The 144179-nt window shown below is 41.3% G+C and overlaps 2 long non-coding RNA genes across 3 annotated transcripts; both read right to left on the bottom strand.

Moving 5' to 3' along the window:
* Nucleotides 1–27916: 27916 nt before the first annotated feature.
* Nucleotides 27917–88321, bottom strand: LOC121816805 (uncharacterized). 2 transcript variants are annotated; one of them, XR_009596715.1, is made up of 2 exons: nt 87981–88321; nt 27917–49445 (listed from the first exon to the last, which is right to left on the bottom strand). It is a non-coding gene; the product is annotated as an uncharacterized LOC121816805 (long non-coding RNA). The 2 variants fall into 2 exon arrangements; XR_006056513.2 differs by lacking the exon at nt 87981–88321 and adding an exon at nt 64653–64825.
* A 26815-nt stretch (nt 88322–115136) lies between these two features.
* Nucleotides 115137–122231, bottom strand: LOC132657914 (uncharacterized). The gene is made up of 2 exons (XR_009596714.1): nt 122016–122231; nt 115137–118930 (listed from the first exon to the last, which is right to left on the bottom strand). It is a non-coding gene; the product is annotated as an uncharacterized LOC132657914 (long non-coding RNA).
* Between the last annotated feature and the right edge of the window lie 21948 nt (nt 122232–144179).

Below are 144179 nucleotides of genomic sequence, written 5' to 3'. Positions count from 1 at the left end.
TTAAAATGTCTAGCATCAAAGTAAATCCTTTGGGTAAAGGCATTGTTTTCACAACTCATGTCAAAAATTAAAAAACACTTGATAGCAAATGAATAGGGAAGTGTAGAGATAGCAGTGCCCAAGTGACAGACATCGTGGGATAATACTCCCAAAGGGAACTGGTATCTCAGACTCCAGGGCCTAGAACAGCAGAAGACTTAAGAGGGCTGGGTTAAAATCCCAGTTAATTTAACATGAAACCGGGGTAAGAACTATCTGGGAGAAGAAGTTTTCAGAATGAATGGCTAAGACAGATTGTTAAAAATTGAGAATTTATGGGCTCCATCCCAGAGTTTCTGATTCAGTAAGCCTGGATGGAGCCTAGGAAAATGCTTTTTTTTTTTTTTTTTTTAAAGTGTCTAAGGAAAGTCTAATAACAAAAAGTGATCATTCAGATCAAAGTGTGGTATCTCCTGCCTATCTGGCTCATGTAGCTTTCCTGTGATAGAGGCTGTCTTCTCCCTCTGCAATCCACCCCATCCAGCCATTGATCATTATTTATCATTATTTATGTCTTGTTTGCCCACTCTATGCAGACTTGAGTGTGCATTCAAATCATCCAGGAATCTCATTAAAATGTAAATTGTGCTGCAGCCGGTCTGGGATGGGGCCCTAAACCTCTAATAAATTCTCTGGGGAGGCAGATACTGCTGGTCCTTGACCATACTTCTAGCAGCAAGATTCTCCGTTATTGATTCCTCACTTTGGCTGAGGGCTTCCCAGGTGGCACAGTGGTAAAGAATCTGCCTGCCAATGCAGGGAACTCAGGTTCAATTCCTGGTCCAGGAAGATTCCACGTGCCCTGGGGCAACTAAGCCTATGTGCCACAACTACTGAGCCTATGAGCACAACCTAGAAGTTGTGCTGGGCTATGAAGCCTGGGTGCCTAGAGCCTGTGCTCTGCAATAGAGAAGCCGCTGTAACGAGAAGCTCAGTGTGTATGTATAACTGAATCACTTTGCTGTACAGAAATTAACACAACCCTGTTAATTTAACGATACATGAGTAAATCTTAAATGGAAGATTCTGGTGTGTTTGGTCCAGACATAATAGTCATTATGTCCTGGCCAAAGCTCCATAATGATGAAGATGACACACAGTGGACTTGAGAAACGCTGCTCCAGGTGGGCCAGGGTGTACTAGTGCCAAGCCTCCTTTGTCTCTTTCCCACCGATTTCTCCTTGGATTTCCATTCAAAGACCCTAACACTCAAATCTGGGCCTTGCAGGAGATGCAACGAAAGCCTTTGCAACCGGAGACCTGGTTCCTGCCCATTGTCCCAGGAAGTTCAAAGACCAAGGGCAGCAGGCATAGTGTTGACTCAGCATTCCTCCCTGAGCAGGCCTTGGATATTGGTGAGTTTAATTTGGCATTTATAGCATTCACAGCCACTTCTCAACCCTTATAATTATATCCCAAATCTCACTCAGCCTCCTTCAGCTAAGGTTTAAAAGCTAAGACCTTTCTTAAAACATCCAGCTATTAAAACTTCATGGCCTTTTACAATATGTCAGTTGACAGAGGTATTATGAAACACTGCCTAGTGTAATTAAAATTACACTGCAATTGTCAACACCTATTAATCAAGCACACTGTGTGAAGAGATAGTCAGGATCGCACAGTCTGTTCCCTAGATGGCTAACCAGGCCTGGGGCTTTCCTAATCCATCCCCAAAGCCTGGGGGCCTTGCCATCAGCTGTGAGCTGCAAAGACCAGACACTCGACCAGAAATTGGCCAGCCTGCTAATGACTTCTGCTCTCATCTTCATTACCTACAGGAATGCTGGCTTCCTACTACACCTTCCTAGGGGACTTCAGGAACAGCTTGAGCAGGCCAGATGTTCTATTTCTCCTTTATGGGCCCAGCTACACTGATATAAACAAACCTTGGTTTGTGACTCTCAGCATGACTACCTAAGTATCTAAGATGAGTATGGTTTTGGCTGGCATCCTTGAGAATGTCTTGTCTCCTTGTCACCTATCACCACCAAACTCCTCCAAGAAAAGGTCCCCAGATGCTTCAGGCTCCCCAACACTGCAAACTGATGTGACCACCTCTCTCCTCTGTCCCTTGAATATCACCAATTCCATCCTTGTAGCAGAATCCAGCATTCTCTCAATCCTCACTCTCCATAAACTCTGTTTTCAGTTTCATGCTGTTGACCTTGGTTCTTCCTCTAAAGTTCACATCTTGGGAATGCCCTGAGGGTCCAGGGATTAGGACTCCATGCTCTCACTCACTGCCAACGGCCCAGGTTCAATCCCCAGCCAAGGAACTAAAAACCCACAAGCCGCACCGTGTGGCCAAAATAATATTTTTAATAAAAATAAAAAATAAAAAGTTCGTACTTGACTCCCAGGTCTATATCATCTAGCCCCTGCCTACTTTTCCTTTTTATCCCATGCCCCCTTCTTCCTCATTCTCCAGGACCCTGTTACTCTGGCCATCTGCCTTCATTTCCACCCTGCCATGCTTTTCCTACCTCAGCATCTTTGCCATGCTCTTCCCTCTCCCAAGAACTCACCCCACTCCTCTTTCAAGGCCAGGTTCTTCTCACCAGCCCACCGCAGCTGAAATGACACCTGCTGAAAGAGGTCTTCCTAATCTCCCCCTCAAGAAGCATATGCCCCCCTCTCTGAATATTCTCTATCACAGCATCAGCTTATTTCCTTCATTACTTATATCATTTGTAGTTATTGATTAGTTTCTTTGCTTACTTGATCTATCCGTCTTTTCCAGTGGATGATAATATCCATGAGCAAGACCATGTCTATCTTGCTTATCAATGGATCTCCAGCAACAGGAGTCAAACTTCTTGACTAACCCACCCTGTATCACTTCTCTCCCTTGGCTCTGAAGTGTTTTGTTCCCTGGTCTTGCACTGAACCTCCTTTCCTTCATCTGTCTCCTCCATCACTTCTTAAGAGTTATCCTTGGCCCTCATGTCTTCTCAGGGACATGGTTAGTTCATGGACAACCTCCTCTTCAGGTCAAAGAGCTACATCTCCATCCCACTATTCTCTAGCACCTGATATCCACCTTTGATGCCTACCTTCAGACTGTTATATTTGCTGGATATTTCTATCAAGATGGTCAGCTTTTCTACTAAACCAGTCTTTCTTCTTGACTTCATTTCTCTTGATACTATCACCATCTCTTTGATCATTGAGGCTCAGAATCTCAACATCATTTTTGACTCTGATTCTTTCCCTTCAATCAGATTAAGAGCTACACAATAACTACCCATTTGCTTCTGTCCCTGCTCTTATTCAGACCCACACAACCTCTTCCCTGGACTATAGAAATTACCTCTTAACTGTTCTCCCCACCATGATTCATTCTTCTGCCACTAGACTGACTGATCTTCACTGTATTATGTCAGGGCCCAAACACTTTCAGTGTCTCCCTACTGACAACAAGGTATACTCCAAATTCCTTAACCTGACAATCAGGCCCCTGATTACCTTTCTTGTTGGGTCTCTAGCACCATCCAATCTGTAGTTTTCATGCTCTAGTCAAATTTTATAGCTTCCTATTCCTTGTTCTCAACTTTCTCACTTCAAATTCTTTGCTTCTGCCAATTTCTTCACCTGAAATGCCCTCCTCCATCTTCATTTGACAGATTATTTCAAGAGCCACCTGCAAGGATACCTTGTGAATCCCTTTTTTTTTTTTTTTTCTGATTCTGTCCCACAATAGTGAATGTTTCCTCATCCTTAATGGTCTGTTTACCTCTTACATCACTAGTCTTTGAATTTCAGTGTTTGTATACTTATGTCTCTTTCAGACTGTATTTAAGTTCTCTTAGGATGGAGAAAAATAAATACTATGTCTTAGCTGTCACTACTCTCCTGATGTGTACATACATACACACACATGCACAAGGACATGTTAAGAGTCCTGAATAAGGACTACAAATAATGACTATCCTCAAGGTAGCCTATAGAGAACTCATTGTCACTCATGAAGGGCTGAAGCCAGTTTACATAATACAGTTGCCAGAGTAATGCTGTGGCTTGTTCTCTGTAGAGCTTAGACTTTAATCCTAAACTAAATTAAAACCACCCATGTGATTATCCTCCCAGCTGTGATTTGACTACATCCTTCTGGCTGAATTCATGGAAAGACATCAGCCTAGATGCAGAAGAAACCACTCCACTTGCCTGAGAGCCTGGATGCAGAGCCTGAGTCAGCACAGACCGACCATCAGTACGGAGCCAGTGAGGTTGTACAGGCAGGCATTTCTGTAGCATGACGTGGAGTGTTTGCCAAAGAAAGCTGAGGACTTGCACCAGCAACAAATGGTTCTCTCATCACTGAACTCATGTGGCACTTTTAAATCATTCATCTTCAGGAAACTTAATCAGGCAATATGTGAAGTCACCACTGTAAGTGGCTAGCACTCACCTGATACATAGGGGACACTCAATATTTCTTTAAAGAAAGAATGAATCAATGAGCTTCTGTATTCCTTTCCCACCTGGGGAAGCCTACACATTCTGCTACTAGGAAGACATATCTTCTTGGCGACTGCTGACACTTCACAGGATACCTCCAATCACTACTGCTTACCCAGAAACTGTGTCCAGAAATCTGGCATCATTAAATCTCCCACTCCACCAAAAAATTCTACCTCTACCTAGAGCTCTATGTGGAGGGAGTAAAAACAGAGATTTAAAATCAAAGAGACCTAGTGCTGCATTCCAGCTCTGTGACCTTACACCTATGCTGTCCAGTATGGCAGGCATCAGCCACACGTGGCTACTGAAATCTAAATTAACTTGTGTCAGACCCCTTGGACTATAGCCCGCCAGCCTCCTCTGTCCATGGAATTGTCCAGGCAAGAATACTGGAGTGGGTTACCATGCCCTCTTCCAGGGGATCTTCCCAACCCAGGGATCAAACGCAGGTCGCCTGCACTGCAGTCATATTCTTTACTATCTGAGCCACCAGGGAAGCCCCTAATTAAAATTAGATAACATTGAAAATGTAGTAGAGTCGACTCATTGGAAAAGACCCTGAAGTTGGGAAAGATTGAAGGCAGGAGGAGGAGGGGATGACAGAGGATGAGATGGTTGGTTGGATGGCACCACCGACTCAATGGACATGAGCTTGAGCAAACTCCAGAAGATGGTGAAGGACAGAGAAGCCTGGTGTGCTACAGTCCATGGGGTCACAAAGAGTCGGACGTGACTGAGCAACTGAACAACAATAAATTTAGTTCCTCAGTAGCACTGGCCACGTTTGAGGTGCCCAGTAGCCACAGGGGGCTAATGGTTTCCATGCTGGAGAGTGCAGAGATAGAATGTTCCCAACACCCCTGTAAGTTCTATTAGACAGCACTGCCACAGACAAGTCACTTAATCTCTTTGGACCCTCAATTTACTCATTTGTAAAGAGCAAGTCAGCTGGACTAGATGGTACCTAAGGTTCTTCCTTCCTCTGAAAATTTTGGAAAGTAGAGAATCTAGACGTGTTTCCTTTGAAGCAGTCATTAGAATAGAAGATAGCCTGAGAATAAGGACAGTCAAAGCTGAACCACTCAATAAGCTCAAGATGGGCCTTGGGGAAAGGGGAGAAGTTGGCTTTGGCACAGGGCCATGCAGGCTCTGACTGTGCTAAAGCCACATCGGTCTCTCACTCCTGCACCTATACTCCCTCTTAAACCTTTCGCCAGCTTCAGAAATTATCTTCAGCTCTTTGAGCCTCCTCTCCAATAGGGAAGAGTTGGCTAATGTGATCAACTAAGTACCATTTTATTTTAGCATTGATGGCTAAAGGGTCCAAAGTCACAGCTCAGCCTGCCAGAGGGCAAGAGCACAAGGCAGGGTTTAGCAGGGCTTGACCCGTCACTACACAGCTGTGTAACCTTGGACAGATTACCTGCTGGAGCACCCTCTCTTCAAGGGTAACATTACGTAAAGCTATGGGCTCCAAAAGCATCCCTGATTCCAAGATTCTAGATTGTAGCATTAGGTTTTCCAAACTAACAACAGGTCAGTGGGGAAGTCGTATTTTCAAGGTAGAAGGAGAAGTCAGCATTTGTCTTTGGAGGGACAAGCTAGCTTGGCCCTGAGAAGATGGGAAGGGTCTCATGGGAGAGGGCATTCCCCTCCCCCAAAGCCTTAGGCTGGGCAGCACGGAACAATCTGTCCTTGTTCTGACTGAACTCCCTCCTGGTGATGAGTCACATGGCGGAAAAGGTGTGTCCGGTGCCCGCCTGCCATGTCTGGTTAATGGAATGCCTTATATGGCACTTGTTTTTCTGACAGGTGATATGTTCCTGGACATGAAGTTCATTTTAAGTCAGTTCTTCAGGTGACGTTCAGACAAGGTTTGTTTGGTTTGGTTTCACACAATATTGTCTCAAAGCTAACAGTCTTTCACTGGGAAATTTCTTTCTGGATATGTCCAGCTGCCACAGCTTCTAATGCTGTAGAAGTCACTCAGATCAAGGGACCAAAGTGAGGCCTGCAGAGTCCCCTTCCCCTCTTACATATATCTCTGTGTTTTCCTGAGAAGAGAGCATCCTCAGGGGCAGGAGTGTAGACAACCAAAGCCCTACAGGGTTCTACATCCAGGATACTGAGCCTCCCATGTGGTCTTCCCACCCTTGTGTCCTTCTTCTCATGGCACATGGATTCTGCATGATAGAATTCTTGCAGGATAGAAAGACTTGGCATGTCCATGCTGGCTGAGCATGGACAATGATGAGACGGCATCCTGGTAGGGGGCAGAGCATGGCCCTGCATTCTTAAGACCAGTTCACCCTGCTAACGGATTATACACCAGGCCTTCTGCCTGCTCACCCCCAGCAGGGAATACTGGCCTATCTCAACTGAAGGCCATAATGCTTCAGCCCTGGCAGTAAAGGCTATGAACCTGCCTGATCCTGGAGTTTCCCAGTACCCTTTGTGAGAGCCAGTGCCTTTCCATATAGGCTCTAAGCCTTACAACCACCCTGCAAGGCAGATATTATCTTCCCCACTTTACAGAAGAGGAGAGTAAGGGTCAATGACTGACCTCACCCAAGGCTACCCAAGCAGGCAGGTGACAGAGCTGGGACTAGGGCTAGTTCTGAGAGGCTTCAATACCCACACTCTGGTTCCCTGAAGACTGGAGCCCTCCTAAGAGTGCATGAGTTTAAGGGGTAGAGATTGAGAAGCTTGAGGGAAAAGCCTAGGAGAGGAGATACATTACATTTTTAAGCTGTTGTTAAAAAAAAAAAAAAATTATCACAAACGTAGTGGCTTAAAGCAACACATATTTATTCCTTTAGAGTTTTGGAAGCCAGAAGTCTGAAATCAAGGTGTCAGCAGAGCTGGTGTCTTCTGGAGGCCCCAGGGGAGAATCCATTTCTTTGCCTTTTCCAGCTTCTAGAGACCACCTCCTGTCCTTGCTCCCATCACTCTGACCTCTCGTTTCAGTCCTTGACATCTCCTATATCCTCCTGTGACCTTCCTGTCTCCCTCTGATAAGAACCCTTGTGATTACATTAAGGGGCCACTCAGATAACCTTGGGATAATCTCCCCTGTCAAAGTCCTTAGCTTAATCACACCTCCAAAGTCTCTCTTGCCAGATAAGGAAACATATTCACAGGTTCCAGGGATCAGAACATGGACATTGAGAGGGGGAGGCATTTATTCACTGCCACAGAGGATTTCTCATTTACTTCGAGAACTTGGAATAGTTCTGGGAAGCTGTTTAGGTCTCTTCCTTCACATCTTCTCAGCTCTCTTCTCCTCCTCTTGGGTAGGAAGTGGGTCCACAGAGATCCCAGGGTCATGAAAGGGTCAGAGCAGAAGACCTCAGCTGAGGGCTCTGGGCACATGTACCCATGTCTTTCCTTGCCCCTATGCGTCACATCTTCCCCATGGGGTGTTGGAGGCCAGCGTTATCAGGTAGCTGGTGGCCTTAGGGTTGCTACATTAGCTTTGTCAACCTGGCAAGGCTTCTCACATGGAGGAGTCCCTCACTCTCTCCAAGCTGCCTCCCACTCTCACGCTCCTGCCGGGAAAAGAGCACGCGTTGGCTTTAACTACTTAGCACTGTATTGCCCTTGGATAGTGTCCTATGTCTTCCCATGATCTATACAAAGCCCTGCAAGATGAAACTCTTGCCCATATTTCCCACCTCAGTTCATGCCACTGCCCTCCCCTCCACTGTGTTCTGGCCACATTGAAATAGGTGATAAAGGAGAATATTTGTGATCTCAGCAGAATCTTTTTTATTTTTATTTTTCCTGGTACTGTTAGGTGACAGCAGTGGCTGAAGTAGTCAACTTGTGTTGGAGGTGGGGTTTCTATAATGTAAAAGCTTTCTTTCAAAAGAGAAAGCTTATCTTAACAACAATCCCCCTTACAGAGTTATTTTATATATATATATATATATATATATATATATATATATATATATATATACACACACACACATAAACTACATACTAATATATAAACTAATATCTTTAGGCCACTCAGTGTTGTAACTGGAGGCCATTAGAATGGCTTCTTCCTCCAAAGACTAATGCATATTTTGCAAAACTGCTTATGCACCAGCATCCAAAAAGCTGTGTGATCAGAAGGTGGTTACTACTACCTTCATTTTATAGATGGGAATGTGAAAGTCACTCAGTCGAGTCCGACCCTTTGTGACCCAGGGACTGTATAGTAAATGGAATTCTCCAATGAGCAGCCATTCCCTTCTCCAGGGGATCTTCGCAGCCAAGGGATCGAACCCAGGTCTCCCATATTGCGGGGAAGACTATCTCAAAAAAGAAAGTCAAATGACTTTTAAACATAGTCCCAAGACAGAACGCAGGCTTTCCAACTCAGAGTAGACTCTTCCCTGCTCTGTATGCTGAGTCTTAGGGCCTTGAAGGTAAATTGTTAAGATACCTTGTAAAGGAGGGCTTCCTTAGTGGCTCAGATGGGAAAGAATCTGCCTGCAATGCAGGAGTCCATAGGATTGCAAAGAGTCGGACATGACTGAGCGATTAACACATATACACACTTGTAAAGGATGAAAGCAATTAGAAAGGTCTGTAAAATGATAAGCAGCACAAATTGCTTGCTGTTAATTGGATGCCAATTGAACACAATTTTTAAAATATGTCATTGGGGGGTTTAGATTAGTTGAGGGAGGTACAAAGCAGAGGGTGAGAACTTCCAGGGAAACATCAGCCTGGTTGACTTACTGCTTTCTGCCCAAACATGCTCTGCATCCTTCATCCCCTTCTGGGCAATCTATCTGCTTGCCCCTCCAACTCCACACTCTGATCCAGAGGTCAGCAGGCAACAGCTGAGGGCACTGGGAGGTGGGAAGGACAGAAGGGTACCCGAAACCACTTCTTCTCCATCCCCCACTGAGTCCTCACAGCTTTTCTGCAAGCAGTTGATTAACTTTGCCCCCCATAGTGTCTGGATTATCAGTAAACTTGGGTCAGTTTTCTGTTTGTGCTTTTACTTGTTTCTAATGCCTAGACTAGATGAGGGAATGGGCTCAGCTCTTTGGTCAATGGGCTCCAACTCTATGATCAACTTGGCAGGTCAATAACTTTCTGAGTCTTAGTTTTCTCATCTGAGCAATAGAAATAATGATAATACCCACCTTTCAGGGTTTATAAAGAGGATTAGTTAAAATAATAATTCAGAGTAGTTTCTCGATAGAGTTATCATTGAGTTCATTATGCCTGCCATCTTGAATATAGTCATGCTCACTAGATATTTATTTAATAATTGAATGATAGATAAAGTCAAGATAAATCATGGCATCCACATTGCACACATGAACCAGAGCTCTGGAACTCAAGTCCTGACATACTAGTCTCCTTTCTCAGGGATGATTTTAATCTTCAGGACCCATGTATAACGGTCATTGCAGGGCAAATGTAGATTGGCAGTGATGATCATTAAACTTCCAGGAGGCTCCAGGAGCCCTTTTCCTGACCACTCTACAACCATTAATAGGTCTCAAACAATATTTTTAAAATAGTTTCAAATAGCATCCCTAGTGGCTCAGATGGTAAAGAATCTGCCTGCAACGTGGGAGACCTGGGTTTGATTTCTGGATTGGGAAGATCCCCTGGAAGAGGGCATGGCAACCCACTCCAGTATTCTCGCCTGGAAAATCCCATGGGCAGAGAAGCCTGGCAGGCTACAGTCCATGGGGTTGCAAAGAGTCAGACACAACTGAGCAACTAAGAGCAAAGGATAATATTTCATTAAACTTTGTTTCCTTTCATTTATATGTATTAATGTCTATCCATAAATACAGCATACTGAATTTAATGCCATAGAGTTATATACTATATAGTTCCTAATGTGGGTTTCGATCCAAAAACTTTGAGAGATGCTGTTTTTAGTATGGGCATTGTGGTTGTTCAGTTGCTAAGTCAAGTCCGACTCTTTGCAACCCCATGAACTTCAGCATGCCAGGTTTCCCAGTCCTTCACTGTCTCCCAGAGTTTGCTCAAACTCGTATCCATTGAGTCAGTGATTACTGCATAACCTTAGCTGAATCTTTATAGAGCAACAGTTACTGGTGATTACCCATTTTCATGTCTTTGAGGGGTTTTGTATTTTGACAGGAGGAAATAGCAACACTGAATATGATGGCCTGGAGTTTGGAAAAGACTCCTGTTCTCATGCTCCTTGCCTCAGTCACCCCATTTCTTCAGGGAGCAGATTTAATGGTAGGTACATGTTAACCAGTGGAACCATTGACTGATCAATGCCTGCGGAGTTAAGATCAGTGAAACACGTCAGTGGCTGCTTGCTGGCACTGCCTCTGCTTGTGTGTATGGCACAGGTTGGACTTCAGAGAAAGATCACAGAACATGATGTTCTCCTAAATTTCTTGCCCTGAAAACCATATCTTCAGCACAGCTCCTGACATTTCCTGAGTTGTGTGGGAGCACTTATTGTACACAAGGAAAGACTCTGGGCAGGAAAAGGAACCTTGTGGGGAGCTAAGAAGCATGCAAGCACCCTCTGAATACCTATACTCTTACAGGAAATTAACTACCTCTCCCAGTAATGTTAATAATCATTCCATACAGTATCCCAACTCAGAGATAAATACTCATGCTGGTTTGCATTAGACAGAACCTAAGGAAATAATAATACCACTTTTCAGGGATCTCAGAGAGGACTCACCAAGTTAATGCGAAATTAAGGGTAGGTGATGATGAGAAATGATGAAGGCAGCCTTCTTAGGGTAAAGTGCTATGATGCTGTGGAAAGAGCAGAGGCCCTAAAGTCAGAATGCCTGGCATGCAGTTCTAATTCCACCACTAACCACCTATGGGTCTTCTTGACATACCATAACCTCTCTGAGCTTCAGCTTCCCCATCTGTGAAATGTAGGAGTTAGTATAGGTCATGGAGCAGAGTAGGGAGGGGATACAGCAATGCAATTACTAAATCAAATAACTGCTTATTCACTGAAAAATTTAAAAGGCAGAAAAATAGAAAAGCCATCAAAATGAGGCAACTCTGCATGAAGCATAATGGGGAATCTAGCTCCTCCTAGATTACTCTTCTGATAGGTAGAATTCTAGGATGGTCCCCAAGATTCTCAGCCCCAGCATATACATACTTTCTACTCAGTTAATTCAATCAGACACTAATCTGAGTACTGCTGTCAAGGCGTTTGGAGAAGTATTTAAAATTCGGTGGTCTGCGTGCATGTTCAGTCGCTTCAGAAACATTTGATTCTTTGCAACTCCATGGACTGTAGCCTGTCAGGCTTCTCCATCCATGGGATTCTCCAGGCAAGAATACTGGAGTGGATTGCCATGCCCTCCTCCAGGGAATCTCTCAGACCCAGGGATCAAATCCTCATATCCTTCAGGTCCTACATTGACAGGCAGATTCATTACCACTGAGCCACCTGACTTGTGAGTGACATATTATACTGGGAAAGGCAGCAGAATGGATGAGGTGGTTTACCTTCCTCCTAAAGCTCTAATCTGAGATGGTCAGAATCTCTTTTGTTCTCCTGGTCACCCTACAAGGAAGATATTACATTCAGAGAGAGCAGTCAGCCCACCTGGCCACTTCTAACAAGTAAAGAATGAGAAGACCTTGGCCTAGGAAGCTGGTGGAGCCCATCTGTATCCGTTGGGTTGTTCCCTTTGAATGTTCCCTGACGCAAAGGAGGAAATTCACAAGTGACTCTAAATCTCACAGTGTTCCAATGAAAACAGGAATATTGCCTGTGGAAACACTTCCTGATTCAGAAAAATAGTTACGACCTCTAAGACTCTAGTTATCTCCATCACGTGCCAGTAATCCCTTGGTGGAATTCCTCTTTCAATATGGAGAGACTCCATAATAGAGTCTTAGCTTTGCACTTATTTGCTGTATATCTTAGGTAAGTTGTACAGCTTCTTAGATCCTCAGTTTCCTCATCGACAGCTGATAATGAGAGTGCCTTACTAAATAATAGTGCTTACTTCATAGAGTTCTGTTGAAAGTTACACAAGATAAAGCACACAAAAGATCTAATAGGGTGTTCAACAACTATCACTACAGCAGTAGTAGTTGCATTTTTATTATCATTTGTCCTTTAACCATTTCCATATTTTAGCTCTGTTGGAATCACTTTTTCCCTTCTGGGAAAACTTTAAAATCCTGCTTCTGGGCTTGGTATCAGGCCAGCACACTTGTACTTAGTTGTTCAGTTGTGTCTGACTTTTTGAGACCCCATGGACTAAAGCCTACCAGCCTCCTCTGGCCAGGGGGATTCTTCAGGCAAGAATACTGGAGTTGGTTGCCATGCCCTCCTCCAGGGGATCTTCCCAATCTAGGAATTGAACCCAGGTCTCCTGCACTGCAGGTGGATTCTTTACCATCTGAGCCACCAGGGAAGCCCAAGAATACTGGAGTGGGTAGCCTATCCCTTCTTTAGGGGATCTTCCTGACCCAGAAATCGAATCAGAGTCTCCTGCATTGCAGGCAGATTCTTTACCAGCTGAGCTACCAGGGAAACTCACTATTCTGCATACTTATTCCTGCAGAATTCATGGAATACCTACATTATGGCCAAGGCTTTCTTAGTAACTAGTGCCAGTGATCTGCAAGAAATAATTTTTATTCTCTGGAGCTTATATTTTTATATAAAAAAGATATTCAGATTATATAAGTGTAATAAATTAAAGTCCATAACAAACTACACACTGCTATGCAATCTTTAGTATCATTATTATTACTGATATTATTATCATTGTTCATACTATAAGCATCCATAGAGTAATCACAGGATTAGATGTTTAATAAGTATTCTTAGAAGTTAAATGGGTAAATTTCTATGTGAACCTGTGGAGTGGGAAAGATCCCGTGTAGGGTGGGCAGGTAAGGCTAGTGTCTGAATTGCTCTTTGAAGGGGTGGGCAGAATTGGGCAGACAGAGGGGAAAGTAGCTCAATAAGATCCTTGATGTTGAGGCTGATCATAGTGTTATCAGGGTGACTAAGAGGTCTGAGGAAGCATCACTATGGACAAAGCTAGTGGAGGTGATGGAATTCCAGTTGAGCTATTTCAAATCCTAAAAGATGATGCTGTGAAAGTGCTGCACTCAATATGCCAGCAAATTTGGAAAACTCAGCAGTGGCCACAGGACTGGAAGAGGTCAGTTTTCATTCTAATCCCAAAGAAAGGCAATGCCAAAGAATGCTTAAACTACCCCACAATTGTACTCATCTCACATGCTAGTAAAGCAATGATCAAAATTCTCCAAGCCAGGCTTCAACAATATGTGAATTGCGAACTTCCTGATGTTCAAGCTGGTTTTAGAAAAAGGCGGAGGAACCAGAGAGCGAATTGCCAACATCTGCTGGATCATCAAAAAAGCAAGAGAGTTCCAGAAAAACATCTATTTCTGCTTTATTGACTATGTCAAATTGTTCTACTGTATGGATCACAACAAACTGTGGGAAATTCTGAAAGAAATACCAGACCATCTGACTTGCCTCTTGAGAAATCTGTATGCAGGTCAGGAAGCAACAGTTAGAACCGGACATGGAACAACTGACTGATTCCAAATCAGGAAAGGAGTACATCAAGGCTGTATATTGTCACCCTGCTTATTTAACTTATATGCAGAGTACATCATGAGAAACGCTCAAAGCAATGCTCAAAAGCAATGCTCAAATGCTTGATGGACACAAGTTTGAGCAAGTTCTGGGAGTTGGTGATGGACAGGGAAGCCTGGTGTGTTTCAGTCCATAGGATTGCAAAAAGTCAGACATGACTGAGCGACTGAACTTAACTAAATTGAAAATAAAGCCATCCATTTTAAAAAAGAGGTTCAGCAGAAGTTTGTGTTTGAAACACAGAAGATAAGAGACCAGAAACAATATAAGAAAACACCAGTATGTTAAGCCTGAGCCGTAGATAGGCTGGCCCTTGCTCTCTCTTGATCCCTCTTCCAGAAAAACATCTACTTCTGTTTCATTGACTATGCTAAAGCCTTTGACTGTGTGGATCACAACAAACAGTGGAAAATTCTTAAAGAGATGGGAATACCAGACCACCATAGCACTGGGCCCAGAGGTGCTTGGATCTGAACTCAGAGCAAACCTTGCTATAATAGACACATCATGTTAAAAATAGAAAAAACTCCTTTAATAATCCAAAATCCCAGCTTGGTTATAACTACCTACACTGTAGGGTGGATCAGGTTTGTAACCTAAAAAAAATGTGTCAAAGGAAAAGATAGAAATCATTAGAAAATATTTAATGTAATAATACAAAGACTCATCCATTAATTTTTAAATCAATTCCGTTCAGTCGCTCAGTCACGTCTGACTCCCTGCCACCCTATGGACTGCAGCACACCAGGCTTCCCTGTCCATGACCAACTCCCGGAGCTTGCTCAGGCTCATGTCCACTGAGTCAGACGCCAGGAATATCTCTCATATTGAAAAATGATTTATCTTTATTATATTTCCAAGCACAAAATTGTACATAGAAATTGCATTTCTTTTACCGCAATCTGTTTACAGAACCTGAAGATTCCATATCAATGTGGTCCCAGAACAGCAGCATCAGTATCATCTAAGAACTTGTTAGAAATACAAAGTCTTAGGCTCCGTTCTAGAGCTACAGAACAGAAACAGAGGGTGGAGCTCAGCTATCTGTTTTAACAAGTCTTCGAGGTGATTAACTGCATGATAATGTTTGAGAACCACTTCTCTAGGTCATGTCCTATATATATTTACCAGCCTCACTTGGGAAATGATGTCAATTCAAAGACAAGAGCTACTATGCTACAAAGGGCAGAAGCTATGATGGCAAATAGAGAACACTTCCATCTTCCCCGTCTATGCCAGTCACCACTAATTACCACAATTTTTCACAATGACCCATTGTGGCAGGGGCCTTTAGTGAGTTTTCCACTTAGAGATTTGGGAGGGGACAACCTCACCGAAGTCCTGAACCATTATGGAGTTGGTTAGGGAAAGCTGAGGTAGACTAGAAATTTTACATGGAAGAATTTGGCAAGAGAGAGAACCCAATAGAGCATCTCTGATTCTCCAAGTTTGGGGATTGCATGTAGAAAATCCAGAATTTCCTATTGCCCAAGCTGAAGAACATATGCTAAAAGACTACTGGATCAAACAAAACCTGGAGTTCAACTAAATAAATCCACAAAGTATCCATACTTCAAATACAGAATTAACAGCAAAGTACCAGCTGTTAGCATAAGGTCTCAAAAGCCCAGGTGGGATTCATGACCAGGTGGGTCAGGCACATCTCAGCAGAGATCAGAGAGGATCCTGAGGACTGTTTAGTCCAACAACCCCTCTCCCAACTGCCATGTGCAAGAAGAATAAGCTTCTGCCTACCAGAAGAGAAAAAGGAAAGGTGGAAAGGGGCTGCCTTGAGGAAAGAAAAATGGTCCTGAGGGTTTGAACTGTGACATTGCCCAGTGTTTACTCAAAAGAGACCATTTAAATTGGGAGACTGAGTTATCTATGAGACTGTGAGCTAGACAGCAATCTTAGATCAGTTGCAGGAAATAAAAGTTAAATGTTGGGGCCAGCATCTAATTTAGAACTGTTCATAAAGCCTCTGAAATATATTGATTTTCTTTTTTTAATGCTTAGGTGTGTCCCTCTTGGTTCAGCTAGAATAAGTGGGGATAGGAGGCAGAAGCAAAGGTTGGCCCAGCCTTGGAGAGCTGACGGGCTCCAGGTTGCAACACGAGGTGCCCTTGTCCCACTTCAGAATGCTTCCCCTATAGCCCAAAACGTTTCGACAGTTAGTGCCATTTGTTCCAGTCACATCTCACAGCTGGTAACTGGAGAAGGTGAGCATGTGCTTCCAATATTCACTTTTCATAGACTCATTAGGTCAAAGATCATCTGGGCAAACCCTCTCATTTTACTGATGAGGAAACCAAGGTCAAAGAAGCTAAATTAAATGAGTCATGAACTGTAGACAAGGCTGGACCCTGAATCCAAATTGCTTCAGCTCCCCATCTAATGCCCTAACATCCCAAGCTGTTCATAAAGCAGAAGTGATCAATTCTATACACTGTAGCCATATTTCAAAACCCAAAGAGTCAGAATATTATCTTTCTTTAAAGCCCCCAGTAATGTTTGCTTCCCTTCTTTCTACATTTGTTTTGAGAGATGTGAAGAGCTTCCTGATGGAAAGCTATTCTGAGAGAAGCTGAAATGAAGCTTTCATGATCTATGGCTGCCAAAGTTAGCTCCTTCACAGCTGTACCAGCACATTGGAGGCCGTGAGGCAGCCAAGCTGTCTTCGGTGCTGTATTAAGAGGTGTAAGTGTCTGGAATTCTGCAAATCAAAAGGGCCTTCTGGACGGCAGCTGCCTCCAGTCTTTGAGGGACCACCCTGGTTTGTCTGAAGGAGAACTTTGCATGACTTTCAAAGACGGCCAGAATCCAAAGTCTTGATTGGCCCATGAGAATGTCAACACATCTTAGGATTTGGTACATATCTTATTCCTTCTGTCACCTAAAGAATTTTGTCTTTAATTTACACGGGAAGTAAAACGGAAATCAAAGCAACTACCTGGATAATTTAATCCCAAAGCACATGCTTATACTTTAAGTCTCCTGGAATGACTATTCATGAATTGACTCAACTGCAAGTGTTATCTGTTACTGTGAAATATATCTCATGGAGAACTGTGCCTGGCTCAGGGATCAGATAAAGAAATTTGCCTGTAACTTTTATCTCAAGAGTCCAGACCTTCCCTATCCCTCAGGATGAAGGATTCACCAAATCCCTCCTTTGTGAGAGAATGAGAGGACCATCTCCTTAAATTGCATTAGCAATAATAATTTTATTGTGGGTTGTTTCTTATATGTTTTTTAAATTTTCTTTCTATGCACAGGGTCTCTTCTTCCATAATGATAGCTGGCAGAATAACAAACATGGATAATTTTCTCTTTTAATTCTTGGGGTATGTGCCTGACCCCTATTGGCTCTAACATGAGGCAATCAAATAAATTCAAAAAAGGTTACAGCAAGAGTTGCTTGTTATCTGCTATTAACTATTTAATTTCTGATTATTTCTGGCATTGAGACAATGCATACCTAGCTCTGGGATAAACAGTGATTCTAAAGACATATTTGCTTATCAATTACCATGTTTTAGTGGGACTTCCCTGGTCATTCAGTAGTTCAGAATCCACCTTGCAATGCAGGGGACACGAGTTCGATCCCTGGCTGGGGAACTAAGATCCCACACATCATGGAGCAACTAAAGTCCACGCACCACAATTACTGAAGCCTGCGTGCTCTGGAGCCCCAGTGCAACAACTAGAGAGTCCATGCACCACAATGAAAGATCCTGCAAGACGCAACCAAGATTCCGCATGCTGCAACTAAGACATGATGAAGCCAAATAAGTACATAAATGATAATATACTTTTTTAAAAAAAACATGTTTTACTTTTTCCAGAACTTGAAAAGTTAGATAAGATTATATTTGTCTAATGGTAAAGTTTGCAGGTATTTCAACATCTAAAGTTCCTCAGCAAATGTTTAATACTGCCTTGCTGATGAACCTGTCATTTCAATTTCAAATTCTCATATTGGTCTAAATAAAGCTTTCAAATCTTTATATATTGTTCCTTGTTTTCCACAAAGGAGAAAAGTGCACACACATGCAGGGCCATCTCCTTTCTTTGTCTCTCCCGTCTATGCCTATACTCTGCTCTTAATGCTGGGTGAGATAGTTATCTTTACTCTCATCTTATTCCAAGTCCTTGGAAGGCAGTTTGAGACGGCTAATCTCAGCTGGAGGTCACAGGGAGGCAAGCAGTATACATCTGGTCTAGAAGGCAGAGGTCCTAGATACAAGGACCCTCATCTGCTCACTTGGATGGTCCTTGCTTACACAGTCAAGGTTTCTGATTGGTACTGCGGAACAGCTGTTAGCTCCCAGCCACTAGCAGATGGGCTTCCTGGCATATTTGTGGCTGGTGGGCTGAGTCCTTGGAAGAGATAGTACCATGATAGAGAGAAGAGAAAAGAAAAACCACCCTAGGATATCAGTGCCACCTCCTGCCCCCACAGTGAAGGGTTACACACCACCGTCTGTCCTGGTGGCAAATAAGCAGGTACATTTCATACAAAAAAGTAACATTCATTCCTGAACTTTCTTCCAGGTTTTTCATGGATGATGTTATTTGTACAACTGAAGCTTTTTAAAAAATCTCCACTCTGAATGATTTTTCATGAGAATAGTATATTTTTGGAACTTAAAGCTAGGAAAGATAGCTTTTATCTAGCTGAGCACTTTCATTTTAACAATAAAAGAAAGTAAATCCAAAATGTTTAGGTGGTTTTCCCAAATTTCTAGACTAGAGGAGCCATGGTTAGAATTAACTGAGACTTGTAAGCAAATTCTTTTTAAGAAATGGTTTTAATTATTTTTAAAGCAGTACATATTGAGAGAGGGGCAGTGTTTGATAGCACAGAGTGGTGTTAAAAAAAGACAACAGGCCCAGATGGAATTGCTTGTGCTAAGCCCCACATCACCAAAGCGGAAAAACAGAGTTAAAGTGTTAGTCGTTCTGTTGTGTCTGGCTCTTTACAATGCCATGTACTGTAGCCCACCACTGTAGCTCCTCTGTCCATGACTTCTCCAGGCAAGAATACTGGAGTGCGGAGCCATTCCTTTCTCCAGGGGATCTTCCTGACCCAGGGATCGATACCAGGTCTCCTGCATTGCAGGTGGATTCTTTACCAATCTGAGCCACCAGGGAAGCCCACATCACCAAATCAAGACTTAATTACAATTTCAGCTTTCCCAGAAATGGAATCTTAAACCAGTCAGTTGGGAGTCGCCTGATCAACACTAGCTGGCTACTCTGCCTGATAAGACTCCTGCCATCCCCAACAGGAAAGTGATGTTGCAATAACCAGTTTTTTCCCCTCTGGTATAAGTTCCTTGTTCCTGCTCCTTTTTGCCTATAAGTCTTTCATTTTGTACAGCTTTCTGGAATTTTTTCTATCTGCTGGATTGGACACTACCTGAATCATGAATCACTGACTAACATAACATCCTTAAATTTTACTTAAAAGCATTGATAGGTTTTGGTGTAAGATCTAATTGCAAGGCTCAGTTCTACTATGCTTTAACCATGTGTCCTTGGGGAACTTAGCAGACCTCTCTTACCCTCTGTAAACATTTGGATAATAGTAGCATGACAGGCAGTTAGTAATATAACCCAGCCCTTCCTTACTTGTAACAGAACTCTGATCCTGGTGACAAGGATAAGGGGACAATTCCTAGGGTCATTAAGGAAGTCTAGGGCAATTTTAATGCATATCAATGCAAATTCCTTACAAATGCTTCTAGTGGTAGCCCTGTCTGGATGGGGGGCTTTGAAAATGCTTTTCCTCTGGCTCAAGCCTGCTTTCACAACCCTAACTTTTTTTCCAATTCTCTCCCTTCTTTCTCCATATGCTCCAGGCAGGCAGTGAAGCCCAACCGTGGTGGTCCCTTCCTCCTCTCAGTGGAAGGCTGGTGCAGGCATGGGCCTGTGAAGCATTGCGTGTACTGCCTTGGGAAGTGGGGCGTTCTGGGAAAGGTGTATGATGAGAGACACATTGGGAAAGAGACTGGATGCTGCCACCTATGGATGTGACATAGTGGTCATTTTGAGGCCACAAGCGGAGCTTAAGAATCACCTGCCGTGCTGACAGTGACAGAAAGTGAAAGTGAAAGTCGCTCAGCCGCGTCCGACTCTTTGCCACCCCATGGACTATGCCATCCAGGAAATTCTCCAGCCAGAATACTGGAGTGGGTAGACTTTCCCTTCTCCAGGGGATCTTCCCAACCCAGGGATCGAACAATGGCAGAGCAAAAAGAAATATCAGATCTTGAGGTTCCTGAGTTTATCATGCCTGGAGCCATTCTAGCCTAGAATTTCTTATTATCTAAGGTAACAAGCTCTGCTGCTTAAGCCAGTCTTGTGTTCCTTATAGCTGAGTGCATCGCAACTAGAACAGTAGTTCCGTTCAGTTCAGTTTAGCTGCTCAGTCGTGTCCGACTCTTTGTGACCTCATGAATCGCAGCACGCCAGGCCTCCCTGTCCATCACCAACTCCCGGAGTTCACACAAACTCATGTCCATCGAGTCGGTGATGCCATCCAGCCATCTCATCCTCGGTCGTCCCCTTCTCCTCCTGCCCCCAATCCCTCTCAGCATCAGAGTCTTTTCCAATGAGTTAACTCTTTACATGAGGTGGCCAAAGTACTGGAGTTTCAGTTTTAGCATCAGTCCTTCCAAAGAATACCCAGGACTGATCTCCTTTAGAATGGACTGGTTGGATCTCCTTGGAGTACTTATCATATAAAGTTATTCTGTATAGTGAATGATAAATGCAGTATGGGAAAGAGTATATGAGCAAGCACAAAGAAAGAAGGAAATATTAGTTGTCACCATTGTTGTAGTTATTATTATAGGAGAATGTAAAGTAAAAATAAATATCTCCCACATTTCCTCATCCTATTCTCTAGCAATAAAAAATTGTTAATAATATTTTATGTATCCTTATGTCAATTCTTAAAAAATGAAAATAAATACTATACATACTGTTTTTTCACTTCCAAGAGTTTTCCTAATAGATACATTGATGCCCAGTTAGAAATTACTTCTAATCCCCAAGAGTATATTTCACTTTATAATCTTCCAAAGATTTAGAAATACTGCCTTCTAGCTAAAAACATTTGGCTTTTCAAAATCCTCCTAAATGTAGAAAAAAATTCTTAGAAATGGCAAAGAACATAAATAACCAGCATTGAGTGCCCTCGTGCACATTAAGGGCCAGTTGCTAAGAGCTAGAGCCCGACCACACTGATAGGAGATTTTTGTTGGAACTGAATTTTACAGTATCTCTGGAAGCAGTTACTCTTTTGGACTGTGTCAATGACTGGATCTCTTTCCAAGGACATGTCATGCTAAGTCAAATGACCATCCAGACACAGCCTGCAGCTCTTGTTCTCTAAGGACCATGCACCGTTCCCTGTGGTAACCACATGAGCCACAGAAATTCAACCAAAGTTCAGGAGACCCAAGAGGAAATCACCAAGCAAGGTGGGTGAGAAGAGGCTGAAATGTCCTCCAAAATTTCCTCCAGAAATGATGGCAATCAGCCAGCATTTCTGACTGATAAATGACATGCAAAAAACAAGGCTTCAAGATTTTCTCATATCTCTTTCTTTCCTTGGATTTTGTAACAACTGTTCCCTCGGAGCTCTATGGGCCACAGGAGCATAAAAAAATGTTTATCCACTGAAAGGAGTAAGGGAAATGATTAAAAATTTCCCCAACGTTCAAACCTGTCCAGAAACTTCCTGTTTCTAAAATATGGTTTGGGAAGCACTTCTTGATACTTTAATGGGGGGAAATCTGCTATTTGGGTGTAGAAACGTGGTACAGTTTGACTTTGGAGTTAAGCCAAAAGTTCTCAACACAGCTTCATTTTAGAACCATACAAGAAAGTTTAAATGCTGACATCAGGATCCAATCCCAGGCTACCAATTAAATCAGAATTTGTGGGACTGGAGTTGAGGCCTATGCAAGTAGGTAGGTTAAACACGTATATGTGAGTTTTCTAAGTTTCCCAACTAAGTCCAGGGGTGAGAATTTGCTGAGTTAAGCCCAGAATTAAACCCTGGCTCCCCATCTCCTAAACTGTGTGACTACAGACACATTATTTCTTCTGTAGGCCTGTTTCTTCATCTGTAAAGTGGGGGTTACAATAGTATAATAGATTGAATTATGCATGTAGAGGACTTAGCCTAAAACTCGATAGGCCATGTCAAGTCCATCCTCTCTATACAGTAATGTCACTGCAGCCCCCTGCAGAGTAGGTCTGCACTGGAAAAAAGAACCAGCAGGTGCTAGAAGAGTTCATTAAGAGAAGTGCCACTTTCTCTTATCTGGCCCATCCACTGGGCTTGTGAATTCCTGGAAGAAAGCAAGTGTCTTGAAATAGCCACTTAAAATGATTGCATTAAAAAGAATTCTGCACTGAGGAAAAGAAAAAAATTTGCACCTCTTCTCTTCACTGGCAATCATACAGGAAGATGATGAAAAGGCTACCACGCCCTGCTGCCGTGGACACTGGCCAATCTGTTACAAATGTCATAGGCAGTAAACAGCCTAACACAAAACATGCAAAAAAGCAAGGACCCGTGTTCACCTGGCACCAACCGCGACCAGTGAGGCTCCATTGACAGCAGGCCAGGGTTTCCATAAGATGACAACTTTGTATGCTTATCTCCACCACTACATTTGGACCCCTGGAGCTGGGGACTGTATTTTTTAAGAATGGTGCTATTGTGTGTTATTTATGCTTAGTTGCTTAGTCTTGTCCAATTCTTTTTGACCCTTTGGACTGTAGCCTGTCAGGGTTTTCTGTCCATGGGATTTTTCAGGCAAGAATACTGGAGTGAGGTGCCATTTCCTGCTCTAGGGGATCTTCCCAACCCAGGGATCAAACTCAAGTTTCCTGGGTCTCCTGCATTGCAGGAGCAGATTCTTTACCCGGTGAGCCATCAGGGAAGCCCAAGCTACCACTAATTAAATCCCTTCCAAGTACTAGGCATATATACATATACATAATTAAATATTTATAGCATTAGGAGGCACTTCTATCCCCGACTGTGAAGAGGAAAAACCTAAGGCTTAGGAAGAGGAATGACTTTTCCAATTCACATAAATAAAGAGGGTGCCAAATCAAAATCAAAATACGTGTCTGGCTCTTAAGATTTTTTAATCTCAGGCCTAAAAAAGTGCCTGGCATACAGAACACCTTAATGTTTGATGAATGAAGCAAGTTGTGTTTGATTTTTTGTTTTTGTTTTTGTTTTTTTCCAGAAGAAAAGCAAAAGAACTCGAAGTCAGAATTCACATCATCTTCATAACCTCTACCAGCCTTTACTGAGTTCTGAAACACAGTCAGGAATAAACCCTCCTTAGGGGCAGCTATGGGATTTTTAATCAACCTAAGAAAAATTAGGATTAGTGACTCATAATATTATTTGAAATGTGAAGATAAAATTCACACATGCATACCTGTCTTATCTCCCCAACTTGATTGTAAGCTCCTGAAAATAGAATTATGTATAATATACTGTGCATTATCCCACAAGCCTAAGCAGAAATATGTGTCATCCTTGGGAAATGTTCAAGGGCTGACTAAAATCCTACTGTGAACTTGGCCTCCTCTCAACATTTTTATTCATGTGGAATCAAATTAGAATGAGCATCCAGGATAGCCTAGAAGAGGAGAAATCACAAATGGCAGCATGAGGCATGGATGTAAAGGGCAGAGCAGCCCTCCCAACCTCTAAGCTGTCATGTGGTCGAAATTTTAATCAATTCCATGTCTAAATGTCTAGTCATCTCAAGCACACCTCACAAAGCACCCCCATCCCCACCCCCAGCCTTCTCTTTTGCTGTCTCTGAAAATCCATCTTTGGTTAAGACGGTTCTCCTGATACAATAGTGCAGGTCAGTTCAGTTTAGTCACTCAGTTGTGTCTGACTCTTTGCGACCCCAGGGACTGCAGTACACCAGGCTTCCCTGTCCATCACCAACTCCCGGAGCAAGGGGCAAGGGGCAAGGGGCAGGAAAAGGAAGCAGGCTATCGTCCATGAACATAGACAAACTTGGAAGCATTGGTCACAGAGAATTTAAACTTGAAGCTCTTTAGAAAGTACAGAGTTAAGCTTCCAATTTCACAGACAAGCAAACTAAGACTTCACATAGAGAACTGATGGCCACACGACCAACAAGTGCCAAGGTTAGAACTTAAGCCCTGGATCCTGGCTCCCAGTCCTTGTTTTTTTGACTTCCCTAGGCTATCTCTTTAAAGAGTGAGTAAGGGAAGAGTCTACGGGATGACTGTGAAGAGTTGAGAGGCTGTCCAGAAGTTGGACTGGTGAGGATGGTGAGGACAAAGAAGCCTAAGTTACTACAGAAGTGGGTCCAGCATGGCCCTCCTGCGGCCAAGATTTCCCCTGCACACACAAGGTCAGATTAAGGGTCATTAACTGCTCACTTCAAGAAGAGGTATTTCTGACCATGTGACACTTTTTTAGCTACTTAAAGCACAGAGTAAGCAGACCAATCAAGTCAGGAAAACCTAAGAATTCAAATTTTCAGGAAATGGAGGCCTCCTTTTCCATATAATCAAATCTAGAGAGAAAGATAATAGTTCTTGAACGCTGAACTTCTCAATCAGGAAAAGATATTTATGGTACCAACACACTATCAGGTCTTCTTTACAGCCTCACAGCAAGAAAAAAGAAAACCAAATTACTCATGTGAAAATGTGAGATCAATAGCTTCATAAACCTGAAAAGATACTAGCTGCACAGATTATCCAGAAGAAAAAGAAAGGTTTTTTTTTTTTTTTTCTTAAGCTTCAACTACTTAAATCTTTTCTTTATGAAGTTATATTCAATTTAGATCTTTCTTATATTGTCCCAGAATAGACTTCCCTGGTAAGCTGTGTCAATTTGGGATGAGTCTTACTTTAACAAATTTCCTCTTTTTTTAATTTTATTTTTTAAATATTTATTTGCTTGGCTTTGCCAGGTCTTAGTTGTGGCAGGCAGGATCTTCAGCTGCAGCATGTGAACCCTAAGCTGTGGCATGTGGGATCTAGTTCTCTGACTAGGGATCAAACTCAGGCCACCCCCAGCACTGGAAGTGTGGAGTCTTAGCCACTGGGCCACCAGGGGAATCCCAACAAATTTCTTCTAACTAGCTAACATACTTCTCAAGGTAGTTCATTGCCAACACTCTCCTGTCTTAAAGAGTGGATGGATAGTAGGTCCTCAGCCTCTTCACAGGCTTTGCCTCTCATGGTGGGCTGCCTTGCTGCTGAGCCATCAGTCTTCTGATAAAGCTAGGCCTGAAGGCACCTGAAAACCAAGCATATGGCCAGAGCGGTTGGCCTGATTTGCTGCTGTGAGTGTACCCAACTGCTGCTATTTTAGAGGGGAATGAATATCCAAGATGAAACCCTTGTTACTACCTGCCTGATCTTGAAAGATCTTGGCCAGCCACATGTTTTCTTGCTTTTCCAGCAAGACCAGCTTTCATAAATGATCTTGTAATTTTTATCTTCTGGCGCCACAGCTGTCAAACTTTGCAGCACGAATCCATTCATGTTGCAAGAGCCATAATACACCCAGTGAAGCTGGCATTGACCCCTGAACTCATCCATCACAGGTGAACTTCATGCCTTGGCATTCAGTTATAACACACTCACTCAAATCAAATCCTTCTGACATCTCTTCAGAGTCATCCAGTGAAAAATCAGCTTGTGCGGTGGTCCCACTCAGAGCATTCCTACTGGAATAGGAATTTAGGAACTCTCAAATCATGTTCATAGAGGTATTCTTTGATAGATAAGAAAGACCCACATCCGGAATGAGGGAAGCTGGTTCTTTCAGCTAATGGCATTTTTATAACCTCAAGAGAAGGCAGAATATTTTGGATTTGAGGCCAAACTCTTTAAACACTATAGATTCTTTTTGTACATACTTTTACTTATGTTCATTTTTTATAGACGGTTTTGTTGTGTTTTGAGTTTAAACCATGATAAATGACCCTTCTTGTGTTTTTCTTCCACAGATTACATCAATATTAGGCACTTACTATGTGTGAGGCTTTTTGCTTAGAGTTTTAAAAACAAAAATTTATCTTTTGGGATCAGACTCTTGGTCTTTCTAAGCAAATGCTCTATCTCTATGGTTCCTCCAAAGGGGCAAAGAGTATGTGTGTGTGTGGGCAGGGTGGGTGGGGGGGGGGGGGGGTGTGCTGAGGGAAGGGAGGTGGTGCAGGACAACCTTAGAGACAGCATTTTCAGAGAAAGACCTGGAAACTCCTTTAGAGAACCCTATGCTATTACTGTCCTATTTTGAATCTAGCCATTTTGCCCTGTTGCACATCAACAACAGAGGGCTTCACATATATGCCGCACTTTCTTTAATTGTTCAGAGTCTATCCTCTTATAAGTTTCAAAATAGCGCTTTGGTGATGTGTCCATGTACACGTTATTCGAACCTGTCAGATGTTACAGACCATTCTTTCACTAGATATTCCACACTGTGCTCTTTTCTCTGACTGTCATTTTGGGTCTCAAAGGCTGGTTTTTAATCAACAACCCTGGTGGTGCCATTGATACTGAGTTCCTCCATGTGCCCTCACCTGCCTCTTTACTGGGCACGAAGTAAATGGCACGGGTTTTGCAGTCCTAGTCAAACCACCACCAACCATGGGATGTCTTGTACTGTCATTTATCTTTTGAAAGGATGATCTCAGTCTCTGTCTAGATGGGGAAGATGACCAACATGCCCGCCTTCCAAGAAGAAAGTCCAGTTCTCCTACCTCTGTGAATGCTTATTCCCCAACTCAAGCCCCATGCCATTGTTCTTGATGGTCAAAATGCTAAGTGTTTCCCAGACGTGGACTGCCCTTTCCTCCCTCAAATACTGTGTGTCAAACTCTCAAATCTGAAACCTCCAGAAATATCTCCCTTAGAAAAAACAATTGAAGACCTAGAATATTGTTTTCATTGAGAAGAAGTTAAATTTTTATCTGGACCATCAACTTCATCTTAGATAAGGACACTGAATTCTTCCTGAAAGGACCTTGCATAAAATCTCCAGAGAGTGTTTGGAAATGGGCTCTTAATCTTTGATGGACTTAAATACCTTGGCAAAACATGTGGAGATGAAAAAAGTTCTAGGCCTTTTTCCTTTACTAAGACTTTACTGGATTATAATGCCAATAAACAAAACCACTATCTGTATGGATGGATTGTTCTTCCAAAGATCTCAAAGTGGAATGCTACTAGGGGAATTTTTTTTTTCTAGATTTTTAATTCAGGAGCTAATACTATGGTGATTGGAGAGAAAGAAACACATATGCCTGCAATTCCCTAGTACTGTACAGTGGACCAAACAGCTTCTTTAGGAGTCCTTTTTCTTATAAACTCAAGCATTTGATAAACTTATGGCAAAATCCTCCCTTTTAAATTCAAATCAATGGATGGGGGGAAAAGTAGATGATTAACTAACTAAATAGCTAACTAATGGGTTTTAGGACCAGAATCTTATTGGAAGGATTCAGGAAAGAGTTCTTATATATGAAGTTGTACTCAACAATTTCACAATGAGAGTCCAGAGTGATTTTTCAAAACCTCTACATACCACTGTAGTTTTAGAATACATTCTGGTTAGCAGTAATAAAATTTGATAAACATTTTGGAAAGCAATTGGAAACATGTATCAAGAGCCCTAAAAATATTCATGCAACCTGACTCAGCAATTTTACTTCTGAGAATCCATCATTAGGAAATTAAGCAAAATACAAACAAAAATTTTTTTATTACAGAAATATTTACAGAGCCAAAAAGTAGAAAAAATCCCAATGTCTATTAACAAGGAAATGCCAGTAATATATGGTACCAGCGCTCAACTGTCATTACTAAATGTCACAGTTGTAAAGTTTTTAATTCCATGCAAAAATCCTTATGATGAAATGTTAAATAAAAAGAGCAGGGTGCAAAGCAAGTGTGTGTGTTGCCCAACACTGCATATGCATATAAACAGACTTGAAGAAAATATAACAAACTAAATAATATTTACACAATATTTACAAATAGGATTTCTTTCATCTTTATTATACATTTCTACATTTTCTAAATATTCTCCCATTAAACTGTGATCCTCCTAAGAAATTTTATTTTAAAAAATCAAAGAAAAGAGCAAACTCAAACAGATGATAAAAAGTATGCAAAGGTTAAGTCACAGCTATTGCTTCATAATTCTGTACTTATTTTATTAAATACAGAAATAAATGTAGGGGTGAAGGAATATCTCTACTTGATTTTCAGAATCCACTTGAAGCTATCCCCAGGGAATTATAGAAGCTGTGACCAAATCCACTGTTCTCCACATAGACTGAAGAAAATTATCAACACACCTAGAATAGCAAGTCTGTCCAGCATCGAGCGCAGACCATGCTGTCCACCTGAGCTAACGAGCCACAGTATTAACAAAGAAGTTATTGCTTCAGTTCAGTAAACTTTTAACAAGAATCTACTATGCTTATATTAGGCTGGACTTCCCTGCTACTTAGACAGTAGGAAAGAGCAGACATGAGTTCCCCCTCAGTAATCTGTAAGTGAGACAGACCTACACAGGTAACTCAACACAGGTGAGCTAAGGGCAGCAGCTGACGAAATGATGTGGGAATACAGAGAAGAAATTGGCACTCCTTTATGGCAGTGTGTTTTGTCCATACCTAGGCAACTAGGTAAAAACAACCCATTTATTCTGTGAAATATCTTTTTCCCATTTATGGAAACTAATATTCTGCAACCATGAGAATATTATGCTTTTACTATGTTGTGTAATATTTTTCTAACATTTTTATAGGTTTTACAAGGACTTACTTTATCTACATATTCACATGAATCCTCAACAGATTCCTTTTAATAAAGGTGAGAACATGTTCCATGTCACCAACTGAGGGACAAGGACAAGAATACTAAGGCAAGGTTTCCACTGAGTTGTTTTTCTTCTCATTGTTGAATGCCTCTCTGGAAAACAAAGACAGAATGGAAGCCTATTCAAAAGCTTTTTGAATACTTTTCATTTAGGGAACTTTTCTATTGAGGCAATTAGTCTATAAAATCATAAAGCAATTTCTGAGTCTTGATTAAAAAATAAAGCCACAGTTAGGGTCAGTCAGGAAGAATCAGAAGGTTATTCTAAAGCAAACCTACATCTTCCATCTTGAGATTCTGACTTCCTCTGCTCCCTGACAGTCTCCAGCCTTGGAGAGTGTAGAAGGGAGGGAACTTGGGAAAGCTGGTCTTAATCTGTCTAAGGAGCAGGAAAAGAGCAATGAATGCTGTCAAAGATCTAGAGTATCATACTCATGTGTCACCTTCTTTTCCCACTTTCCGCTCCTTTCTCATGAACAAATATATTAACACACACACATATATATACATACACGGAATCTAGAAAGATGGTGCTGATGAACCTGTTAGCAGGGCAGCAGTGGAGAAGCAGACATAGAAAGCAGGCTTACGGACATGGGCGAGGGGGAAGGAGGAGAGGATGGGGTGAATGGAGAGAGTAGCATGGAAGCATATATACTGCCATATGTAAAATAGACAGCCAATGGAAATTTGCTGTATGACTCAGGGAGCTCGAACTGGGGCTCTGTAACAACCTAGAGGCTTGGGGAAGGGTGGAAGGTGGGAGGGAGGTTCGAGAGGGAGGGGGACATATGTATACCTATGGCTAATTCATGTTGATATATGGTGGAAACCAAGCCACTACTGTAAAGCAATTATCATTTCTAAGAATTGAAGATTTTAAAATTTAAAAAATAAATAAATAAATAAATAAATAAGAAAAAATAACTGTCAGTTTAGACACAATGCGATTGAAAAGACTCAGTCTCTTGAGGAGCTGACATTCTAATAAGATAAATCTCAGTTTGGGTAAAAGCCTTGCAGATCTGTACCCACAAGTACAACAGGACACGACATTCTAAGACACCCACATATTTACTGTTCATAACTGTGTCCATGAAGGCTTTTGAAAAGGAAGATAGATCTGGTTTGAGCTGAGGCAAAACATCATGTTTATATTAAGTGGAAGTAAAAATGCTTTATTTAATTCTGGTTGCAAATCAAAGATTCTAAAGGTCTAGCCTTGGTTTCAAGCTAAGCCAATTTCTGTCATTTTAATGATGCACTTTAGGAAATGGGGGGGGGGGGATGGAGTAAAAAGGAGGGCTTTCGTCAGTATAAACACAAGTAAGATTGTGTTGCTTGAACAGGGTTCACTGTGTCAAAATCTGCCCTAAATATTTTAATTCTCTGTGTGTTTGAATGTCTGGGTGGTCTGAGCTCGTAAAGTGGCCTCAGAGAAGACACAGTCCCTCTTCCGTTTCTCAGAGTTGTGAGCAGGAGCTCACTAGCCATGTTGTATAAATGACATAATGGCTAGATAAACCTTAGTGATTCTGCCCAGTAATTACTTTAAAACAGCCCAATTAGCTTTCGTCTCATGTTTAGTTAAAACCATGCCCTTGGAAAGGTCATGTGAAAGACTCAGAAGAAATTAGTAAAGTATTTGATGAAGCCCCAGTTCCCAGAAAGCTACAGAACCTCCAGAACTGAAACCACTCCCTCCTCTCTCGAAACCATGCGTGGAGCTTTATCCACCAAAACATTGCTACCTGGTCAGCCCCAGAGCTAACACAGCACTGTGGAAGGAGGTCTAATGATCAGAAAATCCAAAGAGCAATCACTAAGTCTCTATCATGCCAACAAATATAGCCACCCTTGCCTGAGTCTCACACAACCTCAGAAAGGGCCAAGGATTTTCACATCCTGCCCAGGCACAAGCATCAGCATCAGCCTCTGCAACTGCTTTATCCCTGAGCTCCATTTCCAGCCCAGGACGTCGCTCAGTGCCTTGTTTCTTCACTATCTCTCTGTTCTTCCACATCAGACCCTCCAGAGGGGTCTCTAGGCAAGGAAAGCATGTCCACTCTTCCTCTATGCCTGTTTGATCGTTCCCTCTAGTCTCTCCCATTCTCACCCGTTAATTGCTCTTGTCTATAATGAGTCACCCTCACAAGCCTGAAGGCTTTCTATTCTCTTCAGAAAGATAGGTGCTTTCTTTTATGGTTCTCTTCCCTAGAATTCCATTATCCCATCAGGGACCGGAAGGTAAAACATAAATTCCTAACAGTCCCCATGGTTCCCCTTTGGTAGGATAATATGAGATAAGGTGATAAGCAAGTAGAAACGCAGTTTGCAAAACAATATGGCTGACAGAGGAACTGCAGCAGGTCAGAATCATCTGTAGATGCACGTCTTCAAAATATTTTAACTATAGTCTTAATGGATGATTTCCTTCAGGACTGACTGGTTTGACCTCCTTGCAGTCCAAGGGACTCCAGAGTCTTTTCCAGAACCACAGTTCAAAGGTATCAGTTCTTTGGTGCTCAGTCATTTTTTATTGTCCAGCTCTCACAACCAGACATGACTACTGGAAGAAACATAGCTTTGACTATACAGACCTTTGTTGGCAAAGCAATATCTCTGCTTTTTAATACACTGTCTGGGTTTGTTATAGCTTTCCTTTTAAACAGCAAGTGTCTTTTAATTTCACAGCTACAGTCACTGTCCACAGCGATTCTGGAGCCCAGGAAAATGAAGTCTTTCACTGTTTCCACTGTTTCCGCATATATTTGCCATGAAATGATGGGACCAGATGCCATGATCTTCATTTTTTGAATGTTGAGTTTTAAGCCAGCTTTTTCACTCTCCTTTTTCACCTTCATAACCTTGAATATTCATTGGACGTACTGATGCTGAAGCTCCAACACTTTGCCCACCTGATGCGAAGAGCCGACTCATCGGAAAAGACCCTGACGCTGGGAAAGATTGAAGGCAGGAGGAGAAGGGAACCACAGAGGGCAAGATGATTGGATGGCATCACCAACTCAAAGGACGTGCATTTGAGCAAACTCAGGGAGATAGTGAAGGACAGGGAAGCCTGGTATGCTGCAGTCCACGGAGTAAAAATGAGTCAGACATAACTGAGCCACTGAACAAGTCTTAATGGATAAGTCTAAAGTGAACTTTTCACACTTTTTATACCCCCAGTTAAAACCATTAGAACTCATTAGCACCCAAGGCAAAGAACAGTTAATAAAATAAGTAACTTTGTTTCTACTTCTATTGAAAATGCTAATTATTGACTTAAATTATGCTTCTTTACATACTGCAGTAGGCAAAAAGCATTGTTTGAGCCTTGGTCCCTAGTCTGACCTCAGTAAAATTTTCACCTAACTCTTCTCATGTTCAGAGAACTAGGTTAAAAGCTAAAGGGTAGAATTTGCATGTAGGTGGAAACTCACATCCTACTATTTACTTGAGAAACTAGTGATTCTAATAAAGTTTTATTATCTAATCTATCTTAATCTAATGTTTATCTTTAATTAGAACCATTTGCTAGTGCCTAAATGCAGAATTTGAACAGAAGAGGATACTGAACTTATATTGGCTCCTCTCCTTTTTTCTTTACATTTCCTAGATATTTAATCTTAAGAAATAGTGATTTACCTAACATAGTCTCTTATATCAGAATTATGCCATGCTTGGTCACTTAGTTGTATCTGACTCTTTTGGGACCCCGTGGACTGTAGCCTGCCAGACTCCTCTGTCTATGGGATTTTCCAGGCAAGAATACTGGAGTGGGTTGCCATTTCCTATACGAGGGGATCTTCCCAACCCAAGGGTAGAACCCATGTCTTCTGTGTCTCCTGCATTGGCAGGCAAATTCTTTACCACTGAGCCACATGGGAAGCCCTATATCAGAACTTTGAGGCAACACACAATCATGGAACTAATATATAGCATCCCAACTTTTAGTTAGTACTCCTACTACAAAAAATTTTAATTATACAAAAGCTGTCATTGCTTTGCAATTCCAGTCTTTCCATTGTCCCCACCTCACTTGGGGAGGCTCAAGAGGAAGAGACTATCCTTGGGCTGGATTCCTTCTGGCTTCTGCTTGAAGCTCTATCCAGAGGCACTCCCAGCTTTCTTATCTCTCTGGGGACTCATCCATGGGCTTCTAACTCAAGCCTTTTTAAGACCCTTGGGCAGATTTTCTATCTGGGACAATTTTTCAGTTATTTGCTTATCTTTCCATTTCTTATGAAATCCAAACCTTAACAAAGGTTAAGGACCACTCTTTGGTTTCTTTATCTCGGCATCATCATTTTTCCTCCCTTATTTTCTTCCCTGGAAACAATGACTGTTGTTCTTCATGTTTCTGAAGATTCTCTCTCCTCTGAAAATCTCTAGGATTGAATACTATACCCCCACCATGGAACTTTCTGTAGTTTAACCCCCCCAAACAGTGGACACAACACCAAACCATCAGTCTGCTGTTTCAGGCCAACCAATATGCATACTGGAGATATCCCGACAAGTACACCCTAAATGTCCTGCTGATGTGAGTCCTTGAGGCCAATATGTTAGCTCATACAGTTCAGCCTTTTCTAAGTGGAACATCCCCAGCAAAGGGCATCCCAACCCACACAATCCTGTTACAAGCTCAGTTCTGAATCATGTGCCTTGACCAGTTTTGGTACTCCATCCCAGTGTCTCTGGGTTCTTATAATGACCCTCCTTTCCACCCATGCTCTTACTGATATCCTCTGTCCTCCTTTTGAGCGGATACCCAGCCAGCATCATCTTCCTGGCTCAGCCTGACAATTAGGCTGATTCTTCTTTAGCCACACTTGCTGGGTAATGTCTGTCTTGCTTCTCCTGATAATTTGGGACTTTCCTAAGTCAGTGCCACTTTCTAGGTCCAGTAGCTTTCTCCCTAACATAGCAAATGAAACAAAGTAAGAAAATAAAATAAAGGATTCTGAATTTACAAGAGAACAGTTGGGGTTCTCATATTTAGCACAGTCAGGATCAGGTAATTGGTTGGTTCATTAAATCTTGGTAGGAGCAGAAGTACTGAGCACACCAGAGCTCTAGCTGCTAGAAGCCTTCTAGCTGCTAGGAGGTGGACGATAGCATCCTGTGCAAAGCGAGTGGTGAGTGTCAGGGAAGCTAGTGGGTTTGCTAAGTGGAGGTCAGTTGCTTTAGCAACCTCTACTCCAATCCTCAGTTTCTTTATAACAACCAGCAAGATTTACCTTCTAGCCTAAAAAAAGAAGAGACAAGAAAGAGCAGTGTATGTTGAACAATCAGCTTAACCTGGTGCTATTTCCTGGTAAGGGGAAGAGGCTTCTTCAGAAGCTCTGTCCCACTCACCCATGACCCAGAACACATTCTGAGAATTATCAGTAACCTCAGCTGAGGCTTTTCCCCAAATGCAGAAGACGCTAGCACAAACAATTTCAATTCAAATTTCAAAGTAGATGGAATGTGAATAATAAAAGTCATATCCTACTAGTATCTTGATAGTAGCATTATATGATTGGACCAATTCACAGTGGTAATTGCAACCTGGGACATTATCCATTCAGTATTTGAAATCTTGGAAGAGACCCTACACAGCACAGTCAGGAGGCTTTGAGAGGCTAAAGCCCTCTCTGTTGTTGTTTCAGTGGTGCCAGTCCCAGCATGTTTAAATACTGCTGTTGCTTGCTGGGTGCCAATGTGGTTTCACTAGCAAGTGCGGGCAAGGATATTTTTTAGAAATTGAAAATGATTGCTGCCAAACTGTGAAACCAACTGCTAAATCTATCTACTCCTTTAAAAAAAAAATCCTCTATTCATGTTTAGTGAATCTGTGCAAAGATCCTTCTTGTCACAAACACACTTAACTCAAGGACCTTCCTAAGAAACTCCTGTGGGGAGCTTAAACTACAATCAAAACTTTAAGTGATCCCTCCGCTCCCCTCCCATCATTCACTTCCAACCCTGGCAAGTCAACAAGACGGCTTCTCAGGAGCACATCCAGATGAATTAGAGTCCTTAAGAAGACCTAAGTAAAGGCAGACTTTCTGGGAACAACTGTCAACTGAAGGGCATTTATCACTGAAGATGTTTGCTATGGGGGTTTTGATATTTCACCAAAAGAAAAAAAAAAAAAGAGGGAGAGAAAGAGAGAGAGAAGAAAGGGAGTGAATTTAGACATGCAGAAGGCCAAGTCCACAAGTATTTGTGTGGCTATAAATATTAAAAGTATACATAAATCACGTGCATGGATGTGCTACTCTCTCTTCCCACACCCAGCCCATAACTAGACTACTGATTTCTGGAAAGCTAGGATATTTCTGGGCTTCCCTGGTAGCTCAGCTGGTAAAGAATCCACCTGCAATACAGGAGACCCCAGTTCAGTTCCTGGGTTGGGAAGATACCCTGGAGAAGGGATAGGTTACCCACTCCAGTGTTCTTGGGCTTCCCTGGGGGCTCAGTCGGTAAAGAATCTGCCTGCAATGTGGGAGACCACTCCCGTATTCTTGCCTGAAGAATCCCCATGGACAGAGGAGCCTGGCAGGCTACATTCCATGGGGTCACAGAGTGAAAGAGTCAGACACGACCAAGCGACTAAGCATAGCACATAGCACAGGACATTTTCACCATGCTCAGCCTTCATCAAGACTGTATATAATGCTCTCCACAGGGCAGCTGCTCAGTAAGTACAGTGGGTAAGGGCAGGGGCTCGAGAGATGTCTGCCTGAGGTTCAAATCTTTGCATACAAACCTTAGGCATACAACATACTCTTTCAATTACATCCTTCAGATGAATGTGAAGTGCTTAGAAGAAGTGACTGGCACATAATAAATGCCAAGTAAATCCTGGTGATTATTAACTAACTATGGTCTGCTGTGCTTTATGTGTGAATGACTATATACCCCATGGATTCTTAGGAGGAAAGACTCTAAAATGGAAATAGTTCTCAATTGGTAAAACAGAAACAGATTGTATCTTCAAACTCAGGGACATGGAGTCACTACAATTATGTCCCCAGAAATAACAGATAGATAATACATACCTCCTACAAACTAACCACCAGAGGGGAAGTGCTGTGGAACTGCAGGTATCATCGTGGCCAAATAGAAACTACCTTGGCATAGAGAGTAAGAAATCTAAACTGCAGTCTAAATCTGTCCTGAGCAAGCTGTGTGACTTTGGTATCATCATCGTATCTCTCTAGACCTCAGTGCTTTCACGTATGTAATGAGAAAATTGATCTAGCAGTGTTAGCCAACAGAACATCCTGCTCTGATGGAAACGATCTGCATCTGCACGGTCAGGAATGGTAACCACATGTGACTACTGAGCACTTAAAGCACATAAAATGCACTGAGGACCTGTGTTTTAATTTTCATTTTATTTAATGATAATTAAAGTATTTCCTAAGACCTTTTAGATCAAGTATTTTCAAAGACCTTTTCTGGTTCTACAATTCTGTGATTCATAGAGCTTCTCTAGGTAAAAATGTGGAAAGCAAGTATTATTATAGTGGATCATAAACCTTATTCAGTCTCTAGAGTCTGTTTACTTGGTGGGTAACTAAAAGCAAATATATGAAAAGAAACCATTAAGAAGTACACAGATCTTGAGAAATTAGAAATGGTCCTGCCTGGAGGGAGAGGAGTACTCCAGTGATCCCCCAGTGATATTTTCCAAGTCTTTGATTGTACCCTGGTGGCTCAGAGGTTAAAGCCTCTGCCTGCAATGCAGGAGACCTGGGTTCGATCCCTGGGTTGGGAAGATCCCCTGGAGAAGGGAATGGCAACCCATTCCAGTATTCTTGCCTGGAGAATCCCATGGACGGAGGAGCCTGGTGGGTTATAGTCCATGGGGTCGCAAAGAGTCGGACACGACTGAGTGACTTCACTTTCACTTCACTTCACTTTGATTGTACCAGGTTTGAAATATCTCACCTTCTGAAAAGTAATAACCAATAGCAATTGATGTTTATTGAGTACTGTGGATTAACTCTTTGATTCACAACAATCCTGCAATATAGACATATTAGTATTGTTGATTTACAGAAGAAGAAAGTGAGACACAGAAATGTTAAGTAACTTGTCACAAGGTATCCAGCTACAAAATGAATGGATGAGCCAGGATATGAACTTACACAATTAGCTCCAAAGTCTAAATTTGTAAAGAAAAAGAAAACAAACTTCTTAATGAAGAGTAACACACACAGATACAAAACAGTGCTCAAAGTGTATACTTGACGAATTTTCGCAAAGTGAACACACCCACATCATTTCCAGAAAGTTACCATTATTATGGCTCCATTCAGTCACTGCTCACTCCACCCCAACTGATTTCTAACACCATAGATTAGCAGAGCTTGTACTTTAACCACTGTGTTGTTTATCCCTGAAGACAGTGTTAGAAGATCATATCCTTGTAACCAAGAGAAACAAACACATACAGCAAGAGAAACAGCTATTAATGATCTCAAATCCATCAGTAATCAAAAGGGGACAGTTCATAGATGGAGTTGCTCATTCACTCAGTACACATTTATTAAGCACCTACTATATGACAACCATTGTGCTAAGCACTGGGTTGTCAGCTCTGGTCAAAATAGACAGGGTTTCTGCCTCATACAATATCTACTTCTTGATCCAGCTCATTAATCAATAGGTGGCTCAGAGTGGAGGAGCCTTACTCAGCGGTCTTGGAGGTGGCCAACAGGCTTGGTGGCAGTGCCAAGGGTAGTGCCATCACCCCAGAGAAGAGTTGCCCTGACTTTGGTCCCTGTAATTTTAGCAGAATGCCCTTCGAGCTTCCTGGAATTTTGGAAAGGTGACAACTGGAGCTTATTGCATGAGTTTCCACTAAAAATAACTTTATAAACAATTTCTAAATACTGTCTTTATAAGCAAAAACTTAAGAAAAGTCCACAGGCTTAATGTTACCAGAGAGATTACAACACGAGAAGGGAGATGTGGGAATACTGTGTGGATGAGGCAAAAAAAAAAAAAAAAAGGCCACCAGGGAACTCCACCCCAGCTGATGAGGAATGATTGCTCTCTGCCGACAGGCAACTGAGCAACTCTCGCTAATATTTTCCAAAGCAACAAAGATGCTGATGCAACACACTGAAGAGTCCAGGGATATTTCCGACAAACATATCCTAAACCAAAACAACAGCAACAACAACAGCTTCTATATGCTGCTAGGAGTTGAGCTGCTTCAGTCAGTGTGACTTCAGCATATCTTAACTGTGCCTGGCCTCAGTTCAGCAACTGTTCTCTGGCTCAGGGAGACTGTACATGCAATTCAAGTCTTAAACACACTCAAGTCTTGCTTTTTCCAAAGCCCTCTTGATCTTCCCCTTGAAATGTATAGGCTAACATGACCCTCGGGAATTGTGCAAACCTACCAACACACCACGAGGTCAGTTGTTTAGATATTGCTGGGTTCTCTTAATGCTGAGAAAATAGCATGGGAGCCCCGCAGGAACAGTGCCATCACTGTGTTTTTCTTATTCAGCCTCAGTTCTCACACTAGCTGGAGCTCTTGCGTCTACTGTACAATGAAAACATACTGTGGGAACAACTGAAATCGCATCTCAGGGGAGGGGAAGGGATGCGTTATCTCCTGTTACCCAAGTCCGTGCTGTCCAACCAGTCTCACCCACCCTCTTGTCAAATCACATAGCTAATGGAGCATGACTGGCCCCGAGGGCCCCACTCTATTTATTGTACACAGTGAATGCAAGTAAGCAGTAAACAGGACTTCCAACCACAGAAAGTTATTGGGGCTGTACAGAGCGCTCACAGGGAAACCCAAGTCCGGAGAGGGCAGCTGGTATGCAGCGAACTGGAAGAGTGGCCCCAGGTCTTTCCTACAAATGAGTGGCAGGGAGACTCCCAAGAGCTTTGCAGTGCCAACAAGGAGCAGTCAGGCTTAAGCAAGAAACTCTTCATGGCTCAGGAAGTTCTAACCTGATGGAAAGTCTGAACAAGAGAAAAGTCATCCTTTCAAAATGAAATGGTTTGGACATCTAAATCCTTACTCCCAAACTTTCCTTGCATGGAGACCTTAGCTTGAATACAGTGGGACCTGGCAATATTCCTGCTCTGGTCTCATGCCTTTGACAAACCATAGTGTGAAAACTGATGCTTCATTTTAGACTATATGAAGCACACTGAAAGCCACTTTGTAAAAAGCTAAGGTCTGTGCAATGAACTGTTCCCTGGGTCCCTTGCACTAAGGGCCAGTTAAGTTTCTGGAGCCAATAAATGATCATTTCTGCCCCTGTGGTTGAGGGACAGAACTGCAAGGCATATTCTCTTGGTTTTCTCTTCCTATGGCCAAGGTCTCTCTGCCCTGTACCCTGGTTTTTTTCTCAAGGGATTGGAGTTAGATTCTTTCATTTATTCATTTATCTACTCAGCATATATTTACTAAATACCTAGTATGTGTCAGGCACTATTTTAGGTGCTGAGGATACAGTAATACAAAAGGCAGCCACCCCCTTCATGGAGCTTACAGTCTAATAAGATAGAAAGATGAAAGACAAACAAGTAAGCAGATGCATCATTTAATATCAGGCAGCAATAAGCAACACAGAGAAGAATAAACCAAGCTAAAGAGATGGAAAGTCATTATAGTTAGGGTGGTCAAAGAAAGCCCATCTCAGCAAATGGCATTTGAGCCAAGACTTAATGATATGTGAAAGCCACATGGACACCTAGGAGAAAAACTGGTTCAGGGGTAGAGTGGTAATAGAAATAGAAAGTGCAAAAGCTAGAAGGAGGCAACATGCTTGGCATGCAGGAAGAACAACAAGCGGATCAGTGTGACTGGACTCTAAGAAGCAAGGGGAACGTAATAAAAGGTGATATCAGAGAGGAAGATAAGTGCCTTATCATGTAAGAACTTTGCATTTCATTCTAGGGGGATGGGAAATCGTTTGAACACAGATGAGATATGATCTTTATTGCTAAACTTTGTGACTCTCACTGGCCCCACTCAATCACAGAGTAGGACTGAGAACCAAAGTTCAAGCTGGAGAATAGACAGCCAATAACATGTAGGAAAAGACATAATGGCTACAGCAATTCCAACAGGTCAAGGCTCAGATGTGACAGCAAGAGCAGGAGGATTCTCTAATACAATTTCCTATCCTCTGCCCCTTCTCTTTGGGAGGTCCCCATTGCTGCTGCTGGGATATGAAGAAATGTTGGGAAACACCCACTCATCCTTTAAGAGTCAACTTAAACCCTATCTCTTCTGTGAAGGACAGACTGTGTTTCTGTTAACATGGATCACACTGAAATATAAAGAGGTGATCATGGGTAAGAATAAATACTCCAGACTTAGTGGTAATAGGCTAATTTCAATGTACGTTGCTCTTGCTTGTTGGAGTGGGGAAGATACCACACACCAGTGGTGGAAAAGGTAGGTCACTCTGAAGGGAGTACATGCTTCTATGTCATTCATCAGGGAGTAAGCAACTCCTGGGGTAAGAAGCAGCAAACCCAAGGGCAAAGGGATTTTTTAGGGACTGAGGAAACTGGGCTAGACTCTCAAGCACAGAGAGGCCTAACCTAGCTCCACTAGATAGGACCAAGCTGACACTGGCCACTGGGGTCAGTCAGGGAGTTGACCCAGGAAGAAAATGTGCACCTGGGTTTCTGTACGAGTTCTGTCCCTGTTTAGAGTGAAATTAGTGGAAGGAATAAAGTTTCTGCTCTTCAGAGGTGAGGACTGCAGGGAGGGTTGCTCTATCAATGAGCAAGGCACAGAGAAAACAGAAGTGAAGTGAAGTCGCTCAGTCGTGTCCGACTCTTTGCAACCCCATGGATTGTAGCCTACCAGGATCCTCCATCCATGGGATTTTCCAGTCAAGAATACTGGAGTCCGTTGCCATTTCCTTCTCCAGGAGGTCTTCCCAACCCAGGGATTGAACCTGGGTCTCCCACATTGTAGGCAGACGCTTTACTGTCTGAGCCACCAAGGAAACTGACTATTTTGTGTCCCTGGTGGCTCAAGTGAATGGCTACTTGTTTCAAGGTTGGTTGTGAGCACAGAATGTGGCCCATTTCTTGGATACATAGCTCCAATCCAACATCCACAAATTTCTTCTATGTATCAAAACGAAGTTCTAAATTTATTAGAAAGACGTGAGAGCGTTCCATACAATGTAACCCTTCTGAAACAGGAAATACTCTGGAGATACTTGGGCATTTTAGGGGAAAGAAAATGCTGGGGAAGTCTGGACTTCCCACTTTGGTAGACAAATGGAAGTTTAGGGTTGTTCAGTGTAAGGCCACTGGTGTAATATTAGCAGCACCTAACACCAGCAAGGCTGATCTCATACATTATTTAAGCTTTGGCTGCTTTGCCTCATTCCTCAAGAACAGAGAAGCCACGTTATCCACCTTTTTTCTCCTGCAATGAGCAAGGTGACTGGCATGTAGGAGATGTTCAGCAGATGTACAATAAACAAATAGATGAATGAATGAATGATGAAGGGGAATTGAGATGGCAGGCACTGGTGGGGAGGGGTGGAGAAGGAGAAAGCCAGGCAGAATTCACCATATGGGAAGGCATGTGTTCAGACCAAATAGTTGTGTGCTTTCCAATACTTTCAACTCTATAAAGGCAGATGCTTCACATGTAAAATCATATGCCAACTTTGATCTTCCAAGATAGGTCTTTCTACCTTGTCAATAAAGGAAGTGCTTGCCAACCTGCTCTACCACTACAGAAACACAGTGGACAGTCACACACCAAAGAATGGACGGTTTCACTGAATAAGTATGTTAAATAAAGGAGCTACCTGCATTATAGACAGTCCACTCAGGAAGAGGACAGCAATCATAGCCTAACATATGTGATCTGCTGCAATGTCCAAATTGAGGTTAAAACCTAAGAAGCTGTTGTGTAAGATCAAAGTTGTTAAAATTCCAGAAAAGCAACTAAATTCTGAATTTGCCATTGACTCCATCCAGCAGCTAAAAAGATCATAATTACTATTTTGATAGCTGGTGGGAGCACTGAATTTTTATTTAAGAGATATGAGTTTGAGTCCTGACTCTGCCATCATTTGATTGTATGAAACTGGCCAAGTCATTTACCACTCAGAAATTCAGTATCCTCATCTGTAAAAGGGAGATAATAATAGTCAGATTACAGTGTTACTATAAACATTAAATAATGTGTGAAATAACCTCACGATGTACTGAACATAACATGAAAATAAGTCATTTTGTAATATATTTTTGTTACTAGAATTATAATGAGATAAACCATTATACTTATGTATAACTTATTTACTTAATTTTTGTTACTGAAGAATGTAGCCAAGGAGAAACATTGAACTTTACACAGGTATGTGTATTCTAGTCAACATATTATATATGACAGTTCTTGAGGTGTTTTCTTTAAATGTCACTAATCAAAGTTATGGCAAATGAAGAGGTCCCTGGGGGAAACATGAAAACTACTAGAGTGAAGAGTAGTTTTATAATTTATTATCTTTCACATTTTGTTTTCCAAATCCACCTCAAAATGTTTGCATCTTATGGTCATTCAGACTTTGTAAAATATGGCCAGAAGGAAAGACCCTTCCAGGCATGACAAGGTCAGAAACTATAAATATAAAGATGGATAGAGTTGATGACATAAAAATTCTAAATGTTAACAGAACAAGAAACCAAGCAACAAAATTAAGATTTTGTTGAATTAAGTTGAAAGATTAAATACTGGGGTAAAATGCAGCATATGGAAAAGAGAAAGTAGTAAATTCCTGCATTTATAACAATTTTAATTAAAGAATTTTAACAATACGATGGAGGAGAAGAAACACAAACGAGCAATAAGCAAGAATGCCTAATTTGCCTAGTAATTAAAGGAGTGCAAACTAAAGCAAGATGCTATTTTTTGCTTATCAGATGGGCAAAGGTTTAAAAGAATGCTAGTGCTCATTGCTGGTTAGGGTGTAGGAAGTGGGCACACTCATTAACTGTTGGTGGGAATTAATTTTGGTACAGCCTTTCTGGAAGGCAATTTGGCAAGGCTTATAAAAATCTAAAATACACAAACTCTTTGACCCAACTCTTTCACATCAAGAAATCATGAGATAAACACACAGGATGTCCTGGAGTTATTACAGAAAATTGGAAGCAACTTAAATATCCAGGGGATTATTTTTAATAAATAATGGAATATATGTACGGCAGGATATCAAAACCAGTGATGTTGACCTAGTCATCGATGTGAAAAGATGTCCATAACTAACAGATGAACCATGTTACAAAACAGTAAAAACTATCAATCAGGTTACTGCCAATGGGTGGGATTATGGGTGATATTTATTTTCTATCATTTTCTCAACTGCTCTATTCATGTTTTTATATATCAAGCATGTAACAACTACTTTTTCATTAAAAGAGATAAAATCTATTTCTGAAATATCTTTTTAAAGTAATATAGCTATTCGCACAATACTTGTTTTGGGGCTTCCCTGGTAGTTCAGCTGGTAAAGAATCCACCTGCACTTCAGGAGATCTATTCTCACAATACTCATTTCACATCACAATATTTTAAGTATAACTTTCTTTTTCTTAGTAGGTTTCAAATGAGATATATTTGAGACAATACAATACACTCTCAGTGAAGTGAAGTGAAGTGAAAGTCACTTAGTCGTGTCTAACTCTTTGCAACCCTGCGGACTATACAGTTCATGGAATTCTCCAGGTCAAAATACTGGAGTGGGTAGCCTTTCTCTTCTCCAGGGGATCCTCCCAACCCAGGGATCAAACCCAGGTCTCCCACATTGCAGGCAGATTCTTTACCAGCTGAGCCACAAGGGAAGCCCCAGAATACTGGAGTGGGTAGCCTATCCCTTCTCCTGTGGATCTTCCCAACCCAGGAATCAAACCAGGGTCTCCTGCACTGCACGCGGATTCTACACCAACTGAGCTATCAGGGAAGCCCAATGTGCTCTCAGATAGAACTTAATTTGTTTTCATCCTCACAATCTGATACACTGTCATAAAAGCTAAAGTAACGGATCATCTTCTTTCCCCAATCCTTCTCTAGGGATTTTTGCCTGCTTTCCTACTTTTCTACTGCTAAGACAAATCACAGCTCCAAATCAAAGAACACAACTGTATGGAATATGCTTTTCACACAATGCTGCTGGTCTCTTCTCTGCCTTCTGCCTGCCTATCTCCAAGGTGACCACAGGCTCAGGTTTGGAGTTTCTCAAAAACAGCAGTATAGTTCCACTTGAAAAAGCAGTCAGGTCAGTGGAAAATGTACTCAGGATGAAAGAGATCAGCTCATATAGCAAACAGAGCATATCATTTAAGCATTTGGGTTCTAGAATAAGACTACACAGATTTAAATTCTGACTTACTAGCTTTGTAATTTTGGCAAATTACTCTAAGGCTTCGTTTCCCCATCTATAAAATTAGCACATGAATCTCTTCTTCATAGGATTATTATGAAACTCAAAAGAGAAATCACAGCCAAAACACTTGGTGCCTCACATGTAGTTAACACTCAGGAACGGTAGTCATTAAAATTATCATTTGTCTTAAATATCTGTTGTTGTGCAATTATTCTAGTTTCTGTAGGCCAGGAATATGGGGGAGGCTTACCTAAGTCCTCTGGCTCTGGGTCTCACACAAGACTGCAGTCAAGGTGTCAGTTGGAACTATAGTCATCCCACAGGTAAATGGGGGAAAGTGAAAGTGAAGTCGTTCAGTCGTGTCCAACTCTTTGCGACCCCATGGACTGTAGCCTACCAGGCTCCTCTGTCCATGGGATTCTCCAAGCAATAATACTGGAGTGGATTGCCATTTCCTTCTCCAGGGGATCTTCCTGACCCAGGGATCGAACCTGGGTCTCCCTCATTGTAGACAGACGCTTAACCGTCTGAGCCACCAGGGAAGTCCAAATGGGGGAAGGATCCACTTTTACTGAATTGGCAGGATTCAGTTCCTCATGGGCTACTGGGTTTAAGGCTTTAGTTTCTCGGTGAGGTGGGTCCTCAGTTGTCAGAATATGGCAGCTTGCTTCATCAGAATGAGCAGGTCAGAGAGAAGATGGGGTGACAGAATGAGGGACTGTCACAGTTTTTGATTACTCAGTCTTGGATGTGACTGCCTTTCCCTTTTGCCACATTCGGTCCCTTAGAAATAAGTCACTGGGTTCAGCCTACACATAAGGGGAAGTGATTGCACAGGGGAGTAAATAACAAGGAGACAGAGATCAGTTAGGGCCATTTCAGAAAATGCCTACCACATCAGTGTACAAGCTTTTCCAGGAAAATACTAACTTCTGAGATCTATATTGTGTGACTTCTGTAAACTTCTGTAAACCCAGATGAATTGCAAAGTGTCCAACCTGAGTAAATGGATCAAACATAGAACTATTATCTATGTTTATATGATGATGTGGTAGTTCAAGAGAGTTCCCACAGTGAAGGAAAGGTGGGTGCTATAGAGGTCCTCTTCGGTATTTTTGTTACAAAAACAATGGGAATTTTGTTTGTTTGCTTGTTTGTTTTCCAAATACAACCCAACTCTCCACCCTGTAAGATACTCTGTAACCAATTTTTAAAGATATTAGATACTACCTCCGCAATTGGGATCATTTTCTTCTTAGTGCAAAAACTGGTGACCCCACATTCAGGATCCACTTAAATCACATTCTGCCTCTTACTGTCTTCTGGTTTCTAATGGTTCTGGGGCTTTTTTTTAATCTTCATAATATGCCCCAGGTTGGGCATACTCCCATTTTCTTCAGTCCTCAAAGCACCAGAATGATTTTATTTGATTCAAAGAGCAATTTAGTTCTCTGTGAATCTTTTGATTCTCTTTCCAGATTATGTTTGGAAAGATTATATTTGATTCTCTTTCCAGAAAAAAATCCACAACGTTTTTTTTTAAAAGCAATTCTCTCCCTAAAAAGAATTCCATCTTCTGAATAAAGCAGCCAGTTTGTTAAATCGTGTAATGTCTCACTACACAAATTATATTTCATTATTAAATTAATATTCAAAGGTTATCAACTGACTTTACCACAGAAACTCTGAAGGCCAGAAGGGCATGTCATGATACCTTTAATGTGATTTTTTTTTAAAAATGGTTAAAACAAACTACAAACAAAAATACTCTACCTGGCATGGCTTTCATTCAGATTAGATAGATCAAAAGTTTTACAAACGAGCAAAAGCTAAAAAAGTTCAACACCACCAAGCCAGCTTTACAAGAAATGTTAAAGGAATTTCTCTACATGAAAAAGAAAAAGCCACAACTAGAATCATGAAAATTACAGAAAGAAGCAGCTCATTGGTAAAGGCAAAGATACATGAGAGGTAATAAAGTAAACATGTATGGCTATACACAGAGTTAGTAGGAAGATTAAAACAATAGTAGTAAAATCACCTATATCTTCAATAAGTAGTTAAGGGATACACAAAACAAAGATGAAAATATGATGTAAAGACTAGTAATCTTGGGAGGAGAGGAGTAAAAATGCAGCGTTGTTAAAATGTGTTCAAAATTTAAAAATGAGCAACTTAAAATAGTCTCTCTCCCTCTTTCTCTCTTTCTATATATATCCATATATATATAGGGATTACTATTTTTTAAATGTCATGGTAACCAAAAGCCAAAAATCTTTAAGAGATACACCAAAAAAAAGTGAAAGAAATTCAAGCATAACACTAAAGACAGCTAAAAAAGAGGAAGAAACAAAAAAGAATTATAAATAAACCTAAAAACAATTTACAAAATGTCAGTAAGTTTATACCTATTAATAATTTCTTAAATAAACTAAATTCTCCAATCAAAAGAAACAGAATGACTGAATGGAAATAAAAGTAAGACTCATATCAGTTCAGCTCAGTTCAGTCACTCAGTCATGTCCCAACTCTTTTGCGACCCCATGGACTGCAGCACGGCAGGGCTCCCTGTCCATTGCCAACTCCCAGCGTTCAGAGTTCACTCAAACTCATGTCCAATGAGTTGGTGATGCCATCCAGCCATCTCATTCTTTGTCGTCCCCTTCTCCTCCTGCCTTCAATCTTTCCCAGCATCAGTGTCTTTTCAAATGAGTCAGTTCGTCACATCAGGTGGTCAAGGTATTGGAGTTTCAGCTTCAGCATCAGTCCTTCCAATGAATATTCAGGACTGATTTCCTTTAGGACCCATATGTGAAAGTGAAAGTCGCTCAGTTGTGTCCGACTCTTTGTGACCCCATGGACTAGACAGACAGTCTACGGAATTCTCCAGGCCGGAATACTGGAGTGGGTAACGTTTCCCTTCTCCACGGGATCTTCTGAATCCAGGGGTCAAACCCAGGTCTCCTGCATTGTGGGCAGATTCTTTACCAGTGCAGTCTACAAGAGACTCTCTTCAGATCTAGACACATATGCAGACTAAAAGTGAGGGGATGGAAGAAATTATTCCACGTGAATAGAATCCAAAAGAAAGGAAGGGTAGCAATACTTAGAGCACACAAAACAGACTTTAAGACAAAGACTATAACAACAGGCAAAGAACATTACATGCCAATAAAGGGATAAATTCAAGAAGAAGGTGTAACACTTGTATTGCTGTGTGTGTGTGTGTGTGTGCATACACACACACCAAACATAGGAACACAAATACATAAAGCAAATATTAACAGACATAAAGGGAGAAATTAACACAATAACAGTAGGGGACATCAACACCTCACTTATATCAATAGACAGACCATCCAGACAGAAAATCAATTAGGTTTCAATGACACATTAGACCAAATATACTTAATACATATGCATAGCACATTACATCCAAAGGCAGCAGAATACACATTCTTTTGAAGTGTACATGGAATATTCTCCAGATAGATCATATTGTAGGCCAGAAAACAAATCTCAGCAAATTTAAGAAAACTGAAATAAAATCAAGCTTCTTTTTCTTGCCACAATGCTATGAAGTTAGAAATCAAAAGGGAAAAAAGTGCAAAAACACATGGAGGTTAAACAACTTTCTATTAAAATCTAATGGATCACTGAAGAATTTTTGTTTCGATCTGGAGACATGAAAATGAAAACACAACTCAAAATCTAGAAGATAAAGTTAAAACAGTTCTAAGAGGAAAGTTCATTACAATAGAAGCCTACTTCAGGACATAAGGAAAATCTCAAACAAACAACTTAAATTTACACCTAAAAAAAGAAAAGAAAGAATGAAGAATTACCAAAGTTAATAGAAGAAAAGAAATCATAAAGATTAAAGCATAAATAAATAGAGACTTAAAATTATCAAAAGGATCAATGAAACTAAAACCTGGTTCTTTAAAAAGATTTTAAAAAACATTGATAAACCTTTAGCCAGTCTCATCAAGAAAAAGAGAAGGCCGAAATCAACAAATTCAGAAATAAAATGGGGAAGTTACAACTAACACCAAGGAATATAAAAGATCATATGAGATTACTATGAATAACATATCACAATAAAATGGGCAACCTAGAAGAAATGGACACATTCTTAGAAACATACCATCTCCTAAGACTGAATCAGAAAGAAATAAAAAATATGAACAGAGCAATTACCAGTAATGAAGCTGAATCAGTAATTTAAAAACCCTCAACAAATAAAAGTCCAGGGCCAGCTGGTTTCACAAGTGAATTCTATCAAACATTTAGAGAAGAGTTAACACCTATCCTTCTCAAACTATTTCCAAAAATCACAGAGGTAAGAATGCTTCCAAACTCTTTCTGTAAGACCAGCAGCATCCTGACATAAAAAACAAAGATACTAGGAAAAATAAAATTACAGACCAATAATACTACTGATGAACAAAGATATAAAAATTCTCAACAAAATATTAGCAAACCAAATTCAACAATACATTAAAAGAATCATATACCATAATCAAGTGGGATTTATTCCAGTGATGCAAGAATGGTTCAGTTCAGTTCAGTTCAGTCATTCAGTCGTGTCTGTCTCTTTGCGACCCCATGAATCGCAGCACGCCAGGCCTCCCTGTCCATCGCCAACTCCCGGAGTTCACTCAGACTCACGTTCATTGAGTCAGTCATACCATCCAGCCATCTCATTCTGGGTCGTCCCCTTCTCCTCCTGCCCTCAATCCCTCCCAGCATCAGAGTCTTTTCCAATGAGTCAACTCTTCGCATGAGGTGGCCAAAGTACTGGAGTTTCAGCTTGAGCATCATTCCTTCCAAAGAAATCCCAGGGCTGATCTCCTTCAGAATGGACTGGTTGGATCTCCTTGCAGTCCAAGGGACTCTCAAGAGTCTTCTCCAACACCACAGTTCAAAAGCATCAATTCTTCGGCGCTCAGCTTTCTTCACAGTCCAACTCTCACATCCATACATGACTACTGGAAAAATAGTCACAAATCAATCAATGTCATACATCACATTAACAAACTGAGGAATAAAAATCTTATGATCATCCCAATAGAAGCAGAAAAACTTTTGACAAAATTCGACATCCATTTATGATAAACACTCTCCAGAAAGTGGGTATAGAGGGAACATATCTCAACATAATAAAGGCCATATATGATAATCCTACAGATTATCATAATACAGATTAATAACATCACACTCAACGGTGAAAAGCTGAAAGCATTTCCTCTAACATTAGGAATGAGACAAAGATACCCCCTTTCACTACTTTTATTCAGCACAGTATTGGAAGTTCCAGTCGTAACAGTTACACAAGAAAAAGAAACAAAAGGAATCCAAGTTGGAAAGGAAAAAGTAAAACTGTCACTGCCTGCATGTGACATGATACTATATACAATATCCTCAAGACAGCACCAGAACGCATGTAAGAATTAAAGATTTTAAAATTAAAATAAAATAAAATAAAATAAAATAAAATGCTTTAAACATGAAAAAAAAATAAAGTTAAATTAAAAAAAAAAGAGCAACAGAAAACTACTAGAGTTCATCAATGAATTAGGTAAAGTCACAGAATACAAAATTAATATACAGAAATGTATTGGCATTTCTATACACTAATGATGAGCTATCAGAAAGAGAAGTTAAGAAAGTAATCCCATTTACCATGGCATGAAAAAAAATAAAATATCTAGGAATAAATCTAAGGAAGTAATTTAAAAAACTGGACCCAGAAAACTATAAGACATTGATGGAAGAAACTGAAGATGACACAGACACTTGGGAAATTTTACCATGTTCATGGATTAGAAGAATTAATATTGTTTAAATGACCATACTGGAGAGGGCAATGGCAACACGCTCCAGTACTCTCGCCTGGAAAATCCCATGGATGGAGGAGCCTGGTAGGTTGCAATCCATGGGGTCGCTAAGAGTCGGACACGACTGAGCAAATTCACTTTCACTTTTCACTTTCATGCATTGGAGAAGGAAATGGCAACCCACTCCACTGTTCTTGCCTGGGGAATCCCCAGGACGGGGGAGCCTGGTGGGCTGCTGTCTATGAGGTAACACAGAGTTGGACACAACTGAAGCAACTTAGCAGCAGCAGCAGACCATACTACCCAACAAAATCTACAGATTCAATGCAATCTTATCCTTTTCATTATAGGGGACTGGAATGCAAAAGTAGGAAGTCAAGAAACACCTGGGGTAACAGGCAAATTTGGCCTTGGAATACGGAATGAAGCAGGGCAAAGCCTAATAGAGTTTTGCCAAGAGAACGCGCTGGTCATAGCAAACACCTTCTTCCAACCACACAAGAGAAGACTCTATACATGGACATCACCAGCTGGTCAACACCAAAATCAGATTGATTATATCCTTTGCAGCCAAAGATGGAGAAGCTCTATGCAGTCAGCAAAAACAAGACCAGGAGCTGACCGTGGCTCAGATCATGAACTCCTTATTGCCAAATTCAAACTTAAATTGAAGAAAGTGGGGAAAACCACTAGACCATTCAGGTATGACCTAAATCAAATCCCTTATGATTATACAGTGGAAATGAGAAATAGATTTAAGGGACTAGATCTGATAGATTGAGTGCCTGATGAACTATGGACGGAGGTTCATGATGTTGTACAGGAGACAGGGATCAAGATCATCCCTATGGAAAAGAAATGCAAAAAAGCAAAAGGGCTGTCTGTGCAGGTCTTACAAATAGCTGTGAAAAGAAGAGAAGCGAAAAGCAAAGGAGAAAAGAAAAGATATTCCCATTTGAATGCAGAGTTTCAAAGAATAGCAAGGAGACATAAGAAAGCCTTCCTCAGCGATCAATGCAAGGAAATAGAGGAAAACAACAGAATGGGGAAGACTAGATTTCTTCAAGAAAATTAGAGATACCAAACAGCTTATACAAATGGATATAAAAAATTTTTAAATGGGCATAAAATCAGGCACATGAAAAGATGATTCATGATGTTGAGCATCAGAGAAATAAAAATTAATACTACAATGAGATATCACCTCACATCTGTCAGAATGACCATCATAAAAATGATCACAAATAATAAATATTAATGAGAATGTAGAGACTGAGAATGTGCAGAAAACAGAACCCTTATACAGTGCTGATGGGAATGTAAATTGGTATCCAGTATGAAAAACAGTATGGAGGTTTCTCAAAAAAACTAAAAATAGAACTACCATATGATCCAGCAATTCCACTCCTGGGTGTATATTTGAAGAAAACAAAAATGCTAATTTGAAAAGATATATGCACCCCAATGTTCAAAGCAGTATTATTTACAATAGCCAAGATATTGAATCAACCTAAATGTCCATCAACAGGTGAGTAGATAAAGAAGAGGTGGCATATATATGTGTGTGTAAGTAAATAAGTATTAGTTGCGCAATTGTGTCTGACTCTTTGCGACCCCATGGACTGTAGCCCACCAGGCTCCTCTGTCCATGGAACTCTCCAGGCAAGAATACTGGAGTGGGTAACCATTCCTTCTCCAGGGGATCTTCCCAATCCAGGGATCAAACCTGGGTCTCCTGCATTGCAGGCAGATTCTTTACAGTATGAGCCAACAAGGAATGTATATATATTAATATACATATACAAACACACACACACAATGGCATACTGTTGGCCATAAAACAATGAAATTTTACTATTTGCAACAACATGGGTGGGCCTGGAGTGTACTATGCTTAGTGAAATAAGTCAGACAGAGAAAGACAAATACAGTATGTTATCAGTTATATGCGGAACCTACAAATAAAACAAATTAATATAATAAAATAGAAACAGACTCACCGATATAGAGAACTAGCAGTTATCAAACACCAAGGCAGAAGGAAAGAGAGGCAAAACAGGGGTAGATACAAATAACTACTACTATTACAAGTTGATAGATAGAAACTACTCTGTATAAAGTACATGAGCTACAAGGATATACTTTACAGTGCAGGCAACATAGTCAATATTTTAGAATCAGTACAACTTTAGAATTTTATGGCTTTCAAGAATAGGCAAAACAAGCCCATGGAGATGAAAATAAGAATAAATGTTACCATAGGCTGGGGAGGTTGGGTAGGAACTTTCTGGGGTGCTAAAAATGTTTTATGTCTTAATCCAGTGATGACCAGGCTTCCCTTGTAGCTCAGTTGGTAAAGAATCTGCTTGCAATGCAGGAGACCCAGGTTCGATTTCTGGGTTGGGAAGATCCCCTGGAGAAGGAAATGGCAACCCACTCCGGTATTCTTGCCTGGAGAATCCCATGGACAGAGGAGCCTGGTGGGCTACAGTCCATGGGATTGCAAGAGTTGGACACAACTTAGCGACTAAACCACCACCACCACCACCAGTGATGGCCACATGGGTAAAAAGTATGAAAAAGTCTTTAAGAAGTAGATTGTAAGTGCCTGCCATTTATAATATAGAAATTATATTTCAATATGGGCTGAAAATGGAAAAAATACTGAAAATGTTTTTCAAAATTGAAAATAATTTTTCTAGTTAGAATTTCCCACTCTACTTCCATGGCAGCGGTTTAGTTGCTAAGTCATATCTGACTCTTTGAGACCCCACGGACTGTAGCCCACCAGGCTCCTCTGTTCATGGGATTTCCCAGGCAAGAATATGGAGTGGGTTGCCATTTCCTTCTCCAAGGAATCTTCCTGAATCAGGGATCGAACCTAGATTTCTTACATTGCAGGTGGTCTCCTGCATTGTAGGTGGATTCTTTACCAATTGAGCCGCCAAGGAAGCCCTACTTTCCTAGAACCCTCCAAAAAACTTCAACATTCTACCATGTCCTGTTTAGATAAGTATATCCTCCCACCTATCCCTCAAAAGTCACTTATTCATCTGTTATTTGTGGAGCATTCACTATATCCTCCAAAGAGCAGAATTGTATTTGTGGAGCCACAGACGGGAAAACAACCAGTTTATCCCTAGAGTGCACCTGCCTCATGACAGACTAGAGGCCTGGGCTTCTGAGTGAAACACAGAAGGAGAGTCAACTCTCAGTCATATATACAGGTGTCTGGTTGAACTAGAAATTCAGGAGAGGGCATCTCACCTACAGACAGGTGAGTGAGTGTGGAGACGGGAGCGCCTTGCCCCCATTTAATCTCCTGTCCTTTTTGTAATGAGCCTGTCTGACAGAAGATGTGGTGGAGCATTGGAAGAGGGGGGTTCATCTTGACAAATGAAAGGTTGCCAAACCACCTTCAAAGGTGTTGAGACAATCCAATAGGAATCATTTCTTCCCTTCAGAGTACAAAAGAACTGATGGCATCTAGGGTGGGTTGTCTAGTTGAAGGTGGGTTGTCAAGTTGAGGGTGGGGTCAGAGCCCGTGTTGTAGATACAGGGAGGAAGGTTAGAATGACAGATTTTCCAAGCACAGAACATGGGATGGGGAGGGGGCTTGGTAAGTTCCCAGAGTCTGCACCAGCTGAGGGTTTCTGGTACCATTGTCTTCAAGGAAATTCTAAATACCTTCCAAGTTTCTTATTCTGTGAAACAGAATTAGATCCATGCTTTGTTGCCAAAGGCACAATCAGCCTGTCATTGGTGTTCACCAAGGACTACTACTACTACTAAGTCACTTCAATTATGTCCGACTCTATGCGACCCCATAGACGGTAGCCCACCAGGCTCCCCCGTCCCTGGGATTCTCCAGGCAAGAACACTGGAGTGGGTTGCCATTTCCTTCTCCAATGCATGAAAGTGAAAAGTGAAAGTGAAGTCGCTCAGTTGTGTCTGACTCTTAGCGACCCCATGGACTGCAGCCCACCAGGCTCCTCCGTCCATGGGATTTCCCAGGCAAGAGTACTAGAGTGGGGTGTCATTGCCTTCTCCTCACCAAGGAAAGTAGATACAATGTCCAAAGGAGCCAACAACCAAGTTTCTTTCTTCAGGAATTTTAGGCTTCAATGCAGAGAAGCAGTGTTATGTATAATATTTGGGTGAATCCCACTGTATTGTTCCCTGTTCATTGTCTCATTACCCTCACCTTCTAAAGATGATAATATCTTCTTTTACCTCAAACATTTATAACCTTTCACCAAGAAATACCAAATTTTAAAAATTTTGGTCATTTTTACAACTATATATTTTTCTATTTAAGACTTTTAGGAGAAAACACATGCACGTTTCCATCAGCTTACAGCACAAACCCTTAAAAGAATGTATGCAGAATACCCTAGAGTTTGTTAAAAAGGAAGAGAGAGAAATTATATTAAATATATATCAATTTTAAATAAACATTAATTCCTTTAAAATAGTAACTAGGAAGATACTTATTCCAACAAAACCTCCTCTTTGAACCTATCTCTAGAGTGGCCTGTAACACAGTGATTAAAAGACACTCCTTGGAAGAAAGGTTATGACCAATCTAGATAGCATATTGAAAAGCAGAGACATTACTTTATGCCTACAAAGGTCCGTCTGGTCAAGGCTATGGTTTTTCCAGTGGTCATGTATGGATGTGAGAGTTGGACTGTGAAGAAAGCTGAGCGCTGAAGAATTGATGCTTTGGAACTGTGGTACTAGAGAAGACTCTTGAGAGTCCCTTGGACTGCAAGGAGATCCAACCAGTCCATTCTAAAAGAGATCAGCCCTGGGTGTTCTTTGGAAGGAATGATGCTAAAGCTGAAACTCTAGTACTTTGGCCACCTCATGTGAAGAGTTGACTCATTGGAAAACATTCTGATGCTGGGAGGGATTGCGGGCAGGAGGAAAAGAGGACAACAGAGGATAAGATGGCTGGATGGCATCACCGACTCGATGGACGTGAGTTTGATTGAACTCTGGGAGTTGGTGATGGACAGGGAGGCCTGGTGTGCTGAGATTCATGGGGTCGCAAAGAGTTGGACACGACTGAGTGACTGAACTGAACTGAACTGAACACAGTGATAGATAAAATAAAATTCATTATTTTATAATTACAACTTTTTTAAGTTAAGAAAGATGTTGGCCCAACTTACAATCAAAACCAAAACCACCCTTAAAAAGCATGATTAAAAAATACCTGCAATTCAAAAGTGTAATTTTTTTTTAAGTGTGGTAAGCAATGGTGGCATTACAGAAATGTGTGACAAGCCTCCCATGCAATATGGAGACAACAGTCACTTTTTTATAATAAGACTTATTTGTGAAATATCTTTTTAAGAGAGGGAATTCCATGGTGGTCTAGGGTTCAGTCTCTGGTCAGGGAACTAAGATCCCAGAAGTGGCGCTGTGCAGCCAAAAAAAAGAAAAAGAAACAGAAACCCCCATAATTTTCAATCTCATTATAATGTCATCATAATTCTTTCAGTTGAGTATACTCCCACATTTGTACCATATATCATCACTTTTTGAATAAATCCTTTTTATTTTTTAAGATAATTTGTAAATTTTTCCTATTAATAAGTTAACATAAATTAATTGAAGAAATCAGAAAACTCAGACAAGTATAAAGAAGAAAGTACAACAACTTATGGTCCCACCAATAAGATTAATTATTTTAAAACAAGTTTTATATATTACCTTAAAAAGGTTAGAATGAAGTTGAGATGGCCCGGATGGTTGAGAAATAACATTCAGGAAAATTTGTATTTATCTTGTAGAAACTGAATACTGGGAGAGAAAATCAAGTTACAGCATTCTGTCTGCAAGTCAGATCTCAAGTTACCAATGCCAGACATATAAAGGCCTTTGGCATTAAGGATTCTTAGCATATCATCTGAGACGCAGTACCTTTCCTAGCTGAGAAAAGTCATGTCCCACAGAACAGAGGAAGTCAGGGGCTGTTTGTCTTTCCAGGCAAGTTGGCCTGAGTAAAACAGGAGGTGTTATCAGCCTTGCCCTCTGAACTGTAGAACGGGGCCACTGCAAACTCCCATCCACTGCATGCGTGCATGCATGCTAGGTCATCTCAGTTGTGTCCAACTCTGTGCAACCCTATGAACTGTAGCCTGCCAGGCTCCTCGTCCATGGGATTCTCCAGGCAATACTGGAGTGGGTTGTCATACCCTGCTCCAGGGGATCTTCCGACACAGGGATCGAACCCATTCTTTTATGTCTCCTGCATTGGCAGGCAGGTTCTTTACCACTCGAGCCACCTGGGAAGCCCTTTCAACCACTGTGTAATGTAGTATCAGCTCCTCAGTCATGTCAACTCTTTGCGACCCCATGGACTGTAGCCCATCAGGCTCCTCTGTCCATGGGATTCTCCAGGCATGAATACTGGAGTGGTCACCATTTCCTTCTCCACAAGATCTTCCCAACCCAGGGATCAAACCCTGGTCTTCTGCGTTACAGGCAGATTCTTTATTATCTGAGCTACAGGGAAGTCCAACCACTAGCTGTGGCCAAATCCTGCCAACACTCCAGAAAAAAAAGAAAAGAAACCTACTCTTCTTAAGGGCACCAAAGTTCACCTGTGAAGGCCAAGGTAAAGAAGAAAGCATTCTTGACAAATACCTTCCAGGGTCCTGGAGTCCAAACCTAGGTTTACTCACTAATGATTGCACTTGTGAGCCAACAAAGTCTCATGCACCCCCTGCAACTTCCTGCATGGCCTTGGCCATAGTGACGCTTCTCCCCTGTATCTCGGTCCCTGAGCTGGGTGCTAACGCTATGGACCTGGAGCAGAAAAGGGAAGAGTCTGGGCTGGAGAAGTGAGTTTAGGAGATATTAGCATATAATATGGACTGAAGTAATAGACTGAATTATATCCTCAAGGAAGAGCACATAGAGAAAGAAGAGGAAAAGACCAAGACAGAGATCTGAGGAGTCCTTACAGTCTGGCAGGACATGGTGACTGCCAGAATGTAGGGGACAAGGAACAATGTGGTACTTGTTTGAATGCATACTCTGTTATCATCATTGTTATAAAGTTCTCCTTTATATTGAGTGTCTCAGTATAAAGACTTTGTCCTGTTTATCTTTGGGCCTTTCTTAGAATCCAGCATGTACTCAATTGATATCCACAGAAGAGACAGTAGAAAAAAGAGAAGAGAGAAGAAGGAGAAAATGGCAGAGATAGAATGGGAACTAGAAAGACAGGAAGGAGGAAAGCAAAGAGGTAATATTTCCACAGTAGTCCAAGTCCACCTTGCCCAGGATAAACTTAGAATGTTGGTTCCAAATTTAATTTAGGCACCAGTTAAAGAGACAGAGCAAGAAGGCTGGATACAGAACATTTGAATGCATGTCCTGCAGAGATACTGTTGCAGAACTCAAGACCAGCTCCAAGGAACGAGCCTCCAGAACAAAGATGAGGAGCCCTGCTCCCATTCAGAAAGCACTGCAGTGTTTCTAGACCTATAAGAGAAAATAGCGTAACTTCAGCAAGGTTGCTGAAGGCTGCTTTATTGGTTCCTTGGGCTGTTTAAAGACAAAGCAGTAAGATAGATCTGAGGAACTCGGTTGGCCCAATACATGGCAGAAAAGACTTAGTAGCAGCCGCATAATGTGTGTTTATAATAACCTGCTCACACTGGTGCACTGGCTTCCAGGAGATAAGACTATGAGGTGGAAAAAGGAGTGGGCAGAGTGGCTCTGGTTCCCGCGGCATTCATACTGCACCAATGGCGGGGTCCCCACAATGATGCCAAACGATAGTTCCCCAAATGATCATGGTCTGCAGCTTTTAAACACACCTGCTTGTTTTCTCCCAATAAAAGATTCTCTCCATTTGACTTTGTAGGTCGTTGAAGCTAATAAATTATGAAACTGCTTGCCTAGAAAAATATTTTTTATGGAAAGAATCAATTGTAATCTAGAGGAAACACTCACTGTCTGAATTCCAACAAACCTGTTCCATGATATGGTTGAGTTCTTGCACTCTGTGCAGAGCCAAGAGACATACCACGAATAGAAACAGTTCAAGGCCCTTGGTCCAGCACTCCTGCTCTGTATTGCAAATTCAGCCCTCTGATAGGAAGGTGGGGTGAGAGACAGGGAGGGTCAGAAAAATCTTTTTATCTGACCATACTTGGAACGTTTTGTTTAGTCTGGAGAAACCCAAACGATACAGTTCTTAAGATTCTGTACTTTTTCACTTGCTGTTTGTATATGCTACACGCATCGAAAAAAAAAACAAAACTGCCCAATTACAAAACACATTTCTAGAGCAATTTAAAGTTGACTTGCTAAATAATGAATTACAAAAATATACTGCTTTACTGTAGTTCTTTTAGAATACAACATTTAGTCTCTGGATACTTACAGAAATTTCCTTGACAACACAGATAATATCCCATTTTTCAAATTAAAAAAAATTTGATAAACAGTCCAGAATAAACTTATTCCTTCTGATGGAGTCCTCATTACCTGTCTAATTTTTCCCTCCAATTTTCATTCCATTCCTCCCCACTCCCAAGAAGGGCACTAGACACCACTCATTTCTTTGCAGCGTTCACACACATACAAGCATAAATGCCCATGGCATTCACCAAATTTTCTTATTTTCTACAGTCTTGATGCTCTGGTATTTGGGGCCTTGATCCTGGAGAGACTGCCCCTTCTAGTGCTAGCTATCTCCCAAAGATAGCAAATGACTTCTCCGGAAGCAAGACTTTAATAAACTAGCTAACCAGTTCAGAGTCTACATCCCTAAGCATCTCCTTTATCAAATTCTCACACACCAAGCCAATATTTCCCCTTGCCCTAAATCACGCCAGGGCTAGATATCAGAAATCTAGGGACCAACCACTCTTACAGACCAGAATCTACCTAAATTATCCAAATTATTCAATGTACCTTCCCTGCCTCATTCATTTCTCCCCACCCCCCACCCCCCCCAAAAAATCAGTAACAGCTCCGGCCATGCTCTGCCCTGCCCTCTCTGCCTCCTGATTCATCCTGCTTCCTGTGGCCCTGCATGGCCTGCTGTGCTGCGTCTCACGTTTCCACAGATCTGCAAGTACAAAACTCTCTCTCTGTGACAATCATTTGTGTCTGTGTGTCTTACCATACCTGATTTGAACAAACTCCAGGTACATTTTTAACACACCTACATTCTGAGAAAACCCAATAATCTAAATGCTTTAGAATTCACTCACTTTTACTAGGCCACCTAAGAAATAGAAGGATAAGGATGAAAAATTCTAGTTCAAGGATCTAATCCCTAGAGCAGAAGGTATCTTCTAAGTCTCAAATTTCATTCTATCTGACAATAAGAACCCTTACTTTGAGTACTAGGCATATGGACCTAGCTGTGTTTTTATGAAACTGTGCAACAGGTACACGTGCATTTATGAGCCTCCAAAACCAAGCATAATAACTCACACATTTTTGCTTCTGCTATTGCTCCTAACACATGGAAAGATCAGAAGGCATAAACAATACTGATAGTAATGAAGACCTGGTCACTGAAGTTAGAGTTTGGCTCTGTCACTACCTTGAGAAAGATATTACTCAAGGCTCAATTTCCTCAACTGTAAAATGAGCATAATGACATGAAATACCTCGTGGAGAGGGTAAATATTTAAATGAAAATATACGTAATAAATTTAGCAAAATTCCTAGAAAATAGTACACCTTCAAGAAATATTTTCTACTACCATCACTGTAACGGGTGCTTTAGTGTGATAGTTAGATGGCTTTTAAGACAAAGTCTCTTCTTGTTATGGTAAAATAGCTTGTACCTATCCATCAGTTTAGTCAGAAAAAAAAAAAAAAACAGAACGGGAACATTTATTAAGTACCCTATGAAAGCCAGACTCTGAGCTAGACCTTTTGTATTATTAATTTTATCTCATCCTCACAACAACACTATAAAGTAATGTCATATCTGTCTTACATATGAGGTGACTGAGGCTCAGAAACACCAGTATCCTCAAATTAACCTAACTTGTAAGTAGCAGAGTCAGGATTTGGACAAAATTCTGCCCAGCTCGCAAGCCTACTGGTCCTTGGTGCTTCTTGAGTGGAACTTGACTCCAGCATCCTTGGGAAGTTCAACTATTTTAGGGATTCCTGGAAACTGGTAGTAAGCAAAGATGACACAGTGATATGCTCCTTAGCAAAGAGAAAATATTTGAGATCGCCACGGCAAACCAAGAACACAGAATAGAGGTACAAGTGCTGAGAGAAAACATACAAAGACAGAAGTAGATGAAATAATAACTGACGGAATTTAGAAAAGAAGTGGAAGAAAAACATTCTAGCATCACAAAAAAACGGGCTTCCCTGGTGGCTCAGATGGTAAAGACTCTGCCTGGAATGCAGAAGACCCAGGTTTGATCCCCGAATCAGGAAGATTCCCTGGAGAAGGAAATGGCTACCCTCTCCAGTATTCTTGCCTGGAGAATCCCATGGACAGAGGAGCCTGGCAGGCTGCAATCTATAGGGTCGCACAGAGTCGGACCCAAGTGAAGTGACTTAGCAGCATGCACACGCATGCATGGTAAGAAAAGTGAGTAAAATAGCATATTGGAAATAAGCAGATTGTTTTTTTTAAGTTTAAAAAAGAAAAAAAAAAGATGATGAATATGAAACAGACTAAGTCAGAAACCATGAGCAAAATTGGTATCCCTGAAGAAGAGGACCCAATAATGAAACAGTAAAACATTTCAAGATACAATTCAAAGTGACTTCTGCTCAGGTGGCAGCCCCCCAGGATGAGGAGGTCCTTCTCTAGAGAGTTAAATCCAACAAAATTCTTTAAATCCAGCTCTACCAGCCAATCCAAGGAGTGTAACATTTTGAATAACAAAATTGATTCTTTGGTTATAAAAGCTATATATTTTCCCCCAAAGGGGAATTACTTAAATTTACAAATTGAAAGATATATCTTGTCCCTAGGGGGGAAAAAAAAAACAAACCACAGTATAACTGTTTGGCTACAAAAAATTTTTTAAAGGATCATTTTAGTATCCTGGAAAAACAAACAAACAAACAACCATCAAGTCACTTAACAGAGGTGGGGGGAAAAAAATCAGTGCTAGAAAACAGAAAAGCAAAGCCAAAAAAGTCCTCAGGAATATAAAGTGTGACCTAAGAATTTTATTATTGACCAACAGAAGTGTAAAATCAATGGGTAAACTTTTCTGAGAATGTAAGAGGTCAGTGGCCATAGCTTTTCATTTGTGAAAGCTACAAGAAACAAATATTACCCAACCAAAAGAATAAAACGTCCTCATTAAAGAATGACTGGTTGTTTTGCGTATTTCATCCAATTAACTGGAAGGAGAATAACGAGAACAAATGTGGGTATTTATTTATACAGTGGAAGGTACAAATCTGGAGCATGTGTATATAATTAATAATATTTTTAAGGTGAAGAAAAGAAGATGTGTGATGATGACTCAACACTGAGTTTTGCTTTTTCTGTCTAGAGTTAAAGACCCCAACCCAGAGTCCAGGGGATGGACCCTGGAAGCCAGGACCGAGGAGAGCGTTGTAGGCAGCTCTGCCCCAGCAGGCTTCGGTAAGGCAAGAGAACTGTGGTTGGAGGGCCTTAATGAGGGAATGCAGAGGAACTTTTGACAGTGTCCCATGAGAGTGTCACTATTTGGACAGTTGCTGTCTTAGGTTATTTCCTGAGAAGCAGACCCTGAAATGTGGGTTCCTGTGAAAGTAAGTGATTTATCAAAGAGTGCATCAAATTATCTGCTAAGAGGGTGGGGGAAACCTGACCAGGAAGGAGAAGGGAAGGGACTATGAGATTCCAGGCATAGTCCCAGTCTCCCAAGCTAATCCCACCGGGGGCTCTAGAATATAAATTACCTCTCAGAGTTTGTTTCGCAACAAGAGGGCTAAGCTTTTGTTATTCTGTTCCATTCAGTCATTGGCTTTCGGGGAAATGTGCTGGTTCAGCCCCTCAGCTGTGTCCGACTCTTGCTACCCCATGCACTGTATGTAGGTAGCCCACCTGGCTCCTCTGTCCATGGGATTTTCCAGGCAAGGCTACTGGAGTGGTTGGCCACTTCCTTCTCCAGGGGATCTTCCCAACCCAGGGATCAAACCCAGGTTTTCTGCACTGCAGGCAGATTCTTTACCAACTGAGCTACCAGAGAAGCCCCACTCAGGGAAAGGGGGATGATACAAACCCCCAGTCTCCCAGGCACACCCACTTCTATACATCTGCAGGTGAAGAGGCTACAGCCCAAAGGTGCTCCTCAAAGGAAAGGTGTAATCCACCCAGTCCACCACTCTTGGGAGAGCCAGAGGTCACAAGGTGAGCGTGGAGGAGCAGCAGAAGAGCAAGGCTAGGAGTTGGTGGAAGGCAAACGACACCCCTGAGGACATCTGAGCCACAGCCAGGCCCCAGGTGGAGAAGGGGAGATGTTTGCACTGGTAACAGAGCCTGATGTTTCGATTCCATATTAGTCCAAACTTTTTAGTAAAAGTGAAGCCATCTGTTAACACCAGAAAGTGACAAGAAAAATAAGGATCTACCAGAGAATTCATCTGTGGGCAGGCAAGAAAACAGGAGAGTAAATTTCAGGAGCCAGGGAACGAGCAGAAATAAAGTTACTGCTTATACCCTACGAACTCTAACTCATTCACCAAACTGCTTACAAACATATGCTAGTCACCCTATAAATATGCTTATATTCACACAGATGATCTCAGTAAAGACGTGCAACAAATCAGTAATAACAGCAGTTGCCCCAGGGGAAGGAACCAGGTGACTTTGGGGCAGAGGAGTGAAGGAAAACTCAATTTATGCCTGACTATAAACACATATTTTTAAAAAATAAAACCACTTCCATTTAAAATCTTTTGAGTGTGGAAAATAAAGCAAATAGAAAATTAAATAGGAAGGTAAGCTGGAGTCACGCAAGAGTTAGTTTACAAAACATATAAGATAAATCTTATCAAGTTGTTGTGGAACAGAAGACAAATCTGGCTCTGGGTTCTTGGCTACCAATGTGAAAAAAGTAACACCTCTATTCCCAGCATCTATCAGATGAAAACAAACCACTTGCTCAAGAAAAACAAAGCTATTCCTAGAACTATGATTAGAATTAAATTTTTCCTATAGGTCTTCTCGTTTGGATCCTAAAAAGGAAGGAACAAATTTTCACTAACCTCATTATTATAAACACATGGGCAAAATTAATAGCCATGCTAATCTCATGGTATTTGTTAGTAACAAGAGCAGAAGGTGATGTTGACCAGGATTATTATTGGCTTCACAGGTGAAGTAATGAAATCACAGCAATTATTTGGCTTTAGTAGGAGAGATGGGAAGAAAATTGAGGGGGCCAACAGCACTGAGTCATTCGGTTGCTGCTGCTTGAAATTCATTTAATCTTCTGAGTCAGACGCAACCAACTGTGCACCGAGGATTAAACGTCACCACTGTTTGTCTTCAGATAGTATTTGAGTTTTGTGGCATATTCAGTATGTAATAAATGAACGGTACGAATGCAACACATGAATGGTGCAGAATGTTCACCTATTTTTCAGTGCCACACAAAGCAAATGTGAATCACCATTACACAACCTATTAGAGTGGATGAAATAAGAATGAATGACCATACCGAGGTTGTGGAGCAACTGGAACTCTCATACCCTGCTGGTGAGAATGTAAAGTGGTGCAACCACTTCAGAAATTAGTTTGACCTTTTCCTTAAAAGCTATACATACACTTATTTATGATCTAACCATTCCTAAGTATTTTGCCTAAGAGGAAAACTAATTGTACAAGACTTATACACAAATAGTAGCAGCTTTATCTATAATAGCCAAAAACAGGGAGGAATGCAAATGTCAAAACAACAGCTGAATGGATGAACAAATTGCCGTAGAGCCACAAGAGAGTCCTACTTAACAATAAGAAGAAATGAACTATTGACACGTGCAACGTCGGTGGTTAGGTGGTTCTTATGTGGAAGGCACTTCATACTCCTTCATTTTAGCCTCACAGGCACTCTACAAGGTAAACATGATTCTCATTCTAGAGCTGAGAAAATGGAAGCTTAGAGAAAGAAAGCATTTCATTGGGGTCACTCAGCTGGTGAGTGGCCAGAGGCAGCACACAGACCAAGCCAGCCTGATGGAAAGTCCTCATACACACTTTGCTCAACAGGAAGTACTTTGGGTTCCTTGGACCCTGCAGGCTCTTTGAGATGAGGCAGTACCATTCAGGAAATGACCTCCTAAAACAAGAAGGGGTCCAGAGAAGGAAAAACAATTTTTTTTTCAAATGATACCCAGGTGACTCACCCTTTCTTGTCACTCTGCTCCAAGTTTTCATGTCTTAATCTTGATATATCAGATCTAGGGACCCATTGGAGTGCTCCCCAGGGAGGCTGCCCTTTTGTCTCAAGGCACAGGTCTGTACAAGCAGCAGCTCCACCTGGGCACCTATTACCAGAGCAAGCTGCAATTTTATATTCTCTTACTGTTTACTTCTGCCTTAATTATAGGGTGGGGGAAAAGAGCGCCTAAGGTTTGCCAAAAACTTGGGTGATTTTTTCAAGTTCCTTCCTTTCTTTCTAGTTGTTCAAGTCTGTTGGGAAAGGCAAGAAGAACGCTTTTGGAACTGAACTTGCTGATGAGTTGCCAGGGTTTAGAGATCTCTGCAAAGGTCGTTGTTTTCTGTAAAGGTCATTGTCTTTTCATGAAAACCCCGGCGAAGCATGCCAATGCAGGAAAGCCACCAGCTTGCCAAATGTTCAGTGTCCCAGTCACCTGCTCTTCCTGCCCTAGGAAGGATGTGGACAATCTCTGGAGTAAAGGCATCAGATCGGTTTTGTTTCTTTCTTGCTCTTAAATCAGCTGAAAAATGCACAAACAAAGCACACATAGGACTGTTCTCAGAATCATGTGCCGCTGCCTCGTTAAACGACAGCAGCTGCTGGGTGTTGCACAGAGTGCGATAAGCAGTATGACATTCGTGGCCATTCACATCCTGAGCCTGGATCATTGTGCTCTCAACGGAATTTCTGAGGTTTCAAGCCCCAAAGAATATCCCACCAGTGAAAACACGGACAGGCGGGTGAGGTCCAGGCAGGGGGTCCTGGGTAGGGTGGGAGCGTGCACAGCAGAAGCGGCCAGAAGAATCAAGCAGCCCAATCACGAGTTACTTGCTCTTCGGAAAAGCGACTCTGCTGACAGGAGAATTAGGGCAGGATGATTTTGGCAAGCCGCGTGTTGTGTTAGCTGCACAAACTTTTTCTTTCCTCTTCGGCAGCCTCTTAATAATTGGGTGGGAGCTTCTTTTCACATGTCATGAAGAGACAATTCCTGTCAGATGTTTTTCAGAGGGGTTTCCACCTTATGTTTGCCAAGCACACACAACTCCAGATGCAACTCTGAGTCTATTCAGTTTGAGAAGATTAGAGTTCGCCGGCATTGGCAGGGTTTTGGCCTCATAGTTTCTCACGTAAAGTGAATTTTTACTCTTATTGCTACAGCAGGTCTTAATGCAAACTACGAAGGAGAGGAAAGGATCCAGAGAGTCACAGGGGAAACTGGCACCTCACTGGAAGCTGCCAGACCACGTGAGAGTGTCCTGATGGGAGACATTTCCCTTCCCCCAGTAGGTGCCTCTATTTCACCTCCTTATGGGCAGATACTAATTTCCATTCCCATATGGGGCTTGTTGGAGGAAATTATTTCAATTACTTCCCTTCCATCTTCCTGCCTGTTCCAATAACCTCTATGTCTCACGACTGCAACTGCAATAATCCAGGCAAGAGACAGTGGTGCTGGGACAGGTGGTAACAGCGGAGGTGGCAAGAGGAGGAAGTTTCTAGATATGAATAGAGAAAGTTGCAGGATTTGCTGATGGACTGGGTTGGCTGAATGCTCTAAGTCTTGAAACTTCTGGTAAAGGGATGGTCCCAGCAGTGAGTTCAGAGAGGCATAGGACTAAGCTGTGCATGCTCAGCCATGTCCAGCTCTTTGCAACCCCATGAACTGTAGCCTGCCAGGCTCATCTGTCCACAGAATTTTCCAGGCAAGAATACTGGAGTAGGTGTCGTTTCCTACTCCGGGGGACCTTCCCGACCCAGGGATCAACCCTGCATCTCTGGCGTCTCCCCCACTGGCAGGAGGATTCTTTACCACTGCAGCACCTGGTCAGGTTCAGAGAGGTATAAATTCACCTTAAATTCTGGCACTTGGGCAAGGAGCAGAAGTCCCATTTATTGAGTACCTGCTAAGTGCCAGGTGTGACCTTACATACTTTTCACAGAGACTTCCTCCTCACAAGTCTTCGCAGTAGGTTTGACTATTTCCACCCCTATAGAACTTGTGTCTGACCCTAGAGGCTGTCACCCCGAGCCCCTTACAAGGGACAGCCCCAGGGGTGTGCACAATAGAGTGACTCTGTGAGGATCCAAAAGCTCAGCAAGAGCAGGCATCATAGCGAGGGGGCCTGACACCTTCCCTACTGTTCAGCTTTTCAGCAGAGCTCCAGGGTGGAGCTGCAAGACCTGGGTCTGACCCTGCACTGAGCTTCCTCAACGGGATGCAGGATGCAACTGCTGGGGCTGCAGCTGCCAGAGGCAGGAAAGCCAAGCAGGGAAAGGCAGGCAATCCTATTGACCCTTCCAAACCCCGGATCCAGCTTTCCCATGCTGACAGGGAGGGCACCATTGGGGCATGGCTGGCAGCCCCCGTAGGCAAAGCCTCCCAAATTCAGAGTTTCCACATGTTGGTCTCCACACCCCAAAACTTTCAGCTAGCCATCCTGGAGGAGTTCCGAGGTCACTGTTTCCAGGCCGGCCAGGGCTGTTGGGAGGAAACAGGCCCACTCAACCCCAGAGCACCTGCGCTGGGCGTAGTGTATTTCTCTTCTGGTTGCCAGAGCAACAGAAACAACAGTGGCTGCCTAAACCCCCTTAACACCACAGCCCAGCAGACCCCGACCAATGGAAGGCAAACTTTGCATCTTGATTTCTCCTATTTTTTTCCCCCACATACCTAAAAGTATCTTCTCTGAAACCAAGAACTTACCCAATCCTCATCCTAAGCTGAAACTATTCTCAAAGCTCGGCATTAAAAAAACAAACAAAAAAGACAATTGCCTGGAATCTGCCCCCTCCACTATTTTGGATTTCTGGCTAGCCTCATAGATTAAGACCCTAACTCACGCTCCCCACAGACAAGCTCTTCCTGGCATGTCTAGGTTTCTCTGAATCGCAGACACCAGGGATGGAGGGGGAAGCTTGGATCCAGGCTTGGAGCTGAATACCCTGGGGGAGTGTCCCCTGGAGGCTCCTCTTCGGAATGACTGTGCAAGATGCTTTTTTCCAAACCCAAGTGAAGTGAGCAGTTTCCCAAGCTGCAGCCACAGCTGCTAACTACAGAGCTCGTACCCCAACACATGTGGGTCTGGCTACTGCCCTTACCAACAAACCCCGTCACGTACCCCAGACCCATGTGTGTGTTTTTTTTCACAGAATTTTTTTTTCCACAGAAAATTCCTCCTCACAAGTAGGTGCAGTCCTTTATGAGAGGATTAGTGTCTTCATTGCACATGAGGACCCACTTCAAGAGGACAAATGAGTTATAATCATTTATGACACCAACTGACTTCTGTGAAAGTGACTAGGAAATGGACAATTGTCCTGCCTGTTAATTCACCAATGGACATAATAAGTTCAAGACACACTTGCACAGAAGCAGAGATATGGCAGCAGCCTCCAAGTCCAAGTGTACAAGGGGCACAACCAGCTTACATGCTCTCTCCCGGCTGCAGAAAGAGAATGGAGACAGGATGCCAGGGTCCTCCACCTCACCCCGTTCTGTTAGCATCCACCACAGGAAGTACCCTGGAGGAAGAGGGGGTAAGGCACCTCTGTGCTATTTCTTGAGTTCTCTCTGAAATCCCACAAGTTAGATATAGCACTTCCCACATGTTACAAATAAGAAAATCCAAGTTCAGAGAGGTCAAGTGACTTGCCTGAGCTCATAGAGCAGGCACATAGCAGGACCAGGACTTGAATCCAGATTTTCTATTTCACGTTTTTCTTCAGTGGCTTATTGAAAGATTTATGGGAGAGGCTCCTTTCCTTAATTATTCAGTGCAGTAAACCAGGGCATATATACCAAGCCCTATCTCTTTTATTCTATTTTTAACTCTCTCCAAAATGTACTCTGTACTTTAATAGGTACTTGAATGGGTGAAAAAATAAGAGTGAGCTTTTACTGAAAATCGAATTTTAGTTTCCATTCTGCTCACAGATTTTTCAGAGAGCATCTCCCATGCGCAAAGCACTTTGGCTATTACAATGCCATGTGATACATAGTTCCTCTACTCAGACTTGGAATGGGCTGGGAAGATATGGACCTAAATAACCACCATATGACACAGACATGATTGGTATGTGCCCCAAGAACAGTGCCCTCAGAGTACTGGGAGGTCCAAGGGGTAAGACATAACTGCTGTTTGACATGATCAAGGAAGGGTTCCTGAAGGAGGTGACTTTGAAGCTGAGCCTTATCTGTCACATGATTTTCGTAGACAGAGATTGAAGATTTTAGCTTTTAAAAAATATCATTGAACTTCAGATTTTTGTAAGTAAAATAAGAATAACATTTCCAGTATCATTCTGTAACACGTCCTTGGCAAGGAGCATTTCCCAGATGAGAAATGGAAAGTGGCAGTGTCCAGAGAAATGGAATCCAGCAGCTCAATTCATCTGACTCTATCCTAAGTCCATGCAGAAATGGGTGACAGGTCTCCCCAGACTTTGTGGCACCTTCTCTCCCCTCACTGTGGTTCCTGCCTCCCTGCGGCAGCCAGCCAAAACCTGAGCACTGTGGTGGCCATGAAGAGGGGTGGGCATTGTGTGTTCATCCCTATTTTTCATTCACCATTCAGAAATCAGCAGGATACTTATTTCCCATGATAGAATAAGGCAGGTCTTATGCAAACTGGTGGTTCCAGGACCATTTGTACCAAGAATAAGGTTTTTCTTCTGTCTTCTATACCAGCCTTGAAACTGACTCTATTTCTTTCATTGTTCTCCTGTATCCATCTTTAATAGAGCAGATGATCACTGAATCCACAAAAGCAGTGTGCTATACTGCAGGAAATCTCAGGGTTCTAACAAGCATGGGATGTGTCTGTCTTGTACTTCTCCCATTCAGGAAAGCCTTTATCCCTCTTTCCGTTCAACCTAGTTACCTCCTACCCAGTCCTTGAAACCCCACTCAAAGGGCACCTCTTCAGGGAAAACTTTCCCCTTCACACATATATATTGAGGCCAGACTTCCCTATTGTTGTTGTTTAGTCACTAAGTTGTGTCTAACTCTTTTGCAACCCACCAGGCTCCTCTGTCCATGGGATTTCCCAGGCAAGAATACTGGAGTAGGTTGCCATTTCCCTCTCCTGGGGATCTTCCGAATCCAGGGATTGAACTCATGTCTCCTGCATTGGCAGGCAGATTCTTTACAGCTGGGCTACCAGGGAAGCCCCTGGGCTTTCCTACTACCTACTCTCATTTTAATTCCTTTGAATTTTAATCCTTCCTAGTTTGCAGTTACATTGGTGTGAATCTCCTGTAGCAGATTTTAATCTCCATGAAGGCAGGTATAACCTAGGATTATCACCATATTTGCCACATGGAAAGTGCTCTGTCAATAACTGTGGACCAAACATCCTGATGTAGTGATAAGCAGAGTCAGACAGCACTTGACTGGAACACCAGCTTGAATACTTACTATTTTGACAATTAATTATACTCCCCATATCTCAGCTTCCCCTTCTGCAAAATGAACATAACAATATCTATTTCACAAGGTTATGTTAAGAAAAACATTGATAAAAGCATCTAGCTGGCACTTTGTAAGTGCCCACTCAGTAATATTCATTTCTTTACCTCTCCTGTCACCTAACCAGCTCACCAGGGCTCCCAGGGCATCTTTGACCTTGACCCTGAGCCCACACAAACCTTCCTTCATAAACCATAAACCCAAAAGTCCACCCTAGAATTCAGATTAAATGTGAATTTAATTCACATTCAGATTTCAGATTAAATCTGAATTCAGATTGAAAATGCTTTCTGGGGCTATCTGAAGCTGAGTGGTGAGTTTCCACTCATCACCTTTGTCTGTCAGGATTATAAGGCGCAAGCAGCAGAAACCAACTTATTCATTTAAGCAGAAAAGCTATAAAAAGCAAATGGGAAGCTCAGAATTCCTAGGATGGTGTGGAATCAAGCTCAAGCTCTCTACCAAGAACAATGCTCCGAGTTGGGCCACAGGGCTATTTTGAAAGTTTATTTTAGTTTCTCTTAGCCTATGGAGAAAAAGAGCAATTCCATGTTTACACAGTAAGTTAGGCAAGAGTTTCTCCTCTTGTGTGGTCACCTATGGCAATGTCTGAAACAGCCAGTCTTGGTGAATATTCTGCTCTTAATGTGGTCCCCAAAATAGTATTCTTTGGGCAAATGAATTTGAGGAAAGTTCCCCTGTGAAAGTCACAAGGCACAATAGCCAATTATAGGCTCTGAGAAGTCATGAGATAATGAAATCTATTGAACTTTTCAACCCAACACTTTTGAAGCTTATTTTACTACAAACCACTGCCACATTTTATTGTGGCTCTCACAACACCTCTTGACATCCATACCATGCTGCAACACAGATTCCTTGAGATCTACTCAGAAGATTCTGCAAATTTCCTTTTTGCTGTCTGTCCTGACTCCCTCAAGAAAGTTATCACAAAGTAAGTGAATCTTGATTGAGCCTAAGATCATGGCATCAAGTCCCATCACTTCACGGCAAATAGATGGGGAAAAGTGGAAGCAGTGACAGATTTTGTTTTCTTGGGCTCAAAAATCACTGCAGACAGTGACTGCAGCCATGAAATTAAAAGATGCTTGCTCCTTGGAAGGAAAGTTATAACAAACCTAGATAGCATATTAAAAAGCAGAGAGATCACTTTTCTGGTAAAGGTCCATATTACCATGACTACTGGAAGTCATGTAGTCATGTATGGATGTGCAAGTTGGACCATAAAGAAGGCTGAGCACCGAAGAATTGATGTTTTTGAATTGTGTTGGAGAAGACTCTTGAGAGTCCCTTGGACAGCAAGGAGATCAAAGAAGTCAATCCTAAAGAAAATCAACTCTGAATACTCATTGGAAGGACTGATGCTGAAGCTCTAGTACTTTGGCTACCTGATGCAAAGAACAAACTCATTGGAAAATATCCTGATGCTGGAAAAAACTGAGAAGGGGGCAACAGAGAATGAGATGGCTGTATGGCATCATCAAATCAAGGGACAAAAATTTGAGAAAACTGGGAGATAATGGAAGACAGAGGATCCTGGCATGTTGCAGTCCATGTGGTCACAAAGCATTGAACACAACTTAGCAACTGAACAACAGAGAAGAGAAATGTGGATGGTGCAGGGAAGCATAATACTTGCTGTTCCAAGTGTAGTCCATGGACCAGCAGTGCCAGCATCACCTGAGAGGTCTGGGAAATGGAGGCTCTCAGGCCCCACCTCAGACCCAGGAAAACAGAATCTGCAGTGAAAGGAGATCCCCAGGTGATTCATTTGCACAGGAAAGTCTGAGTGATACTAACATAGATAACTTCCACACCTGCAAGCTTCAATTCCAAGTAATGAACGTTTAAGGAATTCAGTTACCACCCAAATTCCCTCACTAGATAAATGGTGTCTATACCTCAAGGGGATCTGGTTCCTCCCTTTAGCATTTTACAGAGCTCAGCATTCTTTCACAGGGATTGCCTATACCCTTTGGGATTTCGGGACTTTAAGGAAACCTTAACATTTTGTGGTTTGGCCACAGAGAAACTGAGCTGCCTTCTATAATCTTCTTTAAAACATCCTGTGGGAGGCCCTGGCCCCTGGCACTGAGGGATGTGCCATGCACATCACTCTCTGCCAAAAGGTACTATTGTAGCTAGCTGCAGACCACGTGACACTTAGAAATCCAGCTCTGCAGAGAGCAAAGGGAATTCGAAAAAGGGACTTCATCCGTTTTCTGCAAAAACTAGGGTCTCTCAACCACCAGTAGATGTGTTAAGTAAGATATTGTTAAGTAAGATGTGTTAAGTAAGATATTAAAAAATGTAAATGTACATTTTTTTTAAAATGTAAACTATAGGGGGCGGTCCTAAGATGGCAGAGGAAAAGGACGGGGAGACCACTTTCTCCCTCACAAATTCATCAAAAGAACATTTCAACGCTGAGTAGATTCCACAAAACAACTTCTGAATGCTGGCAGAGGACATCAGGCACCCAGAAAAGCAGCTCATTGCCTTCGAAAAGAGGTAGGAAAAAATATAAAAGACAAAAAAAGAGACAAAAGAGGTAGGGAGGGAGCTCCGTCCCGGGAAGGGGGTCTTAAAAAGAGAGAAGTTTCCAAACACCAGGAAACACTCTCACTGCCGAGTCTGTGGCGAGCCTTGGAAGCACAGAGGGCAACATAACACGGAGGAAAAATAAATAAATAATTAAACCCCACAGATTACGAGCCCAATGATAACACCCCCAGCGGAGAAGCAGCGCAGACACCTGCATCCGCCACTAGCAAGCGGGGACTGGGCAGGGAGGCGCGGGCTGCATTGATTTTTAAAGATCGGGCCTGAAGGCCCCAAGGATAACCAGAGCAAACTAACTTGGGCTAGAAAACCAGACTGTGGGATAGCTACCATGCAAAAAGCTCTAACATAAGACACCGCCAGGACCGCGCACAGAACAAAGGACGGAACAGAATTAGCCAGCTGCAGACCATCCCCCTCCAGTGACAGGCAGCCAGGGCCGGAAGGGGGCAATAGCAGCCCCAGAGAGACATTAACTACCAAACTGCAAACAGGCTTCTTTGCTAACTAAGGCTTCTTGGGGTTCTGGACAGTCATTATCCGCCTGAGAAGGTGTGCCAGTTGTACACCCAGAAAGCTGAGCAGCAGGGACTGGAGAGGCGATCTGAGCTACTCAGACCTGGGAAGGGCACAAAACGCAGGCCCAACCAAGTCTGCACCTCTGGGGACTACCTGAGTGCCTGGGCCTGAGCAGCTTAGACCTGGGAGGTGCATGCAGCCCCGGGCTGGCCTCAGACGGTTCCTGGCGGAGCAACCTAGAGCCTGAGCTGGGTGCGCCATGAGCAGGGGCAGGCCCAGTGTGGCTGAGACACTGCGAGCACACGCCAGTATTATTTGTTTGCAGCGTCCCTCCCTCCCCACAGCACGACTGAACAAGTGAGCCTAAAAAAAGTGTCCACCACCACCCCCCTTGTGTCAGGGCAGAAATCAGTCACTGAAGAGACCGGCAAACAGAAGAAGCTAAAACAGAGGGAACCACCTTGGAAGTGACAAGTACAATAGATTAAAACCCTGTCGTTAGTACCGACTACATAGGAAGGGGCCTATAGATCTTGAGAAATATAAGCCGGACCAAGGAACTATCTGAAAATGAACTGACCCCACACTGCCCACAACACCACTAGAGAAAGTCCCAGATATATCTTTACTATTTTTACCATCATTCTTTTTTTTTTCTTCTTTTCTTTTTCTTCTTTTTTTTAAAACTTTAAAAAAAATTTTAAGTCCTCTATTACTCCTTTAATTTTCATTTTTATAAACTACTATTACTTTTCAAAAAAAGACCCTGTTTTTAAAGCAAACTTCATATATATTTTTTTAAAATAATTCTTGTGATTTTTTTTCTCTTCTTCTTTTCTTTAATATTGTATTTTTGAAAATCCAACCTCTACTCTAGATTTTTAATCTTTGCTTTTTGGTATTTGTTATCAATTTTGTACCTTCAAAAACCCAATCTTCAGTACCCATTTTTACTTGAGAGCAAGATTACTGGCTTTACTGCTCTCTCCTCCTTTGGACTCTCCTTTTTCTCCACCAGGTCGCCTCTGTCTCCTCCCTCCCCCTTCTCTCCTCTACCCAACTCTGTGAATCTCTGTGTGTTCCAGATGGTGGAGAACACTTAGGGAAATGATTACTGGCTGGGTCTGTCTCTCTCCTTTTCATTCCCCCCTTTTATCCTCCTGGCCACCTCTGTCTCCTTTCTCCCTCTTCTCTTCTCTGTATAACTCCATGAACATCTCTGAGCGGTCCAGACTGTAGAGCACACATAAGGAAGTGATTACTGGCTAGCTTGCTCTCTCCTCTTTTGATTCTACCTCATCTCATTCGGATTGCCTCTAACTCCCTCCGCCCTCTTCTCTTCTCCATGTAACTCTGTGAACCTCTCTGGGTGTCCCTCAATGTGGAGAAACTTTTCATCTTTAACCTAGATGTTTTATCAATGGTGCGATATAGAAGAAGTCTTGAGACTACTGTAAAAATAAGACTGAAAACCAGAAGCTGGAGGCTTAAGTCCAAATCCTGAGAACATCAGAGAACTCCTGACTCCAAGGAACATTAATCAATAGGAGCTCATCAAACGCCTCCATACATACACTGAAACCAAGCACCACCCAAGGGCCAACAAGTTCCAGAGCAAGACATACCGCGCAAATTCTCCAGCAACACAGAAACACAGCCCTGAGCTTCAATATACAGGCTGCCCAAAGTTACTCCAAAACCATTGCCATCTCATAACTCATTACTGGACACTTCATTCCACTCCAGAGAGAAGAAATCCAGCTCCACCAACCAGAACACTGACACAAGCTTCCCTAACCAAGAAACCTTGACAAGCCACTGATACAACCCCACCCACAGTGGGAAACTCCACAATAAAGAGAACTCCACAAACTGCTAGAATACAGAAAGTCCACCCCAAACGCAGCAATATAAACAAGATGAAGAGACAGAGGAATATCCTGCAGGTAAAGGAACAGGATAAATGCCCACCAAACCAAACCAAAGAGGAAGAGATAGGGGATCTACCTGATAAAGAATTCCAAATAATGATAGTGAAAATGATCCAAAATCTTGAAATAAAAATAGAATCACAGATAAATAGCTTGGAGACAAGGATTGAGAAGATGCAAGAAAGGTTTAACAAGGACCTAGATGAAATAAAAAAGAGTCAATATATAATGAATAACGCAATAAATGAGACCAAAAACACTCTGGAGGCAACAAATAGTAGAATAACAGAGGCAGAAGATAGGATTAGTGAAATAGAAGATAGAATGGTAGAAATAAATGAATCAGAGAGAAAATCAGAAAAGCGAATTAAAAGAAATGAGGACAATCTCAGAGACCTCCAGGACAATATGAAATGCTCCAACATTCGAATCATAGGAGTCCCAGAAGAAGAAGACAAAAAGAAAGACCATGAGAAAATACTTGAGGAGATAATAGTTGAAAACTTCCCTAAAATGGGGAAGGAGATAATCACCCAAGTCCAAGAAACCCAGAGAGTCCCAAACAGGATAAACCCAAGGTGAAACACCCCAAGACACATTAATCAAATTAACAAAGATCAAACACAAAGAACAAATATTGAAAGCAGCAAGGGAAAAACAACAAATGACACACAAGGGGATTCCCATAATGATAACAGCTGATCTTTCAATAAAAACTCTTCAGGCCAGGAGGGAATGGCAAGACATACCTAAAGTGATGAAAGAAAATAACCTATAGCCCAAATTACTGTACCCAGCAAGGATCTCATTCAAATATGAAGGAGAAATCAAAGCTTTACAGACAAGCAAAGGCTGAGAGAATTCAGCACCACCAAAGCAGCTCTCCAACAAATGCTAAAGGATATTCTCTAGACAGGAAACACAAAAAGGGTGTATAAACCAGAATCCAAAACAATAAAGTAAATGGCAACAGGATCATACTTATCAATAATTACCTTAAATGTAAATGGGTTGAATGCCCCAACCAAAAGACAAAGACTGGCTGAATGGATACAAAAACAAGACCCCTATATATGTTGTCTACAAGAGACCTACCTCAAAACAAGGGACACATACAGACTGAAAGTGAAGGGCTAGAAAAAGATATTCCACACAAATAGAGACCAAAAGAAAGCAGGAGTAGCCATACTCATATCCAATAAAATAGACTTTAAAACAAAGGCTGTGCAAAGAGAGAAGGACACTACATAATGATCAAAGGATCAATCCAAGAAGAAGATATAACAATTATAAATATATATGCACCCAACATAGGAGCCCCACAATATGTAAGACAAATGCTAACAAGTATGAAAGAGAAAATTAACAATAACACAATAATAGTGGAGACTTTAATACCCCACTCACACCTATGGACAGATCAACTAAACAGAAAATTAACAAAGAAACACTAACTTTAAGTGATACAATAGACCAGTTAGACCTAATTGATATCTATAGGACATTTCACCCCAAAACAATGAATTTCACCTTTTTCTCAAGTGCTCACGGAACATTCTCCAGGATAGATCACATCCTGGGCCATAAATCTAAACTTGATAAATTAAAAAAAAATTGAAATCATTCCAAGCATCTTTTCTGACCATAATGCAGTAAGATTAGATCTCAATTACAGGAGAAAAACTATTAAAACATCCAACATATGGAGGCTGAACAACACACTTCTGAATAACCAACAAATCACAGAAGAAATCAAAAAGAAATCAAAATATGCATAGAAACGAATGAAAATGAAAACACAACAATCCAAAACCTGTGGAACACAGTAAAAGCAGTGCTAAGGGGAAAGTTCATAGCAATACAGGCATACTTCAAGAAACAAGAAAAAAGTCAAATAAATAACCTAACTCTACACCTAAAGCAGCTAGAAAAGGAAGAAATGGAGAACCCCAGGGTTAGTAGAAGGAAAGAAATCTTAAAAATTAGGGCAGAAATAAATGCAAAAGAAACAAAAGAGACCATAGCAAAAATCAACAAAGCCAAGAAAGCTGATTCTGTGAAAGGATAAGTAAAATTGACAAACCATTAGCCAGACTCATCAAGAAACAAAGGGAGAAAAATCAAATCAATAAAATTAGAAATGAAAATGGAGAGATCACAACAGACAACACGGAAACACAAAGGATCATAAGAGACTACTGTCAGCAATTATACGCCAATAAAATGGACAACATGGAAGAAATGGACAAATTCTTAGAAAAGCACAACTTTCCAAAACTGAACCAGGAATAGAAAATCTTAACAGACCCATCACAAGCATGGAAATTGAAACTGTAATCAGAAATCTTCCAGCAAACAAAAGCCCAGGTCCAGACAGCTTCACAGCTGAATTCTACCAAAAATTTAGAGAAGAGCTAACACCTATCCTACTCAAACTCTTCCAGAAAATTTCAGAGGAAGGTAAACTTCCAAACTCATTCTATGAGGCCACCATCACCCTAATACCAAAACCTGACAAAGATGCCATAAAAAAAGAAAACTACAGGCCAATATCACTGATGAACATAGATGCAAAAATCCTTAACAAAATTCTAGCAATCAGAATCCAACAACACATTAAAAAGATCATACACCGTGACCAAGTGGGCTTTATCCCAGGGATGCAAGGATTCTTCAATATCTGCAAATCAATCAATGTAATTCACCACATTAACAAATTGAAAAATAAAAGCCATATGGTTATCTCAATAGATGCAGAGAAAGCCTTTGACAAAATTCAACATCCATTTATGATCAAAACTCTCCAGAAAGCAGGAATAGAAGGAACATGCGTCAACATAATAAAAGCTATATGTGACAAACCCACAGCAAACATTATCCTCAATGGTGAAAAATTGAAAGCATTTCCCCTAAAGTCAGGAACAAGACAAGGGTGCCCACTTTCACCGCTACTATTCAACATAGTTCTGGAAGTTTTGGCCACAGCAATAAGAGCAGAAAAAGAAATAAAAGGAATCCAAATTGGAAAAGACAAAGTAAAACTCTCACTGTTTGCAGATGACATGATCCTCTACATAGAAAACCCTAAAGACTCCACCAGAAAATTACTAGAGCTAATCAATGAGTATAGTAAAGTTGCAGGATATAAAATCAACACACTGACATCTCTTGCATTCCTGTACACTAATAATGAGAAAGTAGAAAAAGAAATTAAGGAAACAATTCTATTCACCATTGCAACAAAAAGAATAAAATACTTTGGAATATATCTACCTAAAGAAACTAAAGACCTATATATAGAAAACTATAAAACACTGGTGAAAGAAATCAAAGAGGACACTAATCAAAGAGGACATACCGTGTTCATGGATTGGAAGAATCAATATAGTGAAAATGAGTATACTACCCAAAGCAATCTACAGATTCAATGCAATCCCTATCAAGCTACCAGCGGTATTTTCACAGAGCTAGAACAAATAATTTCACAGTTTGTATGGAAATACAAAAAACCTCGAATAGCCAAAGCAATCCTGAGAAAGAAGAATGGAACTGGAGGAATCAACCTGCCTGACTTCAGGTTCTACTACAAAACCACAGTCATCAAGACAGTATGGTACTGGCACAAAGACAGAAATATAGATCAATAGAAAAAATAGAAAGCCCAGAGATAAATACACACACCTATGGACACCTTATCTTTGACAAAGGAGGCAAGAATATACAATGGATTAAAGACAATCTCTTTAACAAGTGGTGCTGGGAAAACTGGTCAACCACTTGTAAAAGAATGAAACTAGATCACTTTCTAACACCATTCACAAAAATAAACTCAAAATGGATTAGAGATCTAAACATAAGACCAGAAACTATAAAACTCCTAGAGGAGAACATAGGCAAAACACTCTCCGACATAAATCACAGCAGGATCCTCTATAACCCACCTCCCAGAATACTGGAAATAAAAGTAAAAATAAACAAATGGGATCCAATTAAAATTAAAAGCTTCTGCACAACAAAGGAAACTATAAGCAAGGTGAAAAGACAGCCTTCTGAATGGGAGAAAATAGTAGCAAATGAAGCAACTGACAAACAACTAATCTCAAAAATAGACAAGCAACTTCTGCAGCTCAATTCCAGAAAAATAAATGAGCCAATCAAAAAATGGGCCAAAGAACTAAACAGACATTTCTCCAAAGAAGACATACAAATGGCTAACAAACACATGAAAAGACACTCAACATCACTCATTATCAGAGAAATGCAAATCAAAACCACAATGAGGTACCATTTCACACCAGTCATAATGGCTGCGATCCAAAAGTCTACAAGCAATAAATGCTGGAGAGGGTGTGGAGAAAAGGGAACCCTCTTACACTGTTAGTGGGAATGCAAACTAGTACAGCCACTATGGAGAACAGTGTGGAGATTCCTTAAAAAACTGCAAATAGAACTGTTTTATGACCCAGCAATCCCACTGCTGGGCATACACACTGAGGAAACCAGAATTGAAAGAGACACGTGTACCCCAATGTTCATCGCAGCACTGTTTATAATAGCCAGGACATGGAAACAACCTAGATGTCCATCAGCAGATGAATCGATAAGAAAGCTGTGGTACATATACACAATGGAGTATTACTCAGCCATTAAAAAGAATACATTTGAATCAGTTCTAATGAGGTGGATGAAACTGGAGCCGATTATATAGAGTGAAGTACGCCAGAAAAAAAAACACCAATACAGTATACTAGCATATATATATGGAATTTAGAAAGATGGTAACGATGACCCTGTATGTGAGACATCAGAAGAGACACAGATATATAGAACAGTCTTTTGGACTCTGTGGGAGAGGGAGAGGGTGGGATGATTTGGGAGAATGGCATTGAAACATGTATAACATCATATAAGAAATGAATCGCCAGTCTAGGTTCGATGCATGATACAGGATGCTTGGGGCTGGTGCACTGTGATGACCCAGAGAGATGGTATGGGGAGGGAGGTGGGAGGGGGGTTCAGGATGGTGAACACGTGTATACCCGAGGCAGAGTCATGTTGATGTATGGCAAAACCAATACAGTATTGTAAAGTAAAATTTAAAAAAAGTAGAAGAAACGGGGGGGAAAAATGTAAACTATAAACAGAACCAGTTTTGGCATCTGGAGCTTAGCCTGTCTGACACCTCATTCACCTGCCTTAAATTACAAAACGTCTTACTATTTCCTATAAAGCCCTGCTTTCCTGAGCAGGATTTCAAGGGATTTACAGTAACACAGACCTGGGTTCAAATACGGGCTCTGCTACTTACTAGTTCTGTGGCCCAAGCATTTTGCTTTACCTCTCTCAGCTGTGGATTCCTCCCTAGAAAATGGAGCCATGAGGACCAGTTTCACGAAACTGTTGTAATAAGGACTCTATCAGGTAGTGTGGGGAGCACCAGCACAGTGGCTGCCTTGTGTCAAGGGCTCCAACTTCACTCCATATTGGACCCCCACATGCCCTTTCTCCAAGCCCACTCACAAGTCTCAACTCAAAACCTCCCTGCCCACCACAGTCCTCCAATCTGACGGGACCATCCTCCTAATCCACAAGCTGTGGGAATAACAGCATGGATCTTCCCTCACTCCCCAACTACCCCTCCCACTTATCACAGACCACAAACTCTACAGGCTTCCTAGAGATTTAGCAAATTCCATCCCCCACCTTCCCAGCACCCCCTCTGGGGCTTCTCTGGCCTCTGAAGGGCTTGGGGAAGGAGGCAGAGGGAGCTTGGGAGTAAATGGAAGAGGAAGGGCTGAAGAGTCCTTTTTCCAGAAATCTACAATCTGGAGTCTATTCCCACTGCTTCTGAGACTAAGGAAGGAAAAGGAAAATTCGGCATGTTTTTCTTTTAAGTCATGGGGATAACCTTTCTTCTATTTAAACTTTGAACTGTAGAAGTTGATTCTACTAACCAGTTCTCACACATGGATACAGATTCTATCTTTGCGGGGTGATATTATGATATATAATAAATATATATTTGACCTTCTTCAACTGTTCCCAGCACTGAAGTCCTAAAACCCTTGGAATCTCCTAAGTGATGAGAGCTATAATCCAGTCTTTTGTTGTGTTACTGTGGTGACTCAGTAAGGACCTCACCTAAGGATGGGGGTTGGCTGCCAAGCGGATCAATCAAGTGATTAGAGGGTTGAAACTTTCAGCTCTACCCTCCTGGACCTCCAGGGAGGGGAGAGGGGGATAGAGTTCAACCAATGGCTAATAAATTAATAAAATTAATGGCTAATGGTGAAATCAACCACACCTATGAAATGCAGCCTCCATAAAAACCCAAAAGGACATTGTTCAGAAAGCTTCTAATCAGGTGAACACATACAGAACCCTTCCTTCACCTCCCACCCTCTGACAGACACACACTCATTGGAAATTGGAGTCATTTTAGGGGGGATAAAGAAAAATTATTTGTAAGTCACTCACTCATCCTTTACAGAGAAGAGACAGAGAAATGACTCCGAGTGACATGTGGAATGAGATGGGAGAAGACCATAGGCCACCAACTAATATTTGTTCTAGATCTATTTGTTTCAGAACATCAGAAACGTAAGGAATTATCCCAGAGGTTATCTTCTGAGGGATAGTCAGAGGAAGGCAGATTCATTCTGTCACAGCTATAAAACAACTATAAGAGATAGTGCTTTTTTGAGGCATTACTCAGCGGGACAGGAGAATGACACTTTTTTCAGAGACACCCTGACACATTCCTACTTTGATAAATCAACAGTCCTAATTTAGAGGTAGACTCTTGAGGCAGGAACAGTCAGCCTACACGCCAATATACCCATGGATCCACATGTCTCTTTCAAGAAGCCTACAAGAATGTTCTATGGTTCACAGGCTCATGAGGTAAACTTGTTATTTACAGCCACACTCACTTAACCCTCAACCATCAACCATATCATAAAATTGATGTTCCAGAAAATACATTAAAAGACTGAGCAACATCAGTGAAATGGAATCATAGGATGAAAGAGGAGGACAGCAATGGAAGGGACATGTTACAACTTCTGTAGGAATCAGGACCAGTAGAATGTGTGGAGTTTCAGGCTTGGGGTAGGGATGAAAAAAAGTAGAAAGGGGTCAACAACAAAAATTGTCCTAACTGGCCTCTGGCTTTTATTGAATAAATTCAAATGTGTTCTTAAGTCCCTTTGACTTTCTGAAAATTTCTGACAACTTATGATTAGAGTGTTTGATGAAGCAGTTTAGACTGAGCAGAAGAATGTCTATACCGGAACATTTTTATCAGATTTTTAAAAATGTACCCAAAGCTTGTGTGCAACAGATAAAAATAGGCATATTTATTTATAACGTTGAAAGCAGACCAACTCAATCTGTGTCACCAACAGCGTGCCTCCAACTGCCTCCTTCTTTGCCCCCATTTTGTCATTTTTGAGAACTGCTAGAAAAATTACGATAGTGCATTAGCAGGGTTCTACTTCAAAATCCTGCAGTGAGGGAGAGCTAAATGTCACAGAAAAATGGTAAAAGACTAAAAACTAGAAAGTTCATTTACATGGGGAAAAGAAGTTGAAGGCATAAAAAAGAAATCCCTCTCAGTGGTACTTATTTTATCTTCTATCTGCACTCACATATCTTCCACTTTAAAATCTTCTCCCCAAATTTTAAGAATAAAATTTAATTCTTCTGCAATTCTGTCTCATCCCCACTGGAAGAAAAAGCAGGCTTTTAGAGCAACAGCCCTGAAAGGCCCCTGACTTGGATAAGAGGAAATACACAATGTATAGTAACCTCTACCATTTGTATGGCCCTTCCCCTTTATGAAGTCCTCTAACATACATCATCTCAAGCCTCTGAAGAGGTATGAATTGTGTTTAATTAAAGCCTGGGTGATGGAAGTGAATAGAAAGTTATTTTGAGGTTGTTCACACATCTTCAGCTCCTCTTATCAAGCTTTCAGAGCTCTATTCTAAACAGTTAGGGGGTGGTAGGAGGCAATTATGTCTCTTCTCTAGCAGCTGCCAGAGATTACTGCCGTCAGAGTAATTATCACCAAATAATTGTTCCCTTTCTTCCTTGCTGATGAGGCAGAATGGGAACACAGACTCATATGAAATAGATTTTATACTCTCTGAATACTAGTTGGATAGCTCAGATCAGTGGACACCCACTGAAGGATTTCCACGTTGTGCCTTACAGAAAATTAAAATTCATTTCAGACAAAAGGAAAAACTATCAGATGTCACCTACATGAAGTTAACCAGTTTTCCTGAAGTTGAACGATTGTGGTTTCAGATGGGACAAAATGCCCATTTTAGCTTAAAATAGATTTCCTCTGCTGAAGATTTCGGAAGATGGCAACAAGAGTAGCATTTCCTGACTCTGAACTTTCAGGCAAGTACCTGGTTTACCCCTATAGTGGTATTTGTGAAAAGACAGTGCTGACAATCCCTGCCTTTATGACATTCACAGGGAGATTATTAAAATTGTTTACTTGGCTGGGCTCTGGAGCAGTCATGAAGTCCAAATTCTTTAACGGAGTCCTCAAAGTTGTCACAGGACTGAAGATAAGATAGGCTATGATGTGAGTGGACAGTTCTGCAAAGTTGGCAGCATTATTTTCAGGCTCCCAACTACCCCAGAATGCCCTAGACAGCTGTGCGATGAATGTTTCATACAAACAAATACTTATGGGCAATTCAGTACAAATTAGTGGGCCAGAACAAAGCTGAATAGATTGTCATCAGAATATTTACCATCTGTGATATAAAAGTGAGAAGGTGGCTATCTCTTTATTCTCTCATCAAAGTTCTTGATCCTCAATTGTTGTTGTTCAGTTGCTAACTCATGTCCAACTCTGCAACCCCATGGACGCCAGGCTTCCCTGTCCTTCACCATCTCCTGAAGTTTGCTCAAACTCATGTCCATGGAGTTGGTGAGGCCATCCAATCATCTCATCCTCTGTCACCCCTTCTTCTCCTGCCAATCTCACTCAATAAACCTGCATTATTGTTGCCTAATGTGTACCAGACAATGTGGTAGGGGCTAGAGCAGGGAGGAGCCTGGGGGAACCAAGATAAGCTCTCTGCCCTCAGTGGGTTCACTGTGCTGTTCCTCATTCTTTTCTGAAGGAGGCAGACTGGCAATAAGACTTCTGAATAAGCAGTCACAAGATCAGAGTTTGAGACTTGGTTCCACCACTTGCTAGCTATTGACCTCTCCTTGCTTCAGTTTCTTCATCTGTAAATTAATGGTAATGATACTCTGGCAACCTACCTCACAGAATTGTTGTGAAGACCAAATGAAATTAAATATGAAAAATCATTGCAAAGTATTATGCAAATGTGAGCATTATTATAATCATGGGTCACAGTGAAAGAGCTATTAGATTTCTAAAAACAATACTACCTCCAACATGAACAATAAGAACTACCCGCAGCAACTCCCATTTTCTAAATCCCCTAAAATCAGCACATAGAAAAAGTCAAGTCTGCTTTCCTTTAAAGGCAAGGGTGTATCATAAGTATTTGGGTGACTCTAGTGCCAAGAGCACAGTAAGTACTCAAATATATTGAAAAACAAAATTGCTATGTGGTTCCATGGTTAAAATAGACAAAACGGAACCAAAGAGGCCACTCTGGCCACTACTGGTAGGAAAACGGGGCTCAGAATCATACATCTTAATGGTCATGATCAACTTGTCTTCTTATATAATTATGCAATTATGTCAGTAGTAATAGTAAATTCGAAACTGTTTTCTGTAGACCAACTATAAGCCAAAGAGTTCCTCCTCCTGTCTCCCTGCATAACAAGACTCATTGCTAAGAGCTTTGAATGTTGCTTATGTTTCACCAAGATTGTAAAATCATAGTCAGTAGCCTATAAAAAGGCTCTGAGAAAAGTACAGAACCATGACTTCTTAGATAACTGGAAGCTAGCTTAATAGGTATAAAGTTTAAGGAGGAAAAGGATTCAGAGTCTAGATTGGGTAGGACCCAGCACAGAGACTCAAGACATACATCAATTTCTGGGGCTTTGATTTCCAAAATGATGATAATGGGTGGAGCTGTAGTTAGGGTTCCACTTTTCAGCCTTATGCAAATAGCTTAAATCTGCTCATCTATGTTTTCCAAATCTGAAGGCAGGAGGAGAAGGGGACGACAGAGGATGAGATGGTTGGATGCCATCACCAACTCAATGCACACGAGTCTGAGCAAGCTCTAGGAGCTGGTGATGGACAGGGAAGACTGGAATGCTGCAGTCCATGGGGTCACAAAGGGTCGGACATGACTGAGCGACTGAACTAAACTGAACTGCAAACATATACAACATCTTTCTCAGTATACCACAAATACAACAAAAACAACAAATATCCCTAGGGCCCATGAAAAGTGAATGGGAAAGGGAATTTTAAAAAATAATACTTATTCACTTAAGCCAGTGCAGAAACTGACAGGGAAAAATATGGGGAACAGAGTTGGGAAAAAGTACAAGAACTTGGTTGGGGGCAGCAGGAAGCTGGCCTAGAATAAAATTCCCTGCATGTAACTGTGAAACATACACCTGTAGTTAGGGGTCTGAGTACAGAATAGACCAAGGAATCTTTATATGGACTTGACAGAAGCAAAAGATATTAAGAAGAAGTGGCAAGAATACACAGAACTATACAAAAAAGATCTTCATGACCCAGATAACCATGATGGTATGATCGCTCCCCTAGAGCCAGGTATCCTGGAGTACAAAGTCAAGTGAGTCTTAGGAAGCATCACTGTGAACAAAGCTAGTGGAAATGATGGAATTCCAGCTGAGGTATTTCAAATCCTAAAAGATGATGCTGTGAAAGTGCTGCATTCAATATGCCAGCAAATTTGGAAAACACAGCAGTGGCCATAGGACTGCAAAAGGTGTTTTCATTCCAATCCCAAAGAAAGGCAATGCCAATGAATGTCCAAACTACCACACAATTGCACTCATCTCACACACGAGGAAAGTAATTCTCAAAATTCTCCAAAGGAGGCTTCAACAGTACGTGAACCTAGAGTTTCCAGATGTTCAAGGCAGAGGAACGAGAGATCAAATTGCCATCATCTGCTGGATCATGGAAAAAGCAAGAGAGTTCCAGAAAAACATCTATTTCTGCTTTATTGACTATGCCAAAGCCTTTGACTGTGTGGATCACAACAAACTGTGGAAAATTCTTCAAGAAATGGGAAAATGAGACCACCTTACCCATCTCAGGAGAAATCTGTATAAAGGTCAAGAAGCAACAGTTACAACCAGATATGGAATAATGGACCAATTCCAAATTGGGAAAGGAGTACATCAGGCTGTATATTATCACCTGCTTATTTAATTTGTATGCAGAGTGCATCATGAGAAATGCTGGACTGAATGAAGTACAAGCTGGAATCAAGAATGCCAGGGAAAATACCAATAACCCCAGATATGCAGATGACACCACCCTTAGGGTGTGGACAGCAGAGTAACTAAAGAGCCTCCTGAAGAAAGAGAAAGAGGAGAGTGAAAAGCTGGCTTAAAAGTCAATATTCAAAACATGAAGATCATGGCATCTGGTCCCATCACTTCATGGCAAATAGACGGGGAAACAGTGGAAACAGTGACAGACTTTATTTTCTTGGGCTCCAAAATCACTTCAAATGATGACTGCAGCCACAAAATTAGAAGAAGCCTGCTCCTTGGAAGTAAAGTTATGACCAACCTAGACAGCATATTAAAAAGCAGAGACATTACTTTGCCAACAAAATTCTGTATAGTCAAAGCTATGGATGACTCCAGTATTCATGCACGGTTATGAGAGTTGGACCATAAAGGAAGCTGAGCACAGAAGAATTGATGCTTTTAAACTGTGATGTTGGAGAAGACTCTTGAGAGTCCCTTGGACTGTAAGGAGATCCAATCAGTCAATCCTAAGGAAATCAGTCCTGAATATTCATTGGAACGACTGATGTTGAAGCTGAAGCTCCAATACTTTGGCCACCTGATGCAAAGAAACTGACTCACTGGAAAAGATCCTGATGCTGGGAAAGATTGAAGGCAGGAGGAGAAGGGAACAACAGAGGATGAGATGGTTGGATGGCATCACTGACTCAATGGACATAAGCTTGAGCAAGCTCCGGGAGTAGGTAATGGACAGGGAGACTTCGCGTGCTGCAGTCTATGGTGTCACAAAGAGTCAGACACGACTAAGTGACTGAACTGAACACCGTATAATAAGTCTGTGTACCCTCCTATGGCCAACAGTCCAGCTACATGTGTGAAAGAATCTACCACACCCTGCCATCATAGCACTAAAATATATTAGAGCATCTGAGAAGAACTCCCAAATAGCAGAAACCCAGAGTATGGGTGTGGGTCAGACAAAACAGGTGGCCCTCACAGGCTTCTCACTTCCCTTGTTCAAACCCAGCTTATTTTCCCCTCTACCACTCTCCACAGGACATATTTTAAAAGGAAAAATTATCTTGAAACCAAAGATATTCACTTACACTTCAACAAAGTTGATTGCTTTTTGAGGGAACACAGGAAAAGAAACATAAGGAGAAGGCAAAGGAAGCATATAAACAGACCTTGCATCAGACCCCAAATAGTTTCAAGTAGAAGGAGGACTTTCAGAAATATTCTTACCTCCTCATTTCAACAGAGGCCAAAACAACTAAATGTGCTGAATCAAAGCTCTGGTCAAAGAATATGCCTGCATAGGCAGGCCTCTTCTGGCCAGCCCTGAATCCAGCCTCTCCAGACCCAATCATCTTACCTGGGGTCCCAGATCTCCTCAGGATGGCTTGTCAACCCCTCGTTTTACAGGTGAAGGAAGAGGCAGATGGTGAAGACTTGCCCAAGGCCCCAGACCTGGTGAATTATAACCGAGATTTTCCAATACCATCCACCTGCTCTTGCATGCTCATGAATAATGTTTTTGTTTTATTTTTGCCTTAGGAGGGACCTGGCTTCATTTTCCAAAGAAACCAACTCACCGATTACCAAACTGTCAAACCTAGAGGAGGGATTTGCCATTATTTTTCAAATCTCTGCACCAAAAGTACACCTAACACAATACCTTAAAACTGTTTCCAGGAACAGATCTTGTAACCAAATAAAGTTTATTCATGAAGGAACACATATGCACGCAGCAGATCGTTCCATTCTGTCTGTTGGCCTTCTCCCTTCTCTTTATCACACGTCCCTGGCTCTGGGATTGTGTCATGGCCAGTCATAAGACTAAGGATGTGTTAAGCTGTTGTGTTGACAGATATGTAGAACACTAGTTTCACAGTTTGGCCCTATGTTTCAGTTGATACAAGTAACATACACATACTTTTACTAAGAAATAAATATAAAGCAGCCAAAACCAGACAAGTTCTAGATCACTGGGGCTTGAAACCCAAGCCTAAGATGGTGTTCCTATTTGGAATACAGCCCAAGATCCTCTTCTACCCATTGTCCCCCACAATGTTGTTGTTGTTCAGTCGCTCAGTCGTGTCTGAATCTTTGCGACCCCATGGACTGCAGCGAGCCAGGCTTCCCTGTCCATCACCAACTCCCAGAGCTTGCTCAGACTCATGTCCATTGAGTCCATAAGGCCATCCAATCATCTCATCCTCTGTCATTCCCTTCTCCCTGCCTTCAATCTTTCCCAGCATCAGGGTCTTTTCCAATGAGCTGGCTCTTTGTATCAGGTGGCAAAAGTATTGGAGCATCAGCCTCAGGATCAGTCCTTCCTATGAATATTCAGGATTGATTTCCTTTAGGATTGACTGGTTTGATCTCCTTGCAGTCCAAGGGCCTCTCAAATATGGATCAAGTGTCCTCACCAATCCAGGCTTTAATCCTCCTGTGGCACATGATCAGTGACTCTTTCTCACTCCTCTTCTGAAGATTTCTGTGTTGTGAGTTTGGAAACCCTTTCTTCCACTATATAATGTTCCTCTTCTAGTCATTTTGTCTAAAACAGAGTGTGGTTCTATTCCTTAGTGAACTCCTCATGTACTGGTCTAAGCCTGAACTTCTACTTCTCTACTCTGAGCCCCTCTATGAGGCATCAACTCTATTTCCTGACCAGAAGCAGAATTTCACTCTTCCCCTGTTCAAAAGCTCCAAAAAGCTTTAGATTCATTCACAGAATCCTGTTTTATGTACCTCTTTATTTTCCTGGGCTCCAAAATCACTGCAGATGGTGACTATAGCCATGAAATTAAAAGACGCTTGCTCCTTGGAAGGAAAGCTATGACAAACCTATACAGCATGTTAAAAATTAAAAAAATACCACTTGACCAAGAAATGTCCATATAGTCAAAGCTATGGTTTTGCCAGTAGTCATGTATGAATGTGAGAATTAGACCATACAGAAGACTGAATGCAGAAGAATTAATGCTTTTGAACTGTGACGTTGGAGAAGACTCTTGAGAGTTCCCTGGACAGCAAGGAGATCACACCAGTCAATCCTAAAGGAAATTGTCCCTGAATATTCATTGGAAGGACTGATGCTGAAGCTGAATCTCCAATACTTTAGTCACCTGATGTGAAGAACCAATTCATTGAAGAAAACCCTGATCCTGGGAAAGATTGAAGGCAAAGAAGAAAAAGGTGGCAGAAGATGAGATAGTTAAACAGCAGCACCAACTCAATGGCCATGAATCTGAGCAAACTCTGGCACAGTGAAAGATAGAGGAGCTTGGCATACTGCAGGTTATGAGGTCGCAGAGAGAAGAACATGACTTAGCGGTTGAACAACAGCAAGAGATTATCATTAAATGAAGCAAGTCAGGAAAAGAAAATATCATATGATATCACTTATATCTGGACTCTAAAACCACAATACAAATGAACTTCTTTACAAAACAGAAATGGACTCCCAGAAAACAAACTTATGATGACCAAAGGGGGAAGGGGAGGGGAGGGATAAATTAGGAATTTGGGATTAACATATATACACTAGTATATATAAAAGAGAGAAATAAGAAGTACCTACCTACTGCATAGCACAGGGAACTATATTAAATTTCTTGCAATAACCTATAGTGGGAAAGCATTTGAATTTATAAATATATAACTGAATCACTTTGCTGTATATCTGAAAAGTTTTAAACCAACTATGCTTCAATTAATACATTAAAAAAAACTACTGTCATATCAGCATTAAAACAGATAGATCAAGGGAACAGAACAGAAAGCCCAGAAATAAACCCATGCCTGTATGGTCAACTAATTTATGAAAAGGAAACCAAAAATATACAATGGGAAATGACAGTCTCTTAAAAAAATAGTGTTGAGAAAACTGGACACCACACATAGAAGAATGAAACTGAGCCGCTATCTTATACTATACACAAAATTTAACTCAAAATGGATTAAATATTTGAATGTAAGACCTGAAACCATAAAACCCCTAGAAGAAAACATAGGTGGTAAACTTCTTAACATCAGTCTAGGCAATAATTTTTCTGTATTTGACACTAAAAACAAAGGCAGCAAAAGCAAAAATAAACAATTGGGACTATATCAAACCAGAAACCTTCTGCACAGGAAAGGAAACCAAGAAGAAAAGGAGAAAGTATTTGCAAATCACATATTTGATAAGGGGTTAATATCCAAAAATGTAAAGAACTAATACAATAGCAAAAGATCTGAATAGACAGTTTCGCAAAGACATTCAGATGGCATACATGAAAAAATGCTCAGTATCACTAATCATTCAGTTCAGTTCAGTGGCTCAGTAGTGTCCGACTCTTTGCAATCCCATGAATTGCAGCACGCCAGGCCTCCCTGTCCATCACCAACTCCCAGAGTTCACTCAGACTCACGTCCATCGAGTCCGTGATGCCATCCAGCCATCTCATCCTCTGTCGTCCGCTTCTCCTCTTGCCCCCAGTCCCTCCCAGCATCACAGTCTTTCCCAATGAGTCAACTCTTCACATGAGGTGGCCAAAGTACTGGAGTTCAGCTTTAGCATCATTCCTTCCAAAGAAATCTCAGGGCTGATCTCCTTCAGAATGGACTGGTTGAATCTCCTTGCAGTCCAAGGGACTCTCAAGAGTCTTCTCCAGCACCACAGTTCAAAAGCATCAATTCTTCGGCGCTCAGCTTTCTTCACAGTCCAACTCACATCCATACATGACCACAGGAGAAACCATAGCCTTGACTAGATGGACCTTTGTTGGCAAAGTAATGTCTCTGCTTTTGAATATGCTATCTAGGTTGGTCATAACTTTTCTTCCAAGGAGTAAACATCTTTTAATTTCATGGTGGCAATCACCATCTGCAGTGATTTTGGAGCCCAAAAAAATAAAGTCTGACGCTGTTTCCACTCTTTCCCCATCTATTTCCCATGAAGTGATGGGACCAGATGCCATGATCTTCATTTTCTAAATGTTGAGCTTTAAGCCAACTTTTTCACTTTCCTCTTTCACTCTCATCAAGAGGCTTTTTAGTTCCTCTTCATTTTCTGCCATAAGGGTAGTGTCATCTGCATATCTGAGGTTATTGGTATTTTTCCCAGCAATCTTGATTCCAGCTTGTGCTTCTTCCAACCCAGTGTTTCTCACTAATCATTAGGGAAATGCAAATCAAAAACACTATGAGACATTACCTCACAGCTGTTAGAATGACTATTATCAAAAAGACAAAATAAGTGTTGGCCAGGATGTGGAGAAAAGGGAATTCTTGTCCTATAAGCAAGAATCTAAATTGGTACGGCTGCTATGGAAAACAGTATAAAAAGTCCTCAAAAAAAACTTAAAATGAGCTACAGTATGATCCTGCAATTTCATTCTGGGTATTTACCCAAAGAAAATAAAAGCACTAACCCAGAAAGATATATATAACCCCATGTTCATTGTAGAATTGTCTACAATAGCCAAAATATGGAAACACTCTAAGCGTCCACCAACAAATGAATGGATGAGGAAGATGTGGAGTGCATGTGTGTGTATAAGAGTTGCTGAACTCCTGCCATTTGCAAACTCATGGATGGAATGCAAAGGCACTATGTTAAGGGAAATAAGTGAGACAGAGTAAGACAAATATTATACGCTATCACTTATATGTGGAATCTAAAAATAAAGGAAGTTCATGGATCTAGAGCACAGGTTAGACCATATGGAAGTTCTATTTTTAGTTTTAGATGTATATCAGAGAAAAAAATAGAAAGGATACATGTACCCCAATTTTCATTACAGCACTGTTTACAATAGCCAAGACACGGAAGCAGCCTAAGTGTCCGTCGACAGATGAATTAATAAAGATGTGGTACATATATACTGGGATGGCCAAAAAGCTGGTTTGAGTTTTCAATAAGGTTTTATGGAAAAGCCCAAATGAACTTTTTGGCCCACCCAATACAGTGAAATATTACTCAGCCATCAAAAAGAATGAAATAATGCCATTTGGATGGACCTGAAGATTATCATAATAAGTGAAATAAGTCAGAGAAACACAAATATCACATGATACGGCTTATATGTGGAATCTAAAAACAAATGCTACAAATGAACTTATTTACAGACTTAGGAAAAGAACTTATGGTTACCGGAAAGGAAGGGTAGGGGGAAAGATTGGGAGTTTGGGCTTTACATGTATATGCTACTATATTTAAAATACAGCAGTGACCTACTGTATAGCACAAGGAACTCTGTTCAATATTCTGTAATAAGCTAAACAGGAAAAAAATCTTTGAAAATTGATAGACATATATGTGTAACTGACTTATTTTTCTGTATACCTGAAACTAACACAACATTGTTAATCAACTATGCTCCGATATAAAATAAAAATTAAACAAAAAAGAACAGATTGTGGTTGTCAGAGGTGGGGTGTGGGTAAAATGGGTAAAAGAAAGCAGAAAGTACAAACTTACAGTTATAAAATAAATCATGGGAATATAATATATAGCATGGCAACTATAGTTAATAATACTGTATAGCATATATGATGGTTGCTAAGAGAGTAAATATTAAAAGTTCTCATCAGAAAAAAAATTCTGTAACTATGTTTGGTGACAGATGTTAACTAGACATAGTGTGGTGATCACTTTACGATATATAGAAATAACAAATCATTATGTCGTACATCTGAAACTAACACAAAGTTGTATGTCAAGCGTATTTCAATTAAAAAAAAAAAAAACCAGCAACTGCTATTGGAGAACCAGAACTTCCTGCTCTAGTAACCCTCTAAGAAACTGCATAGAACATTTCTCAGAATGAAGGTAAGGAAGCAGGGTTACTTATCTAGCCAGGCCTGTCCCTCCTTGGCTGAGGGTTGCTCCTCAGGCAATACTCTTGGCAGTTGCAGTCTAATCTGCCTGCTTCCAAGCTCACATTCACGGTCAGAGAATACCCACAGGCAGAGAGAAGCAGGGGCATGCCCATTTGTGCAGGCTGTCCATAGCTGAACCCTGGCACATCTGCTACAAAGATGGTTGTTGCTGTCCCTCAGAGTTCCCCCTTCTGTATGATCTTTCAGATCCAACTTCATTTAAGATGTATTGAATGCCTACATTACATAATGTACCAGACTGGACCCAGGTGAGTACAAAGATATATAAGATACAGTTCTTCCACACACAGAACTACATATCTAATACATGAGAAAAGCAGAAATATAAGTCACCATAGAATAAAGTAGAATATGAGAAATGTTGTATTGGAGCCACAAGCTATGAGAGCTAGAGGAAAATGAGATTCGTGTTGACTAGAGGGAAAAGGCTATCAGTGCAGTTTTCCAAAGCCAAAATATTTTAAGCATATGCTAAATCGACAAACATCCAATTCCCACCAAAAGCAAGAGAAGGAACATTCTTTCACAGGGCCCTAAAGCCAGAAAAACAGCAAGAAAATTAGAACCATTTTATCTCAACTCATAGAAGGAAATAAGTCACATACTTCAGTATCACCCAGTCTCCTAGATGCATTTTAAATGAAATCACAACAGCAAGATAGTCCTTCTGCTTCATATTTAATTGTCCATTTTTAGTCTGTTGTCATGAGAAGAAACACAGTATTGACAGTCTTCATGAGACTCTCAAACTCAAGGAATGTGCCTTTATCCTGTTTTCCCTGCAACAGGCAGTTACTTTCCAGGTCCCTGCTATTGACAGACAATTTTGGAATGAAGTTGAACCAGACCTCAGCAGTTTTCCAAATCCAGGTGAAGAAACTGGCTGACTTCAGCATGAAAGACAAGGGCTGGGGAGCAGAAGGTGGATGGATGAGTCAGCCCCCATTCGTGGAAAGCAGAGGTTTTGTTAGGAGAATCTCAAGCTTTCATTTTGTGGTATTTGGGAGCTTAATTCCTTGCTTCTAATTAGATGTCTGAACTGTAATCACAAAGGTATTTCACAATTAGTTTCTTAGATCTGTAAGAGGTTCTATGAATAACTTAAGTGAGGGGAAGAAGAGGAGCCATGTGGGGAAGGGACAGAAGGGGGCTTCAGGAAGCTGCCTGCCGACTAGGTGTCAGAGATGTCACAGCCCAACTCCAATATCCAAATAATATCGATGAAGAAGTGTTTGAATGAAAGCCCGGGGTGGCGGTTCCTTGTTGTTTTTGCCCAGGTCCTGCTTTCCTGACTCTTCTGGCTTTCCTGCTCTAAAGCAGAGACTTATAACAGCTGGAAGTTTGGGGACAGAGCTAGAAGTAGCAATTGTACTATCACAACTCAAGTTCTATGTGGCTATGCCCTTGCCACCATCTCAGATGCCAGAGGGCAACAATTGGGAAGACAAGGTTCTATGGATCTGTGGAAAAATAGCAGATTGAATCTGCCCTCTCTAGCTACGACTCCTTCAGTGTCAGCTGAGAACACTGGGGAACACTTCCCAGGATTCTCTCCTTTGATCTCTAACAGAGAGACTCAACAGCATTATCATGCCCAAGCCAGCCACAATCCAACCACTCTATTACCAAAAGGAGCTCTTGCCTAATACCACCATATACTATCCAGGGGTACTGAAGACTGTATGTTTTCCAGAGGGAAGAATAATGCCATATTCAGAAGTTCCAGTCCAAAAGAAATTGGGGTCCTGAGCATTTCCCCAAGTGTGCTCTGTGATTCAGCTACACAGTGTTACTTAAGAACCACAACAGAACAATCCCTAGTAAGGATAAGTTCTAGATGGTTGGAGCCTGATTCCCAAAACCAAAGTCCTAGATTACTGTAGTTTGTGATCCAAGCCTGGCTTGCCTCCTTTCATGTGCTCTTAAAACATTTTCAGGTGAAGAGTAAGAATCAGTTCAGTTCAGTCGCTCAGTTGTGTCTGACTCTTTGCGACCCCATGAATCGCAGCACACCAGGCCTCCCTGTCCATCACCATCTCCCGGAGTTCACTCAGACTCACATCCATCGAGTCAGTGATGCCATCCAGCCATCTCATCCTCTTTCGTCCCCTTCTCCTCCTGCCCCCAATCCCTCCCAGCATCACAGTCTTTTCCAATGAGTCAACTCTTTGCATGAGGTGGCCAAAATACTGGAGCTTCAGCTTTAGCATCATTCCTTCCAAAGAACACCCAGGACTGATCTCCTTCAGAATGACTGGTTGGATCTCCTTGCAGTCCAAGGGACTCTCAAGAGTCTTCTCCAACACCACAGTTCAAAAGCATCAATTCCTCAGCGCTCAGCCTTCTTCACAGTCATACATGACCACTGGAAAAATCATAGCCTTGACTAGACGGACCTTAGTCGGCAAAGTAATGTCTCTGCTTTTCAATATGCTATCTAGGTTGGTCATAACTTTTCTTCCAAGGAGTAAGCGTCTTTTAATATCATGGCTGCAATCATCATCTGCAGTGATTTTGGAGCCCAAAAAAATAAAGTCTGACACTATTTCCACTGTTTCCCCCATCTATTTCCCATGAAGTGATGGGACCAGATGCCATGATCTTTGTTTTCTGAATGTTGAGCTTTAAGCCAACTTCTTCGCTCTCCTCTTTCACTTTCATCAAGAGGCTTTTAGTTCCTCTTCACTTTCTGTCATAACGGTGGTGTCATCTGCATATCTGAACTTATTGATATTTCTCCCAGCAATCTTGATTCCAGCTTGTGTTTCTTCCAGCCCAGCGTTTCTCATAATGTACTCTGCATGTAAGTTAAATAAGCAGGGTGACAATATACAGCCTTGATGTACTCCTTTTCCTATTTGGAACCAGTCTGTTGTTCCATGTCCAGTTCTAACTGTTGCTTCCTGACCTGCATACAGATTTCTCAAGAGGTAGGTTAGGTGGTCTGGTATTCCCATCTCTTTCAGAATAGAAATGATAAAATATATGATTTTTGAGGGCCTCCATATGCCAGCTGCTTCAAAGTCATTACTTCATATCACAATCCTGAATAGTAAATATTATTATTCTCTACTTCATAGGTGGGATCAAGAGATCAAGATTAAGGAACCTGACCCAAATCATACAGCTAATAAATGACACAGCCAACTCAGAAACCAGCTCTGACTGACTGCAAAGCTCTTTCCATTCCAACATGTCGTGTCTGCTAGCCCGTAGCACACCTGATGAAATGCGGATGGTTCCCGTCTGGGAAGTGGGAGTGAGTTGGCTGTCAGGCAGACCTGAATCTGATTCCACAGTATGCCATAGGAATTTGAGAAAGTTACTGGGTTTCAGTTTCCTTATCTGTAAAATGGGGGAAAAAACAGTACGTAACCTCATTGGGTTGTTGGAAGGACTAGATGAGATATTTAGCATAGTGTCTAGCATATGGTCATACTTGACAAATCTTGGTGATTATTGTAGTTAGGGTCTGGACTCAGAGCTCCCCAAAAGACTTTAAGTTTTTTTTTAACTTGGATGCACTGAATTGGGTAAGCTATAATCTTTGATTTATGACACATTCTCATGATTAATCCATGGGTCCTCTTTATTAACTAATATATTTATTTCATACTGAATACCCACAAAACTGCCACTCAACATATACAACTGATAGTAACATACTTGTTATGCATACTAGGGACTTCATGGTTATATAATACGTGTGCTTACATCTAACCACGTTGTTGTTGTTTTAGTCACTAAGTCATGTCTGACACTTTTGCAGCCCCATGGACTACGGCCCACCAGACTCCTCTGTTCATGGGATTTCCCAGGTAAGAATACTGGAGTTGGTAGCCATTTCCTTCTCCAGGGAATCTTTCAGACCCAGGGATCAAACCTGGGTATCCTGTATTGCAGGCATATTCTTTACCATTGAGCCACGTGGGAAGCCCATATTGAGCTGTGCATCTAGTCTAAATGTATCAGCACAATGAAAGTTCAGTGTCCATTGGATAAATGACAGAATAAGTAAATGTAACATTTCTTCATTGATCTCTTATACAATGTGACTGAGTGTTAAGACAGAAGTCTTTTAGCCTCATTGGACCAGATAATAGATACCACACTCCAAAAGAGATGCGATGCTCGGAATAGAGTTTGCAAAGGCAGTATGTACAAACCAGTTTTTAAAACTTATTAGCCCTTTATCACATTAAGAGCAAACCCCAATAAATTGAAAGATGAATATCATTTAAGATGGGAGGATTTGGGGAGAGAACTATGGCGGCACTCTGAGTCTCATGGCCATCCCATGGGGTAGGGGTCAGAGTGTTTTCTCTGGACCTGAAGGCAAGAAAAGGGGCATAAACGGTCCACTTAAGAGACTGATCCATGTGCCCTGAATATGGTTGATGTCTGTCTCAGGGCTGAGACATGTGAAGGGCAAGTAGTAAAGGCTAGCAGGCTGCTGTCACAATGAATAAAAGAGCATGGTTGCATCATGATGGAACAGTGCTCCCAGACACTCAGAGTGGAAGAGACACAAGTGTTTCTTGTGGATCAGATATCAGCCACAAAAGACAGAGATGGCCTGAGATCATCTCAATCCTAGCCAAGAGGACTGTCTGGAGGGGCAAAGTGATGCCATAGGAAGGCAGGCCAAGAGTCCCAAGGTGAGAAACTGTGAGCCACCAGCAAGAGAACTGCAAAGCCACCCCCAGAATGAATAGAGCGCAACTGCAGGACTCACAAAGTTCCCCCAAAAGAGCTGGCTACAGCCACCTGCAGGCTCTGATACATCTCACAGTGTTGGTTAAGTAAGAGCTTTCCTGCTTCCTTCTCTCTTCTCCTTCCCCTACCTCCAACCCAGGAAGAGCCAGAGGCAGCCCAGAGAGTGGATGAGAAGGGCTGAGAGACACAAGGCAACGCAGTGGAGAAGCAAATGTCCTCCTCCTCCACCTGCTCCTCCACTGGAGGTCCGCATTTGGGATGGGGCAGCAGTGATAGGGAGATGTCTTGTCTTACCTTGGAAGGAAATGTACATTTTTCTTACAACATTGGACTGGGCATAATAATTACTAAACTGAGACCGTTTTCTGACTAGGAACGATCAGCATACTTGTCCAAGAGGGTCCAGCTTTCTGGACTGGAGAAATTAGCTGTGTTCAGAAGAAATGAAATTAGCTATGTTCTGCATAGGGCTTCCCTGGTGGCACAATAGTAAAGACTCTGCCTGCCGAGCAGGAGACACAGGTTCGATCCCTGGGTCAAGCAGATCCCCTGCAGAAGGAAACGGAAATCCACTCCAATACTCTTGTCTGGAAAATCCCATAGACAGATGAGCCTGGCGGGCTACAGTCCATGGGGTTGCAAAGAGTCAAACATGATTTAGCAACTGCATGCATGCACACACACACATGTTCTGTGTAAATTCTGTGAGTCCCACTTGCTGAAAGTAATGGTTTATGTTATAGGAGCTCAACTGAGATCTCTAAGGATCAATGTACAGTCCTCTAGACATACCCTGGGCTTATCAAAAATTCTGACCCCAAATGGGATCAGGAGCCCTATTTTGGCTCTCTCTCTTCATCTAGGGCAATCAGGAGTTTGAACTGTGCCCAGAAAATGCTGGAAGAGCATCCAGATTTTCTCCATTGTGACCAGCCTTGAGATGCTCATTAACCATTGAAAAATAAGTGACTATCCTGCTTCTATGTCAAGGCTGGATCCTTAATGAAAACTGGTAGCCTTCCCCTTAGTGGTCCTACCACCTCTCTGAGCTGCCAGCAACAGGCAGAGCACTGGTTCTCCTACTCTGGAGATGCACTCCAAACCCTGTCACCTTCATGATTTGAGGGGTTCTAGCTGTTTTTCATGCTTTCAAGCACATTTTGTCTTTTCATCCCTTCCAGAACTCCTCTGCATAGCTTCCCTCCACGAGCCCTTAGGTATACAACCGTCCTCTTCATCAAAGGTCCACGCTTGAAGGAATAATCGTTAAGTGTGAGTTTCTGAGTTGTGTCTGAGTCTTGGTGACCCCATGGACTATAACCTGCCAGGCTCCTCTGTCCATGGGATTCTGCAGGCAAGAATACTGGAGTGGGTTAGTTGCCATTGTCTTCTCCACGGGATCTTCACAACCCAGGGATTGAACCTGGGTCTCCTGTATTGCAGGCAGATTCTTTACTATCTAAGCCACCAAAGAAGCCCTTGTCTATAGCAAATTCTGCTGTGCTCCACCTGGAATTATGTGCTTGTCCCCCAGCTCTGCAAGCTTCACTCCCACTGCTCTCACTTACCATCTTCTGCAGAGGCCTACCCTGAATGTCAGTTTCACTTGGCCTGGAAGCACCCAGAGCCGGAAGTGCCTGTGAGTTTACATTCCTGCCACCCAGGGCTCATGGCTAATGAATGCCTGATGCAGGAAAGTGAAAGTCCAGCTCTCTTGCCCAGACCTAGGACAAACTGCAGTATAGTTTAGACTTTAGCACTCCTCTTGGGACCCAGCTAAGGGTGGCTTCTCACTTGAAGTCACAAGCTTCCTTAGTATTTCTAAAAGCCTTACCTGTCCTGCTCCCCTCCTGGTTTTGCTTCCCTCCATTCCTGGTTTCTCCTGAGAGTACTTTATCACTAACCATTTATACAGGAATCCTCTTCTCAGGGTCTGCTTCCTAAACCCACCTAAGACAAAAGGGTAGACCCACTCTGTTTTCCCAAACCTGCTAACTTTATGCTGCAAAAAAGAACTAATCTCTAAGCAGGAAAATAAAAGAATGGAGGTCTCAGGCAGGAGCTTCTCAGTGACCCAGAGCACAATCCAGTTCTAAAACCCCTCCTTCTCCTCCAATCTCAAACAGCAAAGAAGTTAGAATGACTTCTTAAGCACTCTTTGAGTGCCTAAACTCAAAGACATTAATCACAAACAAACTTTTATTCAAATTTGTTTTGACTCTCCCTCTTTGTTTTCAAATCTGTTTGGACTGCCAATCTTTCTTTTAGTACCTGAGATTGAATAAACATTCCCCTTAAAAGCAGGCATTTAAAATGCTGAATACCTATTGAAAGCTAAGAGACCATAAGGATAAAGGTCAAGATAAGCCTAAAATGAAGTCCCAGTGAAATTCAATACCTGTTTCTTTATATGGAATGGTGCAAAGCTAAGTTGATTGAATTGGATGATACAGCAGCAGTCCTCAAAAAAATCAACAGAGGTACACTGTGCACCTATTTAAAGGACATCAGCCCATTAAGAAGACTACGCAGCAGAACTCATGGTCTTAAAACAGATGGGGAAATGGCAACTCCTTAGAAATCTAGAAGCGGAGGCCTCTGACCCCCGGCTGGGTCTCACCAATGTGGATGCACCTGCTATTTCCTGATTCCCCACTTAGAGAGCACTGATGAGTCACCAAGGACTCAACATGCCCCTCTGACCACTTGGAACAACTCAGCCAGGTCTGTCTTCTGACTGAGCGCAAATGTAGTGTGACCCTCATCACTCCAAGCAACTTTATAGGGAGAAGAGTCAATGACAAAAATGATGACCACATTTCACAATTCCCCATTTAGTCCTGCCCTCCTTCTCACCAGTTGCTCATTACAATCAGAATCCACATCAGCAAGTACCCAAATTTACTTTGTTTCAACCCTCCCCTGAACCAACTGGGTTAGAATTAGTGGTGGGGCAAGTGCTGATGAAGACTTAGGTTCTAAGAGTTGAAACCACAGGAAAATGTCTTTTTTATGTATATTTTCATTTGTTGGGAGGAGCATTAACAGAAAAACATTAGGAGGCAAAACAGCTCAGTTGAAATTAGTGCTGGAGCCAGACAGCCAGTTAAAATCAAACAGCAAAGCATTCCAAATGTGAATCCTTGAGCAAAGTTCTTTGACTCTACGGTGCCAGTTTCCTCATTTGTCAAATTAGAATAATATAAGTGGCAACCCCATAAAAATAATAAGCGCTAAGTGAGTTAATACTTGAAAAGTCTTTCGGTAAGTTGTTGTTGTTCAGGCACTAAGTCATGTCCGACCCTGTGTGACCTCATGGACTGCAGCATGCCAAACTTCCCTGTCCTTCACTATCTCCTGGAGTCTGTTCAAACTCTTGTCCAGTGAGTTGATGATGCCATCCAACCATCTTATCCTGTGAAAACACTTCACTAAATAGAACCTGTGACTGTTGTTGCAATTGCTGTTATTTATTTCTCTATCATCATAATCATCTGCCAGCACTTCCCTAAGAAAATTTACAAACTTGAATCAATTTCTGTTGCCTATTAATTGAAGTTAAACAAATACCTGCCCTACCACTCAAGTTCCAAGTATCTGAATAAATCTCTCAGATTGTCTCTACATGTATCTTAATCTAAAAGTCTATTCTATAGAACTCTTAAGCCAAATATCTCTTGCATTCCATTCTATGCAATTCCTCGGATATCTCAGAAATTCAAGGGATTCAAGATAAGAAGTCTCTATTTATACTGGATATTGAAAATGCTGTAAGAAAAGCATAGGTCAAATAACTCAATTCAGTGTGTTTCTCTTCTCACTACACAGAGACTCACTGCCACAGCTTACTAGGTTTAAACAAAACCAGTAATTGAGTACTTTTAGTACTTTCCCTTCTGTTATTTCACCAACCTAAGGTTATTTTCTGTTACCTGATGTGTAAGAAAAATATGTCCCTCTTCTCTCTTTCTCGCCTTCTCTAGTGGGTCCAACTTGCAACCTGAAGAGTATATGTGGTCTCTACTAGATTTCAATGCCAGTACTCAAACGGGTTTGATACTCAATAGTACTAATACCGCCTAATATTCAAACACTAAAGGAGCATAAACAATGAAATAAAACACGTGGTCAGGACAGGCTTCAGAATTTGCAGGGCTCACATCACTTTACCCTTATGGCAGAAAGTGAAGAGGAACTAAAAAGCCTCTTGATGAAAGTGAAAGAGGAGAGTGAGAAAGTTGGCTTAAAGCTCAACATTCAGAAAATGAAGATCATGGCATCTGTCCCATCACTTCATGGGAAATAGATGGGGAAACAGTGGAAACAGTGTCAGACTTTATTTTTTGGGGCTCCAAAATCACTGCAGATGGTGATTGCAGCCATGAAATTAAAAGACGCTTACTCCTTGGAAGAAAAGCTATGACCAACCTAGATAGCATATTGAAAAGCAGAGACATTACTTTGCCAACAAAGGTCCGTCTAGTCAAGGCTATGATTTTTCCAGTGGTCATGTATGGATGTGAGAGTTGGACTGTGAAGAAGGCTGAGCACCGAAGAATTGATGGTTTTGAACTGTGGTGTTGAAGAAGACTCTTGAGAGTCCCTTGGACTGCAAGGAGATTCAACCAGTCCATTGTAAAGGAGATCAGTCCTGGGTGTTCTTTGGAAGGAATGATGCTAAAGCTGAAACTCCAGTACTTTGGCCACCTCATGCAAAGAGCTGACTCATTGGAAAAGACTCTGATGCTGGGAGGGATTGAGGGCAGGAAGAGAAGGGGACAGCAGAGGACGAGATGGCTGGATGGCATCACTGACTCGATGGACGTGAGTTTGAGCCAAGGACAAGGAGGCCTGGTAGGCTGTAGTTCATGGGTTCACAGAGACAGACATGACTTAGAGAGACTGAACAGCAACAAGTACAAAATGAAAATGCTGGGCCCCTTATTCAAAAATTATTAAAAATTTCAAGATGGTGACAGCAGAGCATCAAACCTAAGTACTGTCTGCAGAAGTCATACGCCCAACAAGGCCTGATCCTGGTCACAGAGCTGTCACCACCAGCACTACCACTCAGGCCCAATACTCCTAAAATGGCCATCTCTTGCTTCACTCCAGATCTCTGCTCAAGACAAGAAAATCATTTGCCATCATCCTCCTGTGAGACTTTAGGTGTCACATGCCATTCACTTCATCTGTAGTATCCTGCTCACACAGACCCTAGTCTCTTCAAAGCTTTGCTCAGTACAGTTTACACAGGGCATGGCAAAGACAGATGGGGCTACTCTCCCTGCTGACATCAGGGTACTGGAGTATGGGGGGAGATAAGGAGGTAGCAGAGGCATGGAATGTGCTTCAGGGTGAAGCCTGCAGGGACTCCCAGCACCCCAGAGTTCTCCCTATTTATCTGCACTATTCACTGCCCAGAAGATCTAGTTCTGGTGTGTGCAGCTCTAAACAGGTAGGTGACATGTAGCTGTGGCTGCTTTGTTTTTACAGGTCTATATGCATTTTCCCTACTTCCCTGCCATTGAGACCTCAATACACGCAAGGAAAAAAGACTAGACTTGGAGTCAGAGCCTTGGTGCCTCATCTTGGCTCTCACTACGTATGTCATCCTGGGCAAGTCACTTAACCTCTCCAAGCTTCAAGTTCCTCACCTATAAAGTGGGGTGATGAACACGGGCTCTGCATACCCCACAGGATTACAGTAATTCTCAAATAAGATACGATATGTGAGTGACCCCCTGAAGCAGGATCTGTGCACCACCCACTCTTCTTTATTCTCATCTCTCTTAACATAGCACAGTGTATTCCATAAATGTTGGATGAATCAATAAAAACAGCATAAACAAATCAATTTTGTGAGGGCAAAAACCATTAACTTTCATTTCTAATTCCTATATCAAAAGTTTACCCGAGGTCCTACTGTATAGCACAGGGAACTCTGCTCAATATTATGTGGCAGGCAGGATGGGAAGGGAGTTTGGAAGAGAATGGATACATGTATATGTATGGCTGAGTCCCTTTGCTGCCCACCTGAAACCATCACAACATCGTTAACAGGCTATACTCCAATATAAAATAAAAAGTTAAAAAAAAGGTTACCAGGTAACTTCCAAAGAATATTCCTTCGTTAATACAAATAATGGTTCCTCTTTTCTTTCCCTGGGTTTCAGAACTGTAATGTGAGTACAGTCACTTTAAAATTCTTTCCTGTTTTGCACTCTCTCTAATTACATGGTATCAGGAGCCAAAAGATAGACCATGAGATCCTGAGGTTGCTACAACTTGCAAGTGACGCAAATTATCATTAGCAAACTGCATCTGGAACTGAGTTAAAGCACTTCACCCAAAATGATCCCAGAAGAAACAGCTCACTCTAATGACAGTAAAACCTGAATTCACAGCTTAAGGAACAACACATCGTGACCAACCTGAAGCTGTATCAAAAGCGCTCATTATTGCTAGGGCAGGTTGTAGGGAGACTAAACCAACTGCTCTTATCTGTAATAATTTTTAAAAACTGCTACCAAAGCATTTCACACATGCTGAAAACTCCAGGCTAAATTGGTTGCAAGACATAAGGCCATCAGCACATTCAAAGAAATAGTCTCTGCAATTATCACTAATTAACCAGCCCTAACAGCTGGGAACCAGTTGGAGAGGTTTACACTTGAATGTAAATGAGGGAGGAGGGACCTGTGTAACAAGATGAGGAACATATTTGTTTTGTTTTGACTTCTTTTCAGACATATTTCAGTTTACATAAATATTTGAAGGTTGGATCAGACAGGATTTACAGCACAATGGTATTAGGAATGTCTTTATAAAAACTTGGATATGGTCTAAATTAGTTTTCGAGAAGGAGGGGTAGAGATGGGAGCAGAAGTTTGATTTTCTTTTTTAATATTTAACTTCACGCCCTGACCAGCACCTCATACCACTTAATAAATCACAGGTAGCTCTGACTTAGAATGAGTGAGCAGCGTTTCCATGGCTTCGATTTTCGCTATAGATTTCAGAAGGAACAGACACTGCCTGGAGAGCAGGCCAACCTTTTGGCTTAAGCACGGCATGTGTGACCTCTGGTTGACCTTGGGTTCTGGGATTGGAGGGTTAAAGTAGTCTTTTGGCATTTGAGCCTGATTTTTTTCTTTTTTTCCTCCAAAAGTGTTTAAAGAAATAAGAGAGGGCCCCACCCTATGCGACGGGGCAAGCTGTTTCCTGCAGGAGCAAGAATTCCTGGCTATCTCAGTGCCTTGTGAAAAACACTTCTTCAGGAGAGGAGCTGTTTCTCAAAGGATCTGCTTCTGCTCTGTTTCTCTTTCAGCATCTAGTTTTGCAAAGGGTTCTTTTAGAATTAGCATGTTCTTCTGCCTAAACACATATAAAACAAAGGCAATGCTTGAAATGCCAAGTCTATGTGTTCCCAAGGTGAGAGTTGGTCCCAAACAGGAATCTGATTGGTTGAACCTCTTGGAACATGGGCTTTCTTAGTTTTCTTCTGAAGGTTGATAGTTGGGGGGCAGGTGGACTATGGGAAACTTAAACTACATAATCATCTCTTTAATAAACATACACTTTATATTAAGCCTGATGTTTGATTACAGGTACATGTAAAATGCATTAGCCTACTTCTGAGTAAAGTAGGAAAGCCTTCATAAAGAGGTTGTATTGTTTACATTCAATGAAAGGAGAAGTCTGACTCAAAGTACTCAGATTTAATCTCTTTCTGAATTAAAACCGTTCTATTATACTGTAACTACTGGTGCTGTCAGGAAAGGTGAATCCAGGATTTTTGCCAGCCACGGAATCCCTTTATACAAGGAAGCTATACATGTGGCCACAAACAAACAAACATGCCTGGTATATTGGCAGCTGTCCTCAGTGCAGGAAGGAGAAGAGTTTATTTTCCTTTAGGAACCCACACTTGAATAATGTGCTGGTGCCCTAGCTGTTTCATAACTCCCCATGTAATTAAGCAGTTGGCATGACCTTCCAAGGCAAGATAATAATAGGAGTTAAGCAAAGGCAGGGCTTGTACACAAGGACACTTTGGACTGCTCAAGCACACAAATAAAAGCCCTCAAATAAATGCAAAATTCTTTCAAATTCAAAGCATTTTCCCAGTGTAGTGACAGCCCCTCCAACCACCCACACAACCCTGCATGTGAACATGGTGAAATTTTCTGTAATTCAAGAATAGCAAGGTACAATTCAAAAACGGGTTGAGGGTGAGGGAGAACAGATGCTGGCTGTCATTCCTCAAAGCCACCTCCACTGTCCAGATGAGTTCAAGGATAAATATCAAAGCCAGTCATTTGCAAAAGTAAATTGCTATAGATTGCTGGTTTTGAAAAAGATATGACAATTTTTTTAAAAAAACACAGCCAGAAGCACACAGTATATGGCCACTTGACTTTTAGATCTTAAAGTCAAGATCTAACAGAGCAGATTTGTACCTTTCCTGGAGACAGAGTGGCTGTCCCCTGAGTGGCTCAATAAGCAGGCAACAGGTAGGTGGGGTGAGAAACACTCTCCCAAAGTGGAAGATGGCTGCCACCAATGCCTTCCCTTCCTGCACACACATGCTGCCTCTCCCATCAAGATGTGTATCCCAATCCTCTCTTTGAAGCTGCCTTAGTAACTAGCTGGACAATAGATACGGGCAGAAACGAAGTCATATGACTTTTGAGGCTAGTTCATTAGATCCTGGCTATATCCTGAGACTTAAAGAACAGTCATTCGTGTACTAGCCTCCACACTAAGAGAAGCGCAAACCTCATGAGAAGTCACATGTGGACATCCTGGTAGGTAGTCTCAGCTGGACTCCCAAACAGTAGCCAGTACCAGCTGCTGACCACATGGGAAATCCACCTTGAATGGGCAGCCCCAGCCAACATCTACCTGCAACGACATGAATGACCCCAAGCAAGAACTGCCCAGTTGATCGCAGTTAGCCCACAGATACAGATAAGACAGACATGTAAGTATATGCACATATACTTATTTATATTTATATATATAGTATTTATTTATATTTATATTTATGTTTATATATATGAAGAATAATAAAATGACACCCAGGCCCCCTCTACTATACCCTGAGCTTTGAGGGCCCTGTGTTCCCCTTCCTGGTCCCCAGTGCTGAGATAACGCTACACCAAATAAGCATTAAATATTCTTTTCATTTTCTTCATAGTTTTACCACGTGTATTTTCCTAAACAATGTATCAATATATATGTTTAATATAACAACGTTAAATTGTATGTGTGTGTTAGTTGCTCAGTCATGTCCGACTCTTTGTGACCCTATGGACTGTAGCCCCCCAGGCTCCACTGTCCATGGAATTCTCCAGGCTAGAATACTGGAATGAATTGCCATTCCCTTTTCCAAAGTATCTTCCCAACCCAAGGATCCAACCCAGGTCACCTGTATTGCAGGCAGATTCTTTACTGTCTGAGCCACCAGAACATTCCGTATCAATATATATGTTTAATATAATAATTATGTTAAATTGTATATAAATTACCAATTATACATATATTAATCTTTACCTTTATTGTTAGTTTCTTTTTTTTTTGTCTTGTATGTGAAATCTTTCCCTATTCTGAAGTCATATAGTCTCTTTTTTTACTGAAAGCTCTTAAATTTTGTCTTTTCATTTCTAAGTCATGAATCTCTTTGGAACTGATTTTCAGGTAAGACATGAAAAGGAAAGCATTTTCCATTTTTTAATCCATCATAAGGATAACCAATGGTACCTATACTTTTAATTAAATAGTTCTTCCTTGTCTTTGATCTTATACTTAACAAAGATGACATCTTTTAGGAGTCTCCGATTTATGTAGAACTCTTCAGTTTACCCTTATCTTGATTAAGCTCCAGTTTTTGCTCCCCTTGATAACATCTGACCCATTAAAATCTAGGCAAAATCCATCAGGGATCAGCATAAGGAGATGTTGTACCAGACAGATACTACTCCAAGGTCACATGCTCCTGTGGAATCACTCTTTCTTCTGTTTCTGGCTTCTAATTATTCTTAGTTTACCAACAGCTGAATCATACTTTATATTTATTTCTGGGAATATGTGGGCAGTCCAGTGGTTAGGACTCCATGCTTTCACTGCCAAGGGTCCAGCTTCAAACCCTGGTCAAACTAAGATCTCACAAGCCACACAGTGCAGCCAAAAAATTAATTAATAAATATTTATTTATTGCAGGTGTCAGTATAAGATTTTCTATACTTGCAATTTAAAATGTTGCCCTTACTTTTAAAGCTAAATCAATTGTTTTTTCCCCCAGTTTTTTTGACTTCACCTATGAATTTGGTTTCTTCTTCTCTTTTTATGGGCTTCCCTGGTGGCTCAGAGGACTTCCCTAGTGGCTCAGACAGTTAAGCATCTGCCTACAATGCGGGAGACCTGGGTTCAGTCCCTGGGTCGGGAAGATCTCCTGGAAAAGAAAATGGCAATCCACTACAGTATTCTTGCCTGGAAAATCCCATGGATGGAGGAGACTGATAGGCTACAGTCTATGGGGTCACAAAGAGTTGGACATGACTGAGTGACTGGTGGCTCAGATGGTAAGGAATCTGGTAATGAAACAGTTCAATCCATGGGTCAGGAAGGTCCCCTGGAGAAGGGAATGGGAACACACTCCAGTATTCTTGCCTTCAGAATCCCATGGACACAGGAGCCTGGTGGGCTATGGTTCATGTGGTCCCAAAGAGTTGGACACGACTGAGTGACTAACACCCTAGTCTCTTTTTACACTATTGTTATTATTTTTATTCTGATTGGCTGAGTTACATTTTCAAGAAATTTTCCAGGAAGAGTTTGTGAATAATTCCATTCCTGAGAATATTTTGGTACTGGCCTCACATGAAAATGATGCCTCAGCTGGGTGACACTCAACATTCTTTCCCCCATAACATTCTATAGATGTTATTTCATTGTCTTCCATCAGAAAATGCTCCTGAAGAATCAGAAATTAGTGAGAACAGTTTGGCTGCTTTTGTTTTTGTAGTTATAAGTTTATGGAAATAGGGAGAGAATAGGAATAACAGTGACTTGTTTCTGTTTGTGAACATTGTAGAATTTTGTTTTCCTTTACTTAACTTCACCAGAATGTATTTTGAAATGTGGTTATAATTTATTAATTTTTCCTGGACCACCATAAACCCTTTAAATCTAAGAACTCAAATCTTCTTTAATTTTAGGAAAGTTTTCTTCTAGTATATCTTTGAATCTTTTTTTTTTTTCTCTTTTCTTGCCCATGAATAGTTTTTTTCTGTGTCTTGGATCCCCATTGGCTATTCTTCATATCCATAATTTAATTTCCAATCTCTTGCAACTCAGGCCTTTTCCTTAGTCACTTCTATGATTTTTCTCAATCCTATCCTTTATCTCACTGATTTTGGTGCTTCACAGTATTAATATTGTTCTTTTATTGCCTCTAATGTAATTTAAAATCTATAACAAGACAGCAATACTAGATTGCAGTCATGAGTGCTCTACAGCAGCAGTTCCCAACCTTTTTGGCACCAGGGACCAGACTGGTTCCATGGAAGACAACTTTTCCCTGGACGAGGGTGGGGGGAAGGTTTTGGGGTGATTCAAGTGCCTTACATTTATTGTGTACTTTATTTCAATTATTATTACATCAGCTTCACCTCAGATCATCAGGCATTAGATCCTAGAAGGTGGGGACCTTTGCTTTATGGTATTTCAAATTTAGGCTGGCCTTAATATCACAATTTCTACCAGAAGTAAAAAGAAAAAGCATAATTGTCTTTATTATGAAGGAGGGAAAAGTGTACATACAAAGGGATAAATTGGCATTTGTAATGTCTTTACATGCTCTTATTTTGTCTCTTTTCTTCAAATGTACATTCCATATTGAGAAATAGTTTAGGAGAACAGCCAAATATGAGTAAGCTTGGCCACACCCAGAGTGAGCTGACAAATTCCTTTTCTATTCTGCAATTCTATAACATAAACTGTTCAGACAGTTTCAAAATCCCACCAATGCCTCTGACATATTGAGGAAATATTTGTACATCATTTTTTCTTTTTTAATGTAATAACCACTGTTTGCTATGAAAATTAAGAGTCCTTAGATAGAATCCTGCACAAAGAGTCAAAAGAAAGATGCAATAGTCTTAGTGCTTTCCATCCTTAGGGTCTAAATGGAACAAAGGAACCCAGAAAATCAGAACCTTCTGCATATGCTGAAATACCGAAACCAGACCACTTCTAATTTCCCTTTGGAATATAACAATATTCACTTTGGATATGAAATAATTTCCCAGATTCTAACTTTAATTATTATGGTCTTCTTATGACCGGGGAACCTAAGGTGCTATGGAAGGAGCTCTCTAAAAATAGTTCATGAACTTAGAGGCGAATAAAGACCAGGCCCCATATTTATCTCATTTGTCTTTTTCAAAATGCGTATAAGAATGTCTATTCAAGGAACTCCTGCCCCTTAAGAGTAGGTGGAACTACTATTGCGAAATTGTCACTTTCAAGGGAAAATTCTGTGGGCAACTTGTTTTATGTCTGGACAAATGAGAGCTGTATTGGAATTTTCTAATTAGTATGTGGTGATGGCTCCATTCAGTAGCCTTGGCACAGGGCTCTGACAGGGACAACACAAGAATTTTCTTAAGTCACTTCTCCAAGTATAAGAAAAAATACATGGAATTAGAATTATTTAACTTAATAAGAAGGAATTATTTAATTTAAAAGGTGAATGCCAAGGGCTAAACTTGCTATTTTCTAATACCTCATGAGTACAATTCTCTGTGGCCCACAAAGAAGAAAATTAGATCACTGTGGGCAAAAGAGTTGGATTACAGGGAACTTCCCAATTATAAAGATCAGAGGAGAAGTAACTGAAGAAATTGCAAAATATAATTACAACAACAGTAGTTATCACTTATTGAGTATATTATATATCACTATTGGGACTTTGCTTGTGGTCCAGAGGTCAAGACTCTAAGCTCCCAATGTAGGGGCACAGGTTTGATTTCTGCACAGGGAACTAAAATCCTGCATATCACATGGCATGGCTGAAACAAACAAGCAAAAATCCTGCTAAGTATATTATATATCACTTTCCTACTTTAAGCACTTTATAGACATTATCTTATTTAATCCTCATAATGGTATTCTATGACCTTACTGTTCCCTTCATTGAACATTATTTATTCCACATTTTGAGAGGGCCTTAGGGTCGCAAAGAGTCAGATACGACTGAAGCAACTTAGCACTTCTATGTGCCTGGCACTGTACTAGGCAGTAGGATTAGAGATTCATAAGACTAGACAAAGTCCCTATACCCGTGAGGTTTTTATTCCAGGCAGGAAGGGGAGGTTAACAATAAATAAACAAACAAGAGAAGTAGCTTATAGTGAAAAGTATTATGCAGAGACATTACTTTGTCAACAAAGGTCTGTCTAGTCAAGGCTATGGTTTTTCCAGTAGTCATGTATGGATGTGAGAGTTGGACTATAAAGAAAGCTGAGTGCCAAAGAACTGATGCTTTTGAACTGTGGTGTTGGAGAAGACTCTTGAGAGTCCCTTGGACTGCAAGGAGATCTATCCAGTCCATCCTCAAAGAAATCAGTCCTGAATAGTCACTGGAAGGACTGATGTTGAAACTGAAACTCCAACCGTTTGGCCACCTGATGCGAAGAGCTGACTCAGTTGAAAAGACCCTGATGCTGGGTAAGATTGAGGGCAGGAGGAGAAGGGGATGACAGATGGTTGGATGGCATCACCGACTCAATGGACATGGGTTGGGGTAGACTCCGGCAATTGGTGATGGACAGGGAGGCCTGGCATGCCGTGGTTCCTGGGGTTGCAGAGTTGGACATGACTGAGCGACTGAACTGAACTGAACTGATTATGCAGAGATTAAAAACAAAGGGATAGGGACATCTATGGGGGTCCAGTGGCTGTCCACTCTCTCAGTGTAAGGGTCCTAGGTTCAAACCCTGGTCAGGGAACTAGACTCCACATAAAACTAAGTGTTTACACGCTGCCACTAAAAAAAGACCCCACATGCTGCAATGAAGATCGAAGATCCAATGTGCTAAGTAAGACCCGGCACAGCTAAATAAATAAGCAAATAAATAATTTTTTAAAGAAATAGAAGGATACGGTGGCTACCAGCTCATCTTGTAAAATAGACAATCAGAAGAGGCATCTATGAGGAAGCGAAATCTGATTGAAGGAAGGAAGCAGCTAAGAAAGGAGAGGTAGCAAGAACATTGTTGACAGAAAGAGTAGGTAGAGACAAGGACCTAAGGCAGGAACAAATCAATCACTGGAAGGCCACTGAGACTACAGCACAGCAGATGAGAGTAAAGAGTAGAAGAAGATGACCAAGGGGATGTCAAACAATGGGTTATGGGGCTTTCTGAGGGCTAGGGTAAAGACTCTGGATTTTATTCTAAGCCTTGTGGGTAACCCTGGGACAGTTTTAAATAGGAGAGTGAAATAATCCATTTTTTTCTCTTTCTAAAGCCTTACTTTATCTTCTGTGGAGAGAACGGGCCGCAGGAAGGCAAGAATGAAAGCAGGGAGATTTCTGCAGAGAGATCATCCAGCCTTTCCTTGGAAGTAGGAAGAAGCTTCCCCCAGAAAAAATGGATGCAGGGCACTTGGTCACTTATCTGTTCCATAATTCAGTCACAGCTACAGCATATTAAATTCTCCCACTATACAGAAGCATGGATGGGCTTGTAAACTCCCCAGGTAATAAATACTGTCTTTTTCCTTTTAAAACTTCTAAGTCTTGGCAGCAATTAACTTACTTAACAACATACCACAATTCCTACCAAAAAGCAAATAAATTTGGGGAAAAAAGTCCATTTTTGCACTGTTTTTAGTAATGCTGAAATGCCTTCAACTAGAACTTGACTTGGACCAACTGTTATCTGTGATGCAAGGCTGACTCTATCCAGAAAATATTTTTCTTTTGTTTCTAATAGTGTGTCCCACAAAAATCAATGCACAGGAATTCTTAAGAAACACTTTATGATACTGGGGAAACTCGGCCTACCAAAGTTATTAGAAAAAAACAAACAGGTTTTAAGGAGGTTATTCTTCAAATTTTGTTGCATAAGGGGAAATTAACAATGTGGCATACAGGATTCAATCCCTTGACTAAGGGCGAGGAAAAAATTAAAAGGAATCATGAATTTCCATGCATCTCTCATTTTCTTCCTATAATATTCTCAAGTCAAATGTATGATGTCTAAGGTTTATGTCCTTCCAGTATATGAAATAGGTATTAGAAACATAGGTTTCTGTTCAAGATGGCAACCAGGGAGGATCCCGGGCTCACATCCACTCACAAACATAATGAATTTGCAGCTAAGTATAGAACAAGTGCCTGGGGGGCAGTGGCTGGGGAGACACTAAAACCTGACTGAGTCTATGCATCAGGCAAACAATCGGAGAGAACACCCATATGGAAGGGGCAGAAAAGTCTGGGACATAATTTCACCAAAATCCCATCAGCTGTGAGGCAACCCACAGTCAGGAGGGAACTCAAAACCCAGAGCTTCTCCCTGAGGAGGGAACGGTTTGAACCCCACAGAAGTTACCCCAACTTTTAAGACAAGTATCTGAGAGACAAGCCCCCAAAACATTTAGCTTTGAAAACCAAAGGTGCCCCAAGGCCCACCAGGTAACAGAAATCTGAGAAAGAACCCTGAAGGGGCTGGCTGTGGGCTCACTCACCCCAGGGCTGATCCAGAGGCTTTCACATTGTTGTGAATGAGGCCCCTTTGCTAATCTTGCCTGAAGGGCAATCATGGAATTCATGGCTGTGGGGCGCCATCTTCAATCTTCATGCTAGTCAGGGAACACCAACTTTTGTTTGTTTGTTGTTTTTTTAATACAAGGCTTTTTTTCTTTCCTTTTGTCCTCTTTTTTCCTGTGGGCATTTATACACTCCCTCTCTAATTCCAGTTCCAGTGGGCACCATGTCCACGCTCCAGGCTGTGAATAGCTCTACGAGGGGAATATTTACAATGTCTGGGGCCCAGGTTTTGCATCTGCTGGGCAGGGGACTCCAATCACATGGTTTTGGTGGCCATGTTGGGCTTGCTTTTCTGGGTCCCAGAGGCTTGCAACGAAGGGAAAGACAGTTTTTGGCAGGCTACCACCACAGGGCACAGTTCAGGCCGCTGACTGAAACAGCAGCCCTGTCTTTTGGTGAGGGAGGCCCACTTGCTCAGCCTGGAGCATTGAGCTGAGGCGCAAGCTTCCGTTTTGCCACACAACAAGAGGCCTGTAGAGCACCTCTCAGGTCTTGCAGAGGAGAGGCTTGTGAGTGCCATCTTTGTTCTGTCTATGCCTTCCTACAGCTTACTGACATCTCTCTGAAGGGGGCTTATACACTCCACTGCCTGGAGCCCCCTAAAGGTACCTTCCAGATCACCTGGTTCAGATGGCCTGGGGGGCCTTTTGCTTGAGGGGCCCATAGGACTGTATATATGTTTGCATATTTTAAAAGCTGCTACCCAAGGGTCTGGGTTTCAATCAGCCTGAATCTAGGTGCGTGAATCTAGATGCTCCTGTTTGTTAACACTGACAGGTTTTGGCACAACCTCAACTACTGGAAGCCATTAAAAGTGAAATAATTGGCTTGCACCATCACAAAGATTTGAGAGATGACCAAGAGCTAGGGCAGTGTTGAATGATGAGGTTCATTTCCTACTCCTTCCAGACTGGGAGAGGTGATGTTCTGTCTACTACAGAGAAACCAACACAGAGAGTCAAGCAAAATGAGGAAACAGGAATATGTTCAAAATGAAAAACAAGATAAAATCTCAGGAGGAAAAAAAGCCCTAATGAAACAAAGATAATTATCAGAATTTGGAAAAACAAAGGTAAGTAAAACTTTGAATTTTAGTAATTAAATAATTTATTTAATAAGTTAATTTTTTAAAGTAATGCAGAAACACTTGATCTGTTTCTTGCAACAAGTAGACTGCCCAAATCACATCAACTATAGTACAACATTATATCCTATGTACACATCTGTGTCCACAGACACAATAATTAAGTAGTGATTTTTTTAAATCAATGTCAATAATAGTAACAGTATTTGTTAAGAACCTCCTACAAGTCAGTCACTGTGTTAGTTGTTTCTAGTTCATTTCAGTTCAGTCACTCAGTCACGTCTGACTCTGCGACCCCATGAGTTACAGCACACCAGGGCTCCCTGTTCATAACCAACTCCCAGAGTTCACCCAAACTCATGTCCATTGAGTCAGTGATGCCATCCAGCCATCTCATCCTCTGTCGTCCCCTTCTCCTCCTGCCTCCAATCCCTCCCAGCATCACAGTCTTTTCCAATGAGTCAATACTTTGCCAAAGTATTGGAGTTTCAGCTTCAGCATCATTCCTTCCAATGAACACCCAGGACTGATCTCCTTTAGAATGGACTGGTTGGATCTCCTTGCAGTCCAAGGGACTCTCAAGAGTCTTCTCCAACACCACAGTTCAAAAGCATCAGTTCTTCAGTACTCAGCTTTCTTCACAGTCCAACTCTCACATCCATACATGACTACTGGAAAAAGCCTAGCCTTGACTAGACGGACCTTTGTTGGCAAAGTAATGTCTCTGCTTCAGACTATGCTGTCTAGGTTGGTCATAACTTTCCTTCCAAGGAGTAAGTGTCTTTTAATTTCATGACTGCAGTCACCATCTGCAGTGGTTTTGGAGCCCCCAAAAATAAAGTCTGACAGTGTTTCCACTGTTTCCCCATCTATTTCTGTGAAGTGATGGGACCAGATGCAGTGATCTTAGTTTTCTGAATGTTGAACTTTAGGCCAACTTTTTCACTCTCCTCTTTCACTTTCATCAAGAGGTTTTTTAGTTCCTCTTCATTTTCCTCCATAAGGGGGGCGTCATCTGCATATCTGAGGTTATTGATATTTCTCCCAGCAATCTTGATTCCAGCTTGTGTTTCTTCCAGCCCAGGGTTTCTCATGATGTACTCTGCATGTAAGTTAAATAAGCAGGGTGACAACATACAGCCTTGATGTACTCCTTTTCCTATTTGGAACCAGTCTGTTGTTCCATGTCCAGTTCTAACTATTGCTTCCTGACGCGCATATAGGTTTCTCAAGAGGCAGGTCAGGTGGTCTGGTATTCCTATCTCTTTCAGAATTTTCCACAGTTTATTGTGAGTTGTTTCTAGAGGTTTCCCTAAAAAAAACACAAATGCTTCTAGAGCTACTGATGACTTGTGTATTCAAAATCTAAGGAAAGTCTCTATAATACTCTTTGGGGCTCACTAGAAACATTTCCCATTAGGAAATGGCATTTGGCTGTTCTGCTTTTCCACCCAAGAAAGAGTTGAAGGGATTTAGTCTGGATGGAAAGAAGAGCTTCCTAATGCTTAAATTATTAAAAACAAAAATACATGTATCATTTAAATCACACAGAGTTGGCCTCTAACCAAAGAAGAGAAAGGTAAGACATAAACACAGAAAGCATTTAATTCCTTCTTTGTATATGTAAAAGGTATAAATGGTTTATTTTGAAGATAGCAACAGGATCCAGAATTGATGAATCATGTGGTTAATATCATTATGTAAAACAGCTATGAAAACATTTGAAGCAAAAATAGTATGCTTTCTCTCATACCTGTACAAACATTAAGGGCTTTCCCATGAAGATAATCACTAAATAATAAATAATGTCATTTGTTCTAGTCCTTAGTAATTGCTAAATGTCACATTTACATTATTACTTTTTTCTTTTTCTGTTTTTAAAAGTAGTATTTGCTCATTAAAAGAAAATCTGGGACATTAAGAAGATTAAGATGATAAGAAGGGAAATCACCCATAATCTCATTACTCAGAATTAATGACTTTAATTTTTTCTGGTAGATTCATTCTAACCTTTTCCTTAAACAAACTATATCTTTTTTTCACAGTTAAGAAACAACTGCACATACACATTTTTTGAACTTTTTGTTTCAATTAACCTTATGCAATGTGTACTTTCCCAGGTCATTAATAATTCTTCTTACATGTTAGTAGACACAGAATATTACATTTCTAACTAAACCTCTATTTTCAAGCATTTAGGCTGCTTCCAGTAATTTCCTATTAAGACAAAGCACTAAAAATATAATATTAATGACATTACAACACAGCTCTATAAAACAGTGAAAGAGCTCCTATTCCATGAATAGGCAAACAGACATGGTACTTTGCTCCATTTAGCTGGATCATGAAATAATTGAAAGAAAGACAGACTAGAGAATTCTCTCTGATTGCAACATATTGATTAATAGGGTAGACCTCACCACCAACATAAAAGATGTTCAGTACCTCTTTTTGCCCATCTTTGCTATCTACTACCAATCCCTCCTCTCCAAAAATATTAGAAGTCTGTTGGCCAGAGATCTGTTGGCCACAGATATGGCCCTGTGCACTCTAACCTCAAACCAAATTCCCCAAAGTACCAACATTGATCTAGACTAGTTCCTCACCCAGTACCACTGGGTCCCACAACTGCAGCAATACCATTTGTATTATTTTATATGTAATGGTCTTCCTTGTACTTTTGTATCATTGCCCCAGACTGTTGCTTCACATTTATACAAGAGCAAAATGAACAAAAGGACAGAGATGTGTATTGAAGAAGTCTTTTTATTGGTCTCACCACAGTGCTAATGCTGAAAACTCCTTTGGCTTCAGTGTCGAAGATTTCACTTGTTAAATCAGTTTGAACATATTTTCCACATGGAAAGGTGTTTTGTTGTTGTTGGGTTTTTTTTTTCAAAGACACCCCCCCCACCCCCTGCCAAGGTACAGGGCCACAGGACTTCTCCAAGACAAAAACTGAACCAGGACAACAAAGAAATTGCCTGCTCCTACAACCAGGCTAACAGGCACCAAATAACAAGAAGCAGAGTCTACTCCTGGCTGAAGATCAGGAGCAGAGAGAAAAGCCTCTGAGATACAGGAAGGCTTAAAGATGCAGATGGAGCAAGAACATTGAAAAACTCTTCCAGTAATTCAACCTCCACCGCAAAGTAGTACAGGAATTTGAAGCTAGTGATACATTGAAGCTAACTATGTTGTTGTTGTTGTTCAGTCACTCAGTCATGTCCAACTTTTAGTGACCCCATGGACTGTAGCACTCCAGGCTTCCCCATCCTTCACTATCTCCCAGAGCTTCTTCAAGCTTGTTCAAACTCAAGTCCATTGAGTTGGTGATGCTATCCAACCATCTCATTCTCTTTCATCCCCTTATCCTCCTGCCTTCAATCTTTCCCAGCATCAGGGTCTTTTCCAATGAGTCAGTTCTTCCATCAAGAGGCCAGAGTATTGGAGGCATATGAATATTCAGGGCTTATTTCCTTTAGTATTGACTGGTTGGATCTCCTTGAAGTCCAAAGGACTCTCAAGAGTATTCTCTATCACCACAATTTAAAAGTATCAGTTCTTCAGTGTTCAGCCTTCTTTATGGTCCAACTCTCACATCCATACATGACTACTGAAAAAACCATAGCTTTGACTAGATGGACCTTTGTTGGCAAAGTAATGTCTCTGCTTTTTAATATACTGTCTAGGTTTGTCATAGCTTTTCTTCCAAGGAGCAAGTGTCTTTTAATTTCGTGGCTGCAGTCACCATCTACAGTGATTTTGGCGCCCAAGAAAATAAAGTCTGTTGCTGTTTCCATTGTTTCCCCATGGTAACAAAAAAACAAACACAAAATCAACTCCTGATTAGATTGAATAACACTATCACCCTCTTCCCCCACTGATGGTCTAACAAAGGAAGTATCATGTCCATTTCTAGTCATACAATATTTACCTCAGATCTGTTAGATCAGGCATTCAATCAAAATTAGAAAATATACCAAAATATCAAGGAAAACAACTCATTTTCAAAACACAAAGCAGTCAACAGAAGAGACTTAGAGATGAACCAGATGTTGCAACTATCAGAGAAGTAATTTAAAATCACTAATTAATATCTTTAAAGGTTCTACTAGAAAAGGTGAACAACATGAAAAACCAGATGGAAATTTTAAGCAGAGCAATCAATACTATAGGGGAAAAAAATGAAAATGCTAAAAATAAAAAATAATAATAGAAAAAAGAATGCCTTTAACTGGATGATCAATAAACTCAACAAACCAAAGGAACTAAGTGGAAAAAAGATTAGTAAACTCACAAAAATAGTCATTAAAAATTCCCCAGATTTATAAAATGGAATATTACTAGGTCATTAAAAAAGAATGAAACTTTTCCATTTGCAAAAATTTTGTTGAACCATGAGGGCATTATGCTAAGTGAAAGAAATCAGACAGACAAAGACAAATACCATATGATCTCTTTTATATGTGAAATCTTAGAAAAGAAAAAAACACCTTTGTAGATATAAGACAAACAGCATGTCCGTTGTAATTAATAATACTGTTTGTAGTGTGGTACTGGCATAAAAACAGATATATAGATTATTGTAATGGGATAGAAAGCCCATAAATAAGCCCATGCCCTTATGGTCAATTATCTACAATAAAGGAGGCAAAGAATATACAATGAAGAAAAGACAGTCTCCTCAATAAGTGGTGCTGGGAAAACTGGACAGCAATTAATACACATAGAAAAGTGAAATTAGAACATTCTCTAAGACCATATATAAAGGCAAACTCAAAAATGGATTTATGATCTAAATATAAGATCAGCTACTATAACTCCTAGAGGAAAACATAAACAGAACACTCTGACAAAATTTGCAGCAATATTTTTTTAGATTCATCTCCTAGGGCAGTGGAAATAAAAACAAACAAGCAAACAAAAAACCTACAAAAATAAACAAATGGGGCCTAACTAAATTTTAAAACTTTTGCATAGCAAAGGAAACCATAAACAAAAATTAAAAAACAACATAAGGACTGGGAGAAAATATTTGCAAATGAAGCGAACAAGATTAACCTCCAAAATACACAAAAAGTTCATGGAGCTCAATATCAAAAAAACAAACAAACCAATAAAAAAATAAGCAGAAGATCTAAATAGACATTTTTCCAAAGAAGACATTCAAATGACCAAAAAGCACATCAATAGATGCCTAACATTAGAGAAATGCTAATCAAAACTACTGTGAGGTATCTCCTCACACTTGTAAGAATGGCCATTATCAAAGTCTACAAACAATACATCCTGGAGAGGGTGTGAGGGAAAGGGTACTCTCCTACACTTGTCGGTGGAAACATAAATTGGTACAGCCACCATAGAGAACAGTATGGAGGTTCCTTAAAACATTAAGAAATAGAGCTACCATATGATCCAGGAATCCCACGCTGGGGCATATATCCAGAGAAAACCACAATTCAAAAAGATACATGCATGTTCCCCAGCGTTCATTGCAGCACTATTTATAACAGCCAAGACATAGAAGCAACCTGAATGTCCACTGACAGATGAACAGATAAAGAAGATACATATATATGTACATATATACAATGGAATATCGCTCAGCCATTACAAAAGAATGAGACAATGCCGTTTGCAACAACATGGATGAACCTAGATGTTATCATACAAAGTGAAGTAAATCAGAGAAAGACAAATATCATACGGTATCACTTATATATGGAATTAAAAAGTGATACAAATGAACTTATTTATGAAACAGAAATAGACTCACAGACATAGAAAATAAACATATAGTTACCAAAGGGGATAGTGGAGTGCGGGGAGATATAAATTAGGAGTTCAAGATTGACACATACACACAACTATATATAAAATAAGTAAGCAACAAGGAGCTACTGTAGAGCACACAAACTATTACAATATCTTGTAATAACTTGTAATGGAAAACAATCTGAAAAAGAATGTGTGTATCTATATATATATGTATGAAATCACTTTGCTGTATATTTTAAACTAACACATCACTGTTAATCAACTACACTTCACTTTTTTTAGAAAAAGAAAAATAATAATACTGTTTTCATTGAAAGTTACAAAGAGAGTAGACCTAAAACTCTCATCACAAAAAAAATGAAACACTATGTAACAATGTGTGGTCATTTCTAAATATATTCAAATATAAAATCATTATATTGTACACCTGAAATGAATATACTATTGTATGTCAATTATACTTAAATTTTTAAAAATGTTTAACTACCCAAACAAAAACAAAAAGACAAAAAAATGAGTGAAGAAAAGCAAAAATTACAGAGCCATTGGAACTATGGGTTTAACCTGTGTAAGGTATAAGAAATATTTGAAGAGATAAAGACTGAGAATTTCCCCCCAGATCATGAAATATATAAGCCACAGGTCTAAGAAGCTCAGAGGATTGCCACCAAAAAACATATTAAAATAACAAAGTAAAGAAGAAGGAGAAAGAGAAGGAAAACCCACACCACCCACACACATCTAGACCCATCATAATAAAGTGGATTAAAACTAAATATAAAGAGAAAATTTGAAGACAGTCAAAGAAAAAGGAAACCGTACATACAGAAGAGAAAAGATAAGAATGACAGTAGGCTTCTTATCTGAAACTATACAAGCCAAAAGAGAGATAACTCTAAAATACTGGGCTGGGCAAGGGGATGGGGGTTGCAGGGTGACAATTAACCCAAATTTTATACCCAGTGAAAACTTACTTCAAAAATGAAAGAGGAAGACTTTTTTAAATACGGAAGAATTAAGTTTGTTACCAGCAGACCTACACTACAGAAAATGTTTAGAGAAGTTCTAAAGACAGAAAGAAAGAAAATAATACTAACCTGAGAAATAATCAGAACCCCAGAAATAGTTAAAATTAAGCTTTTCCTAGCTTCAGGTGAATGAAACTATCTTTAATATAAAAAGTCAATCGAGTATACTCAGTTGGTACTCCACCCAGACCCCATTTACCGGGCAGGAGCACTTTCTCTCACGTGCTGGAGGGGGAAGGGCTGCTATCAGCTCACAGCTGCACTCTACTCTTGAGAACTGTCCTTGGCAAGTGGCAACCACTTGGACACAAATATGTGGGAGGTTGTGCCTAGCCCTCCAGGGGGCTGCAGCCAACGACTCACAGATACGCGGGACCAAAAAGACCTGCCTCCTTATCTCAACCTGACTCTGTGGTGCTACTGGTGTTTCAGAGTTCCCTGTTCATGAGCTGAGGCTAGCATTAGCTGAAAGAACATCTTTGTCCAATCTTTTCCTCTGCCTATCCTGTTTCCTTCCCTTCCTGTCAAGTTTCTCCTGAAAATTCTCATTCAGGATTCCCTATCTCAATCTCAATTCTGAGGACCCTAACCCAAGACACTCAATGTTTCCCCACAAAGCATGATGTTGCCGTAGTTTTTGTACACGCTCTTTATCAAGTTAAGGACTTCCTTTCTATTTCCAGTTTCCCAAGGAGTTTATATCAAGAATAGGTGCTATTTTTTATGTCAATTTTCCCTACATTTATTCTTATGATCATGTGGGGTTTTTTTATCTCTCTCTCTCTTTCTTTTTTTTTTTTTTTTGGTTAATGTGATAATTTATGTATAATATATGAGAATTCTTGGAATAAATGAAATGGTCATAATGTTTTAAAAAAGAATTTACTAAACTATTAACAGTTTTTAAACAGACTTGTAAAATACAAGGATTTTCTTTTTGTGTGTGTGTTTTCTGGATGATAGGAAGGAAAATAATTGGGGCTAAGCAGAGAAGAGAAGGAGAAATTCCAAATACATTTATACCTTCTGAAGTTGGTAACTACAGAACTCCAGTTGGCAAAAAAAGAAAAACAGCCCTGCCTGCTGGTAAGGGGGCACTGAGAGGGGATGCAAGTTTCCATCAATTGTCTGACTTCTAAAACCAGCTTGTGCTTGAAAAGCCAATGCAACTCTACGCTACAGCCCATGGGCAGACCTTTCTGAGCATCAGAACACACGGCTCAAAAATCTCAGGATTATGAGAGTAGAGAGTATAGCAGGAATCCAAAAACTGGCATACGGCCTTCCACAGAACAGATTTTCAATAAATATTGGCAGATCAACAGATTTCTGTCACTTTTAGCCACAGAATCCCTTTCTCATCTTTACTTGGTCATTTTAGAAGTTGGAGGAACTTGGACCCAGTTGCTAGAATCATTTCATCACTAAATCTTTATCTTCTTTAATGAGAAAAAAATAGTTATCAACATTCTGACTAGAATATGCATGAGTCTTTATGTATGGAATGATGTCACCAAAAAACCCCACCCCTCAAATACGCCAGCTCTGGAGTGATGACAAGTTGACTGTGACCCAACAGACTCATTCAATCTCTCCTGTAATTTCTGTTCTTGAGGTGGCTTATCAAGGCTGATACAAACTTTAACTGTAAGGTTAAAACTTTCCAAGTCTGTTACCCACTATAAGTGTCTTTTTTCAGTCCCTTCTAAATTCTGCATTCCTCCAATGCTGTGAATGTATCTTGTCTTTCATTCTGTCTTCCCTGGGAAAATCCTAAGGACACAGGAGATTTAGTCAGTCCTTACTGAATAACATATGACTGGCCCATAGACTTCCATACTGGACCTCGGTTTCACTAACACCATTCTTTAGCCTGAGTTACTACTAAAGAATGTATCCATGATGGCACTGAAGACCAAAATCCTTATATACTCTGAAATCATTAGCTTTCTCTAAATTTCTCTCTATGATCCTTCCACTTCTTCATGAGATCCAGTGCCTTTAACCTAAAGATCTAGACTGCTAAGAGTACTTTTCAAATAGTTGATTAGCCATGAAATAAATACTCTGTGATCATCTGATTGGTGCTGACTTATGATTTGGTTTTTCAGGGAACTCTCCCTTGTCTCAGTTTAATCATTTCACCAAAGAAAAGCTTGTGCTGTTTGTCAGCTCAAACCACTGTTGTTAAAAGAAACTGGCCTCTCCCTTACTTTCCCAGATTTGGTCTGTTCTTTCCCACCCTTTGTAAAAGTGTTTCTCTGAACAATCTTATTGCTGATGCAGCTAGTATTAATTTGCCACCAATAGCTTCTGTTTCTTCTCTTTACCCTGGAATCATTTTAGTTTGAGAAGCAACAATCAATGAAAAATGGCCCCTATCCCTTACATCCTTGGCTTCTAATCTTTTACCAGAGTTCTGACCCTAAGCATTTTGTCTTAAATAACATTATATCAAGTTGCACCAATTAATTTTACTTTAGAGATCATCAGATTATTGAAGGAGGTAGAAGAAATCTCAGTTATTCACTGCTGCTGCTGCTGCTAAGTCGCTTCAGTCGTGTCCAGCTCTGTGTGACCACATAGATGGCAGCCCACCAGGCTCCGCCATCCCTGGGATTCTCCAGGCAAGAACACTGGAGTGGGTTGCCATTTCCTTCTCCAATGCATGAAATTGAAAAGTGAAAGTGAAGTCACTGAGTCGTGTCCAACTCTCAGCGACACCATGGACTGAAGCCTACCAGACTCCTCCATCCATGGGGTTTTCCAGGCAAGAGTACTGGAATGGGGTGCCATTGCCTTCTCCACAGTTATTCACTAGTCAACTCCATTTCACCAAAACTGAGCTCCCAATATAAACGCCTTAGACTACGCTTAGCTTTAGCTTCCATGGTGGCGCAGATGGTAAAGAATCTGCCTGAAATGGGGAGACCCAGTTTCAATCCCTGGATTAGGAAGATCCCCTGGAGAAGGGAATGGTTACCCACTCCAGTATTCTTACCTGGAGAATCCCATGGATTGAGGAACCTGGCAGGCTACAATCCACAGGGTCGCAAAGAGTCGGACACGACTGAGCAACTAACACTTTCACGTTTAGAGACAACTGAGACAAAACATCAAGTGTAGCCCTTTTCTAGAAAGCGTACTGTATTACCCTATCAGCATGACCAAATCTGAGAAAACGAGCTTGCAGGTTCATGCCCAGCAACACGAAAATTTCCCAACTCTCTGGAAACAATGTGGTAATTTAGGTAAGCGAGATCTCACTATAGGTTTCTTGCCAGAATGAGATAGCAGGGCTGCCCTGAACAAGGACATCTCCTGGAGATTTTCTTGCTGTGTCCCAAAGACAAAAAGGGTCTGTGACAGATCTTTTTCATGTTCCCGATTCACTGACAAACTCATGAGGCTTCACCGGAAACAGTCTCAAACACCTTATTTCTAACAGCATGTTAGATATCTCCCTCTGCTATTCGACCCCAACCTCCTACCCTCTTCTCTAAGAGTGGTTCCACCAAGAGGGGAGGGCAGAGAGCAGTCGCCTCTAAAGTCTGGGATGGGAGCCCACTAAAAACTGCCCTCTTTCCAATAAGAAATTGTTTTTTCAGACCTCTGTGTGAACAGAACTTAAAAACTTGAACTTTGAGTTGTGATTTAATACCTGAAATTCCTTTCATTCCATAAGTAAAGATAAGGCTTTCAGGGTAAACAAAGCAGGACTAAGTATTCTCTGGACTCATTAATTCACATAAAGGGATAAATAACTGATATGGGTCATTTCCCAGAACTGGTTTTGGAAAAAGAGGGGGGGGAAAGAGAGGTCAAGGGCACTGAAGGAAGAAAAAGAAAGGCTGGAGGTAATGAAGAAAAACTCTGACCCCTTCACCGTCTGCCCTGAACAGTGCTATGTCTAATTGCTTCTTGAATTGTTCTTCACATTTTTTCTCTTTAATCAACTTTAACCAAAAAGGTAACTGCTACTGGTTTTCAAATGTACAAGGCCATCTTTAGGTGGCATCTACCTAGACAAAGATGAATGGGAAATATTTGCTTATAAACAGACATTCTACAAAACACGCATTAATAATATGCCTGCTCTACTGATTATTGTACTCAGGATGGTATTTTATAGTAGTTTGGTCCTTCAGTTGGAGAGCTTAAAGTGAAAAAGGAATCATAGGTTTATAAAAAAGAAAAAAATCTGTTTTCCGTTCACCCTCTAGAGTGTTGTATGCATTAGAAATCACAAAACAATGAAAGATAAAATCAATGTTTATGTTAAAGGAATTTCCATATTGGTGTAATTGTTTCCATAAATGGAAAAATGAAAGCAGTGATGATGTTGAGAAAATGATAGCATGCAATCACTTTTTATTTTCCGGGGGAAAAGGAGGCAGAGAAAGAAAAGGAAAAATATAGAAGCAGATAGAGCTTCCGTTTACACACTGCCTGGGTTAAAATGTAATTGACAAGATTAATGGCTGCATAATAATTGCTTTTATTGTTAACCATCTGGATGGTGGCCAGTCATCTTACTACTCTGCCCACCAGTGGGTTTGTAAAGAATGCAGCAAGTAGATAGCGTCTGTGTGCCAGGTGTAATCTTGCTAAAGACGTTCAGGAAGAACTAACTGTGCAGGGAGGCCTGGTGATGTTCCCTCTGGTGGGGCATGCCTCTCTGCACTGAGTAAATAGTCTCACTTCAAAATTGCTATATCCACTGTGACGGAACAGAGCCAGGTGGGCCCAGCCAAACTGCTCCACCTGAGGAAGACAAAGAAAGAAAAACATTCAGGGTCCAGAGAAAGGTCTCCTTTCTGTCCTGTCCAAGATGTAAAACAAACAGCAGTGTTCCTCTTGGCTGTTCTTGCACTGCCCTAGGATGTGCTGGGAAGCACTCCCCTTTCATCTGCAGATTTACACGGATGTGAAGATACATCCCTCCCCGCTCTTTTCTGACCCACTTTCAAAGCTCCTGCTTCTAGCACTTCTCACTGTGAGTTGAGCAAATAGACAGGACTTTCAGTCATGGATCATAGAAAGGATTTCCATGGAAAGGTACCGTGAGTCCACCTGCTTTGCCGCTGATCTTCTCTTGTCTTGCCTCTCACATGGACCAGGGTGATCTGATGGACAAAACAAGGGCTGTGTCATTTCTCCTCATGTGGCCTTGTTCTAGTCTGGGTCACACATGTTCTCCTTGACTGCCTCAACCTTCATCGGTTTCCTCATTTTCTAACAAATCAAGTTCAGATTCCAGACATCCGAGGAGCCTCTGGGATAAGGAGAGGCTAATACTAATACTTGTCGTCCTGTCCACTCCACCCTAGCTGACACTGTCTAATCGTGTAGTTTCATACTTCTTCCTTTCATCTCAATGTCTTCTTCAACACCCCCTCTGAGTATATTCAAATCTTATTCCTTTGGTGCAAACCATGCTGTATCTCCCTATTCTTCCTTCTTCTACACCTTATGCTTTATATCCTTACTGTCATTAAATACTTACAGTGTAGTCACTGGTGGGGTGGCTTTCCTTCTACTAGATAATAAACTCCTGCAAGAGGAGGACTGCACGTATTATGTTCTTTGACATAAATCTAGCAGTGGGCCAGTAGTAGGTTGTGCTTAGATTGTCAAGTTAATAATTATATTAATGAATGTAAAAACTAGTTCAGATTTTTCCCTTCCTTCATTGACTCAGTCTTCAGCCTCTCCAGCTGAGTATACTATTAGTCATCATTTGAAGTAACTAGTGAACCTCTTGCTTCCTGCTGGCACTATCATTTTCCATGTTTTATCATCGTTATCTAGACCTTAGATTTATCTCCCTTGTTATTCTAAGGTTCCTTGAGAGCAGAGACTCTCATTTATTCTTTAACTTGTTCACAACTCCAAACGAAAGTTTTTCTAGCTGGGACTCAAAAACTGTTAGCTGAGTGGTAGATAATTTTTTTTTAATTTATCTCTCTTTCTGCTTATTTATATAATGCCCGTAGTTCCACAATCTGCACACACATTACTTTTCCTACATTAGAGAAAAAGAAATAAGTAACCAGTCAACAAATTTTTCAGTTTCAGCCTTGTGGCATATGCTTGTTCCAGGGGCATTCCATTCCATCTGGTGAAGTCTTGAATTTCAAGATATGACGGCAGGGCATGAAGAAGCTCTAAGTTTTTGCCAGAAACAACAGAGGAGGGGGAAGGCTGGAGCCATGGGGGAAATGAAGACAGCAGGATTAAGTACTTGCAACTGACGGTTTAGATGGAAAAAACAGAGCTCCAAAAAACTCACAGGAGTGATACGCTTTGAGTTGAAGCCTTTGCTCTATATAAACTTGAGCCTAAATCTTTATCCTGTATTTTCTGTATGACCTGGGGAAGGTCACTTTTCTCCCTGGATCTGTTTCCATATGGGTGAAATGGCATGAATGATGCCTATCTTTCAGATTGTTCATAGGATTTCCCAGCTGGCCCAGTGGTTAAGACTCTGCACTTCCGATGCAGGGGGCATGAGTTTGATCCCTGGTTGGGGAACTAAGAGCCTGCATGCTTCATAGTGTGGGCAAAAATTTAAAAACCAAACAAACAACCCAACAGATTGCTTATAAGATTCTTATATGAGAAATTTCTCTGCAAGTTCATGAGTGTTTTGCAAGTAGTGTTACTTAAATGGTGGCTGAGGACCCAGAACTGGAGTGAGACAGCTTGAGAGGGTTTGAGAGGTCATACACAGAAGCTTACATTTCATCTGGAGATTAAGGGGCAGCATCAGCCCATTTGGGGTGATGGGTGATGCTACTTCCTGTTCATCTGATCTAATTAGTATAATGTCATCAGTGTGACGTTTCATAGAATGTTAAGAAAAAAAGATGAAAAGAAACCCCAGAAATAAAGCAAGAGGAAGCGCCTAAGCCAGGCACTCCAGTCAGATAACAATCCCATTTCTTCTTCCTGAACATGCAACACACTACATTCTCTAGACTCCCTTGCAAATAGGTATGACCATGTGACCAAACTGTAGCCAAACTAAAGGAAAACAAAATGATGTTGGTCTTTCCTAGACCAGGCACATGAAGACCTTCCAGCTGTGTTCCTCCATGCTATTTTCCAGTCTAGAGGATGGGTACTCATGCCCAGTGACTTTGGAAGCCACATGTTGAAGATGGTGAAGCCACAAGACAAAGTTGCTCAATTTCTGCATCACTGCTTGGAGTTTATCCGTCAGGATATGTTTCAGACTTTACATCAGTAAGAGAACAAGTCTATTGGGTTTAACCAGTATACATTTGGGGTTGAGATTATTACAGCAGCTACATTACATTAATTAATTAATTAATTTGATGTGTGCAGTAATTAATCATTACGTTAATTAATAGCATGGATGAACTAGGGAGGTAACTAAGGAGCCCTCTGCCTTTTTGAATAATCAAAGTGAGAATTAAAGGAAGAGGGAGTGGAAACAGCTGAGAGAAAGAGACTGGCAGATGAGGTCTCAGAATAAATATCAAACTATGGCTTTTAACAAAGCAGGTACTATTGCACAACATGACCCAATTAGTCTATATCTGTCCCTGTTCAGTGACTCCCTTCTACTCTATGACCTTGGCCATGGCAGTTAACATGTCCTTGACTTTCTATTTATAACCACAAAAGAAAAATACCAATCAAGTTTCTACAGTAGTTTCTCTAAAACTCCAAGTTCCTTCTTGAGCTTTCCCTCTCTCTCTTCCCCAACCTCCAAATAATTTTTAATTGTTTAATGTGGGAAAATGTTTTATGAGAATTGCATTCCTTTCTGAGCCACTGCCTGGGTCATTTAAAAATAAACAATAGACAAAGGGAAACATTAACCTGGGAGACTTTATAATAATACCCTCCAGGGCTGATCCATGATTGGCTAGGAAGATAAAAGGAGTTAGGAGATTTGTGGCCACCCAAGCTACATTAAAAAATTCAGATTTCCTCTCTTCTCCCCAACAGGTATGCTCCAAATAGAGACGATGTCAAATTAATTCTGTGGTCCTGTCAGTTCCTATTATTGCCAAAGTGTTCTCAGATGTTCGGATAAGTCATAGGCCAGTGAACAAATATAGTTACTAAAGGCTAAAGTTTGTAGAGACTCTGAAGCCCTTAAGCAAAGACAAGGTGTAAACAGGATTTATTATAATTACTATTATTATTATTTTAATCACCTAAAGCCAACAAAGGCCCTTCTAGTCAAGGCTATGGTTTTTCCAGTGGTCATGTATGGATGTGAGAGTTGGACTGTGAAGAAAGCTGAGCGCTGAAGAATTGATGCTTTTGAACTGTGGTGTTGGAGAAGACTCTTGAGAGTCCTTTGGACTGCAAGGAGATCCAACCAGTCCATTCTAAAGCAGATCAGTCCTGGGTGTTCTTTGCAAGGAATGATGCTACAGCTGAAACTCCAGTACTTTGGCCACCTCATGTGAAGAGTTGACTCATTGGAAAAGACTTTGATGCTGGGGGCAGGAGAAGAAGGGGACGACAGAGGATGAGGTGGCTGGATGGCATCACTGACTCGATGGACGTGAGTTTGAGTGAACTCTGGGAGTTGGTGATGGACAGGGAGGCCTGGTGTGCTATGATTCATGGGGTCACAAAGAGTAGGACACGACTGGGTGACTGAACTGAAGTGAACTGAAAGTCTATCATCCAGGACATGCAAACTTAGCTTTTGAGTCTTTGTAATAAAACTTTAGGCACTTTTCTAGCCCTTATTATAGAACCCATAAGAGATTAAACTAGAAAACAAATCTCCAAATGAGTAGCTATCTTTTAATTAACAAGCACTCTCCTTCATATAAAATTCCATGCCAGTCTCTAATAGCCACACTTAATACTTACCTAAAGCCTTTCATCTGAAAAGCTCAAACCACTTCTTACAAATACCAATGCCAATTCACTCAAAATTCCTGTAAGTCAAGGAACTAAAATTCCCATCCACAGGATATTTTGGCCTTTGCTAAGGTCTGAGCTCTTCACTCTCCACCCAATATATCTGTGAGTGACACTCCTTCCCAGATCATAATCTCATCCCCAATGAATGAAAGGGAGAAGTATCCTATCAGAACAAGAAATAGTGGTTTCAGTCACATGGGAGGCAATTAGATGCAAAAGAAAGCTCAGATTTGGAGTTAGACCTGACTACAAACCCTGGCTTTAAACAAATGTTCTTAACCTCTCTGAGCTTCAGTTTGCTCATCTATAATCACAAATGTAAGGTGATACTACAGTTCTTGGTACACAGTAAATACTCAATAAATACTTCCTTACTGGAGCTTTCCTGGTGGCTCAGATGGTTAAGATTCTGCCTCTAATGTAGGAAACCCAGGTTTCATCCCTGGGTTGGGAAGATCACCTGGAGAAGGTCATGGCAATCCATTCCAATATTGTGGCCTGGAGAATTCCATGGACAGAGGAGCCTGGTGGGCTACACTCCATAGGGTTGTAAAGAGTCAGATATGACTAAGTGACTAACACTTTCACTTTATTGATATAAGGGGGCTTCCCAAGTGGTGCAGTGGTTAAAAAAAAAAAAAAATCCACCTGCTGATGCAGGAGATGCAAGAGATTCAGGTTCAATCCCTGGGTTGGGAAGATCCCCTGGAGTAGGAAATGGCAACTCACTCCAGCATTCTTGCCTGGAAGAGTCCATGGACAGAGAAACCTGGCAGGCTCCAGTCCATGGGGTCGCAAAGAGTGGGACACATCTGAGCACACAGACATACATGCACACACACAATTGGTATTAAAGTCATATCTTCCTTTATATCCTAATTTCAATGGATCTTTGAAACCAATATTTTATCTGATTAATAGCTTTATGGGAATACTGCTCATAGTAGCCACTTAGTAAATGTTAGTGTAGTTGTCCTGTTATGAAAGAAGTCTATATCCAGTGCCCACACTACCCAGGCCAACTTGGGTTTTCCATAAGAACGAATCCAATATTATCTCACATAAATGCTAATTCATGGGTATGAAAGATCTATTTAAGTGCTGCTTCAGTACACTTGGGTTGATTTTCCAAATCCCATCATATCCTATATTTATAAATAAAGGAGAATATTGTCATGAACTTTATCACTTTGTTAAATACCAAATATGAAGTTATTGGTTACAGAGATTTATTGAAAAAAAAATTCTTTTAAAATTGTCTTGTTAGACACTTGAATGTATTACCATCATTTATGGGGGTTTTTTTGGATTATTTTTAGAAGGCAAATGCTTTAGTCCTTTCAACTATTTGAAAACAAAATAGTGCACCTTGAATTATAAAGTGTTGCATTCAATATGCCAGCAAATTTGGAAAACTCAGCAGCGGCCACAGGACTGGAAAAGGTCAGTTTTTATTCTAATCCCAAAGAAAGGCAATGCCAAAAATGCTCAAACTACCACACAATTGCACTCATCTCACATGCTAGTAAAATACTGCTCAAAATTCTCCAAGCCAAGCTTCAACAGTATGTGAACTGTGAACTTCCAGATGTACAAGCTGAATTTAGAAAAGGCAGAGGAACCAGAGATCAAATTGCCAACATCCGCTGGATCATCGAAAAAGCAAGAAAGTTCCAGAAAAACATCTATTTCTGTTTATTGAATATGTCAAAGCCTTTGACTGTGTGGACCACAACAAACTCTGGAAAATTTTTGAAGAGATGGGAATACCAGACCACCTGACCTGCCTCTTGAGAAACCTGCATGCAGGTCAGGAAGCAACAGTTAGAATTGGACATGGAACAACAGACTGGTTCCAAATAGGAAAAGGAGTACATGAGGGCTGTATATTGTCACCCTGCTTATATAACTTCTATGCAGAGTACATCATGAGAAACACTGGGCTGGAAGAAGCACAAGCTGGAAGCAAGATTGCTGGGAGAAATATCAACAACCTCAGATATGCAGATGACACCACCCTTATGGCAGAAAGTGAAGAAGAACTAAAGAGTCTCTTGATGAAATTGAAAGAGGAGAGTGAAAAAGTTGACCTAAAGCTCAACATTCAGAAAACTAAGATCATGGCATCTGGTCCCATCATTTCATGGCAAATAGATGGGGAAACAGTGGAAACAGTGGCAGACTTTATTTTCTTGGGCTCCAAAATCACTGCAGATGGTGACTGTAGCCATGAAATTAAAAGACGTTTGCTCCTTGGAAGAAAAGTTATGACCAACAAAGCAGAGACATTACTTTACAAACAAAGGGCCATCTAGTCAAGGCTATGGTTTATCCAGTGGTCACATATGGATGTGAGACTATAAAGAAAACTGAGCACTGAAGAATTGATGCTTTTGGACTGTGGTGTTGGAGAAGACTCTTGAGAGTCCCTTGGACTGCAAAGAGATCAAACCAGTCCATCCTAAAGGAAATCAGTCCTGAATATTCATTAGAAGGACTAATGCTGAAGCTGAAACTCCAATACTTTGGCCACCTGATGCAAAGAAATGACTCACTGGAAAAGACCTTGATGCTGGGAAAGATTGAGGGCAGGAGGAGAAGGGGACGACAGAGGAGGAGATGGTTGGATGGCATAACCAACTCAATTGACATGAGTCTGAGTAAACTCTGGGAGTTGGCGATGGACAGGAAGGCCTGGCGTGCTGCATTCCATGGGGTCACAAAGAGTCAGACATGACTGAACGACTGAACTATACTGAACTCTACTGAAATAACTCAGCCAAACCATTTATTAGTCATGAGTTATAAAGTAAAAAGTCGTCCTTAGTCCATGGATTTAAAAAAGTTTTTAATCTGATAAATTTACTTGGAAGCCCATGATAGTAACATTTCTTACTTAGAACCTCAGCAAATTCAAAACATGGTGTCAACTGACAAAACATACAACCTAAAAGTTGAGAATGTTTTATTCAGGGACATTACTGAGTACTTTAGGCCAGGAGACAGCCTCTTACATAGATCTGAGTACCTGTTTCAAAGATGTTAGGGGAAAACCAGGATATATAGCAGTTTTTGCTGAAATAAACAAACAAACAAACCTGTAGTCAAATATCAAAAGATGACTGCTAATCACAAAAAAAGCAAACATCTCAAGTTAAAGATTTTAGTGCTTTTCTACGTATAGGAAGTTGCGAGAGTCTGGGCTCATTGAAATTATTTCTCTGATAGACATCTTTACTATATAGGGCCAGTACTCTGGTTTTCTCCATCCTGAACTCCCCTCATGGCACACTGGAGTGGGTGGGGAGGGCTGGAAGCTGCAGCTAGCTAATTTTTTTTTAAACTTTTGGCCACACCAAAAGCATGTGAGATCTTACTTCCCAGGCCATCGATCAAACCCTCAGCCCCTGCAGTGGAAGCATGGAGTTTTAACCAGTAGACTGCTAAGGAAGTCTTTTTCTTACTTTTTTTTTTTTTTTTTGTATGTTAATGGTTGGCAACATTCATGTTTATTGGAATGGCAGGCAACATTCTTTGTCCACATTGGTAATGACCAAATAGTAAGGACAGGAGTTGAGGGAATTTATGAGTAGATAAAACAGATGTTAAACATTCATATCTAATAGTCAAGAATTTCATTCAGAAGAGACATTTCAGAATATCACTCAGAGCTAAGACACCTTTACTTTGTCCACAATTCTAATAAGCTTTTTCCTTTGATTTTTCCCATCGTCAGTACATGAAAAGTGGCATGTCAGAAGTGTCCAGACACTAGAAGGAAGAAGAGTTCTTACAGCTGGCAGCCAATAAGCCAGCAAATCAACAAGGTCACTTTGAATGTTAACTACTTTTCTGGCACTTTAGCAGATGTTAAGGGACAGAAAAGTAACGTTATTATCCTTGCTTTCCATAACTTATACTTTGCTTGAGGGTAGAAAAGAACCCCACACAAGAAACAAACAGAAACAAACCACAGAGCACTGACCACAAACTTTCTAAAATTCAGAGAAGGGAGAAATCAGCAAGGAAGAAAGGCCAAATCGTTTTTTAAAAACTTTAGAAAATAATTAGAGCTGCCCTTTGTCACAAAGGCTGAAAGGACAGAGGTTCATGACATTGTACAGGAGGCAGTGATCAAGACCATCCCCAAGAAAAAGAAATGCAGAAAGACAAAATGGTTGTCTGAGGAAGCCATGCAAATAGCTGAGAAAAGAAGAGAAGCTAAAAGCAAAGGAGAAAAGGAAAGATATACTCATCTGAATGCAGAGTTCCAAAGAATAGCAAGGGGAGATAAGAAAGCCTTATTCAGTAATCAATGCAACAAAATAGAGGAAAACAATAGAATGGGAAAGACTAGAGATCTCTTTAAGAAAATTAGAGATACCAACAGAACATTTCATGCAAAGGTGGGTACAATAAAGGACAGAGATGATATGGACCTAAGAGAAGCAGAAGATATTAAGAAAAGGTGGTAAGAATACACAGAAGTTTTACACACAAAAGATCTTAATGATCCAGATAACCACGGTGGCCTGAACACTCACCTAGAGCCAGGTCATCCTGAAATGCAAAGTCAATGGCGGGGGTGGTTAGGAAGCATCACTACAAACAAAGCTAGTGGAGGTGATGGAATTCCAGCTGAGCTATTTCAAATCCTAAAAGATGATGCTGTGAAAGTTCTGCACTCAATATGCCAGCAAACTTGGAAAACTGAGCAATGACCACAGTACTGGACAAGGTCAGTTTTCATTCCAATCCCAAAGAAAGGCAACGCCAAAGAATGCTCAAACTACTACACAATTGCGCTCATCTTACACACTAGCAAAGAAAGGCTCAAAATTCTCCAAAAGAGGCTTCAACAGTACGTGAACCTAGAGCTTCCAGATGTTCAAGCTGAATTTAGAAAAGGCAGAGGAACCAGAGATCAAATTGCCAACATCTGTTGGATCATAGAAAAAGCAAGAGAGTTCCAGAAAGACATCTACTTCTGCTTTATTGACTATGCCAAAGCCTTTGACTGTGTGGATCACAACAAACTGTGGAAAATTCTTAAAGAGCTAGGAATACTAGACCACCTTACCTGCCTCCTGAGAAACATGTATGCAAGTCAAGAAGCAACCGGACATGGAACAATGGATTGGTTCCAAACTGGGAAAGTAGTACATCACAGTTGTATCTTGTCACTCTGCTTATTTAACCTATATGCAGAGTACATCATGTGAAATGCCAGGCTGGATAAAGCACAAGCTGGAATCAAGACTGCCAGGAGAAACATCAATAACATCAGATATGCAGACGACACCACCCTTATGGCAAAAAGCAAAGAGGAACTGAAGAGCCTCTTGATGAAAGTGAAAGAGGAGACTGAAAAAGCTGGCTTAAAACTCAACATTCAAAAAACGAAGATCATGGCATCTGGTTCCATCACTTCATGGCAAATAGATGGGGAAACACTGGGAACAGTGACAGATTTTATTTTCTTGGGTTCCAAAATCACTGCAGATGGTGACTGTAGCCATGAAATTAAAAGACGCTTGCTCTTTGGAAGAAAAGCGCTGACAAACCTAAACAGCATATTAAAAAGCAGAGATATTACTTTGCCAACAAAGGTCCATCTAGCCAAAGCTATGGTTTTTCCAATAGTCATGAATGGATGTGAGAGTTGGACTATAAAGAAAGTTGAATGCCAAAGAATTGACGCTTTTCAACTGTGGTATTGGGGAAGACTCTTGAGAGTCCCTTGGACTGCAAGGAGATAAAACCAGTCAATCCTAAAGGAAATGAATATTCATTGGAAGGACTGATGTTGAACCTGAAGCTCCAATATTTTGGCCACCTGATGCAAAGAACTGACTCATCTGAACATTTCCCACTTGATGCTGGGAAAGATTGAAGGCAGGAGGAGAAAGGGACAACAGAGGATGAGATGGTTGGATGGCATCACCAACTCAATGGACGAGTTTGAGTAAGGTCTGGGAGTTGGTGATGGACAGGGAAGCCTGGCATGCTGCAGTCCATGGGGGTCACAAAGAGTCAGACACAATTGAGCAACTTGTCATAAAACCAAAAACCAAATGTCTGAAAAGTGATGCCTTGAAATCATTGTGGGAGATATTTAAAACATCTTTATTTTTCAAAAAGAAAAAGGTCTTACTCAGAAGAGAAGATGAATGGAGAGTTTCAGCAAGCTTCAATATCTAAAAAGAATGTTTTGGTTTTTTTTTTTGCATATGCCTGGACAACTGAGTAAGAAGAATCAACTTTCAGTATAGAAGGAAAGAGTGAGATAAAGTATTGGAATGTATACTTCAACAAAATTATGGGTTAAGTCTTCCTTTTGTATGCTGCCCTTTAAATGGTTTCAGTGAAACAGTATGAAGGCAGAGTTGTAATTGTTTAGTTGATCAGTCTTGTCTGTCTCTTTGTGAACCCACTGACTGCAGCATACCAGGTTCCCTGTCCTTCACCCTCTCCTGGAGCTTGCTCAGACTCATGTCAATTCAGTTGGTGATACCATCCAACAATCTCATCCTCTGTCATCCCCTTCTCCTCCTGCCTTCAATCTTTCCCAGCATTAGGGTCTTTCCTAATGAGTTGGCTCTTTGCATCAGGTGGCCAAAGTATTGGAGCTTCAGATTCAGCATCAGTCCTTCCAATGAATATTCAGGACTGATTTCCTTTAGGATTGACTGGGTTGATCTCTTTGCAGAGTAATGGGTTCAGTGACCCCTTCCCTTCAGTAGTCCTGGGTTGCTTGACCTGCGTATGATCAGCTCCCCCGCCCTGACCTGCCTTGCCCCACCAGCTGGGACAATCCATGGAGAACTCACACCATCCCAGCAGAAGAGCTCTCCTTCAAGGAACTTTAAAGATAATATTATCTGTAGGCAGGATTCTGAACAAGAACTTCATAAACTACTCTCCTCATGACCCAAGTTGGGAAAGAGGGCCAAGTCTGTCTATTATCATCAGTGGAAAATAGTGATAATAAAGACTGTAGGCCAAAGGTTCTGAAGGAGAACAAATATATACACATCAAGTTTGCTGTCTGACTCTTTGGAGATAGATCAGTTCAGTTCAGTTCATTTCAGTTGCTCAGTCATGTCTGACTCTTTGTGACCCCATGAATTGCAGCATGCTAGGCCTCCCTGTCCATCACCAACTCCCAGAGTTCACTCAAACTCATGTCCATCAAGTTGGTGATGCCATCCAGCCATCTCATCCTCGGTTGTCCCCTTCTCCTCCTGCCCTCAATCCCTCCCAGCATCAGAGTCTTTTCTGATGAGTCAACTCTTCGCATGAGGTGGCCAAAGTATTGGAGTTTCAGCTTTAGCATCAGTCCTTCCAAAGAACACCCAGGACTGATCTCCTTTAGAATGGACTTTAGAATGGAGATAGATACTGGCTTGGAATTTGAGGGTCACCAGTAGTCATGTATGTATGTGAGAGTTGGACTGTGAAGAAGGCTGAGGGCCGAAGAATTGATGCTTTTGAATTGTGGTGTTGGAGAAGACTCTTGAGAGTCCCTTGGACTGCAGTGAGATCCAACCAGTCCATTCTGAAGGAGATCAGCCCTGACTCGATGGAAGCAAGTCTGAGTGAACTCCGGGAGTTGGTGATGGACAGGGAGGCCTGGCGTGCTGCGGTTCATGGGGTCGCAAAGAGTTGGACACGACTGAGCGACTGAACTGAACTGAACTGAACTAACACCTTGACTTTCTCTTCAAGATAACCTGCAAGTCTCTCTCTTACCAACAAGAAAAGCAATACACTTCTAAGAAAAGCATTTAGTTTTAAGAATTAAATGAGATTATTTTAAATGTTTATGGTATAAATGAGTATATGTGAAAAGTAATGGAAGTGAAAGTCGTGTCTCACTCTTTGCGACTCCATGGACTGTAACCTGCCAGGTTTCTCTGTCCACAGAATTCTCTAGGTAAGAAAACTGGAGTGGGTTGCCATTCCCTTTTCCAGGGGATCTTCCTGATGCAAGGATCAAACCCAGGTCTCTCACATTGCAGGCAGATTCTTTACTGACTGAGCCACCAGGGAAGCCCAAATGAGGACACACATACACACACAGAGACACATATAATGGTGTGGTATTATATACGTGTATAATAATGTGATTTGAGAGGCACCAAGATAATACAAATCTCTCTCCCACCAACAAATAAAGCGATGCAGTACAGTGGAGAGGATAATGGTTGTCTCTCCTCCAAGTGAAACACAGGCAATAAAAACAAAGTTCTAGGAATTCCCTGGCTTCCCAGTGGTTACTACTCTGTGCGTCCACTCTTGGGGGCACCAGTTCAATTTCCCTGGTGGGGGAATGAAGATCCTGCATGCGTCGCAGCATGGCCAAAAAATAATAATAATAAGCTTTTAAAATTTTTTTAATAAATAAAAACAATAAAGTTCCTACTGGCTAGGCACAACTAATGATATATGTTCTAAGTAGGTGGCCATGTGCAGATCTGTCCTAGATCAAAGACCACAGAGAATAGTTTTCAAAAATGGAAGGAATTATATTCTCATTTTTTTGAATGCCATTCACAATGGAACAACTACAAATGTGAACTTACTTTTAAATTTAATTTGCATATCCTTCAGTCTAGATTCTAGACAAACAACAAAGCTGTAGATCAAGCCCAGATTTGTAGCATCTGAGAATTTCTATGGTGCAAAGGCTTCCACCATGGCCAATTCCAAGCTTCGAACTTAACATTACAGAAAAAGAGTTGGAAAGGGATGAGCCACAGCACACCATTCTATAGTGTTTCCACCAGACACATACAATAGATATAAGGAATGTCAAGAGCAGAGATAATAGCAAAGAGCAGTAAAATTATCAGGAAGTGATGAGTTTTATGAATTTACTACCTTTGTGTTTAATTCAATTTTTTCACGAGTTTATATAATTTTTAACAGTGGTTGAGAACTAGTACAGCCCCAATTTAGCACACCCCAGTTTCCATTCATTCCTGAGACCTGGCTATATTTCTGTACTTCCCTGGTAGCTCAGATGGTAAAGAATTGGCCTGCAATACAGGAGACCTGGGTTCGATCCCAGGGTTGGGAAGATTCCCTGGAGGAGGAAATGGCAACCCACTCCAGCATTCTTGCCTGGAAAATCCCATGGACAGGATCCTGGCGGGCTACAGTCCATGGGGTCGCAAAGAGTCAGACACAACTGAACGACTTTCACATGAGCTATATTTCCCCTGTGATTTCAGGAGCTGGTAAATGCCCTCCTCGATCACGTTGTTTTCCTGTCACCTGCAACCAAAAGAATGGAGGCATATTGAAGAGACCCCTGCCAGCTAGAGTGGATGGGGACTGCTTTAAGAGGCTACTACCTCTGAAGACCAATATTCCAGTCTACCTCTATGCTGCTGCTTTTTTCTTTATTTTTTAAACTGGGCTTTCTACCTTGTTAAATACAATCTTCAGCTATGAATAATCTGGCCATGCCATGCAATGGTCCCTTTAAATGTCTGCCCCAAATGCAGACTGTTTAATCAGCTGAGCAGAGCCTGCAGACCCCACAGGACCTTGGGAGGATGTTCACAGCTCACAACCGCTCCTGCCCTTCCCAGGAGCCCCAGCATCACTTTGTGAAACCACACAGGGTGGAGCCCAGGCTTCTCCCTGGAGAGGAAGTGGCTGCCGGAATGCCAGATGTACCATTCCCACAGCAGCTGGTGGAGGGCCCGTCTCTCCCAGGGTGAAGAGCCGCCTCTGCAGAGACCAAGCCCCGGAAGTTCGCAAAGTTTCCACAGGCTGAGGAGAACCCAAGCCGCGCAGGGCCCCAGGCAACACAGGATGAGAAATAGAACATTATTCAGGGTTGATGCTCCCACCCACCTCCTTTGTTTCCTTCCTCCAGTGTTTGGAAAACCTGTTTAAAGAGTTATTCCAACTGGTTTTGTTTTTTTTTTTTCAAGCCTCTAATCTGTCTTCAAAAATATCCTCAAAGAGGAAACAAAGATTGTTTGCTAGCAGTCACCAAGGGTGGAAATGGCCAGGAAAAGTCTTTCCAGTACACCTAGGAAAGAAAGCCACAAATTAGAGCTGGGGAGGGTTGGACAGACTCCAACCAGGTCCATCGGTTAGCAGCGCTCTATGCGTTCTGCTCTTTTTAAAATAAGGAGCAGCTGAAGTCCACGGCGCTCTGTGAAACCTGGGGGAGGGAAGATGAGGCCAGAGGGGAAACCGGGGAGCAAGGGCGGAGATGTTATGGATGATGGGAAGTGGAGAGAGGGCTGGATGGGAGAATCGGTAGGGAGATCAAGGGTACAGTTCATCTGAAATCTTGTGTAATGTACATTTTCTCAGGGGGGTTGAGCCGAGCCCTTCAGCTGTGCATCCGAAGTTTATTAAAAACCTGAAATTTCCCGTAATTGGACCTCATTAATAAATTCCTCAGGGTTCCAGGAGGCTCTGAAGAGGTAGAACAAGGGTCTGGACAGACGAGAGCAACAGGAGGTTGTAAGATCCCAGGCTGTGGAGTTAATTCCATTTAATCAGTTTGGAGAAAGTCTGCACTCACAACAACCCCCAGGCTGAGCCCTCCACCCTCTTCAGCAGGGCAAGAGTTTTCTCTCATTCACTTCTACCAACTTTTTAACCCCCCTATTTCCAGCCTGGGTAACTAACTGCCTCACAGATTCTACATGCCTCTCTTCTGTTAGGACTCTCACTGTTTCTATAGGAGGTGTGATTCCAGCAGCTGAGCCCATGAGACTGTCGCCTCACAGCCTCCTCTGTCTATTTCCCATCCTCCACCGCCCACCACTGCCCTGCTCTGCCACACCCCGCTCCTCCCCGCCCATCTTTATTCCCATCTCTATTCTCAGTTGTTAGCTTGACCCCAAATTTACATGTAATCCCAAACCTTGAATTGAGTACATTAGCACTGGCTTGTTGCCATAACAAATCTTCAGTGGTTAGTAAACAGCAAGATGGCTTGGCTTGTAATAAACCTTCTCTTTTTCCTCTGATAGAAAAGAGCTTCAGATACAAAATGTCCAAGAGTCAGATACCTGGGGGAAAAAAAGAAGGGTGATGCCAAAGCTGGAAAATCAACTTCTGAATAGCAAAGGACAGAGGTCAAATGCAGGAATTTTGCCAGGGCTCCAAATAGTTCATTCTCAGAGCATTCACATCTCGCAAATTTTCCTTCCTCTTCTTTGCATTTCAGTGAGAAATGTTATCTAATAAAACCTGCTGTAAGAGACATAGAATTATCAACCTCCACTCCCAAGGATCGTCAATTTCCATCCCCAAGGATACCAAGGCATCAGCAGAGTCGTCTTCTGGTAAGAGTCTTCATCCTGCTTCATAGCTGGTACCTTTTTCTTGCTGTGTTCTCACATGGTGGAAGGGGCTGAAGTCTCTCTTGTGTAAGAGCACTAATATAAGGGCTCTTCCCTCATGACTTAAGTATCTTTCAAAGGCCCACCTCCTAATCACTGTTGGGGTTAGAATTTCGACACGTAATTAGGGGTGGGGACATAAATATTCACTGGGACTGGGGGCAAGGAAAGAGAGAGGCTTTTATTTATTTTTGTCTAAAAATTGTTTGTCTTAGTTTTTAAAACATTCATTTTTAAATCAATAAATAAACAAACTGAACTCTGGTGATACCTCCTGTGCTGGCTGCTAACAGTTTTCTGACGCCCAAGATCTCCCCTAGACAAACACAAGGTCCACCTGTTGTTATTGTTCAGTCACTAAGTTGTGTCCAACTCTTTGTGACCCAATGGACTTCAGCACATCTGGCTTCCCTGTCCTTCACTATCTCCCAGATCTTGCTCAAACTCATGTCCATTGAATTGGTGATGCTATCTAACCATCTCATCCTCTGCTGCTGTCTTCTTTTGCCTTCAATCTTTCCCAGCATCAAGGTGTTTTCCAAGGAGTTGGCTCTTCGCATCAGGTGGCCAAAATATTGGAGCTTCAGCTTCAGCATCAGTCCTTCCAATGAATATTCAGAGTTGATTTCCTTTGGGAATGACTGGTTTGATCTCCATGTAATCCAAAGGACTCTCAAGAGTCTTCTCTAGCACAATTTGAAAGCATCAGTTTTTCGGTGCTCAGCCTCTTTATGAAGGAGGGAATGGCAAACTACTGCAGTATTCTTGCCGTGAGAATTCCATGAACATGGACAATATGAAAAGGTTCACCCAGCCAGTCCCAACTGGCCAGTCCTTCAAACTGAGCAAAACCTTCCATATAGAGATATATCGATACATATCAGTATAGAGAAAACTCCGTATCAGAATAGTTGTCAAAAGACAAAAATTCAAACTTCTGACTGTCCCTTTCCCAATGACTTACTCAGATATAGTTGAAAAGGCTTGGTTGCCAGGCAACAAAGTGGGATTTTGGGAATAAGCAACCACTAGCTCCACCTGCTTCCTTGAAGCAGGGGCTAGTCTGGGTGGGGCCGGGAGCAGGGCAGCATGGAGGTTGGTGGGCACAGGGGCCTCTCTCTCTTGCCTGTACCACTGTGGGGAAGAGATGAGGAGGCTGAGAATCCTGCTCCAGGATAGGATTCCAACTATATGATGCTTTGGAAAAGGCAAAACTATGGAGAAAGTAAAAAGATCAGTGGTTGCTAAGGGTTGAGAGTGGGGATAGGGATAAAAAGGTGGAGCACAGAGGATTTTTAGGGCAGTGAGAATACTCTCCATGACCCTGTAATGATGGATACATGTCCTTATACATTTGTACAAACCTTAGAATCTACACCACCAGGAATGAATTTAAACTATGGACTGTGGGTGACTAGGATGTTTCGATGGAGGTTCATCTGTTGTAACAAATGTACCAGTCTGGTGGGAGATACTGATAATGGAGGAGACTTTGAAGGTGTGTGGGGCGGGGGTCGGGCAGAGAATATGTAAGAAATCTCTGCACCTTTCTGTCAAAAAATAAGCAAAAGTATTTTATGAGACAGCAAATAATGCTTCACATATGCTTCCCAGGTGGCATAATGTTAAAGTATCTGCCTCCCAATGAAGGAGATGCAAGAGACAAAGGTTCAATCCCTAGGTCAGGAAGATCTCCTGGAGTAGGAAATGGCAACCCACTCCGCTATTCTTGCCTGGAAAATTCCACGGACAGAGGAGCCCAGAGGGTTACAGTCCATAGGTTCACAAAAAGTCAGACACAACTGAACATGCACCCTTTTTGACCTTTTTGATGCTTGTTGGATGCTAACTAAAAGCAAATCCTGCCATAGACATTACTACTGCTTCCCCCAGGAGGAAGAACAGCGCTGTGTGCTCATCTCTCACCTGCTTCTTG

The sequence above is a fragment of the Ovis aries genome, chromosome 16 (genome assembly GCF_016772045.2).
Source record: "Ovis aries strain OAR_USU_Benz2616 breed Rambouillet chromosome 16, ARS-UI_Ramb_v3.0, whole genome shotgun sequence".
Taxonomy (NCBI): Eukaryota; Metazoa; Chordata; class Mammalia; order Artiodactyla; family Bovidae; genus Ovis; species Ovis aries.
Note: the sequence above shows the minus strand (reverse complement) of the source record. Positions and strands in the feature narration are given on the sequence as shown.